Genomic DNA, 144,179 nt, shown 5'->3' on the forward strand with positions numbered 1-144,179 from the left:
AGCTGTCGCTCCAGAGAAGTGTGAGGCAGAAATGCCAGCAGCTGCGTTTAGGACATGGAGGCGGTCCATGGAGTCATGGGTGCTGCTGAACGGGTGGCCACAGCTGGTGGCCACACTCCACATTCGCCTGAACTGCGTCCCCGCACTCCAAAGAGTGATTGACTCGAGATACCCCAGCGGTCAGTGGGAGCAGCTCTCGCCCAAAGAAGCCCTGGACGCCATCAGTGGAATGGTTCTTCAATCTTCAAACCAAGCTGTGAAATGGAACGAGTTTTTCAACAGCAAACAAGGTGAAGAGGAGCCCATGAAAAGGTATTTTCAACGATGCTTCTCAGAAGCAGTGGAGTGTGAATTTAAATGTCCCACCTGTGATAACGACCTCTCTGAGTACATGCTATTACGTAAAGTTATGGTGGGCCTGAGTAACCCAGTGTTGAAAGGGAAATTTTCCAGGGGTACTCTAGTTATAATAGTGTTGAAGTGCTTAGAAACAAATGCATGTTATTTGAGGCAGCAGTGAGAGATGCTGGTGTATTGTGTCGTACGTCTGGCCAGGCAGTGGTGGGAACAGTTGCGGAGGCAGTGGCGGGTGGTGATGACGTCACCGGTGAGCCTGAGGTAGCTGCCGCCCGACCTCCACACCCCAGTCGCGGGCACTGCGGTAACTGCGGCGTGTCACATTCCCCTGGTTAAAGTAACTGCCCTGCAAGTGGGGCTACATGTCGCAATTGCGGTAAGGTTGGTCACTTCAAAAGGTGTTGTAGGAGTAAGTCAGCCCTAAGTGCTCCTGTGGATGTGTCAGGCGCTGTTACAGTGGCAACAGCCCAGCTATCCCGCCACCCCAGGTTACAAGTGTTCGTGTCCCAGGCCGGGGGCAATTCCCCCGCCACCCCTGTGCTGGCTGTAGCCGACACGGGTGCTATGGTGTGTGTGGCAGGCGCATCCCTGCTCCGGGACATCGGTTTGTGTCCGGGGCAACTTCGGGCCCGTAATGGCTTAAGGGACGTGGCGAACAAACAGCTCAAGTGTCTGGGGTCCGCCCCCTGCCGCCTCGGTGTGGACGAGGGGTCCACCGTCCAGGAGGTCTACTTCGTGCAGACAGCCAAGGCCCTCTATCTGTCATTGGAGGCCTGCAAGTGCCTCAACTTGGTGCCTGTCGACTTCCCGCTCCATAGACGTGCTGTGGCTGCCGTGGGCGATGGAGGGGAGCGGCACACTGCCGACGATCTACCTCCGAACCCTTTACCTGAGAGCAGCCGTTTCCCGCCGAGGCCAGTTGAGATACCCTTGCCTCCTTTGGAGGAGAATGTGGCCAGGCTGGAGGCATGGCTACTCACGCACTTTTCGTCTACCGCATTCAACACCAGCAGGTCCCCACTGCCAGTCATGACTGGTCCCCCTCACCGTATCCACCTGACGCCCGGCACGACCCCCTATGCCTGTCACACACCCGCTCCCGTTCCGAAACACTGGGAAGCGGAGGTGAAGGCCCAGTTGGAGGAGGACGTCAGGAGAGGCGTCATCCAGCCAGTGCCTGCTGGTGAGGCTACAGAGTGGTGCGCCAGGATGGTCGTGGTGGCCAAGAAAAACGGTCAGCCCAGGCGCACTGTGGACTTCCAACGCCTCAATGCAAGCTGTCTGAGGGAGACGCACCACACACCTGCACCATTCGACATGGTGTCTGGGGTGCCAGTGCACTCGTTCAAAACTGTCGTCGACGCCTTTTGGGGATTTCATCAAGTGGAGTTGGAGGAGGAGAGTAGACGCCTGACCACATTCATCACGCCGTGGGGCCGTTTTCGATACTGCAGGACGCCCATGGGACATTGCTCAGCGTCAGATGCTTACACCAAGAGGTTTGACGACGCTATTCAGGATGTGCCCCGCAAGTACAAGTGCGTGGATGACACTCTCCTCTATGACTCCAGTGTGAAGGGGGCGTTCTGGCACACTTACGATTTTCTGGAGACCTGCGCTCGCACAGGTATCACGCTGAAACCAGAAAAGTTCTTGTTCTGCAGGAGAGAAGCTGAGTTTGTGGGTTTCCTCCTGGGGTGGGACCTGTACCAGCCCACTGCCCAACGTCTGTCAGCCATCAAGGACTTCCCCATGCCGGATCAGCCATCAATCACTGACATCAGGTCCTGGCATGGCTTGGTTAACCAGTTGGCTCCCTTCCTTGCCACTGCACCTGTGATGGAGCCCTTCCGTGAGCTCCTCAAGAAGCCAGTGGGCAAGCAGGTGTATTGGGACGACCAGCTGCGGCTCAAGTTTCGCCAGGCCCAGGACACCATCTGTCAGTTGGCCAGAGACGGCTTGGTGTACTACGACAAATCCAGGCCTACGGCAGCTGTCACTGATTGGAGCAGGGAGGGCATCGGCTTCGTCGTCCTGCAACAATACTGTGCCTGTGCTTCTCCAGAGACGCCCTTCTGCTGCAGAGGAGGGTGGCGGTTGGCTCTGTGTGGTAGCCGACATCTGAGCACGGCTGAGGCCGGTTATGCTGCAGTAGAAGGGGAGGCCCTGGCTGTGGTGTGGTGCCTGCGCAAGGCCAGGCTGTTCCTCCTTGGCTGCCCGAACCTCATTCTGGTGACGGACCACCGCCCCTTAGTTGGCTTGCTAGGGGACAGAGCCTTCACGGATGTGGCGAATCCGCGCCTGTTCAGGCTCAAGGAGAAGACCCTGCAGTACCGATTCACGGTCAAATACTTGCCAGGGAAGCGGAACTGTGCAGCTGACGCCCTATCCCGCTTCCCCTCCCTCAGGGCGGCGCCTGATGCGGAGGACATGGACCAAGAGGAGGACCTGTGCGCTGCAGTGTGTGCAGTCACAATCGCAGCACTGGATCAGGATGGGTGCATCACTATGGACGAAGACACAGTATGCAAAGCGGCGGCGGACGACCCAGTGTACCAGATTCTAGTGTCGAGGGTGCTGGCGGGCGACTGGCACCCCCACAAGTCACAGGAGGTGGCCTGTCTGCGCCCGTACTTCTCGGTGAGGGACAGGTTGGCTGTGGTCAGGGGTTTGGTCACCTACACCTTTGACCAGGGCTGCGTGCGCTTTGTCATCCCCGACTCCCTCCGCCACCGGGTCGCCGTTAACCTGCATGTGGGGCACCAGGGCCTCGACTCAATGCTCAGGCGGGCCCGGCAGTCTGTCTATTGGCCTGGCATGGAGGGTGACCTGCAGTATCATCGGTCCCGGTGTGCTGCTTGCGAGACCCACGCCCCTTCCCAGCCTCCGGAGTCGTTGGTTCTGACCCCAGCGCCAGACTATCCCTTTCAACAAGTGGTGGCTGATTTGTTCCACCTGCAGGGCCGCACGTACCTAGCATATGCTGACCGACTGACAGGTTGGCTGGAGATCGCCCACTTCCCCAACGAGGCCACCTCTGGAAAAATCATCGCCAGTCTGCGGGCCTACTTCACGAGGTGGGGGGTACCTGAGCAGATCTCCACAGATGGAGGTACCAACCTTGCCAGCCTTGAGATGACAGATTTCCTCACGTCATGGGGGGTCGAGGTGCGCCTCTCGTCGGCCCACTTCCCCCAGTCCAATGGCAGGGCAGAGGCTGCGGTCAAGGCTCCAAGCCCCTCACTTCCCCCAGTCCAATGGCAGGGCAGAGGCTGGGGTCAAGGCTGCCAAGAGGCTCCTCAGGGATAATACTGGGCCCGGGGGTAGCCTGGACTGCGATAGGACATCCCAGGCCCTCCTCCAGTACCTGAACACGCCTCTGCGGGGGGTGAACAAGTCGCCCGCCCAACTTGCCACCGGCCGCCAGCTCCGTGACGGCGTTCCCGTGGCCAGACAGCACTATAAGGTGGACCAGCACTGGCGGCGGGCACTTCGTATGAGGGAGGTGCGCTTGGCCGAAACACAGGATGGGGTCCTGTCGCGGAGGGAGGTATCCCGCCAGCTGGCTCCCCTAGTCGTGGGCACGCAGGTGCGTGTGCAGGACGCAGCTACCAAGCTCTGGGACAGGACAGGCATAGTGGTGGAAGCCCGCCCTCACAGGCAGTATGCCGTCAGGTTGGGTGGCAGTGGCAGGGTGTCCATCCGAAACAGACGCCACTTGCGAAACGGCTCCACACCTGTGCCTACTACTCCGGTGGTGCACCAAGCTGTGCCTCCTGGGCCCCCTTCTGCTGTGCCCTCCATACCCGCGCCCTCCTCCGCACCCACGGCCCCTCCCCAGTCGAGCGCGGCCAGGCCCAGGAGAGGCCGTAGGCCTCCGGGCTGGTTGACGGACTACGTGGTGTAGTGTATGTGATGTAAAATCAGTTTAGAGGTTTTTTTTTGTTTTTGTTTTTTTTCCTTTGTTTGACTCGTTTTTCCTGCATTATTGTTGTTTTTATGAATGCATTGTTTTCCTTTTGTTAGTTCAAAGGTGCATTGTCATTTCCTTTTAACTTGGGGGGGAGATGTAAGAGTGTACCATCGTACGATATGTTTTCCCATGTTGAGTGGGGGGGCTTGTCCTTGGCAGCGCCTGGTGGCCAGTGTCCAGCTGACGCTGTTATAATAAAGTCTATAGAGAACTTGGTCTATGACTCCAACCTCTCACACACCGTCTTGATAATTTTATGACACCTCATGGCACTTGACAACACCTTGCTATACTCCATGACAGTTTATATCTTGCAATAGTTCAAGACATTTTGCAACACTTTACGACATTGATAACTCTTTACGACACTTGCAAGACTTTAAAGCATTAGTGGTACCTTATTGACACTTTACGGCATCAATGACACCTTATGACACTTAAAAAGACTTCACAGCACTTTACGACCCTTTTCGACACCGTATGACACCGTAAACTATTCGAGACTTTATGCCACATTATAACACTATGAAACTGTATGGCTTTTTAATGTGCTTTAGAACACTGATACTTAAGGCCACTGACAATTCATGACACTTTAGGAGAAATTAGGTCACTGACACTTTGGGACACTTTAGTACACTTTGTATTATTTTACTTTCACACAACCATGGAATCTTATGAATTTTATCATTGCAATCAATAGTTTAGACAATCCTAAGACACTTTTGTAGTGGTTTGTAGTGTGTCTATGGACCCCCTCCCTTAAAGCCATATTTCTCTCAGCTAAAGACTGAATTGCCACCAATCTAGTAAGGACTTGGTGCCATCTGTTCCTCTCAACCTTATCAAGTGCCATCTCTTGTTATATTGTTTTCCCCTTTGCAAGGTTAACCTCCAAGTCCTTCCATGTTGCCATATGTGTAGTGTGTTCCAAGTTATTTTCAAATGACTTGAGCAAGTGGCTGGCATTTTTCTAATATCTAAATCATCTTTATTCAATTTAAAATCCTTCTGAAAAACCATTTTACAACAGAAGCAGTAAAGACTGTAACTTTTCTTTTAATACATTAGCCAGCTTCTTTTGATTTATTCTATATTGACTCAGACTGTTAAAATACTCATGATGACATCTTCCACCTTTTTGTTTTGATAAGTGAAATTTTGCTTAATCTGATATGGTCCTCTTCGAACAAGCTGTTTTTACCTTATCAGACAGGAGAGATGGCCAGTCCGCAGGGTCTACAGGTGCAGCCTTTCTGTACTCATCTGATGTATCACCAGCGTGGAAGGGACAGGGGAGCTTGACATTGTGTCATTGGGCTGTATAGAAGTAGAAGGGACATGGGAGCTCAAGATTTCCAGGGAGAGGAGGTGCAAAACATTTCAGAAGTGCATCTGAAACAACAAACAGTAGGGCTGTGTGACCATTATGCATTACATGATAACAGAGCAGTTGACATGTGACGGTTAACCCAGCAATAATAGCCTATGCCATGACATATAGTCTGTAACGTTAAAATAAGAAATGACAGTTTAGCCCAGTAATAATAGCTCACTGCCTATACCAAAAGTCCACAATTCATCATATTAAAATAAAATCTTTAATAATTGAAAAAAATTCAATATATTATTATTTTGTAATTTGAATTAAGAATAAAAGGAAAACTATATGGGAAGGTATTCAGGGTGGCCATTTCTGAAGAGAGAGCTATCAGCAAATCAGCTTACAACAGGGTCATTATAAATTGTTGCATGGAATTTGATATGGAGAAACAGTACAGCACATTCCTAACATTATTTATTACCTTTGAGTGATACATGATGGTTTGATTTGGCTATTTGTGCACTTAGACAACTGATTAATGAATCAACCATGGAATATGCAGATGCACATAAACTACAATATTATTTACTAAGTGCTGATAAATACACTACAGTACTACACTATTATTTACTAATTGCTGAAGACAGATGTGGTATGTTTGACAGATGGAGAGTACTGTCAACATGGCGAGGGATGGCTTGAATGATAAGCTGTTCTCGCTTTGTAAACAAAAGACCAGGAATTTAATACAATGCAACAACTCATCTAGGGTCGAGTACGAGTTTTATCTCGGGAAAGTCGATTATTTTATGATGTTATATCAACCCGGCACCAAATGATCCTAAATAATATGGGAATTATGGTGAAATTACATAAAGACATGTTACCTCCCACTCCCAGTTTTTCTTTGTTCATAAGCCACAGGAGAACATTGACATGATTTTTTACGCAAATTCAATAGTTACCACTACAGTACGTACATATACCCGGTAATACTTTACAGTATGAAACAGTCATATCGGTGGAAACAGTTGTTGACAACCAGTATGTTTGATGTCTCTCATGACGCAGATATGCAATGTGTTTGTGAGCCACACACCCTTCCCCTACCATCCCCCCCCAGCCAGATGCACAGAGCGAGTTTGTGAGAGACTCAGCCAGGCTGCACACACCTACCCTACATCCCTACTGTCCTCTCCCCAGTGTTTGAATCTGCTATCCCAGTTTGTCCGCTCGTACTGAATCGCATTTATTTACTATCATCACTACACTCGGGAACACATCCCTATTTATCCCATGTGTCATTCCCTCCGTTATACGAGTTTTCGCTATACGAGCTGACTCCAAAGAACATATCTACTCGTATCATCAAGATGTTATGATAAGCTTGATCATTATGGGGTGAAAGGTAAGACCATACTGTTATGTGAAGCTCTATTAAGAAAAACAAAAAGATTAACAAGATTTTAATATATATATATTTAAATAAATAAAAGACATAAGTGTTCACTACAAACACTACAGAGACTGACCTACAGAGTTCCATTCTAATATACTTCAACTTTTCTCAGCAAACATCTCAACAAGATTAACACACTTAATTTTCAAGACAATTTTTAACTCACAAGCAAAACAGGTCAATCAACACAGGTATAAGATACAGATGATAATACAGGTGTAAGATACAGACCATAACAAGGATGATAATACAGGTGTAATATACACTCCATAACAAGGATGAAAATACAGGTGTAATATACACTCCATAACAAGGATGAAAATACAGGTGTAATATACACTCCATAACAATGATGATTATACATTTGATAGAAAGGTTCCAACTCAATGAAGGTCTCTCCTGTTGCACCTGAACTATATTGTCACACCTACCTGAACCACACTTGATAAGATTTCAGTTAAAATGATTGTGCAAACTGATGACTCACTCATAGCACACTGAATATTATATTTTGTTCCCAAGAGTTTGCCTCAGTCAACCAAACAAAGGCAGTTCCCACAATCCAGGAAGGATGGGAGGGGAGGGGGGGGGGGCAGTTCCTCTCATTCAACCAAACACAGTTCTCACAATCCCAAGGAAATTTATGATGAACAATACATAAGTTACATGAGTGTCCTAAATCTGTTAGCAGCAACATGTGCTCTAATAAAAGTAAACTGTACTTTTCTTTGAGGGGCAGAATTTTTCTCAAACTTGCCAAGAAAAAACCTTTGCACTGGTCTTCAAATTCACCTGTCAAAAAGATAAGTATCTAGAGAACATCTTGGATTTTTTACTAAATTTCCCTTTCCCAAATTCTTAACCAACAATTCTCCTCACAGTTCAATTACATCCTGAGCTGAAAGTAATGTCTTCTTATAAGAGATACCGAGGAAGTTTGAATGTGAGTGTGAGGGAGGGGGGTGTTCACTGGTGATATCTCTACACATCAGTGATGGCTGTACTGTACTGTGAATAGATGAATGAATGATGTATCATAGAATAGAGACTCAAGAAATGCCTCTTAGTACCATCTTTACTATCTATATCTAACTCAGTATACCACAAATGTGATATAGACATTAATCTGCACTATTAGAAGGCAGTCATGTTCATGTCCTTAAGACTTTGTCAGCTAAAATAATAATTTAAAGATTGTCAAAAATGTTTGCCCCAGAGATCCAATTGATATCCTAACCTGATAAAACATAACACATTGATTAGGATCTTTGAAGACACACACACATATCCTCCACACATTAGAAAAATAATTACTCTATAATTAAAAATTTGTAAATCTTACATCTAAATCATTAGCCCTTAAATTAGTCAAAAGCATGGGTGTACTGGCCTCAGTTTTCATTATCCTACACTAAGGTGACAGTGTTAAAGCTTGCACTAGTTCCTCTCAAAAATATGTGTAATGAAATACAAATATTTCTATCTTATTCCAATCTCAAACATACAATTTTATAAATTCACCCACCATCTTGCTTGTATACTTCCACACAAGGATTTTTTTAGAAAAGCTAAATTAGGCATCAAAACTGTCTATAAAGGAACTAACAGTAAGTTCTAAAAGTGTTAAAAGCAGTTTTAAACATAACTGGTCTACAGGTATTGCATTTATTGAAATGCAATCTCTTAAAATATTACTAAATTAAAGTGAATAAAAATGCAAAAATACTACTCAAGTAATTCAGAACAACCCTTTTGACAATTTATAAATGACTCTTAGCAGCAGCAATTTTGATCGGATTGTTCACAAAAACTTAAAAACTGGTAAGGTGCCATGAACGCACACAGGTGCTGAAGGTGACACGCACACACACACAAAATAAGTTGTTTCCCTCACCTTCTACAACACACACTACACCTTCACTGATTTTTCACCTAGCCAAAATTTCTCAGTGTAACAGAAGGCCATAGCTCTAATAACCAGCATATAAAACACAGATTATACAGCTTTATCAAATTATTCATGTGAACTTGCATCCCAATTTTCAAGAGGATCAGCAGAGATTTGTTTGCTCAAGTGGTCCAATAGACAGGCTGATGAACAGAGGTAACAGTGTATTTGTCCATACTGTATGATGGAGAGATAGTTCATAATAAACCCTGACTCCGATCACCATAAAGTAGAAGTAAAAAAAAAAAAAAAAAGTTCCATTGGCACTTACACCAAAATTGGGACAGCAAACTGAAAACTGATTCACAAACCTGAAATTGTCACAGAAAATTGAAAACTGACACCACTACAATCCCAACTGAAGGCCCTGTTGAGAGTACAAGTCATCTACAAAAATCATTTCATACTTATATTGTCAATGATCAAATTATTAGATTTAAATTTACCATAAAGATTATATCAAATACAATTCTCTTTGAAATCAACTTTTCATCATAAAAAATATTGTGTATACACTATACTGTACTATTTTCAGCGTGCATTAAATTGTTTGGGAGATTCCCTGCATGAGTTACTCTGCCCTGAACACAGAAAACAACTACGGATGAATCAAGGCAAAAATCTATCTACACTTATGTACATTGTAAACAGCCCTTCCCATATTCTAAGCAGGGTAGCACATGCAGAATCAAATTGCATATATAATAATGGAAAATTTTACTGTCATTTACAGTGTAAAGAATGTGAAGAGAGAAACTGATGAGGGAGTGTTTGAGAAGAGAGAGAGAGAGAGAGTGGCAGGGCCAGTGTGTACAAGAATAAGTTCGGGTTACACATAGGTTAGGTACAGGTACACCTCGATATACGAATGGGTTAGGTTAAAAAAATAATTAAGTGAATTTTCATATAGCAAATAAAAGAACAAATGGGAAAATGGTTCACAAACAAGAAAAGACCTACAATATCTAACTAATGATAAATGTAGCTTCACAATGACTGTAATTTACTACCTAACATATTAAAAGCATTAATAAAATACAATCTAGACAAAGATATGCAGCTAAAACTATTAAGAAAAAACTAAATCAAAGATTAATACAGCCGCCAGTGGCGCCATTTGTTTCATGCGTGGCTGCCCTCAAGCATCACCACAGCCTGGCTACTTCTGCCAACCCTAAGCAAAGCTCCCCCTCCGGTTCTCACACACAAAAATGTTGATGTGTTTGACCTTATGATAGTTATTTCTTTTACTGTACATTTTTATACACATTACAATATGTATGTAGGATTGTGTGTGCATGTAACTGAATGAAAAAAAAAAAAAAATTAAGGCATGCTTATACTGTATACCCAAACTTACAAGTTGAAAAATAGCCATAACATAACTCCTACCTCCTCCACGTGGTAGGAAGAGTGTGAGGGGGATGTGGCTGCCCCAGCTGACTCTTGGGGGGGGAGCACAATTTGAATTTCTGCTGGGACCCAAATTTGTATAAGCAGGGGAAGCTTACCTAACACATAAACAGGTGGTAATTCAGGAAATTCGTAAAATGAATTTTCGTATCTCGAACATTCGTATAGCAAGGGATACCTGTACAAGATACTGGGTTCAGAGGGACAGGAGGGAAAACCTTGCAATATGCAAGACTTCCTTTTAGAGTTATTTAGCTGGCAGTGATGTTCACTATCATTCCTGTGAACTGAATATTTGTCAAAAAATTCTGTAAAAATTACCAGTGAATATAAACTGGATTGATTGTCTTCTTAATTACTGTAATATTCTAATGAACTTTACATGTAATTTAACAAAAGAAAGATCTTCCTTTATGCTGATCATCACCATACTACAGTACTGTTTCAAGATATAATTCATATTATAAAAAATCAGTAATAATCTAAAATAAAAATTTGACAAACATTCACTGACAGTCTCACAAATTGCTAAAATAAATAATATATACAGGTATATATATATTATTTTTCAAAGTCACTTCTTGGCAGTCTTGGTATACTTCTTGCCCACAATACATTATGGTAACTTAGTTTGTGTCATATAAAAATATTTAATATAAAAGCCCAAGTTACAAGGAGCTCATTGATATCTTCCACATTTGGACTGAGTCTGATCTTTGTGTCTGGTGGTCCCCATCCTCATCCAAGAGTGTCTCACAAGAAGTGGAACTCTCCTCTGCCTCCATTTGCTCTCTACTGACTGATGCCTCAAGCTCACTCTCAAAGTAGTCATCAATCGAACCGTCAACTTGAGTTACTGCCACTCTGTGATCCGCTGTTGTTGAACTTACGCCATTTTCGTACTCACAGTATCGATCATTGTCCTCCTCTACCAGATCCACTACTTCATACGGGTCATCATGATACAGATTTTCACTTTCTGAAATAAACTTCCTTTAGTACTGTAATACATTGGGTATGGTTAGTGTTATGTATTTATTAAAATAAATTTACTCCACCCACTAACTCTCTAAAACCTTCAGCCTTCACCTGTTGTAATGCAGACTGACAGGAATGAAGAACATGTTGAGAATCTTAAAATACTCTAGTACATGTTGTACAGCTAAGTAAAAACTGTCACATTATACCAAAAAAATCCCAAAGATAACACAAAACATTTTACCATCCACACCAACCATGGATACATAGAGAGAAAATTGAGACATACTGTACTGTACTGTAATAGTTTAGCATGGAAGACAAAGGTTGAACATGAAGAAGACTGTATGATTGGATGACTGACACACTGATTGACTGGATATTTAATTGGCTGACTAATAAATTATGTGAATGACTCCTTAATGACTAATTAAAAAATTAACTGCCTGAATAATGAATTGATAGAAAAACAACCTGATTTATTTGTTAAATGATTGTTTGATTAGCTGACAGACAAAATAATTGATTGACAGACAAGAGACAGCCTCCTGATACAGTCAAGGACCAACCATATTGTTGGTCATTTCTGCTGGGTTTTTTTTACACACAATACATTCAAGTGTCCAGAAGAGTAAAAAAAATCTGTCAACATCCAGAAAGATCTCAACATGATGAGCAGAAACCAGCACCATGACAACTGACCTTCCTCGTGGTCGTGACTGATGGTGAGGTTGACACGTTGCTCCAGTTGGTAAGCATCTGTCAGGGTCTCTAGGGTGTCGAGAGCATGGCTGAACTCTATCATGGGCAGCTGACTTGTGACCCGCAGGAGTCGCAGCAGTACCCCATGAGCCAGTTGTTGCTTCTCGTTGAAACCAAGTTCTGCACCACAAAAAAATCATTGTGGTTATCTGCAAAATTTATCCTGTGCAGACTAATAATAAAAACCAAGTGAGTGAGTGACTACCCATGTGTAAATGTAGGTGCTCAAACAATTACAGAAGATATGCAAACATAATATGGTTTGTAATCTCTAAATCATAAAGAAGGAAACTTTTTACTCACTAAATTATAAGATAATGAAAAGATTTTGTACTCTTCAAAGGAATGGATGTTATTAATAAATTAGGAAGGAAGTGTTCTCTCTAAATCAGAAAGGTTATTTTACACTCTATACACCAGTGACAAATGGAACATTTTACCATAAACATTAAGTTCAGTTTTAAGTGAGCACCAATGACTCAATTAACACAAATCATGTTCATATTGTAAGTGATCCATTAGTAGGTAGCTATCAAACAGGAAGGTACTACCACCTGGGAAGATATTAGAAGTATAATGTGTTGTCTAATGGTAGACCCTGCTGCTGCCATATGTGACCAAGTCCCAGGTTGTTAATCTGACTTTCTGCCTCATTTACACACAATTGCAGGGTTTCAATTGTTTCTCTTACTATTGACAACACAACATACATACAGTATATCTTTTTCACTATTTGATCTTTTTTCTTCTTTTTTTGTATGGTCCTTTATTATTTTTATTTATTATTTTTTTATAATTGTTAATTAAGTTTTATTAGATCTTCTTCTTATTATATTTTTGCCCCCAGGCCCTTATGTGGGTCATTGACCTGTGCCCTGGTGGGCTAATCCCAGTTAAAAAAAAAAAAAAATTCTGTAAATTAGGTTAAAATCATGAAACAATGGAATAAACACAAACAAAAATAAATGTCTCTTTTACCCGTATCAAGAGGAAGTATTTGTGACAAGTCCCAGGTAGGCTCAGATTGTGCAGACTTCCTTTTTTTGTAGAGACGTTTGTTACTGCCATTTACAGACCGCACACCAAGACCCATAGATGAGCTCTACCAATATAAATAACAAAAACAAAGGTATTAGACAATAACTGGTGTCTAAAAAAGCTGAAACACTTAATGAAGCTACAATCTAAATAATATACTGATGCTACCATTATACTTAAAGATTAAAATAAATGAACACATTATCAACAAAGATGCGAGTATATGTCGTACTGTACGAGTGTACAAGATGACTGTACTTGGAAGTACTCCACTTACCCCATTACCAGAAGTACTAGACACTATCCCCCCATTTTTCTGGCCCTTCTCTGTAGTGCGTTGATGATGTTTTAAGGCAACTCTACCAGCCGATCGTTCATTCTGTCGAGGTTTTGTCGATATTTTATCAGATGGTTTTGATGTGCTCCTATCTGAAACCTTGGTAGGGGTAAACCTCTCCAGGGGTTTAACAATTACTCTCTCAGAAGGTTTAATGACAACTCTCTCTGGTGGTTTTGTCACCAGCTTCTCCCCAGGTCTGCCTGTGATCTTCTCAACTGGCTTAGTGATGACCTTTTCTGCAGGCTTCCCTGGAGGCTTACGCACAACTTTTGTGGCCGAAACGCTCTCTTGAAATTTTTGTGCGAGTTCTTTTGTCCACGGTTTAGGAAGTGTTTTGTGTATAATATTTGGACTCGGTGTGTTGGACTGGCTGGGCACTTTCTCTGGGGAGTTTCTGTGTGTGTGAAAAATAAAATAAGTTAAATCTAAGAATAAAAGCAATGTTATGACATCAAACTGATTTGTCTTTCATGCATAAAAACTTATTCCTTCTGTGATGCAGGACGGATAAACTAGTGTACAGGTAATGAAAACATGTAGAGAAGAGTGAAACTTCACCTTTGAAGTTTTCATCAGGTGGAAAATAGAAAGATTTCAAGCACAACATTTATATAATTCAATCAAAACAACACTGTTCATGATGTAGAGGTTACAGTAGCCGTGGGGTACTGTGTTAGTAATGCTACACCCACCGACTGTAAAACATTATAAAGCTACACGCATTGACTGTAAAACATTTTGCTACACCCACTGACTGTAAAACATTATGCTACACCCACTGACTGTAAAACATTATAAAGCTACACGCACTGACTGTAAAACATTATGCTACACCCACTGACTGTAAGACATTATGCTACACCCACTGACTGTAAAACACATATCAAAATCTCTCAGAATAGGAAAACTGAATTTCATTTGGTGGAAAGGAAGCAATGGAATAGTTTTTATGTAAATGTCAAGTCAATGGTAAAAACAAACAAGTGACATTAAGTTAACAGATGACCGCACACATACTTACACACATAAGCTTGACGAGTGTCCTATTATGGGAAGACTGCAAAGTGACAAAGAGGATTTTTACACTATAGAATAAAAAAGACAAATTTACTTATTATTTTTTTAAGATGTGTCCAAAATACTGTATTTCTAAAGTGAATGAAGGGATATTACTGAGTGCATTATGTTGATGGTTAACTGAAAGATAAAGAGGGGGAGGGGTTGTATGTTATGGGTGATGACATACTATACTATATAAAGTTAATGGTAAAATAAGTGAACTAGCAAAACAACTGTATTTAAAAGCAATTTTTTGGAAGAAGATGTGGAATAATACTAAATGTGATGTATATAATTAATGGACTAAGTTAGGTACACAGATTAGGTTAGATTAATTTTGGGTGGATTAGGTCAGGTCTGGTTTAGAATTTAATAAGGGTACAGTAGTTGTGCTGGAGATGTTAGAATAAGGCTGGCCTGAAGGAGACAGCAAGTCACAAGAGCTAAAATTACTCATGAGTTTCAGTATTAGGGATGATGAAGGACGCTGAGAAAATGGCAATCATGGAGTGACGGCAAGACTTCACTACAGTATTGTACCTTCAAGAGTTGTGGCCAAAGGAAAACTCCTTTTTATGAAGAAAAACTTTAGGGGGAACTATGCAAGCCATCTGGTATGAGATCTGCTACAACTTCTACCAATAATATTCTTTATTTCGTATACTGTACAGCCATGACAAGTGGAGTGTGTCAGTAGCAGTTATGTCACAAGTAGAGTTGGGGCTGGGGATTAGGGTGGGGGTCGAGGGTTAGGATGGGGATTGGGGGTTAGCTTGAGGTGGATTACCAGCCTCTCCCCACCATTTACAATTGTAATTCTTCTGCAGGCAGTGGCTACCCCCTTAATAATAAATGATCAGCACTTTATGTGTTCCCCTGATGACAAAAATGAGTGTCTATGTTTTATGGTATGAAAAAGTTATATGACACTTTTTTATGGGATTAGCCCACCAGGACACAGGTCAATGACCCACATCAGGACCTGGGGGGCAAAAAATAATAATAATAATAATAACAATAATAATAATAATAATAATAATAAAATAATAATAATAATAATAATAATAAAAAATAAAAAAAAGATCAAGAGTGATAAACAATATACTGTATGTATGTTGTGTTGTCAAATTAAGAGAAACAATTGAGACCCTGCAATTGTGTGTAAATGAGGCAGAAAGTCAGATCAGCAACCTGGGACTTGGTCACAATTTTTGTTATTCCATATGGCAGCAGGGTCTACCATTAGACAATAAATTATGCTTCCAATATCTTCCCCAGCAGTAGTACCTCCTTGTGTGATAGCTGCCTACTACCCTTAAGTGATCTATAATTATTAAACTAATGCTTTTCTGATAACTTGGTTGGAAAATAAAAACTGTGGAATCTATTTGTCAGAGGAATGCAGAAACTTGGGATCTCTGCAGCTCAAACACCGCATATAAATATATATACGTACTGACTATTACAGTAAGTCAAAATTAAAAAAAAAAAAAAAAAAAAATCTGATTCAATTTTTCACAGGAGAGAATGGGTTAAAATTATCTTTCACCTCATAAAAATAAAATTATTCATTAAAATTAAGATGTTTCAGTATCTAAGGGGGTTAATATTAGATACTGGTAAACCCTTAAATGACAAGGGAAGTTAGCTGCAAGGACAGCAGCCATCACCTGTGGATGTTTCATGTTCCTTGTGTTCCATATTTATACATTTGGGGAGAAATGAGTGGACAGTGTTTGTGTACTGTAGCCTAGTGTGTAGGGTTTGTGTGTAAAGTACTGTAACTTTACAACATGTGTACACTACTGAAAGTTACAGAAAAAACCCATGGCACTGAGGGGTCATGGAGGCCCAACCAAAACTGTCCATAAAGGAAAAATTGTAAATTCTGAAGAAATTTGAAATGAATGTGTCTATGACAGTGCTGATGAAGGAGTATGGAGTGGGTATGAATGACCATTTATGATGTAAAATATGCCAAGGAGAAGCTGAGGTAAGAACAGAAAGCTATGCCAGGCACAGGTGAAGATGGTAGCCTCACCCATACTTGTAATGGATACCTTGAAGTGCTGCCAAGGGGATGCTGTGGTGTATGACTGGTACAAGCAGGAATGAGCCAGCAGTGTTCCCGTGTGTGGCATTGAGCTCCATGATACTGCACAGCGATTTGCAACACTGTTGAATATGCTTGATTTCCATGGGTATTTTGGGTGATTTTACAAATTTTATAATAGGAATGGGATAAGCAACAGGCGAGTGTCCAGCCATTCTGAGAGGAGCTGCAACAACTCATTCGTGACGACAACAAAAAATACGAAATGTATAACGGGCCTCGTCTGGAAATACTTGCCTAACAGCACCATGGCATCCCAGCGGGAGAGCAGCACCCCTGCACCCAAGGCCAGCAAGCAGCATGTGTCAGTGCTGTTGTGTGCCAATGCTGCTGGCACCCACAAAATAAAACCCATAGTGATGGGAAATGCAAAAAGGCCAAGAGTGCTGCACAGTTCTATGGATTATCTTCCCGTGTGCTGGCGTGGCAACAACAAGGTCCGGTTCACCTGGGATATATTTGAAGGCCAGTTCCACCATATCTTTGTGTATGCTGTCAGATAGTTCCAGATGACAGTCATGAGGCATGAGGTCAAGGCCTTGCTCATCCTTGACAATGTGCCAGCCTACCCACCCTCAGGATGACTTAAAAAGTGTTGATGGGGACATGAGAGTAAAGCTTTTGCCACCCAACACCACCTCACTCATGCACCCCATGGACCAAGGCATCATTCTGGTCTGTAAAAACCACTACAAGCACCTCTTCTTGAATGCCATTTTCATGGTGGAACCAATGTCAGAGGGGGAAGAAGACACTCAGGAGGACAGCACACTGAAGAACATCAAGGGGCCATATTCAAGATAGTTTAGCTTGAGATCTCCCTATGGGGATTGTCCACGTTCTGTAGTGTGGAATGCTCACAGATATCAATGGAATTTTCGTGAGAAGGGGGTGGGTGCCCTAGGCAAGCCTTAAGGATAAATCAATGTTCACTATTAACATAATTGCAATTACAAATATGTTGCAATGCTTCTAGTATAGTAAAAAAATAAATAAAAAAATAATCACTATACATATACACGGTATAATGAATTTCGCTGAAGGACAAGGATGGATATGGCGTTTAGGCATTCATACTCTACTCCAAAAAATTTGATATTTCACGTCAGTTTATCCAAAATCTTCATTGGAACATGGAAGCAATGGGGTACTGTTAAAACTCATAAAATGGCCATAAATATGTTCTGTACTTAGAATGACCAAAGATTAATTTTTCATGCCCAAGGAAACACTCCCAAAAAAAAATTGAAATATATCAGTCACACTCACCTTCCTATCTGTTAGTATGTATTATTTAATAGGCCTTTCCTATGTTGACTAAGACATGAATAAAACAACTGAATTGAAAGCAGTGTTAAAGAATAGCATAGATTTTTTAGTAAATATAGACAGGCATATAGCAACAAATCAATTACCAAATACAGGTTATACTTATATTCATACTGCACTGAATCATGTTTATATCACACAATTTATCAATACTGTACATTGATGAATTGCTATATCTGTGCTTGTTACCTCAACTGTTGCACAAACTGTGGAAACAAAATGTGTCACTAATCACAGTGGTAATATGTGCAGTGCAAAACATACAGTACAAGAATAGTGCTTCCAAACAGCCTCTAGTGTCACTGTCAGCTTCAGAATAATCCAAATATACCAAAAGGAGACAGCATCCTACAAAACTGTTTACACAGGTAATCAACGCCAACTAAACTAGAACCAACACAGACATACAGTACCAGATATAAAGATACTATTATGTCTGAAGATAAATCTGTTCAGCTCTCACTACAAAAGAACTTGTCAAGTACCGGAGTTTAAAGCCAACGGTGAACAGACCAAGTGAACTACAGTAATAATACTAATGACATCACTTAATGTAGTTAGTCAAGTGTCACCAAAAAACTCTCCAGCTCTCAAGACAAAAAGATTAAATGGGTACCTAAGCTCAAACTGCTCCTGTGCATCACGAGCGCTGCCCACGACGACCATCTCGTTGGGAGAAAATTGGGACTTTTTTATTTTGACAGTTATTTTTTCGTAACCGGCGACAGAGTTGGGCGTGTGTGAGCCATCTGGTGTGGTGATGCCCACAGAGGACGCAGGGAGAGGTAGACATGGTGTGGACGGCGTTGACGGTAACTGGAGAGTCGGCGATATGGACACTATAGCCTCGGGGGATATTATTGTCACTGGCTCAGGCACGGGACATGGTGGTGACAGACTCTGAAAAAATAACAGATTAAATGAAAAACCAATGCAAAAAATAAATACAATATTGGGCAAATATTAAAGCTGTAAAATGGACACATAGATTACTTTTTACTTTATTCATCCTTTTTACTTTTACTTTTACCCTCTTTGCCACTCATCAGCTGGTTGTTTCATTTTTATCTATAATTTTGCCTACAACACCATTGTCAACCAAATTTAATAATTTATCTAAATTTTATATATATATATATATATATATATATATATATATATATATATATATATATATATATATATATATATATATATATATATATATATATATATATATATATATATATATATTGTGTTGTCAATAGTAAGAGAAACAATTTGAGACCCTGCAATTATGTGTAAATGAGGCAGAAAGTCAGATTAACAACCTGGGACTTGGTCACCTTGAGTTATGACTTGTGTTTACATCAGGTGTACACAAAGCTAACACATTACACTACATACCTGGAACTGGCCTGAACTTTTGGGTTGAGGTTCATGGAAGTGGGTATCATATACCATTAGAGTGCGTGCGTCTGGACTCAAGCGCAGACGGACTAGACGAGGGCAACGCTCGCTGTAGAGAAACAATTATAATACTTCAGTGCTACTATAGACATTTTTAGCCTAACCTAACCCTATTTGACCTAACTTAACCTAATCTTGCCTAACCTGACCTAACTTAGCCTAGCCTAGCCAGTTCCTTGGGGTACTGATTTTAAGGCTGAAGAACACACTATATGTACACCATATACCAGTTCAAACACTTTTATAAACAGTATTTGAACCCCTGATATGACCCCTGATGAACCCCTGATATGACCCCTGATGAACCCCTGATATGACCCCTGATGAACCCCTGATATGACCCCTGATGAACCCCTGATATGACCCCTGATGAACCCCTGATATGACCCCTGATGAACCCCTGATATGACCCCTGATGAACCAGTTATGAACCCTGATGAACCAGTTATGAACCCTGATGAACCAGTTATGAACCCTGATGAACCCCTTAAAAATGTTAAACTTGTCACTTCATAAACAATTTACTAAGGCAAAAACACTTTAAAAAAAAATGAAGAAATATATATACAGTATAAAAAATAAACAAATGTAAAAATATGAGCAGGAGTTGAAGATTAACTCATTACCTGTCACCTCAAGAACCATTCCTATCATAACTTCTAACTCATTACCTGTTACCTCAAGAACCATTCCTATCATAACTTCTAACATAATAACATTTACATGACAAATCTTAGCCTTTAAAAACCATACCTGCGATAATTAAACATATTAAAACTTGGAGTTATGAAATTATATATTGCTAACTCTTTAACATAGACATTATTAGCTACCAATAGGTATATCTATGTACTAAAAAAAAAATTATATATATATTTCCTTATACATGTTAACCACCAATAACTATCCCTTAATAATGTTAAAATGTTAAATCAGTGGTTAAATAACTAAGGATAACCCCTAGACACCCCCCTCCCACACCTCCCCGGGGGCCCTCACCAAGATGGAAGAGGGCGGGGCATCATACCCTCATAATTACACACTTTATCTCTTTAATTATCCAACTATGATGACTTTAATACATTCATGGAGAGTAATTATGATGGTGTTGATGGTAACATAGGTCTAGAGGGCCAGGAACACACACACAACCACTGTAATGTTCAAGGTCGAGAAAACCCTCAGAAAAGCCCTGAAACAAAGGGTTTTCAGGAGGTGAGACTCAACTAAACTATATCTCTTCAAGTTATAACTTTATGGTTTGTTAACAAGTCCTAGTGTCACTGTAGTAATATACTGAAGTGACTTACTCGTTCCCAGGTCGTCCAGGGCGCCCGTTATCCACAGAACATTGGTAATCTAACTCGCCATACTTCAAACGGAAATTGAGGTCTCGCATCTGGTCGAGGGTGAGGCAGTAGTTCTCCAGTTTGGTGGCTTTCTTTAACACCAACCGTAGCCCGTATATTTCCCTGTGTCTCTCTATGGCCTTGTTAACATCCCGGTAACAGATGAAACTTCTCCCCATGTGTAGGGGAGAGAACTGGGCTAGTGGAGGAGGCTGCATCCTCTGTCAGGAACTCATCTGAAAAACACACGATTATGACTGAGACTGACGCCGTGTCCGGATCCCTGCCTCACTCACATATTTCATCTCTATATATAAACAAATACTATCAAAACACAGCTAATTTAATTTATTTATTAATATAATAAATCTTTCAAACTATAATTATCATATTATATATTTTAAATGTCATCTAAAACACTTTTAATTACACTGAAGATGTGGTCAAAGAGACAACTGGAACGGCGACCAACGCGTCGGCCTCCACACTCTCACGGCTTTAGAAATTATTTCTTAATGTACCTCCTAATTTCAGCTAAAAAATTCTGCAATCTTCACTAAGACCTGGCTCATGCTACACTATTTACGAAATAGAAGGATTGATATGACTATAAAATATATTTGGGGGTAAATAGGCATAAAAATAACGAGGTTCCCTTACCTACAGTATAATGAGGCCTTCCATATAATGACTCCCTCTACAACACTTCTTTGTCTCCACCATAATCATATTACAACAAGTCTGGTGAAATATAATAATGTTTACCTCTAACTAATATATGTATATTAGCCTGAAACAAAATTCATCCTATTAATCATTATCACCGCCATCTGGCCTCCCCGCTGGCTGGGGAGGTGAGGGGGAGGTTACTGCTGCCAAGGGGGAGAGATTAATGCATACTCAAGGATTATAAAAGGCAGAGGGAGTTTAAGTTTTTTCGCTTATAAAATATCACTGACTTAACAGCATATAACTTACATTGCTGGAATTCTTGCGATATAGCGATTAATTATCCCCTAGTTTGCACAAGACATAAAAATGTTAGTAATTAACTTAGTACATTTGAGTACAGGTTATGATAATTTATGCAATTGCTCAGAAGTTGAGGTTGCAGTTACAAAATTTGTGACATCACTAGTGTATAATGCATCTACTTATGACCTGGTTTATTTCATTGATCAGTTGTCTAAGTGCAAAAGTAGCCAAGTCGAGCCACCATGTACAGTATCAATTAATTTTAAAATAGAAATTACAATGTAAAATGTTAAAGACGATGGTTTAGTAGTGCCAGGGAGTGGGCAAAGTGGGCAGCTGCCCAGGGGCCTCCACAATCTGGGGGCCTCCACATATCACAATATTTTATTTATTTGTTTATTCATATGGATTATTTTTATTTTCAGTCCTCAAAATTCATGGGAATTTGTACACTATCAATAAATATACAGTTAATTAAAAATTTCTCAATGTTCTAATTTCCTCAATATAACTGCATATGGCTTCAAAATTCTCCAAAGAAGTGTTCAAATTTCAAAATTTTCCCGGGGGGCTTACAGCGCCCCCCGGAACTCCCAGATGTTTAGGCTCGCTTCACTTGCCACCCCACCCTCTTGGGTAGTTATAATGAGGGGGGCCTCCACAAAAAAGGCTGCCCATGGGCCTCCACAGGTCTAAATCCGGCACTGAGTAGTGCTGTTAATGTATGTGCTGTGGAAGTGTCTTGGCATGTCACCTTGTAGTGATTTCTCCCCTACAAACGCTGTTTGTCGCTGAGTAGCCGACCCCACGAATTCCCCAGTGTATGCCTCGTGGTCTGGGTCAACCAGCGCCGCCATTCATCACGGAGGTCAACTACTAAGCCACGCCTACCCCCGCTATAAAAGACCTGACCTCGTGGTGACCTCTCTCCTCTTTTCTACCTACACCAACCAGCCAGCAACACCTCCTCCTCCTCCTCCGCCTGTCTGGCGGTCCTCGCTCCCGCCAGCGAGCATGGCGACCCACAAGCTGTCCTTCTCTGAGCATCCTCACCAACCAGCTCTCTCTACATCACGCTTGTAACCATGCTGCCACTTCCCAGCACCAAGCTGCATTGTACATCCAATACAACATGTATACAGAGAGCACATTGTGAGTTTCCTTTCTCCATCCCATCCCGAGTGTGAACCCAAACATCCCATACCCCACAACCTCACCACCAGATTCCTGAACATTCTCTTCATCAACTTCAAATTCTACAATGTGCTTGGCAAGCTCAACAATATTTCTTTGAATGTTTGGTACACACACACACTACTACTACTTTGCTGTCACTCGGAATCAAGTCTGACAATCATGCAGCTATGATACGAGTTATTAAGAATGTTACCTTGGTTGGTGAGTTTTAAGGTGACCAAAGAGGCCGATACGGGACCACCAGGGTCGATCACAGATGTTGCACATGTGGAGGGCTGCATCTAGTGTGGGAGGGGCAGCGACAGCATTTTTCTGGCGTTGGCACTTGTCTGCCTCGTTATGCAGTCGGGCTAACTCGAAAGTATTGACACCTTCTTGTTTGGTGATCCTCCAAGCGTTAAGGTGTAAAGTAATCGTCTCCCAGGTGAGGGGATCGATTTGGCACTTTTTCAGGTTTGTCTTAAGACTATCCTTAGACCTTTTCAGTTGCCCACCAGCATTACGTTTACTATTTGTTAGGTGACTGTAAAGTCACTGCTTTGGCAGTCTACTGTCGTCCATTCGGGTAACATGGCCAATCCAACGAATTTGTTCATGGATAATGGTAGCCTCGATGCACATATCAGCGAGAATACTCGGAGGATGGAATGTAGAATACAGTGGTGAAAGTTTTCAAGTGCCTTGAGGCGCCTCCTGTATGTAATCCATGTCACACTGCCACATAGTAGGGTGGAGAGGACCACCACTGCTCCATATATGTGTAACTTTGTAGATAATTTCAGCTCCCTACAGCTGAAGACACAGTATCAGAATCCGTCAAAGGCTTGAGATGCATATCTGATCCGATGCTGAATCTCTTCATCGATGCCTGTGGTGGTGGACAGGTGGGAGCAAAGATACCAAAAGTGGGTAACATTGGAGAGGGTAGTACCGTTACGCTGGATGAATGGTGGAGGTGTGGCTGAACCAGGGCAGGCTGAAAGAGAATCTGAGTCTTACGTACATTTACCTCAAGGCCGAAGTGTGCATATTCATCTGCGTTGGTGTTCAGGATCTCTTATAGATCGTGTTCTGTGTGAGCAACAAGGATGATGTCGTCTGCATACTGAAGCTTAGTGATAAAAGCGGCCAACATCTTTGTTCCTGCGAGTCGTCTTATGTTGAAAAACCCTTCGACCGGTACTCGACACCCACCCGGTCAGCTAAATTGGCACTGGCATGAGTAAGGAAGACAGCCAAGAAAATGGAAGAGAGAGTTGGTGCCAGCACACACCCTTGTTTAACCCCAGTTTGGATGGGAAAGAACTCATACTGGGTGCCATTGTGCAGGACACTGAGGTTCATAACATCGTGGAGTTGCCTCACAATGGCGATGAATTATGGTGGGCAGCCAGAATGGTTGAGGGCCCACCAGGGCTTCCCTGTTGACCGAATCGAAGGCTTTGGTTAGGTTAATGAAGGCCATGTACAGGTCATGACGCTGTTCTCTGCACTTTTCCTGTATTTGGTGGGTAGCAAAGATCATGTCAGTGGTGCCACATGATGGTCTAAACCCACATTGAAATTCTGGGAGGAAGTTTTCCGCCTCAGGAATAAGTCTGTTTAAGAGGATTTGGGCAATAATCATGCCAGCTACGAACAGCAGCGAGATTCCGCGGTAGTTGCCACAGTCTGACCGGTCTCCCTTGTTCTTATAAATATTGACGATGGAGGAGTCTTTAAGAGCTTGGGGGATTTCCTCCTTTTCCCATATATTCTCCAGGAGAGAGTAGATACGGCTGGTAAGCAGAGGTCCTCTTGATTTATACACCTCGGTTGAGATGCCATCAGGCCCTGAAGCTTTGTTATTTTTCATCTGTTTGATGGCAGTAGCTTACTTTTCTTTCTTTTATCCCCTTCATCACTGATCGGCACATTAGCCGCTTGGTCACGTCTCTGTTATGCACTGTTGGCAAGTACTGGGCATGCACCGGCTCCCGAATGTACCTTAACCTACCTCATCCAGGGATGAAGGATAGCTGAGGTGGTTCAGTTCTGGATGCCGAGTAGTCAGGACATCCACACCAGTGTTTCGGTTGAGCAGTGAATGGTAGTGCTCTTTCCAGCGCTGAAGGAACTTCATCGACTTTAAATAGGGAGTTACCGTTGGATGAGTAGAGGGGGGGCTGTGCCACGAGTGATTGGTCCATAAAATGTTTTAGTGGAATTGACAAATTCGCACATGTTGTGCTGATCTGAAATTTTTGTTTCACATACTTTATTTTTAAACCAGTAGTTCTTTAGATTGCGAAGTTCCCGCTGGGCTACTGCTTTCTTCTTGTGGAACGTATCAGCTTTGGTCCGAGACTGAGGGTTGTTCTGCCAGTTAGTTAAAGCAGCACATTTGTCATCAATGAGTACATTGATTGCAGGGTCATTGTCATCAAACCATCCCGTGTATTCTTTCGATCTGGCAGAGGGTCTCTCTGCAGGTTTTTGTCATGACAGTGTCGAGAATATCCCATTCAGCACTGGGATTTGGGTTGTTTATCAGCCCATATTTGAGCTGCTCCCTGAAAGTATGTGCTACCGCTGGACCCTCCAGATGCTTAGTGTTAGAACCTCTTCTGGAGGCTTGCTGCCTTCGCCGTTTTGGGGCAATGTGAAGTCAGAGCTTGGCTCTGATCAGTGTTGCAGTGGTTTGAGCCATGCATGGCACGGGTGAGGACATCTCGGTGATCTCTTTCTCTGACAATGACGTAGTTGGTGAGATGCCAGAGTTCGGATCATGGGTGTTGTCATGAACCCTTGAACTTATCGGCCTGCCTAAACAAGGTATTGGTGATAGTGAGGTTGTGTGCAGCACACTTGCTGAGGTGGAGTAGGCCATTGGGATTACACTTGCCTAGTCCATTCCTCCCTATGGTTCCCTGCCAAATGTCAGCATCTCTGCCAACTCTGGCATTGAAGTCACCAAGGAGCACAACCTTATGTTCTCTGGGGATAGAGGTTAGCACTCTGTCGAGGCTGGCGTAAAAGGCCTCCTTGATGTCATCCTCTGCATCCAGTGTTAGGACGTATGCACTGACGAAAAAGGCATGACGCGAGTGATTCAGTGGGACTCGGAGTGTCATGAGGCTCTCGTTGATCCCAATAGGCATTTCAGTTATGTGTAGGATGCGTTGGTGCATGGCAAAGCCAACTCCATAAATGCTGTTTCTTTCTGCAGCAGGCTTACCCTTCCAGAAGGTATAGCCAGACCCCCGTTCTGAGAGTCGACCCTCGTCTGGGAGCAGGGACTCACTAATGGCTGCTATGTCGATGTTATACCTAGCCAGGTTTTTTGCCACAAAGGCAGTTCTTCTTTCAAGACACTCATTTGTGCCAGTATCCAGAAGGTTCCTCACATCCCATACAGTGATCATAAGAGGTTGTATAGTTTTTTTTTTTTTGAATCTGTGATTTTGATTGTGTTTTCGACTGCATAAGGATGACCTTACTGGGTGCGGTTGCCCAGTCAGGTTATTTTTTTTAGGGAGACTATGTTTAAGGCACCTTTTCTAGCCCCCTCCCTATGCGGGGTGAGCAGAGTGGCTCCTCGAAAGGGTTGCTCAGTCGCACAGACAGGACCGGATTGCACTGCTGCCTAGATCCCAGTGCATAAACGACCATCTTATCTGTGCCACCCATGTACAGAGTTGTGACTAGAGACTCCCGGCAGTCATCTCTGCCTGTCCCCATCGCCATAGAACTTTTGGGGGTATAGGGGTTTTGATGATGATGAGAGGTATGATGAACTGGATGATGGCTGTGCGTGAGTTGATTTATGTGGTGTGGCAGGAGCACAGGCTGCAACCACACATCTTGGCTCTCCCTCTTCCTGAGCCAGTGGTGCAAGTGCTGCAATGACTGGGGAGAGGGAGAGTTGCAATGGACTGCCAATAGCCCAGTTTGTTGGGTTTTGCCTTAGTAGCCTGTCCATCATGCATTGCCTTTGTTAGCCAGTGTAGTCGTTGAGTTCCCATGGTGGTCACCTCTTCCGCCTATACTGTACTGCCATTGGGGTCTTGTTGGAGCTCTGTAATCATGTCTGCTGATGCGGGGCTCCACCACAGATTTTTCGTTCGGGGTTTACTCCTGCAGCCTTATACCTACCAAGGTTAATCTGGAAGGCAGAGGGGCAATAGTTGGTAGGCACCAGGATGTGTCCACATGCCAGTGGGCCTATGTGCCATCCTTCTGAGGCCCACTGCTACACACACACACAAGTGATTTAAGACAACAAGCATCCAGTGAGGGTCTTGTTGTGTGACTACCTGGAGGAGAGATAAACATAAGCTGTTGAGAAGCGCTTGGCAACACCGGTGCATGTTACCACTTCATCTCTCTAATCACCCACACCTTTCTACTTTTTCACTCCACATTTTAAAATGTTATGTAATGTAACATTGAAGGGATACAACTTTGCTCGTTTATACTTATATTTATCACAATCTCCCTGAAAATACTTTAGGTTTTGTCTTTACTCAAGACATCTTCAGGTCATGAGACCCACTAATACCACAGCCAAGAAAGGGTTACCTGACATGCCATCAGGTCAGTAATATGAGACCACTAATCCCCCACCCTACCTCCACCTGACACTGAGTTAGGTCAGGTCAGGTCAGGTCCCCAAAAAAAAAAATACTTTCGCTTTTGTCTGAATTCAAGACATTTTCAAAAAATGCTCTCGATTTTCAACCCCAGAAACTTTTTTCTCAAAGCAGGAATTTTTTTGAAAATTCTGGCCTTGGGAATGATTTTCTGAGCAGATTTCAATTCTGGCTATTGGAGAGTTCCGGGTTTGAGGGGTTCCGGCTAATGGAGATATTACTACAGTATTTTTTGTTGTAACTTATTTATTGGTATTATTTTTATTTATTCCTCACATATACTGTACCTTGGGATGTACATTGGGTATAAGACCAACAGTAGAGTACGTGAGATGCATTACCTGGAGAATGCACGTAAAGGACGTTTAAAACCTTGAAAAGCTTTAGCATGGAATGGAAATGGAGCAGGTATTCCTATTTTAAAGATGGTTTATATCAGTACTATATGTTCAGATATTGACTATGCAGCTCCCATCTTTATAATGTACAATAAGATGGCTATTCAAAAGCTTGAAGAGATACAAAACGAGGCCATGAGAATAGTTTTAGGTTAGTCTACTAAGTATAGAACATAGAGTATAGGAACTTTATGTAGCCACTACTCTTAGAACCATTAGGAGAAGAGATAATAGGTTAGATGCATTGCAGTAGATATTTTACAGCTTGAGGGAGAAAAAGATAATTGGCATCCCAGTTATTTACAAAATGTCTTTTTACAGAAAATAAATATTTTCCCAGGTGATGGATCAGTATGTTTTTCAAGAAAGAACCAGCTACTACCGCTGCCCCTCCACCCTCCTCCCAGGCACCTCACAACCTGCTTCCCAGCCACCCCACCACCCGCCTCTCCACCAACCAACACTGCATCACCCTCTTCCACCAGTGATCCTGATGATCCCCCTATGCTTCAATAACCAGATGTCTCCCTATGTACAGTGCATCACTTCATCAAGCTCCAAACTTCCACATACAAATGTAAGTTTGGTGACTTAAGTTTATCCTACACAATATAGGTATACAATAGTGCACTAAGGTAGTATATAAGTTGCTATTCGTGGTTTTGCCAATTCGTGCCATTCCTTGGAACCTAACCCTCATGAATACCAAGGGTTTACTGTACAGGAACAGTGAGATCATTACTTAAAAATGTTTGTTAGATGATTAATAATGGAAAGACTGAAATAATTCCTGCAACAAATAAAAATATTGCTCCATGGGTATGACATTAACTTTGTGTAAGATTACATTATCTGTCATTTGAATGTAATATACAGTACAGTGAACCCTCGAAGATCCAGACTAAAAGGGAGGACCACCAAAAATACAGTACATATTATCCTGACCACTGGGGTTAGTTATACAGACTTTTTCCTGTGAAAAAGCCATAATTTTGAGCAACATATTACTGAAATCAGTCTATACTCAAATGTACTACACTAAAGGACTAAAAATTTTATTTCTTGTGCAAATTATATGATGTCTATACTCAAATTAATCGCTATCTTCCAAGGATTCCAGCAATGCAAGTTACTGTATATTCTGCTAAGTTTAGTCTGTGACATATTATAAGATAAAAACTTTAAGCCTAAAACTACCTTCACCCTGTTTTGAGAATGCTTTTTACGGGGCTTCTAAGCCCAAAAACCCCTTTTTCTTTTGTCAGAATCTTCCGAAATCCGGATTTAATGGGTCCCGGTTCTTCGAGGGTTTACTGTATTTATTTCAAAATAGTCTATTTTAATTTCATTACTGTAAATGATGCAATGTAAAAGATAATTCTTGCATTGTAACAATGTTATAATATTTACAACTTTCTGTAAGCCCTCAAAAAGGATGACAAAGGTCAGGCTGGGAGTAGTACGGTAACTGTCCTTTTGATGTACGTAATAGTTTTTCTATTGTCAATAAAATATTTAAAATTTAAAATTCACAGTAGTAATATATTGATTTCCATTATATAATTGGAGATACATTCTCTATGAAAGAAAAGCCCCCACACTCGACCCCTGATGAGTTATTACATCATCCCATATTCTTACTGCTTTGTTAGCATGGTGTGAATGTTGCCATCAGTCAGCTCACGTTACACCTCTCATGTGTTATCCACACCGCCATACTTTTCTTCACTTCTAAATTCCACACACTGCCTTATAACTATACACCTTTATTATACATAATTAGCAAAAGAAATCTAAAAATACAGAATAATTTCCTTTTATTAAATGTGCCATCTATTACATGAGTGACTGTTGGTGGAGATGTGTCTACTAAGTGAGTTTGAGGAATACATTATCTGGTGACTGTAGGAGGATGACATATTGAAAGCTTATCTGTTGACCTAACAACATTGTGTGTTAGAGAATAAGGAAGTAGCCTAGTAAAAGAAGTAAGCAATGGTAAAAATAAAAAGCAATTTATCATTTTCCATAAACACTTAGGAAAAATTTCCTTACTTCGGATTTTTCATTTGTAAATTGAATCGTGGGACAAAAGATGTGTTACCTTTTTTTGTAATTGTGCATTTTCATAAATTAGGGACTGCCTGTATTGATTCATAATGATGACTTGTTAGGGAAGTAAATATTGATAAAGTGTATAGTACATCACACTGTACTTAACACTAGAGAGGCACAACTTCGTATAAAATAGTTAACAACCTAAGGTTCAGCGATCAGTTCATCTGTGGGTGACACAGGTGACAGAGAGGGCAGATGGGAGTCCCAAAACTCCCTCAACCGGTTTTGGTTGTTTGTGCAGAAAAGACGAAAATCCTGGAGCATTTTCTCTGCGAGGATCTCATCCCCGGAAATTGAGGATTTCCAGCGTTTTGTGAGCATGTAGTTGAAAGACCAAAGGAATCCGGGCTGAAGAAAAAAGGAAAATCATATGTAAAGTTAAGAAATACTTCATCGTAAACTATTAAAAATATAGTACAATATGTCAATATCTATTTATGATACATATTTAAGTTCAGTAACTTTAGCAAAATTGTCAATCAAAATGTAGACTTAAAATTTTTGTCACTGAATTGCTGTAGTAGTTTTTTTTTTTTTTTAATAATATTGTAAAAAAAAAATATGAAGGACATTCAGACGTACAGTACAGTACTGTACTGTACAAGATGTATACTGTACTGTACACACTTTCCAACATATACTGTACATATGTATAGCAAAAATCTCAACCTTCCAATAGTGATTGGAGGTTGGCAATTGAGATGTTAAATACAGTTAGTTAAACTATCATTACCCCAGAGAAAACCCGAATAAGGATCAATATAATTCTTAATAATTTGTTTATATTAAATTAATTTATGAACTTTTAGTTACTTAATACTGTAGAGCTGAATTGGGAAAATTTTTAGTACATGTATCCTCGATAATCACCTGAAATTCTCATGTTACAGTGGTATAGTACTTTAAGTGTGTAGGTAAGTATAGGAGTTGAGCATTAATAGTAATTATTACCTACCAGCTGTATTTACCTAATAATCAATTAATAATTTTCAATAGTTCATTGGGGGGACAAGAGACACACGGTGCAAGAAGTCGATTTTGGTCTCTAGGCATACCCCATTGTATTATCTTTCTGTCTGTGGCTTTCGTGCCTCTCTGGCTCAGAGATTATAGGGTCCAAAATCATATAAGTCTAAGGTGACTTTCTGCCCTTCATGACACTGAGAAAAGTTTAACTGTGTTTTCCGTCATTTTTATTGATTGGCACTTGTTCCCATCTGGCTGAGGGCTACTCATATGGGTTGTAAGTTTTTCTCTTATGATAACAATCCCACCTTAAAGAAATATTGTCCAGGAGGTTAGTACCTTAGTCATTTAAACATTCAATTATATCGGTATGCTAATGTAGATGGAGAAATTGTTCTAGAACCTATTCAGTTACTCTTATGGTTCACTGAATAGTGATTATTTATATTAGTCCATTAGCTCACCTCCCTATACTTGTGAATCAGAGACCAAGCATTTGAGCATCGTTCCTGTGGAAGATAAATTCCCAAAAGGGGAGAATTTTCTGACATAACCCTTTGGACCAAGAAATGGAATATATTGGAAGGTTCTCAACACAATAGTCATTCACAGTTTATTCATACTGTTGTCAAGGGGAGGGGATCAATTTTCTGACAATATAAATTCTAGATGGGACACATGACTGGACTGCTTCAGATTTAAGGGACTGAGACCCAAAAAACAAGTAAAAATGTCAAGAATACGTGAGGTTGCACTTCTAGCCGTTGCTCTTACGTTCGAGTTGCTGGAGAAACATCTGTATGTGCAACTGTTCTTGGTGAGGTAGATAGTTCACATGATGCAGATAAATGCATAAAATATTATGGGAAACACTTCTTACCTCTTGAGATAATGGTGCGGTAAAATATTGGAATTCTGGTTAAGGGCAACATTACAGAAGCCCTGGGCGGGGATTCTCAAAGGTTTGTACACCAAATTTCTCTCATAACTGAAGATACAAAAATTTATATACCTGTAACTGGCTAACTTATGTTACAGTACAAAAATTAAATAGAAATAGCATTAGAGTTACACTGAGCCTGTCTTTACAAGAAACAATCCCTTAATCTTACCCACAAGAAGAAAATTAATGTACAGTTAAATTGTTTTTTATAATCTGGACCTTGGCATCACTCGTTATTTGAAACTGTGAAGCTTCTTTATATATTTTCCTTAAAATTTTAAGTCATCTTTTGCATTTTTTTTTACAAATAAAAAGCAGAGATCAGACATGCGTCATTGTCAAGTCTATTGACTGTTGCTGTTAACAAGTAATTTGTAATATTTTTTTGTTAATTATGAAATGGCAAATTGTGTCCTTTGGAGTCAGTTGTCACAAATTAATTGTTTATAAGGTACTGTTAGCCTAATTTACAGCAGACAAGCTTATCACATGCAATGATTAGTAATATTACATGCATCATGCTACAGCTGCCAAGGCCATGACCCATCTTCCCCAGCAGTCACCATTTACAACACTGTAAGACACCATACAAAACGTTTTCATCATGCTACACCAACTTAAAAAAAAACACCCACAGAACAACAAAGACAACTCTTACCTGACATAAGTCCAAACAATGTATTGACATGAAAGTCTCAGTGGGAATGACAAAGACTTCACTCAAGTTCTGCTTTCATTCAAATATTTTTTTTCAATTTTGTGAAGGACCACAACAGAGGGTTTGACACTTGCACCTTGGATTTAGGTCAATAGTATTTTAGGTGTAGTACAGTACATATAAAATTAAAATTATATCTAAAACAATACTTTAACAGAGATCTGCCTTGCCAGTGGCTTTTAGTGAAATATGATATTCCTTTCGTTGATTTCAGCAATACAGTTATGTTAAGTTTGCCAACATTATATAATCTAAATAAGCATTCATTTAGGTTATATGACATGGACTTCAATAAAACTGGGAAAGTAAAGACAGCAATTGGCTGAGAGAAGACAAGAAAAGCAGTAATACAAAGATAAGCTACAGTCACACAAATGAAGAATGACACATTTCTATGTTAAATTTTTACATTATCCTCCAGTCTGACAATCCTTCAAAATATTTCTAAGTACTGTACTGTACTGTATAGTTTTCTGCTGGCGAAGAACTACAACAAGATCAAGAGACACATTCTCATGTATGATAACAAGAGTGTATACTGCGGCTCCAGCTCAACACCAACTTCTTTGACTGAGATTCTAAGCAGAATGAGCCTCATCTGTACCCAGTACTGCTCCACAAACCTGTTTTTCGCTGATCTCGCGGGAATATAAGTCTGCAATCAAGCGATGGAAATACTCCACGTGAGGGCTGGACACGCCATAGAGGTAGTCAGCCTATAAGAAGCAGGGAGGCAACACTGACATCTAACAAAGTATTAATTAACTTAACACAGTAACATATACTAAAGCAAAATGCCATTTACATTGGAGTGTTAATACATAGGTCATTTAGAGAACTGTGCACCTCTTATGACTGTTCTTGTAAGTGAATATTAACACAATGCATCCTCGTTAATTCGCATCATTAAGGAATATCTCTAGCTGGGTATCCCTCTTAACTGGAGCTCTCCAATAGCCGGAATTGAAATTTGCTTGCAATTTTTCCGGAAAAATGTTCAATTCCAGGTTTTGGAACAAATTCTGTGGTTGAAAATCTGGTGTATTTTTAGAAAATTCCAAGACAAATTCTAGAAAATCTAAAAAAAAAAATTTTTCTGGGTCTGGGAATAAATTTTCAGGGCATTCCGAAAGATTGCATCATGTTCCAACTCATTCCCGCATGCCAGGCTCGTGGGTGGGATGTTCATATTTTGCTGCCATTGTAGAAGGTGGGGTGCTGGTGGTAGAGTGGTACCGCTCTTGTCTTCGCAAGTGAGATGTCACGGGTTCAATTCCCGGGCCGGTGGAAGTTGTTTGGACATACTTCCTAGCCCCCATTAGTCCCTGTTCACCTAGCAGTAAAGTAGGTACCTGGTGTAAATCGAAAGTTGCGAATTTGTATTCAGGGACAAGTTGTTGGAGCTTCCAGTAACTTGATGACATGAACCATTGACTCTTCAGGCTTCTATGCCCTTGACTCTTCAGGCTTCTACGCCCTTAACTCATGAGACATAAAGGCAAGCATGAACTTAGCATGCTTCCCTGTTGGGCACTGTAAACGCTTCTGCGCTTCACCTTGCACAAGGCTGTAGGGGAGTGCCCAATAAAAAAAAAAAAAAAAAAAATGTACAAGGTTGTTCCCTCACTCGCTGCTATTTTTGTGTACAATTGTATTGTGCAGCACTGTACATTACTGTACCAGAACAAAATCAGCCAAGAATACAGTGTTAAAGCAGTTGTAAGTACATAAAAAGTGATTACACTTACATATACTATACTGTACACTCAGTAAGTGGGAAACACTGGAGCACCTTACCATTCGTCTTTATTCTAGACATCTTCAGGTCATAAGACCCACTAATCCCCCACCCCTACAATGGGTGACCTGATATTGCATCTGGTCAGGTCAGTAACATGACCCACTAATTTCCCACCCAACCACCATTGCAAGTGTTAAGACATGATTCCAGCTAAGTACTGTATTACAGTCAGCTGAGTAAACAGTGTCTGCTGGTGAGTACAGTATTGGTCACAGCTAGATTATGTTCTGAGCACAAGGTGAGGAGTCATAGGGCATTGTTGCTCATGCTGCCGAAGCCATGGCAACCCAGAATGCCGTCCCATAGGTTAAAGTCTGTACCGACTCTTGCATTGAAGTCACCGAGGATTATGACTTTGTCGTTATGAGGTGTCCCGCGGAGAGCAAGGTCCAGTGACTTGTAAATTGAGCCTTTGGCTAGATTGTCAGCGTCTAATGTTGGTGTGTAGATGCTGAAAAGGGTTGCATAGCGCCCTTTAGTTAGAAGGATGCGCCATGACATTAGTCTTTCAGTTAATGCAATAGGAGTTTCTGGTACTTTGTACAGGATGGTATTACGAACAGCAAATCCCAAGCCGTGCAGTCAGTGCTGGTCCTCTGGGTACCCCTTCCAGAAAAAGGTGTAGCCTTCTCCCACTTCTGTCAGCGAGTCCTCGCCCTAGAAGCGCGTTTCACTTAAAGCGGCAATGTTGATGTTGTACTTTCTTTGCACAGTTTGCTAAATAAGGTGTAAAGACAGAACAAAAAACAAACAACTAATTATACACAAAAATTCGGAAATTGTCAAATAATGTCAAAATATTCAAAACTCAGTTAATTTGGATTATTCGGTAATTCAGGTGACCCAGAGCCCCTTTTAGTCAAATTAACGAGGATATAGTGTATGCATTCATATCAAGAAAGTTCTTATTGAAAGTATATTTGTTTTAGCTGAGTGATTGTGAGTCCTCAACAACTTTACACAAGTACTGTACAGTACAAACAGGAAAATATTAATAAACATGTATAGTGTATATACAGCACATAAGTACACTGTATATCTCTCATATTGAGAAAGTTCATAAGAAAAATTTAAATATAATAATGAATTCTTCTTTCTCTTTCATGAGATTTCTATTCATGTTTTGTTGGGTTCTAAGTGTGTGTCAGTACTTACACAATGTATGATGGTAAGACCTGCTGAAGGCCAAGGAAAATTTACCATATTCATAGATCAATTTGTTCATCTGTCAACTGTATGCATGTATTAACTAATGCTTAATTTGCTATATAAAAATATTTTGATGATTAAAGTCCAAGTTGGCCAAATTCAAGGATTCAACACGAATATACTTTTGTTGTACTAAGTTAAAAGATTGATAATAAACCTAAATACAGTAGAATCCTGATTATCTAGAGTCTGGGAAGCTGGCAGATTCAACCAATGGGCACCAAAAATAAATAATAATAATACTGTATAAAAAAGTCCTCCAAAATCAACTATAATCATAAGTTTGAACACCACGCGTACCGAAGATGAGTTGCAATATTTACTGGACAGTTCTTTAACACTTATCCACCTTATAAAAACGATGTGGTTCAGAGTTAAATGATTTAGTGAGCATAAGGTTAGCCTAATTTGAACGAATTTCACATTGCATATGTCAAAAAATTAAGAACAAATTGCTATGATAAATAAAAAGATTGATATACTGTATAGCATACCGGGTATTGTAAAATACAATATCACAGATTTTATGTAAAAATAGCTCCTTCCACACTCAAATAATCCTGTGGGTGATGCAACCCAGTTCAGCCAGCTGATTCACAGATATGTGGCTGCTGCAGTGCTGCTCAGTGCATGCTATGACCCCACATTGAGGAGGGAGAGCAGCGACGCAGTTACAGCCCACCACCTCCACACGTGTTCATTCCCACACAAACACACTCATGCTCTTCATTTTTCTTATTTATAGTTTTATATTATATTTTCTTTATTTCTAAGCCACAATGTTTATATAGAGTGGAATAAGTAATAAACAAGTCAAATTTTCTGCAAATCCGTGCATTTTCATGAACGCTTAAATTTAAAAACAATTATATTTTTTCTCAAACGAGCACTGACAAGCGAAAAACACCTAAAAGTGAGGTTCATCTAACCAAAATATCTCTCTATCTGGCACCTCTCAGTCCCCATAGATGCTTAATAACCGGGATTCTATTGTAAATGGTATTATGTGTATCTAATTTTATTTTCTGTCAAAACTCCATCTGTGAGGTTGTTAACTCTTTGCTTGTGGGATTAAAACCTTCACCAAATGTATACAAACTGCCTATCCAGAGTTGTGAAAAATTGTCAGTGAAATCAATTAATCGATAAATCAATCAACCAATCAATAAATTAATCAATGTCAAAAACACAAAAAATTAACAAAATTATAGAAAATCAAAATAGTGAAACCTGAACCACATAGTATTGTCAGTCTATATGATGCACAAATCTGTTTCTCTCATGTTGTAATGAACAAACAGATCTAATGCACTGTTTCACAAACTCTGATTTTATAACAGATAATTATTGAATTATACGGGGTGTATAACAATTTGTGGTTTAGATTCACAATAATGTTAAATATTTATAACACATTATTGTCATGCATATCATTCAAAATATGTCAAAAACACACAAAAAATTAGGTAACAGTTATTAAAGTGACCACACCATAAAAGCGACTGAGAAGCGACATGCACCGAATACATGCAATATTTATCCCTTTACTTATAACACTGTTAGTTATCTTAACATTATCTGTCAACTGGCATAATAAAATAATGTCTGTAACACAGACTACCTCAAACACACCATCCTCACTCTACCATCCTTGTGGGTTGTAGGACGATTGGGCCATGACCCCGGATGCTTGGGCTATGACCTGTATGTAGGATGGACATTTGGGCCATGGAATTTTATTACAGTATGCATAATGATGGATATTTACACGCGAAAAATAAAAAGATCATTATAAAATACTACCACACTGTTTAATAGAAAAAAAGAAAGAAGTTATATTTATAAGATACTACCTGACAGTCTGTATGGCATCAGATTCAAGCATTTAGACTTAAGCCTCAGAATGAGGCTGATGAGGACTTCCACCCGGTTTACAGTCCGGTGGATGAATTAGCCTTCCTGCCTCCAGAGGAAGTCAAAGAGGGTATGAAGTACAGTATTGTATCTTTGTTCCACCATGCCAGATAAGGCAACAGCAATCATCAAGCATTTCAATGCCACAGATGTTTCTGGACAGTTACATCACAGATGGGACAGCAGTTTTCAGCCTGGAGTCATCGCCTGTCTGTCTGCGATGCATGCCACCAATGTTCCCACCCCAGAAGAGGAGCATGTTCCAGGTCACACTTGACAACCAACCTACAACAAACATCTGTGAAGTATGGAATATTACAAGTGTACCAGTCTTGTGGGTCATGCTAATCCCACAGTCTGAAAACGTATTGAGTGTCTTCAAGTAGACAGCACCTGTGTTGACACCATACTACTTCAGGAGGACAGTGGTATACATCCAATGAAGCAGGTCAAGAAAGCTTATGATAAACTCCAGGGCTACCTTTGGAACTTGGGCCTGGACAGGAAGAAAGAAAGAAATGCCATCCCAGAGCTACTCTGTGGGATAAACTGCAATTTTTGTGGAGGACAACCAAATGTTTATATAAAATATATTGAAAGTAATATTTCACATACTGCATATGAATATTATGTTTAAATAAAATACTGTATACTGAATTTAATCAATTTTGTATTTCTTATGATTACTTAGACCCATGGCCCAAATGTCCTAACCACCATGGCCCAAATATCTGGGGGCCATGGCCCATATGTCCCATGACCCAATCATCCTTGTGCCATACCAATAATGAAATATGAATACAATATTCTTAAAAACTGAATGTTATCAATGGAGTGGACAAGTCCCCCTTGACCAACACCAACTGTATATAAAGAACTCATGCATGAAGGTTGGTTATAATTTATCATCAAAACTTTATACATCGTGTGCAAACCATTTGTCCACAGACAGATGGACAGTGCCATGACTATTACACTATGTGAGGGTGGAGGTGTTTATATTGTATGACATTGATATTTTGGTCCATAGATGCACTATACTGTAACTGTCTTCACACACATAAATAAACTCTCTCTCTCTCTCTCTCTCTCTAAAAAGAACAAAATCACACACACACACACACACACAAAGGTTGCAAGAACATTTTTGTGTCAACTTTGAACCCCTGACATAACACCTATGATTACTCAGTACTTCAGCGCACACATTCTTATACAGTACTTTGTTAAGTATTCATTTCTGTTTGTTTGGTAAGTAATTAAGGGAGATGCTTAAGGCAACAGCTAGAAAAAAAACAACAACTATGATATCTGATTTAATTTCTCTGATAGGGGAAATGTTTCAAAAGAAATATTATAATTTGAAAATACACTACTATACTGCTTAAGATTCTTCTTGGTAAAATATTCAAAAGTAAAGTATGAGAAATACCACCCAGGAGGAACCATCTCTTGAGGGCTTAGTTATATGGAACACATAAAAATGGTCCCTGCTTGTGTCATTACTTTATTATTACTCTTTTCCTTAACCAATCATAGCTTACCTGTATCCTTCACTTTACCTGAGTGGAGTTTGTTGATGTAAGAGGGTTGGTGAGAGTTCGACTGCGCAATGCCTCTAAGGGATACGGCAGGTGGGAGTGAACCCCCGTCCCCGGAGAATGGATCATGACAAACATGTTTCCGGTCACATGAACGTACTGATTCTGTTCCGTGCTGTGAGTCTCTGTCACGTACGGCACAAAACCAAACCTCTCCAAAATGGCTTCCTAATGTAAAAGAGAAAACCACCAGGGGAAGAAGGAACATTATACAGTACTGAGATTCTCAGTGATGGAATTTAAAATTTTTGAAGTTGGGTAAATTAATTATGTATTACAAATAAAGTTATCTGAAATAACTTAACCTAACTTAAACCTATCTTAACTTAAATAACTTAACATATACCTATCTTAACTTAAACTTATCTGAACTAATTTCATCTCTAACGACACCCCACAAACCACAAAGGATACAGTAAACATTTTTAATACATTTGTTTCTGATTATTTGTGAGAGGATTTTCCCATTATTATTTATTAGTATGTGTTTTGTGTGTGTGTGAGTGTCTACACACACACACACACACACACACACATATATAAAATACAGGTAAAAGAAATAATTGTCCTAAGGGCAAATACATTTCTTTGTACACAAGTAAAAATGTATCCCCCCCCCCCCACCTTCCTGGTCAGCAAATGTTATTCGTGGATTTGGCAATTCTCGACCATTTTAAGAACTTAACCCCCTTGAATTTGAAGGGCAAGCTGTACAGCATAAGTCTTTCTACCAATAAGTAGAGTACAAAACTCAACTTGTTATCTATCTGTGGTAATTTACAGATGCTGTACTGTATATCATACACTACTGATCAAACAATTAGTAGAGAAATATGAACTGTTGGTCTTAAATTTATTTTTATTTTGAATATTATAGTTCAGAATTTTGGAAATGATGCATTACTGGTATTCAAATTTCATTAAGTGATCAGTAAAGGATGACCCCCCCCCCCCAACAATAATGAACTGAGTAATTTGAAGTGCTAAATATGCTTCTGAATATAAGCATAACAAAAACATTGTTTCAGAGGGCAATTATTTTTGTTTACAGAATTAGTTTGATTAATTCTTATTTTATAATATTAAGTCTCCCAAAAGTGAAGTGACTATATATTGCACTTAAAATTACTTGTTTAGTTAGTGTGGTCCTTAGGTTTGTACTGTACTTTGTTAAAAAAGGTAATTATGTCAAACTCAATGTAAGCAATAGAGTATTTACACAGATAGTGTCAGCTTGTAACATGTTACAGTGGAAACCTTTCAACATCAACAAATCTTTAAGAATTGACATTTTTAAGGAAAATGCTACAATTCATTAGGTTTGAACTCATTCTAAGAAAGTAACCTTATTTTATATGTACATGGAAGGATATTTGATACTCTACCTGAAAGAGGTGCATTCGTCTACCCCAGGTGCTGGATGTGAACTGAGCAAATGGTTCAGCTCCAGCGACACTGAGACATGCCACATTAAGAGGTATCAGTATGGGCCCACGCAGCGGATCTGAGTTATAAGAATATGGCAGTGCGAACGGATCACTTGGCACAGGGAACAGGTACAGTCCGCAGCTTTGAGCTTTTCGTTGCCAAGTCATCATCTGTTGACACATGATTTATATGATCAAAATATATAAATGATAAATTCTGTGAAAGCAAGAGGAAAGACATCACATTCATTACAGAGAGCTCATGAGCACTTTTAATTGGTCAAATTCAAAGATGCCACCTAACTTTTTTTTTATCCTGTTTTCATTGTGGCTATGGACCTAACCTAAAAATCAGCATCACATTATGTGTGAATCCCAGAAACTAAACAGGTACAACACACCTGCATTTTTTTTACATTTGTGAATAAAATTCCTCGAACACTTGCCAAAATCTGGCATCTACTTTTGGGTCATATATATAATTCAACTGTTAATAAAAGAAAATTGATAAAAAAGAGAAACCTACTAGGTCAGTCACTATGGTTCCTGTGGCACACAACCACTGGATGATGACCTCAAAAGACTGCATCGGGTTATACATAGAGTGGTGCTTCAAGTGGCCCCACTCAATACGATCACTGCGATTGTTGCAGTCCAAGTCCAACAGACCAATCCTGTATAATTCTGAAGCACAAATAATTTTGTCAAAAAAGTCTCTCGATACAAACATATTGAGGGCGGTAAAGGTTGAGCAATACTTTAAGGAGAGAACAGATAAGAAGGTATGTGAAAGTGTGAGACTAAAGGTACTTACTGCATAGTCTGGAAAGTCTGATATTGCAGTCAGCCAGAAGAGTCTGTTATTGTGGTCAGCCCTTAGGGGGGCAGCCAGGAGGGTCTGTTATTGTCCCTCACAAGGTGAGGCATCACAGACAATGTTCCTACAAGATGTGAGGCATCACAGACAATGTTCCCACAAGATGTGAGGCATCACAGACAATGTTCCCACAAGGTGTGAGGCATCACAGACAAAGCACAATATTAAGGTATTTATTGTAGACACAAGACATAATGGTGACAATTGTTTACCAGTAATGTGTGTTGATACAGAGTAAAAGATTGTTGCTGTTCTTGTAATGTTTATTCCACACATAATTATCCAGTCTTATGACTGTTTGGATAAGCATTATCAACATCATTTACAGACATTCCATATACTGTACATGTCTAGGAGTGGTTCCCAAACTGGGGTGTGAGGTGAGTACAATGGGGTCATGAGGAAAAGTGAACAAAATAATATTTTACTGTTGAAATCTGCTTAAATATTAAAAAATTGATAAATTAAGCAAGAACCGTTAGATGGTTATATATTTCTACGTACACCAGCATTCTCTGCCTTGCAATACCTCTACACCAAATATCAAGAGGTGCACAATACACTGACCCTCTCAACTCTCTCTGATCATCACTATAATCTCATCTATCAGTTTGGGAAGAAGCAACTTTGCCATCCTTGCCGCCTTCTCTTGCTACCGCCCGAGATCCCCCGTCCACAAATTCCTGTTCGACACAACAATCACATCCAGCCCACACAGCCACGTACTGAAAGCTATAAAAAAAGCTCCATTCCAATCATTGTAAAAATTATCAACAATTCGTACTTAACCTGTGTACTGACTCCTTGCCAACCTCACTTTTGCACTGTAACTGTGCTGAAATTCCTTGTTAAATGACCCTCTCCCTTGTCATTATATATTATTACCTATACAGTATATACGTACCACATATGTCATCAGTATATTTTCAGCTAATGGCTGCTGTATTTGTCAATAAACTGTTTATTATTATTATTATTACACACCCATGACCCCACACCCACACTCCCTCATGAGCAGCAGTGGGAGGGAAAAAAATCCAATGAAGATTCACTTACTAAAGCGCCCTTTCCATGGGAAATACAGAGGAAGGTCCGGCTGGAGGAAAGCAGGACAGGGTGTGGGTGGTGATGTAGATCTTGGAGTGGCAGTAACACCTCCTGGCTTGACACCGAGAGGCTCCACCTCAACCTCGTGCCACTCAGAGCGGTATGTACATGGGTCACTGTTTACCTGATCCTGGTCTGTAACACATAATTGTACCTGGAGAAAACTATAATGGAGTGAAAGTCATATCTTAACAGAAAGTGATGACATGAAATCCACAAGAAACAGTAATTTTCAAATGCATATATTTTATTACTATTTTATACATTTCACTGTATTTAATTTTATAGTCATAACTCAGTCACTCAAGGAAGAATGGCCAAGAACCACAACAACCATTACACACACTCTAGGTACCACAACAACCTTCACACACACACACTCCAGGTACCACAACAACTATCACACACACTCCAGGTACCACAACAACCATCACACATCACTAACCTTTACTTCCAGTTATGATGTAATACAAAAAGAAGCCGTGCACAAAAGCATGCTGACGATCCCCTGAAGCATGACAAATTAGTTCACTCTTCAACATTTTCTGAAAAAAAAAGAGTAGTACATAAAACAATTAATTAAAAAATATATAAGTTCATAAATGAGGATTAAAGTAAGTCTATACAGTGACCTCGTTTATGAACACCTCGCTTAACAATTTCGATTAACGAACTGCCTTCCTAAGGATCTTCAATTCGTTAAAAAAATTAAACAACTTACGAACCGACCTCAACATGTTTCACTGACCGGCAACCAGCTTTAGTATCAGTCCCAATACATTAATCGGTTCTAGGGCTAAATTCCTATTTTTGTAAATATCAAAGTTTATACTATTCAATAATTTTAAAGTTTAATATTCAATTTTTAGTCATTTTAACAATTATTGAACAAATTGAAAGTAAAGTGACTAGTTTATCGCATCCAGCCTCTTAACACAGCAAACAGCGTCAGTCTCTCTGTTTTCACTGAGGTAACATCTTGCTGAGACTCTCTCATAGCTTTTCTGTGTTTCCAAGCAAATTATTGGTCATTTTGAAATATATTTTATATATTGACAATATATAATGCAGTGCAGCTGATTTAAAATAATCTTGAATTAAACCAGAGGCTAAAATTTTATGGGTGAAATGGCACCATGGACTTCTCTTACCAATGCCTTCTCTTCTTCCTTCTCCTCCACCCCATTCTAAATCCATCATCATCATCATCATCCGAGCCTTTACACACCTCAAAGTAAGTGAACTTTCTACCATTTTGTTGAATTTAGGAAATGTGAGCTGGAACCATACCAAAACCCATTGAAACAATGGTTGGTTAAACGTTTGAGTTAACGACCTTCTGAGCAGTTGAGTTCGTTAACGAGACCACTAATATATATATATATATATATATATATATATATATATATATATATATATATATACTGTACACCAGACCAACATAAAGTGTAACGAACACACAACAGGGAAAGTACATTTTAAAACTTAATAACCTAAAAAATATTATAAATTAAATACTGTCCGTATATGAAAGTCTACAAAGACACACCCCCAAAAAAATGTTCATCAATAATAATGTACCACAATGTGTTCCATCTACGTAAAAAAAATTACCCTCCTAATGGTGAATGGAGGTTGGCAATTAAGTTGAGTACAATTTGTTAAGGGATCATCATCTAAGAGAAAATCAAAATAAGGATTAATATAATTCTTAATAAATTGTTTGTTACACTTAATTACTAAATAGAATTGAATTGGCGAAATCTTAGTCCTGTCATACCGGCAAGGGGGTTGTTTTTAGCACACACACTGAGGCAGAGACGATCCAGCCTTCAGTCTGCACACACTTCACACCCCATCAATCCTCAAATTTCAGTATACAGTACAAGGTATTTTCACGTTATTTGGGGCTATACCACTACACTTCATGACTAAGGGTTTCATTATTATAGTGATCTGTTGTCATAATTTTTCAATTGTTTCTCAAGACACTAACTCAGTAATTGAAATATTTATATGATGATTCAGCTAGAGGTGTCAGCCATCTTTGTATTAGGACTTGAAGTCCTATTTTATATTTGTTAAGAGGATTTAGGGGAATTGTTAAAGTACTATATAAAAGGAAATTTTTAGTGGGCACCAAATATTCTTGTGTTACAGTGGTACTTTAAGTACAGTATGTAAGCGTAGGAGTTAGCATTTAACGATGATCATCATTTACATTATTTACCTAATAATTAATAAGTTTCAATACTTCATTTGGAGGGTGGGGGAGCGTTACATTACACGTACCACATAACGGTTGTAATCTCAATTCTGTGTTGTCTTATGACAACTAACCCACCTTATAGAGATATTGTCCAGGAGGTTAGTACAGTAAACCCTTGCTATTTGCGGGTTTAAAAATCTATCTGTCTGTCTACAAATATTACAAGTGCAACAAACCTCCCAAGAGACAAACAATGAACTATATATTCTCAAACAAAATCAAACTGACTCAAGACTCCTAAACAGTGTAAATATTTCACACCTTTTATCTTTGCTTACTATAATAATCTGCTGGAGAAACTACTGTACTTACTCTTTATCACATGTAATAAAAAATTGATGAGGTCAGAATTAACTTAAGTTTTTCAGACACTGGGATCTCCCCAAAATGGCGGCTCAAAAAAATGTACTATATGTATAGCAAATTATATATAAAGTTCTGTGAAACTTTGTATATACAGTACACAGAGAAGCTGTATATATACAGAAGAGGAGTCTTTTTATATTTAGCACCACAATGTCCGAGTTTTTAGTTAGTTGTGTAGGATGTTTTAGTGCTTTTTATGGGAGGGCATCAGAAATATGGATCTTCCCTAAGAGTGTACAGTTCTCACCTGTAATAATTCTACAGCAACAACCTCAGTGGTGGCCCCCTCAACACGCTCACACACCCAGGCTGTGGCATCAGCGACAAAGGTGAAGGCAGGAAGACCGGCCTGCTTCAGTAAGCTCACACCTTTCACTTGGTCACATTTAATTCCACAATTTCCACCAGTGGGGAATTCATGTTAACTTTCTTGGCTTCCCTGATAGAAAAATACTGTGTCATCAACCAAAGCAAAAAGTCTTTGACTGGTAATTAATACAAACAAAAATACAACAGAATCTTAATAAAACAAAATTGTTTGATGTACTATACTGGAAACACTTTCATCTACCTATCAATTATCGTTATTCCTCTTCTATTATTTGAATGGAATAGATGAAATAAAACAGAGACCTTAAGAAAGAGGAAGAAAATGGTCTAGAAAAGTTCTCTGCACCAATTGTTTGGCTAATGGAGATATCACTGAAGCCAGCATCCAATGACAAGCCTTCACTCTACTCAGAAGTGTGAGAGTGCTGAAAATAACAGACTCTTTTAAGGATTTACCACAAAGTTACATTAAGGTGTTACCAGGTGGAACATCAACAATTCATAACCAGTACACTTGAGGTGACAAACAGGAAGGATTACCTGACAAATCACAGCTTGTTTATAGGTGACAGTAGTGACAAACCACTGTCACACTCACCTTTCCTCTTGCCTCACTTTACTCACCCCTCCTCCTTATTTTCCTCCTCTGGCTCCACGAGTGACTTCATCTCAGGGGTGTCTAAATGTGCCTCCCGACTTCCACTTTCAAATTTAAAACGATCCGTCTTACTTCCCGATCGAGGTCGAGGACGCTCCATTACCCTGTTACTGCCAAGACGCTCACGGAAGGCAGCAACATTCTGACAATACAACATTTACTTGTTATGTGATTCTTAGTGAAGGACAAAGTAGCAAAATAAAGAAAGAGAATCACCCTTTCTAACAAATTGGCAACAAATTAAGAAAATGTAAAATAAAAGTACAATAATGAACATATGATCATTGGACAGAAGAAAATGTATTCTCATGCTATGTTTACTACTACTGCACAGAACATCCACAAGATAATCAAATACTGTATATATACAATTCCTCTTATACATCTGATAACAACAAGAGCTACATATATATAATTACAGTACATACAAAAATCAAAATAATAAACAACTATTGCACTGTACTGTATGTATAATTCTAAACAAGCAACCCAAAATTACAACAGTTATATAAAGTATACTCTCGACTAAACAGAATCCGATTATAACGAACTCTCGATTTAGTGGAGGGAATTTTTTCTGTTATTTTTTGCTCGATTTAGTGAACTAGTTGCCTTAAATTGAAAATAATTCCGTTAATACGCTTACATTTACAGAGACACCTCAGACACACGATATGTACATAGAAACATTATTCATGGCTTAGCTTAAACTAGGGGGTTCAGTGATTGTTTTCAAATTTTATATTATTTCCAAACTTTTTCCAATTGATAGCTGCACTGTTTTGACTTTCTCCCCCACACTACTTCCATTCTGAGACTTCTGAGAGACTTTCGGTATAATGTCTAGGCACAGTAGTTAGTTGACCGAGAGGTAGCGATGAACAACACACGTGGTGGGGACAGGACACAGACCGAGCGGATGTGAACAAACCCCTACGCCAAGCGGCGGAATTTAACGGAATCATGCTCGATTTAGTAGACTAATTAAAATCGAGCAAAAAATAATTGATTTAGCAGAAATTTTGATTTAACGGAAAAGGGTGGCTTGAATTAGTTCGTTAAATTGAGAGAATACTGTACAAAACAATAGAACACTCAATAAAAAAGGCAAATACTGTACAGGTATATGAAGTGTATCATTTCAAGTGTAGGATTAAGAGAGAGACAAATGAGCATCTGGTGTCAGAATGATGTACTGCTGATGGGGACTAATACTGTCAAGGCATATGATCTAACATAACATAACTTTTGTCTATATTTTCAACTAAACAATGAAGAAAAACAAAGTACTGTGACCCGTGTTGAAATATAACCAAAGAATAATTACTTGCCAGCTAAAACAAGAATAGTTTATGCTACAATATTTACTGTGTTTGTAGTTCTAAATTTTATTTGGATTATATTTATACTAGTAACTACACTAACATACAGAAGTTACTGTACCTGTACTTTATACTGTACCTACACTAACATACAGAAGTTACTGTACCTGTACTTTATACTGTACCTACACTAACATACAGAAGTTACTGTACCTGTACTTTATACTGTACCTACACTAACATACAGAAGTTACTGTACCTGTACTTTATACTGTACCTACACTAACATACAGAAGTTACTGTACCTGTACTTTATACTGTACCTACACTAACATACAGAAGTTACTGTACCTGTACTTTATACTGTACCTACACTAACATACATTAGTTACTTTTACAAAAAACTTTTGGACCTAAATCATTAGAGATTATGTTTCTTCTTCACCTGTGAGAAAGGAAAGCTCTGTAAGACTGTTTGTATTTGTTGTTTTTTTATGATTTTAATGTAACCTTTGTCCAAGTCAGAAATAAAATTACTGAAAGAAATTGAGGTTGATGTTAAGTTTACTGAAGACAATGAAATGGTTGCAATAAAAATACATTTAAAAGCTAAAGATCATTATGCCAGAATAAAGACAAGATAAATTTTCAGCAACTGAAAAGGGATACAGTACAGGCAATAACCATTATACGACGGATCTATATACGTTCTATGAGGTTAAAGAATTGACACCAGTTACTGCTATATGATGGATAAGATCAGGTTTATTATGGTCGCTACCTGAATGCTTTTCCTGCATTGTCATTGCTACGAAAAAGTGATGTGCAATAACTCGCAATATTCCGAGATATGACGAAGTAATCTCGGAATGACTTACCACGTCTCATGATCTACAATAATGATGAATAGTTTATTATTAAAAAATAAAACCAATCACAATCACCATTACATACAGCCTTACTTACCAAGTATTGCCAGGTAACATTATCAGTACGAGACCCAGGGTGGGGGGTCAGTGCATCTTTAGTTGACTGTACATAATTATCATGTAAGGTAAATTAAAATAAATCTTTATTTTATATAAATATATTGTTTTTATGTCCTTATTTTTTTTATTGATTTTAAGTCTATTTATAAATTCTTTGAGTTATTTAGACATTATTTAATTATTATAGCAGCAGGATATAAAACCTGTCTGGGATTTTCAGAGGCTCAGGAATGGAACCTATTTTTTCCCATAATCTATTAATATCGATATATGATCGTATAACGGTCATTGCTTGTACAGTATTACCTAACTATGAATACTATTTAAGAACTTAAAAATACTAGTTGCTAATAATCACTTGAGGTTATAAAAATGGTAAAGTAGTACAGAGAAGATATGACCAAAACAGTGTACAGTATTATGTGGGTAAAGACACAGTATATAAATAATGAAGCAATTGAACTTGAGGTATACCTGACCACTTGCACCTGCCAGTAGTCCTGCAGTAGTGGTGATAGATGTAGAGGTGGTAGTGGTTGAGGTGGAGGAGGTTGTGGAGGGCAGGCAACATACTTGCGGACCAAGGCTGTGGCGCCTGCCAATATTCCCGTACACACCACCAACCTTCCCACTACCCCCTGCCTTCTGCAAGTTACAACTCATACTAAGCCAATACTAGCAAAACATGCACAAAAACTCAAACACAAGACAGCACTACATGAAGCTAGGAAGATGTACAGTACTAATGATCAAAGAAAAGCAACTTCATCATGAATTTTACTGGGAGTCACTCTTAATATCCTCCCAGAGTCCACTTGCAGGGCAGCCTAGATCTAGGTTCTTAAAGATCCATATGTTAAATTTTCCCAATCATTAAAGTGCATCTAATTTGATCACTTCAGCAAATAAAAAAAACAAGGTAGTCAAACTAGCATCAAACATGCATGTCAAACACCTTCCCTGTTATCTCACTGTAAGTCATGACTGGCTAACTGTCAATAGGAGCACCACATCTCACTCTTATTGTCTGGCCACACAGTTTGGCCCCTTGGGAATGAATGTTCTTTCAAAGGAAGGAAAACAGTTTCTTCAACGTCAAAGCAATATTTTCTTTATATCTTAATCAGTCCCACTAAAGATATAACATGTGTTTCGTACATGAGGGACCGGGCTCCACAATACTGTATAATGTCAGCTCTTCTACGTCACAGTTATACAAAAATAATGACGAGTCATACCTACTTTAATGGACAAAATAATGAACGATAGTAATAAAAGAAAAAGAAAATGCTCTGGCAAGAAATAAATGTTCACAATTTATGTCATCAGGTGAAGTGTCTTGATAAAACTCTTATAAAAAATTGGCTAAACTTGAAATTTTAGAAACAAAATTGTGTAAATGATCGGTACACAAACTGGCAATACTCAGCCAAGGAGGTTAAGAAAAATTTTGAGTTGTTGGTCAAATCAAGACCATAACCAGTCAATAACTTACAATTACATGTAATTAGCATGATTGTATTGTCCATAATAGATGTTACAAATATTGTTTAGACAAACCACAATCAAGAGTAAACTGTATCATGAGTACAGGTAGTGAGTCAAGAGGTGTGGTGCTCACTTGTACCATGAGTAGTGGGTCATGGTAGGTGGTTAAGAAAAAGAAGGGCGTTTCAGTGAACTGTTGAGTTAATTATAAATAAAGTGACAGTTGTTAAGGTCATGCTCCACCCCCACCATGTTTACATCTAAGACTCACATGGAGGACAACATGTGGTCACTTATTACTGTTTGAATATTTCTTATTAAGAATCATGATCCAGACCCCTTAAGATGGACTCCTGGGAGCAGCAACCGTTCACACGTCTAAAGAAAGGTTGTGTTTATCTATTGCCATTGACGAAAGTATTGATACATGGGCAGCCTGATGAAAAAATATTACCTATTTTTTTTTCTTCTCACAATTTCAAAACTTTTTCTGCCATTGTAGATTAGCTGGACAGGTGCTGATGCACTCATTCAAAATTCAGAATGTACTATGTTATCCCCCCCCTCCCCGGGTATGTTAGTAATCCACCAGTAATTAAAAGGAAGTGGAGGACAAGGAATAATGAGAGATCTTGTGTTGTTCTTGACAGAATAAAATAAAGATAAACTTGCACTGAAATGTGTCTTCCTAACTATGACAATTAACTTGACAATACAGTACATGTACTGTATTCTTAGGATGTGTTTTCAGTTGTATATTGACTTGTTTTATCATGTATAATCATTTTTACTCATGATATATTGAATACATTTTGAAAGAGGAGATATACAGTATATTTATGATAGCAAACAGTAGGAATAGATTAACTGACAAAATCCAGGAAAGCAGCGCTACTCAATATAAAGCAAGGCTCAAGAGCCCTGGTCAGAATTCTTTGTCTGTTGTATCACACTGAAAAAGTGAAGACAGTTTTGTTGATGACTGTGTTCTTTATCAGTAATTTGTATAAAAACTGTATCAATGCAATCTGTCAATGACAATATAAAACACAATTCACACCATATTTATGGCACAAGGAAGGTGTACGCACGAGCACGCACACACAAAAAAAAAGATGTACAGCAGAGCCTCACTATTTGGCAACTGATCTTGCATCTGGTGTGTAACATTAACATTCTTCACAAGGGTTTATACTTTGTGGTGAAGGAGTCGCTAGCCTAACCAAACTTATCCTAACCGAACCTATTCTAACATATCCTATCCTATTTTACTCTGACTTAACCTAACCTGACCTATCCTAAACTATTCAAACCTAACTTACTCTAACACCCAAAAACAAGTCCAACTGAACTCATCCTAAACTACAGGTAAACTATCCTGACCTGATCCAACTTACTTTCATCAAATCTAACCAATTACCACAAGTTAAATTACTTTAACGTAACCGAGTCCACCGTATCTTAACCTAATCTAATTAAACCTGACCACAACTAAACTCACCCAATCTTACCTAAAAGCCCTCCCACTTACGTCACCTATTACAACAAGAAAGCAATAGTGAGATCATGAACTCTTAAGTCTCCTTCCTCTCCACTGATGCAGAGAAGCAAATGTGTATATGCCAAACAGAACTGCCTCATGTTCAACTTATGAATAATTGCATCCCCTACCTGTTGGCTTTGTCACAAACACTAGTGAGGTCATCCACACATCTCACCTCTATCCTAAAGTATGACCCCCACTTAAACTTCTATCTATACATAGAATATAATTGTCCAGAGGAAATTTTAAGCTTAATTATAACTTGAAAATTATTAAATGGAACTGAAAAGAAATTAAGCAGTTTTTACTCTTCTCTTCAAGTTATATATCAAGGTCAGTGCCCCTCTCCATACTGGTAATAATTGTTGTGGTCACCTCGTGTGGAAAATAATTATACTGTACGTGTACTGTTGAACTAAACCTACACTTGTACTTATACTCCTCAATAAGTCATCTGGATCTGATCTTAAAAACTCTGCCTTTTATCTTATTGCTGTTGATTCATTAACCACCAAAGTTTGTGTTGACAGTTTGTACATGTGAAGAAGACTGGAGTGCCTGATAGTGAAGCACTGCTGTGAGGTAATGTCCAGGACAACATACTACAAGATATAAACTTGTTCTACAGGGAAAAGAGGAAATAAATTCACTGTTTCTCCTCACACTGTACAGAGTCACTTGTGTTTCCTTGTCCTATAAACCTCATGATGGAGGAAAAGACAAATGTTTAATCACAAACTGATAACTAGAGAAAATAGTCCAAAATGCAACTCATTTTTTTAACAAAGTTAATTGAAAACAATTTGATTAATAATCATATATTTTTTAATGGAACTTAAAACTTAAATGTAAAGGACAAACACCACCCCCCCCCCCCAAAAAAAAAAAATTTAAAAAATTGAAAATGGAAAATACAAAATTAATATTAAAAATGAAGAAATTAATACTGAAAAATAACAAAATTTTTTTTAAATTTTCACTTTTGTAATTCAGGAAATTTGCTAAACATATTGACTGACTAATAATATTCATTATGAGAGACAAAACTCATTTAGTTTTTAGGTTTTTATTGTTGTCAGCAAGATTCTTCCCAGAGAACAGTAGCAAGCAAAAACAACACAGGCTCTCTCATTAATCCTCCACTTCCTTTTAATCACTGTAACACATGTGATGTACACCTTCCTCTTAATATAAACACAAATAATGTCAAACAGACTGCCTGTATCACATCAATACTTTAGATAATAATGAAACTTCTAAGATCAGTTAACTGATAATTTTGACTAGCACTTGATATATAAATAACCACTAAAAATAATTTATCAATTTTGTGTTTGATCTATAAATTTTAGCTAGCAGATCTTTTTTGTTAAATCATGCAGTTAAGAGGGAGCTAATTGTTAAGACCTGCCTAAGACGAGTCAGTCTGTTATATCAACTGAATCTGACACAAAGAATGTGGATTTTAAGAGCAATTTGCAAAGACTTTTAAGTTAAGAAAAAAATGGCTGCACTTTTAACCCTCGCCAAGAGGACAACTCACATCCAGCATCATGTACTCACCCGACTCTTTCTGGCATTTATTGGTCTCTTCAGGCGGTGAACTGTTATCTCAACAAATCTGAGAAAGCCTTCAATGGTCGTCTGTGAGAGAAAACTTGGATTAATTAACTTTATTTTTAACATACATATTCCTTTAAAAACAGTCCTTTATAGGTTATGTCACCACTGATAACACTAGGAATTACTGTAGCTGTACTTTATGATCACCTGAAGATTTGTTCTCCCAGCCTCTAAAGGACAATTAATGGCCAAGGAGGGGTCAAGTTAGGTTAGGGTCAGGGTGGTTAATCTTCAGGTGGATTAAGCTGGGCACAAATCTTTAGGCATTCCATATACAGTAGAATCCCGGTTATCTGGCACCTACAGGGATTGAGAGGTGCTGGATAAAGAGATTTTCCAGCTCCTAGGATCCCCCAATAAATCCTATAATGCCCAGTGTTACATACTGCCCTCGCAAATTCATCTCAAAAAAACAGACTTCTTTAAAACTTAGTCCACTCTATATAAACGATGTGGCTTATGATTAAAGAAAATGTATTATAAAACTTAAAAAAAAACAAGAAAAATTAAGAGCATGGGTGTGTATGTGTGGGAAGTGAATGAAGGTGGTGGGCTATAACTGCATTGCCGACTCGCCAGCCCAATGTGCTCATGCATTTTCTGATATGCTATGTATCGATTTTATTGTTTATCACAGCAATAAATATGGCAGGTCATTCCCATTGTGCGTGGTATTCAAACTTACAATTCTCGCTGATTTTGGAGGAATTTTTATTTTTATTACTATTTTTTTCACTTTGGTGCCGATTAAGTTGAATCTGCCAGTTACCCGGATGCCGGATAACTGTGATTCTACTGTACTTATATGACTAGGTCTACTAGGTTAGGTTAGACTGGTGTTAGAGTGATTACTCTTCAGATGGAATAAGTTGGGGAGAAAACCTTGAGGAGCTCCATAGTTTATACTTAAATTATTAGGTTTAGTAGGTTTTAGGCACATTTCTATCAGAGGTTAAGACACCATCATTATGGGAATTAACCAGTGGTACATCAATGGGTTCTAGCTGCCAACCTTGATATAGGGTTCAAAAATATTATCCTTGGCTTATCATACATATTTAGAACTGGATAAGTCATGTACCAATGCAGAATTCTATATACCAAGCACAGCAATTTTTGATCTGCTATTAATAACCTGAAGTTATCTATGAAACTCGACACTAACAATGTCACTTAAATCTATGGCACGGCAGATAATCTCACAAACAATACCTGCTGTTCTTCAAGAGTCAACTGGTTGTATATATCACAGGGTACACCCGCTCCAGCATCCATGATGGTTCTGGTGGCAGTGCGGAAACAGTCGGGGACAAGCAGCACCCGGAAACGCCAAAATTTTAGTGGCTGAAAGGAGAACGTATATACAGTATATATATTTCAGGTGCCTGTATATACCTGTACAGTACTACATAATAAAATTTTATATATTTCACTAAGGAAAATGATTAAAATGCAATTAGTAGGACCATGCTGAACAAAGAAACTGAAGAAGATAAATACTGTAGAGAGAATGACACACTGATACTGGTTGGACCCATAAATATTACTGCACATGACACAAGTTGGTAGGATAAAGACTACAACAACTAGTGCAAATGGAGATAAAACTAGGAGAGAAAAGAGAAACCTAAATCAATATCATGAAGATGTTTTTCTGTCACAGAGCGGCCGGAGGTACATGTACACCTCTCCTGCACACACCATGGCCAAAGCCCGTGTCTATCTGTTTTTACATTAATACTCCCAGTTTACACTCAACACCCTTCTCTACACATCCTGGGGTATTATTGCCTTATTTACTAAAGTAGATTCCAAAATTAAAAAAAAAAAAAACTTTTACTGTATATTGTTTATCCATCATAACTTCACTCTCCCTCCATATCCAATAGTTCAGTCAAATCGCTCAAATACTATATTCTAGAGAATTAAATTTTATATATAAACCTCCACATCCTATAATTGTGCTACAGTAATACTGTATTTAGTAGAGTTTTTATGGCAGCCAGTACTCACCCTAAACTACTGTTAATGTATGTAGTGTACTATCAAAGCACTCCCCATACCTTAGTAAGTTAGAACACTCCACCTCCCCCATACCTCTATAAGTGGATAATCTGGAGACTCTCCCCGGTAACATATGTAATTATCCAGATGGTTCCACATGTATGTTTCCAATCTCTCAGTACGAAACTCGACCCAAGACACCTCATAGCTGCTCATGTCTGGGGCCTGGAACCTGTACTTGTACTGGCGCTTCAATTGAGGATATGGATGCCTGAAACACAGGATTATGAAAATGAAACACATAATGGCTAATGATGGTTAGGGTTGATGGTATTAGCATAGACAATATTATATTAAAAATACTGATGCATGGCTTAAGAATTATCTGGAGAAACAACAAGAGAGTAGAGTTCAATCTGTAGGTCCACTAGTGAGGTGGATTAGCTGTGTGAAGACCCAGCAAGAGCCACTCTACTGCATGAAGAGAAATGGCTTCATACACACACAGAGACAAGAATGCTCACCTTGGTCTGTAAATGGTAACTGTTATCGTTGAGCCATAAAGGAGGATTTTATGGAAAATACGACCAATAGAAAGACGATATTCCTCGGATGACTCATCATTTCGACTCCTCGTTCTCAAGAGAGAACCGAGCCCGGAATATCGAGGATTATTACCATACACATCAACTGTTTGAGTGGGATTCTTCTCTGGCAGCATAATCATTTGAAAACCCTAAAAATGACAAAGAAGTTACAAAATATTTGATGTAGAACAAAACAATTAATAAACCAATATACACAGTGCCAGTACGTAAACCACACAGATACTGTACAGTGCTTTGTATGTTTAATGTTTTACTAGTCCTCAAGTTGTTTACTGACACCAAGCTTTACACACACAACCTCTGTATCACAGATGTACACACTATAAAGAATCATCTCTCTTTACTAACAGGAGACAGAGACACACACCTGGGCCAGCCTCTGTGACACCAGCTCAAGAAACACCAGCCTTGTAGTTAACGACTTGCTTCCGCTGCTGGGCCGGGCAGGTTCCTCTATATCGTCCGGGAGAAGGTTGTAGTCGGCCACCACGTAGTCATTATGTAGGGACTGGTCTTCGGGGAAGTAATCCGTGGTGATTGGCAGACACGCAGGCAGAGTCAAACTTTTCCAGTCAACACCTTGAGGGTATGAGTAACAGTTCATAGTGATGATAAACAAAAATGATTATCTCTCCACATACCAACAGTAAAGTAACTGAGGAATAAGTTTCTCCAGATTTTATTTATAAGAAATATATATTTTCACTGTTACAGAGTCCAAGACACAATATAAAGTTACCTTAATGTTTACTACTGTATTGAAAACCAAAGCATTAAATACTGTACACTCTTTATATGCATGAAGATACAGTAAGTGTACATGTTAGCCCCAGAGAATGTTAGCGTCTAGTCATAATTAATGCTGAATTGGGCTTGCAAGCTCAGTGGAAGACTAAAAACAAAATTAACAAATATTGCATAAAAGTAATACATAAAACAACAAGCAGATATATATATATATATATATATATATATATATATATATATATATATATATATATATATATATATATATATATATATATATATATATATATATATATATATATATATATATATATATATATAAATAAATAAATAAGCAAAGTGTTAATTGCAAAACAACAAAAGTGAACATGTCACTCAATTCTATTATCTGATGGTAACTATTGAACAGTGCAGTACAGTTGCCTCTCCATGAACGCACCACAGCCTGGGGGGGTGTGAGGGATCGGGTACAAGATGTGGCAATCCAGCACTGTAGTTTAGGCTGAATGAATGGGTGTGAAACAGTGTACAGTACATGTAAATACCCTGTTTCATACACACAATAAAGGAGATCAACAAACCCTGCAATATGTGTTGTGTAGCATTGTTGTGTAGCCACAACCGAGTCACTAGGACTGAACTGCAGTACGGGGAACAGGCAAACACAGTAATCCACAGTTTCATGCCCATGAATGTGAATATAGCGCTGCATTGCCACATCTCGTATCTGTGATATCCATCCCTCACACACTCCCAGGCCATGGCATGTGGAGACAACTGTACTTTATATTGGGGATCTTTTCCTATCTAATAGATCCTCCAGTGTAAGTCAGAGTCAAGAAATATCTCACATTCCATCATAAACACCTCACACACTCCCTCACTCCACATCAACTCCATTTCTTGTACTCATACACACCCTGCCTGCTCATCCTCCCACTGTGATTACTCTCTATACAGTCATGCCATCCATATCACTAAATAAAATAGTGCAGTGTATACCCCACACTGTCTAGTTACAATACAGTGCTTGTTTACCTGCATTGTCTACCGTCTATACATTGTTCACCTGCCCTGTCTAATGGAAAGAAACACCTAATGTCTTTGTTGGTTATACTTGGTAGAATTGCCTTATTGTTTTCCATTGTTTGTACTATGCCCACACTCTCAACAACTCTAGATCTATTTGAAAGTGTAAACCTGAATGGTCAATGTACACTGAACGCCTATATACTCTACATGATGAATCAGCGTAAACCTGCCTGACGATTTTACACAATATCTATTTTTCCACGATTCAATACTTTACTTTATTCCAATTATCCAGTTTCTGTATTTCCAGAGCACCTACACTCCTCACCTCAACTGTTTAGTTTACATTACATCATCTAACACATCACTCCATCATCCAACACTTCCTTAACCCAGACCTTAACCCATCACAACCTTAACCCACGACAACCTTTACACAGACCTTAACCCATCACAGCCTTAACCCACGACAACCTTATCCCAGACCTTAAGCACCACAAATCTTCCTCGACTCATCAGTAAAGTGTGTAAAACTGTCACAGCAGAATACAGAATTTCTGCAATTAAATTTTTATCAACGAACTTGGCCTACAACACTGTGTTTACATATGCAAGTATACTGAACTGGGGATATGTCGAAGTTGTTGACCAAAGAAAAGCTTTAAATATCAGAATTACTGATAAATTCACTTCCTCATAATGTACTGTACTATATTTCCTCCCAACCATAATTAATATATACAAGGTATTAAAAAAAAAGTTCAATAAATATTAATAACTCCTTCACAGATACAGTACGGTATTGTCTACATATCATATTACTTGTTTTGTTTCATCATCCCACAGTGAGTTCAACAGTTTAAGGCACAATTTAATGTTTGTGACTTATATCATGTTAGAAAAAAAAAGTCATGACTAACTTGCTTACCCTTCCAATGAGGCAGGGTTACCCTTCAATAGGTGTGAGGTGGCGTACAGTACTGGCAGCTAACTTCCAATTCTTCCGCAATTTAGTTTTTACATAACTGTCATCATCTTACACTCCTGCTCCTTATTTATGACTTGTATATCATCACACTTACTGCTTAACATCCTCCTACTCCAGCTGTCTCCCGAACACCCTGCATCCTGGCAAACCTTTTACCTGACATACACACCCACTCATGCACAAACAACTTCTTTCATCAGGAATAAAGACCATCTCACTCTGAGTACACTTTGAAATGTATAAAACAGTTTAGTTCCACTGTTGTTTTTCCCTACAGGTGTCACTGAAATGAACAGTTGAATTATTAATGTCCATATCTGGATATCATAAAAAAATATTCAAATCCATGTGTGCCAACCGGTGCATGTGTGAGTGAGTGCACATGCATCTCTAATTGTGCTTTTATATGAATATGTCTACTTACACTGCATTAGAGTAAGTGTTCCAGAAGTGATATACAGCCACTCTCTTTTTCTTCTCAGCACCACAAAACTCTCACTTTTAAGCTTGCCAGCCATTTTAAAGGGAATTACAAACGAAAATTTTGTCAGTACACAGCGCAATCACTAACGTCGGGACTCTAAAATACGTAATTTGAAAAATTGTTGGAACGACTGGGGCGGTCGTATGTCCGGGAGGTCGTAAGTCGAGGAGTGGCTGTATAGTTGAGTGTGTGCACATGTGTAAGAAAATATATTGACACATACAAAGGAGAAGAACAATTGCTGTTACAAAATGAACTACAATAACTTGGAGGTGGAGAAAATGCTTTCCTTCATAGAGGTAAGTTGCTAATAGAAGTAACTAATGTTATATCAAAAATTAAAACTGCCACAGTTCAATACTTAATCCACTGACAGTTTCAACCCTTGGTAATCATACATTCAGTTTTGTCAGGTGGTGCGGTGACAGCTTCTGAAGTGTGCCACAGGGGGGAGTACATTTCTATACACTACATAACTAAACATTGAGGGTGACAGTGGCAGTGTCCACACAAAGCACATAAAAGAGTGAGTGACGGCTTGCTAAGGCTACTTCTGGCCACTACTAGTGAGGGACGTTGGACCACACTAACTTAAACCGGTGCACGAATGCTCAAATAAAAGCCATCCTACCTCAGTCCAAGCCTTAGTTTGAAACAGTTTAAAATGTTCTGTTTCAAATGGGTTGGTACGGTAGGTGTTTTAAATGGCACGGAAGTAGTTGAACCACCTACTGCTTTAACTCTTCAGCCTAACTATGTACTGTATATATAGTATAGTACAGTACTTCTTCACTTACAGTATGTAAATTATGCTAATACCTTTTCTTGACATCCTTGAATTTTTTTTAATACAGTACTTTTGAATAGTTTTGCAACATGTCATCGTTTTTCACAACAATAAAATATCGTACAAAAGCTCACAAATAATTACATCTGTTCATCAAAATTTGGCTTTGATTTGTGTAATTTGGTCTCAAGTAGATTTCTTAACTGATTTTTTTGAGTTAATGTCATTTTGGTGGGAAATATCTTATCTGTGAGCCACAAATGGTCCAAAAGTGTTGTATATAAACTTGGGTTAAAAACACATTCGACAAAACAATAGTGAATTGACGATGCAGTAGAACTCACAAGGAAAAATGGAGAATTAATTCTGAATTCCATTTTATGACCAAGTCTGGACAAAGTGACTTATGATACAGCTCACCAAAGTCTCTGGGTGGAAAGGCTAAGACACCCTGAACACAAAAGTTGGGAGCTAATATTATACATGGATTAGATTTTACTTTCCTGTTTTAACCTTCAAAAGGGCTTTTAGAAGCACGAGCTACTGCTGAAAGTTGAAGGTTAATGAGCAACAGTTGGCCTTCCACTTGCTCAGTTAGATTTAGCTATAATGTACACCATAAAAACAAGTCAATTAACCTCTAAACAAACTCAAAAAGACCATTAGGCAAAATCAACTTGTGTAATAATATGCCAACTGCAAAAGGCGAAGGTGTGAAATAGAGGCTACAAGTGAGCTGCAGGGACCTAACCTTACATGTACCCCACTACTACAGGAGTCGAAACTCTAATGGTGAGCTGCAGGGACCTAACCTTACATGTACCCCACTACAGGAGTCAACTCTTATGGTGAGCTGCAGGGAACTAACCTTACATGTACCCCACTACAGGAGTCAACTCTTATGGTGAGCTGCAGGGAACTAACCTTACATGTACCCCACTACAGGAGTCAACTCTTATGGTGAGCTGCAGGGAACTAACCTTACATGTACCCCACTACAGGAGTCAACTCTTATGGTGAGCTGCAGGGAACTAACCTTACATGTACCCCACTACAGGAGTCAACTCTTATGGTGAGCTGCAGGGAACTAACCTTACATGTACCCCACTACAGGAGTCAACTCTTATGGTGAGCTGCAGGGAACTAACCTTACATGTACCCCACTACAGGAGTCAACTCTTATGGTGAGCTGCAGGGAACTAACCTTACATGTACCCCATTACAGGAGTCAACTCTTATGGTGAGCTGCAGGGAACTAACCTTACATGTACCCCATTACAGTACCACAAACTGGCAAAGATAAACGCATCACTGTCTTCTCCTATCCAGCAAGAATACTAAACACAGCAAACATAAGAGTAACTCAACATAGCCCGACCCAACAAGGAAGGTGAATGATCTAATGGGAAGGATCCATGTTCGTTACAGGGTGTTAATTCTAAGAGCTGTCTCTAGTATGGAGTCCCTCACTGGGTGGTCATGATTAAGTTTTTGTGGAAAGACCAGTCTTTTTTCTTCAAATAAATGTTCCCTGTATTTTACATTTAGTGACCAACCATATCCAACCCACCTAACAGACCCCCGAAAGAGTTCCTTTGTGATCTAATATGAAAGATTAGTCTCGGGAAAACACTACCCCCTAAAAGAGGATACTGTATTATAATCAGGTCAGTTAATTCCTGACAGGCAACTTGGTGACCCCAACACCATCACTATGTGCCCAGGTTCTGGCAACAATGCCTGATACAGTACCATAGTACAAAAACACTAATAAGATGGACTGACTTACTATGTGTGAGAACAGGTTGTCCTCTTCAGACTTACCAGGGGTCAGTCAGCCCAAAACTCACATGCTGGCCTCAACCCAAAGTGTTGTTTCAAATATAATTAATTCTTTCAAAATGATACAAATAAAAGTAAAACAAAATAACCTTCCTGAGAAAAAAAAATACAAGAATGGTGCGATGTGTCCTGTTAATCCTTCAAGTACTGTGGTATATATCAAGGTAAAGACATTTATTTTGTTTCATTGGTGACAGGCACTAGAGACTCAGGTCTGCTCATAATAAAGTCACGGACTAGAGACTCAGGTCTGCTCATAATAAAGTCAGGGACTAGAGACTCAGGTTTGCTCATAATAAAGTCAGGGACTAGAGACTCAGGTTTGCTCTTAATAAAGTCAGGGACTAGAGACTCAGGTTTGCTCATAATAAAGTCAGGGACTAGAGACTCAGGTTTGCTCATAATAAAGTCAGGGACTAGAGACTCAGGTTTGCTCATAATAAAGTCAGGGACTAGAGACTCAGGTCTGCTCATAATAAAGTCAGGGACTAGAGACTCAGGTTTGCTCATAATAAAGTCAGGGACTAGAGACTCAGGTTTGCTCATAATAAAGTCAGGGACTAGAGACTCAGGTCTGCTCATAATAAAGTCAGGGACTAGAGACTCAGGTCTGCTCATCATTTATGTCGATGAGAATTAAAATGGGTTGGTCTTACAATACAGTACAGTAGCAGGTTATAACCAGTTAAGTCTTAATAATGAAGTAGACTGGTCACTGTTAGGGTGGAGTCATGCGACTTCAGCAGCAGCTGTTGCTTGTAATACTCACTATGGTTACATGAGGCAGCTTAAATTAGCCAATGCTGCCAACTGTTATGGTCTGGGTGTACAGAGAATTCATCAGTATACTGTGTTACATTAGTCACCTTGGCCAGGTTTTAAGTTATAAAAAGAGGGCTAAAAAATTCTCAGTAACTAAAGGGGCTCTACCTCCCTTATCAATGAAGACACTTAATTATGTTCAGTACTGTACATTATATAATAACTAGCTCGTTGCTCTTAATTGTGACCTGTGTACACCACTGAGAGAAATGGCTAACAGGAGTATTATAAATATCATATAATATGTGATACATTATCTCAGGAACTGATCATCTCCTCTAACAGGAGTTCATAAAACACATACTGGTAATACCGCCTCCAACTCGTGTAGAAATTCTGAAAAATATCTGTGGACATCAAGCAGCCATTTGTATAGTGATTGGACCGGGCCAGCTGGGTTAGAGTGCTTGAGGAAGACTGATGTAAGACTGATTCTTTACTTTATGTCTTATTATATACATACTGTACTGATAAATATACCTGGTACGATTATAATTTAAGATGTCTTCTGGTACCTAACCCGGAAAATATTGAGACTCCACTGTAATAATAATAATAATACTGTACAATTGCCAATTTTCTTGAAAAAAATTACTAAGTATTAATATACAGTACAGTATTAAGTAAAAGCACAACTTTCATATTTTTAATTTCATGTTTCATATACAGTACAGTACTATACTTATAATGGATGATTCCTACACTGAGGCAACAATGACAGAGTCGGTGGGTGGTTCATCACTACACAGTACCTACTGTATGACTGCTTTTGGTTACAGTTGTCAGAAAAAGTTAATTGGTCAGAATAATATTAGCTTACAAATTTAGTTTAGTTTTATTGGGTCAATATAGATAGGGAGTATGTAAAGAACACTAGTCTTTCCTCTTTGTATTCTTGATTCTCAATATTTCTGCATCACAGTTCTTGAACACAAGATACAAACTCTGTGCAGTACGGGACCCTTTTTGCTATAATTTTCAATTGCCATAATAAAATTAATTTACTTTTGTTGTTTATTCAGGCTGAGTCTGATTAACCAGAAACATACAATGTTTCACTCGGCCTCAGCCATCACTATCCTCTACTGAGACACACCATGCGAGCAAAGGTTTGGACCACAATAGTTCTGCAACTCAATTAAAGCCGTTGACCGATGTGGAATATACAATAAAAATCTCCTGTGCAACTTAATTAAAGCAACTAGCCAATGTTGGGTACATGGTGAAATTCTCCCCTCTCACAATATAGTATGATAATTGTTTGTCAATGCCACTGTTAACTGACTACCGAGTGCATCCCCATTGGCCCTCTGTAAAACCCATCACACACTGCAATGGATCCTAACCTATACTTGTCTTGACAATGTCCCTCTTCTCAGGAGCTTGCATGAAAAGAAGTGAGAAAATTTGCATTTATATCTTGTTGCTGACTATCTTAGATATGGGGGCCATACACTGTAGTACACTCATAATTTCACTATCCATAATTGAGTTTGCCATTACAAAGAAATTATTTCATGATTCAAACAGGAGTGACCAAGATTTGTCCTACTGACTAAGCTCCTTCCACTCTGGCGCCCTAACCAACCACCACAACTGACCCAAGGCTGGAGGCTTGAGAATCGCAATGTCAAATCAACAAATACTCTACCAGTTGTTTTTCTTTTCTATGTTTCATATAGTAATCAATCTAACAATGGATTCCTTGATGTGGCAACATGAAATATTTAGCAACCATTGAAAAATCAACTGCAAAATAAGATATAACTGCTTGGGTCATTCCAAATGGGCAGAGCTTAGTTAACAGATCAAATGGTGAAGAGATGTACAGGAGTGTTTAAATTTGTGAAAGGGATACGTTCCTGAATAACCTTTCAAAAATCAAATTTTCATAAATTGAAGCTATTTTCCCATTAACTACCATTATATAAAGGATGGTATGTTCCTACAAAAAAATTTCCCTCAAACATAAAACAATAAATTTTTTAAGCAAATTTTTTGTGGGAAACGAGACAATACTTCTAAGCATTTGTATTAACCACAATAACATTAATAAAGCAGTACTTTACAGCACAGTATAAAGTTTATTAAATCCATATTCTTCTTGATATACATATAACAGGCATAGATTCATCAATTTCTTCTTCCATATCACATCATTGAAGTAATAGTTATAATTTCTGCATCTTATTTGGTGGTCGGTTAGCCATACTTTCAGATCAATGTACAGTAGCTCCTTCATATGACATTTCATCTGTAAATGTACAGTCGGCAAAAGATGCATCTACCCCCCACCCTGGCTCTCGTACTCACAATTTTCCATGGCAAAACTTGGTAAAGTAAAGCTGTGTGTAATGGGGATTGTGATTGGTGGATCTATTTTTGGCTGTATCACTGTCAGGATAAATATTAAAAATCTAAAGGTAGCATATTTATAATAATAAACTATTCATCCATATTTAAGATCATTAAAAAGTTTCTAAATGTTTGTATATTTGCTTAAGAAATAAGAAATTAGATTAATGAATTGGCAACTCAACTTTAACCAGGCCTGCTACAAGATTCTCAGATCTAATATTTTCATTATTTCAGCAAATATATGAACATTTGAAAAATTATCATTATCTTAAATAAAAATTCTACCTTTGGTTTATTTAATATTTATCCTGACAGTGATACAGCCAAAAATAAATCCACCAATCACAATCCCCATTACACACGGCCTTACTTTACCAAGTACTGTATTGCTGGATAAAATTATGAGTGCAACTGACCCTTGCTTTATGCGATGGTTGCATTCTGCGACAACACAGGATAATGGGAATCCGTATATAATGAATACTTAACACTCTCAGGATCGGCCTAAATTTATTTAACGTGCCGTGTCAGCACCGCTTTTGAGAGTGTAAAATGACCAGAAATCGCAGAGAGGATAGTTTTTCCAGCGCGCTATTCGTGGCTAAGATACACTGTAGTATTGACAAATATTTATTCAAATGATGCTTTCCTATGTAATCACATGAAACCCTCAAAAATAAAATAAAATACTATTATAAGTAAAAGCCATTTTGGCAAGATAAGTGAAAAGTTAAGAGTTTACTGTTGATTCCTCTTCATGCTGTACCCAGTGGCGTAGCTAGAGTGTGTGCCGCCAGCATACAAAATACATATTGCACAGTGACTCACTCTTTTATATATATATATATATATATATATATATATATATATATATATATATATATATATATATATATATATATATATATATATATATATATATATATATATATATATATATATATATATATATTAAATAGTTTGCCTTACTGTTGTCAGACAAAAGCCACCCCGATCAAAGTAGGGGGCTTTTGTCTGGGTGGCTTTCGTCTGGGGGGCTTTTGTCTGGGTGGCTTTTGTCGGGGGGGCTTTTGTCTGTACCCCAGTGAGGATAGTGTCTTAGTATAAAATCGCAATGCTGTGAAACAAAATCTTAATATTTAATCTCAGTACCGCAGCAAAAGTCACATCAATATTTTTTAACCAATACTTTAATATTTCTTACCTTATAGTATTATGTCTTCCAACGAAGTAAATAACTGGATCGAAAACACAAGAGAACTTAAAAGTCGTCTAGCCTCCCCTCGTCTTGTCACGATGGAGACTTGTGCAGAACTGAAGTGAATTGCTTGTAACTGGTGGATTGGTCGGCTGTACATGAACTGATATGACCCGAGACTGCATGGTTTTGCAGCTACTGGAGACGTTAATTCTTCCCTTTGTATCGGCGGCAAGTTAATCCTCGTCGTGTCTGACCTAACACCTGACCCACACCACATGAGCTCACTGGCGTACTTGTTTGAAGTTGTTTCCTTAATCCTCAACAGGTTACAGGTTGTGTGTGTGGCGGGGGGGGGCGCATAGCAAGGGTGTACGTAGCTCATGACGTGGCCGTGATGATGTGGGTCAGGTGTTAGGTCAGACACGACAAGGATTAACTTGCCGCCGATACAAAGGGAAGAATTAACGTCTCCAGTAGCTGCAGATATGGGTGATGAGCAGACCCAAAAGTGCCGCCCTACTTCCCCCCGCCCCCCCCCCTAGCTACGCTAGTGGCTGTACCCACATCATTGCATCAGCCAGTATAAAATGCAGATGGAAAAAAAGAGTAAATCATGAGGAAGATGATGGCGTAATCAGAAAAACAAAGATAATGTAAAAAATAACGGAGTTACAGGATAAAAAGTAAAAATGAGTAGTGGCTAGACGCGCAGCCACTCAACTATTTATACACATTTTTTTTCTTGCTAGTTTTTTGCTTTTGTTTTCAAGATATTTCTAAAGTATTTTTTTTATGATGGATTATTACTGGACTGAGGACTATAAAAGTCCACGCCAACAATACTTGTGTCCTACCATCACACACAGTAGTGCACCATCCTGATCCTACCATCACAGTGCTGGTAAATTACCTCTATTCTATTGTAATAATAATAATAGAGAAACGGCACAGTACAGTACACTACAGTGTAAGGTGGTGGTTGACTGTCCCAACTAACTTACAATATTTGACTCTGTATCTTGTCAGTTTATTATCCTATCTTTAACTTGAGAGCATCCACTGCCCCTGCCTCTGAGGGCATCCACTGCCCCTGCCTCTAAGAGCATCCACTGCCCCTGCCTCTGAGGGCATCCACTGCCCCTGCCTCTAAGAGCATCCACTGCCCCTGCCTCTGAGGGCATCCACTGCCCCTGCCTCTGAGGGCATCCACTGCCCCTGCCTCTAAGAGCATCCACTGCCCCTGTCTCCGAGAGCATCCACTGCCCCTGCCTAGGCATCCACTGCCCTCTGCATCCACCCCCTGCCTCTGAGGGCATCCACTGCCCCTGCCTCCTAAGAGCATCCTGCCCCTGTCTCCGAGGCATCCACTGCCCCTGGCTCTGAGGCACCCACTGCCCCTGCCTCCGAGGCATCTACTGCCCTGCCTCTGAGGCACCCACTGCCCCTGCCTCCGAGAGTATCCACTGCCCCTGCCTCTGAGAGCATCCACTGCCCCTGCCTCTGAGAGCATCCACTGCCCCTGCCTCTGAGAGCATCCACTGCCCCTGCCTCTGAAAGCATTCACTGCCCCTGCCGCTCACCACTACCTGATGCCTCACACCATTTCATCATCCTCATTGAAAGCATTGACCAGTGTTAACCACTTTTGTTATTTAACCTTCTTCATCACTCTTCACTCATCTCCATTACCAAAAAGTGAATTAAATCAATGAATATTTTAAGTCAAGCAAAGAGGAATTTTTAACAATGAATAAAAATATTGTATGAACTTTTTCAATAAAATAAAAAAGTCCAAAAAACAAAATTTCATTTACATGTATAAAAAAGCAGCACACTGACACTTCTAACTATTTCTTACATATCACTCACAACCCATACATGATGGTATAAGTTTACAATACCTGTTGTCAGAGCTGCAGTCCATTCCTGCTCTCCAGTTGCTCCCCAGAGTAAGGTTGCAGGACACTTGATCTTTCCAGTGGTTCCCCCTGTAACAGTGCGCAGACCTCCACTCCCCATACTTGTCTTCAGGGGTGTAGCCGCTCCTCGTAGTGATACTGCAACACATCACAATAAAATGCTGTAGTTTTGTTCCAGATTTCTCTAAAATCATACAGTCATTAAACTGTTGTCACAAATGAAAACTTTTATTACAAGGTGTCTTAAAAAAAGGTTTACACACAGCCTCAAAGATTTTCATGGCAATCGCATGAAGGCTTGTATGTATTCAATCATAACATTGTCATCTGGGTAAAAATTCACACAACAGCATTGGCTGTCCCTATGTTTTTGACTTTACTACTCTTAGTGAGTAGAATTTTTGTTTAACATTCATAAGCATTATTTAAAACATACATGAACAGTATTAAGTGTTGTTTTCATGTAAAGAAATAATGCCATGTGTGCAAACATACACACGTTGGTCTTATGTACTACAATGTCTCACTTTACCACCAGTGGTTACATCTATTGTTCCATTAACATTAAATAATATTAATTAAAACAAATATTTATTTTTTTACATTAAATTTACTACAGCTACAACCAGGGTCTTATTTTCTTCAGCTTGAGACAGAGAACATCATCACGGGTGTAAACACTGATGACAAAAAAGGTGTCCCGTCTCCTCTTGTGTGACCATATTATTAATGATTTATATTGTATAAGGTGCATTCATAAACATTATTTAACAAATATAATTTGCATTTTTTATTAATTTTGTTTGGGGGGAAAAGAGGGTAAAAAGCCATAGAAAATATATGAAAAGGTCAGACTAGGGAAAGCATCTCATTATTATTGCTTTATTTTATTGGTAATTAATGATTCATGATACAATGATTCACCTTACACAGCAATATTGGAGGACACACATATGTTGTTATTTGAGGCTTGACTGTATAAAGACATGAAGTAGAAAGAAAAAATTAAATAAAAGCAATTCCATATGTGAGATGTCTTACTGTCCATTGAGGCGAGAGAACTGCCTAGAGATGAGGAGGTCGTAAGCCGAGGCTCCCGACGGTTGAAATTAATGCCTGAAACATAAGAAAACAATGAGTATGATCTATAAATCTATACACAATAATATCATGATTCATAAATTAATAACTATAATAAATAATAATACAGTGATCCTTCGGTTAACAAACGCCTCGGTTAATGAGATTTTGGTTAACGAGTTACCTTCCATAAGAGTCTTAACTTCGGTTAACGAGCAATCCCTCGATTAACGAGTTTCTTACGGGCCAACCTGAACATGATTTCGCTTGCATTTGGCGGTCCACCAACTGTAGTATTAGTCCGCCAATACAATAATCGGTTCTAGGGCTTAAATTCCTTACCATTTTAGCAAATATCAAGAAGTTTATACTATTCAATAATTTTAAAAGTTTAATATTAAATTTTTTACTCATTTTAACAATTATTGAACATAACTGAAGGTAATGAAACTAGTTTTATGCGTGCCATCCAGCCTCTCAACACACCATACAGGCATCAGTCTTTGTATCTTTTCAGTGGAGGTAACATCTTGTTTGAGACTCTCTTCAACTAAATGCTTTTTTTCTGTTTTTGCAAGCAAATTATTGGTCATTTTGAAATTTATTTTACATATTGACAATATATAATGCAGTGCAGTGTTGATTTAAAAAAATAATCTTGAATTGCACCAAGAGAACTAAAATTTTATGGGTGAAATGGCGCCATGGGGTGACTTCTCTTCCACCCCAATGCCTTCTCTTCTCCCTTCTCCACCCCCATTCTAATTCCCATCATCATCATCCAGGAGCCTTCTACATACACACCTCAAAGTAAGTGCACTTTTCTACCTTTTTTGTTGAATTTAGGCAATTTTCGGTGAGCTGGAACCAATTACCCAAAAACCCAGTGAAACAATGGTTTCGGTTAACGAGCAACCTTCTAGAGCGGATTGTGCTCGTTAACCGAGGGACTACTGTACAGGAATACCCCAGTTATTGAAAGGGATGCATTCCTAAAAGTCATTGTGATTAAAGAAACTGCAAATATCGCGGCAATCTTCCCCATAAGAATTAATGTAAATGGGGGGGATTCGTTTCCATCCAGGAACTTTCACCACAAATTTTTCAATATACTGCAATGTACTCAAGGTTTACTTTGTCTACAGTGAAACCTTCATCTAATAGATATAGTCTGTTAGATGGGGGTTTATCATCTAACACCTTTTGATCGAAAGATCTCACCTCCCTTTATCAAATAGACCTTTAGGTAGAGGCTTCACTGTGTATGTATGATGAAAAAAGTGCTGAGACATAAAAAAGATATACTGCATGTACTCTCTGATCCAATTTGAACTAAAGTCTCAGAAACAGAAATAAGACACCAGTACATACTCTCTTGGCTCAGTTGGGAGGTGATTGTCTTCGGGTGAGGTCCAACTAAGTCTCCAGCAATGGCGCTCTTTGTGGGTGTTGACGACACGTGTGAGGGATGACAAACGTCCGTGTCAGGTGTGTTGAGAGAAGAGGACACCCAGTCCTCCTTGGCTCTTCTGCTGGAGTCCTGATAGTGGTGTTGCTGGATTAATACACCAAACTGATCTGAAAACAGTACCAGTACATGTCATTTATAAATAATGAAATACTTCTCACTCTCAGGCACCAATCTTCTAACCTTTCAGCATTCTCTGACATCAATACATCCATATCACCATCACACACTTTATATATATATATATATATATATGTATATATATATGTATATACTGTATATATATATATATATATATAGGTATATATATATATATATATATATATATATATATATATATATATATGTATATATATATGTATATACTGTATATATATATATATATATATAGGTATATGAAAAATTACCTTTTGGAAATATGTGGATCCATCTCCTGCGGTTTGATGTAAGTTTGATGGTGACGTGTGATGGATCAAAAGGGTTTATAAGAGACCTTCCTGGACGGTGGACATTTGTTGGTTTATTCTTAATCAATTGCTGGAAAGAAAATAAACCCATTAGCAAAGAAATTATATCAAAACTAATTTTTGCAAGAGTATATTGTACCGGTAGGCGTCCACGCATCAGAAATCCTCGCACGTGATGCCCTTTAACTCGTGTTAAAATCACTATACTGTATAGTACTGGACTCACCAGACCTTTACTCTTGAATGACTTTGGGTAACTAACTTAACCTTAAAAAAAAATGACACAATGTCACATACACTGCATCTACATTATTAAAGAAATCTTTTAAGAAAGTCCATGGGTCCCAAGGCAGGGGGTGAAGGCTAGTCGAATTCAAAGCAGTGCAGATGAAAAATATGGGACTTATTACCTGGTAACAGTTGGGGCGTTGCCACCATTGATATAATTGGTTGCATTTTTGCTCGTCAGGCATGTGCACCAATTTTAAACCACATGATCGTATACGTACAGCTGCAGTGATCAGGAAAAATGTTACTGCATCATATACGATACAGACACAGTGAAAGGCTTAAATATTTGTGATACTTAAAGTACTAAGTGTCTGATTTCCTTACCACTGTGACTCTGTTGCGCCTATGGCGTAACACAGCATTTATTCATTACAGTGTACTGATACAATATAAAAATGTCCAATAACTGGAATGACTAAAATTGTTAAATTTGGAGCTAAATAAGGAGGAGATCACTAAGTTAATGCTATACCGCTACCCACACTACCCATGGATTTCCACATAAGCAATAATTATGGTCACATTTTAACCAATCACGTAAGTAATAACCACACGCGCGAGACTCCCGTAAAATAAGACCCCAAGGTACTGTCGTTACAAAATGTAATGTTTAATAGTTCATACATTTTGATGTACAGGGGTACAAAGAAATCACTGAGTCAACATTACAAGTGGATGTGAAATATGAACTCTGGATGTAAGAGGAAAAGGAAACTAGAAGTGAAAGAAATTAAATGTTTAAGGGGAATATGTGGTAAGTAGGATACAAGGAACAAGAAATATAGAGATGATGTGAAAGTAAAAGAAATGTGAGGGAGAAAGTGGATCAGGGTCAACCCAGGAGACATCATGGTCATATTAGGAGAGATGGAAATAATAAACTGGTCAAAAATTGTATAGTTCAGAGGGAATGATGGAAGGGTGGAGTAAATGATGGTAAAAGTGAGGGAGATGAACCTCCAGTCTGTGTGAGCCAATGGTCATCACTGAGGAAGGTTGTGCTGCTGATGGGTGAATCTGGCTTTTAAGAAACATTAGAAGTAATCACACGGACATCTGGAGCATTTGTGTGAAAGGGAAGCACAAAAGGTGACCCCGTGGACTGTATTATATGAGTAAGAATGACTGAAACACAATGATTGAAGAAAAATGTGTGTGGGTATTGGCTCTACAGTAGATTTTGGTCATTCTATACCAAAGCTGAAAAAATTAAATAAAAAACAATATGAGTACATGAAATGGACAATTGTTAGAAGCCTTAAATTCAGTGTAAGACATACTCTCTGAGAATAACAGAGGAACAAGTTACCTGAGGGTTGTCATTGGGAGATGTGCCAGAACTTGAGCCAACTTTAACTGAATGTGGTGGAGACAACTCTTCTCCCTCATACAGTGTTTGAGTTCTTGGTCTGTTGACACCTGTAACACAATACTTGTGTGATACTTCACAAAAAACTATACTGACCATTACCTATACTGCAGTACAGTACATGAATATCAGAGTGGCATACAGACTCACTACAATATTAATAAGTGTGTGTGTGTCGCCACTAGAGAGGCTAATAGTACACTGTATTTCCTGAATCTCTGGAGTAATACTATTTCTTGCAGTGTGCTTCATGGACCTAACTAGGACTCTTTACAACCTGTCACACTTCCTTCCCTCACATGTAAAACCTCACTTAGATGTTTCACCTTAACTCTAGTCTGCCAACATGTACTCTCTCTTAACTAAAAGTATCTCAGTGAGTCAAGAATAAAGAATGACAAAAACTTTGATAAGGTTAATAACAACAAACCTTCAACATTAAGAGCACCAAAGGAATGTGAATATGTCTTATTTTCTGTGATACGGGCAGGAATGTTGATGGCCGGAGACTTGTCGAACACAGAACTGACTGAACTCCCAAGTGCGACCATTGAGCTGGAAATCTGGAAGAAAAACATTTCGTCAAATGTGTATTTGTGTGTAGAAACCCTTGAGCAGTAATGATTCCATATGCAAATAAGAGCAGTACATATATTGTTAACACTCTCGGGATCACCTGAAATTCATCTAATGAGCCTATTACTGACTGTTTGGAGCCCGAAGAATGACCAGAAATCGTGAAGAGGATATTTTTTCCCAGGGTGCTATTTGTGGCTAAGATATTGTCAAATATTTATTCAAATGATGCCTTCCTGCATAAAAAGGGTCAGGAAATCATATGAAACCCTAAAAATTACCGGTAAATAAAATAATAAACAACAGCCATTTTGCCAAGTATAAGTGAAAAGTTAAGAGTTTACTGTTAATTCCTCATCATGCTGTACCCACATCATTGCATCAGCCAGTATAAACTGCAGATGGAAAGAAAGAGTAAATCATGAGGAAGATGATCGTGTAATCAGAAAAAAATAACGTAAAAATAAGTGGTGGTTAGGCGGCTGCAGCCAAAATGTTTATACGGACACATTTTATTCCTTGCTAGTTTTTTGTCGAAAGCGTTTATGATGGATTATATTACTGTACACATACCAAGGAAGAGAAACAGACCAGTTAGAATTTTCTGTGACAAAAATTTTAATTTGGGTAGTAATATTTCCACTGACCACTGAGATGAGCCATAATTTTAAGAATCAGTTTACCTGTAATTGATTAATGTCAATACAAAGATTTACAAATAAATATGTGTAATGCTGTGTGTCATTTATTTTTATCTTTATTCAACTTTTTTTTTAATTTACTGTGGATTTACTTATTTTGTTACTTTTTACTTTCAGTACTTGAGTATTTTATAAATGAGATACTTTTCTACTTCTATTTGAGTATCAGTACATTGAATTTGGGATACTTTTACTTCTACTTGATTAACATTTTGCCAATGTAACAATAATTTTACTAAAGTAACAAAGTTCAGTACTTTTTACAACTCTGGCAGAAAGACAGATGAGCAACCTGGGACTTGGTTACAATTTTTGTGATGCCATAAGGCAGCAGGGTCTACCATTACCGGTAGACAACACATTATGCTAATCCCCTTAAAAAAAAAAATCTGCAGATTCTTCCAAGAAATATAACCCAATTACCTAACATATAAATGGATGGAAACCAAACAATGTCCCATTTTTAGTCTTGACCCTCCTTTTCAAAAATCTTATTGACACCACTGTAACCTGCCAACTATTGACACTAATTAAGTAATATACTGTACATTGTTGATATAACTGACCATACCTGTTCTATGCTGTTGTAGAGATCAGGGTCAGAAAGCTTCCGCTGGAGGTTGAGTCTTGTGAGGGGCTGGACAGAGGAGGAGTGACTGTTGGCTTTCTTTCTTGTGGTTGTCCTCTGCAAGCTCCGGTAAGTCCTACAGTGAAAGATTATTCTCTAAACCTTCACACATAATAAATCACAAAGGTATTTTCTTCATTTCTCATTTAACAAGTTTTTATACCAACAACAAACTAACACTGAAGAAAACTCACAAATCACTTTTCATTTGCTCACTGTCAGGATCATACGACACATTAGAACAAAGAAGTGATACAAGTGTTTGCCACTGTGAGTAATAAGATCCATAGAGCCACATATCTGGACAGTAATTATGGAAACTACAGTTTACTGAACTCATCTGAGATCTTGTGGTGCACTGGACACCTCAAGGTTATGCATCCATCATCACAACTAATCAGGACCATAATTCTTACCGGTAACTATTAAAGACGAAAAATTAGTTTGGTTCATGTAAACCTATATGTGGTCTAGGATGTACTATTCATGGTCTAGGCAGTACTATATATAGTATAATCAGATAATATGATGTTTGTTTACTAACAATACTTGATAATGTGAAAAATACACAAAAAAAGCAGTAGAGAGATCTTCACAGACCATGCGAGAAGCTGATTCACCACCATACCCAGGAGAGGTGAGCTCAACCACACTTAACTTTATTAACTGGTGTGGTAATATCTAGTAAATATTATGTCAAATTCATTTACACATCAACATAGTTTCATAATTCGTGCCACTTACTTATTATTTTGATTTGTCGGTAACTTGAACACCTGCGCATCATAAGCATCATAGTCAAAAATAGAATTTGGCAAGGCAGTCTCTTGTACTGGTTTCATACATGGCTTATTTAATGCATCAAATTTCTCTCTCTTGACAGTCTTGGGTTTTTCAGGCGGAAGTTTAATCCGAGGAACAAATGTGCCATAGCCAACTTTCTTCTTGGCAGAGTAGAAACTAAGGTTGATCCATGTGTGGGGCATACTGTAGTCATCAGCATTGATACTTCCCTTCTTATTGTGAAACTGTAATAACACAGAGGAAATGTAGTTTTATCCTGTATTAAGCAGCCGCCATGTTCTTGAAACTACACATTTTATAAGTTGGCAAAAATTAAATATACTGGAATCTTGAAGGTTCCTCATCTAACTACAACAAGTTCCTGGTCTAACTATAACAAGTTCCTGGTCTAACTATAACAAGTTCCTGGTCTAACTATAACAAGTTCCTGGTCTAACTATAACAAGTTCCTGGTCTAACAACAGGGTGGTACAATTAAAGTGAACTATGTTGAAAATAAAATACAAATTTATGAAATGAACAAGTCTGTATTTAAGCAGTTAGCAAGTTTCTGTAAATCTTTGGAAACAATACTGTAGTTATTAATGTTTGAAAGTGATGACATCCATATGTGCACCCCTCTTCACAATACACTGGTTTGCTTTAATTGGACCACCCTGTATAACAAATTCCTGGTCTAACTACCATATTTTATGGCAAATAATACCAATAAATAAGTTACAACCAAAAATATTGTATTGCCAAACCAATAAATAAAAGCCATATGAAAGTTTAACACAATCACTATTTGCTTATACTGTACTGTACTGTACTCCCTGGTTATCTATAGCAACAGAGGTACCCCTCCGCCGATTCCCCACTGAGCCAGCCAGCTAACTCGTGTACAAAGAAATGTATATTCCCTTTACGTGTTCGCCCTTAGGACAATTATTTCTTTTACTTTTTTCACAATACTGTATGTACTGCATGCAGGATGGTGGTAACTGTGGTCTGGTGGTTGGTCGGTGTGGATGTTTCATCGGCTTAATGATGATTAAATACAATTAACATCGTATATTGTTTTTGGTCTTTATTCAGTAGCTGCATTTGAAAATTTTGACCAGAAATGTACCACGGATCATAACCCCTATTTATATCATTGTGTCTATGGTAAAATCGGTTTCACTTAAAGGCGTTGTCTTCAGGGACCTACCAAGGTCGTTAATTGGGTGAATTAGTGTACAGTATAGGGGCGGTTCAGAGGGTCACATGCGTACAAGTGAGGTTGCGTACTAAGGATACGCGTACTCTGCAACCCTATTGTATTCCATTTTGATGCATATGGGGGGGAGGGGGGAGGGGGAATTCCTAAACTGCCATTAAGGGTTAAAGATAAATTGCTCCAAGCAGGGCTTTTCACTTACCCTGACCATTCCTGACCTGATATATTGCTGGCTGGAAGATTTCAATGCATTTACAAGAATAATAAATAACTCTAAATTTTAACTTACTTTTAGAAGTGGAACAGCATGCAGCGGCTGTTCACCCACACACACCATGTCCGACCCAACACCATTGTCAATGATGCGTTGTTTAGTGATGTTTGTCAGTTCCCGGTCCACTTCAAAGACTCCAACACCGGGAGTTATTACAACAGAGACCTGGCCAGTGCGATCAAAGCTTCGATCCAGGTAATGCTTCTCAAACACTGAAAAATTTAATCATGAAAATATAAAATATGTTGCTGGAAGAAAAAATGGTTGGAAGGTAAAGGAATTACTTTTGATGATTGTGTGGGAGAGGTGGTAGAGGATTAAGTGATTTATGAGGATTACATTTATGAGGTACTGTACAAGAGAACCTCAGCATTTAACAATACAGTACAGGTGGTCCTCGTAAATAGGGCATATGAATTGAATTGGGTCCTAAAGTAACCATGGTTTTAAATATGAATCGTCGTTAGTAGAACCATCGTTATCGGAGGCTTTCCTGTACATTGCTAACATATATAGAAAGAAATGTTCATTATATGTCATATTTTTAACATATACATCATCCGCATCATCCATCCACTGTTTTATAATAAGTCTGTGTGTACCTGAATGATTCCAAGATAATGTTAAACCATTTAATATAATGTAGAAATAACTATAATAAGTAATAAAAGTGTTAAGTTTCTACAATGCTAAAATTCGTCAGTCATCTCTCACACGACTGCGCACTATGCCATTGTTATGTATAAGTAACCACAGAATTTGCAGAAAAGTCATCTCAATGTGTTGATGTACTTCATTAATGAAGAAAATACTATACAGAGGGGCCCCGGATTATGAAGGGGTTCCATTCCTGAGGATGTTCTCAAGTCGGTTTTGTACGTAAGTCGGAACACGTGCTATGTGCATACTGTACTTAAGAACAATGTTTAAAATCCCACTCTATCATAGCCTAAGTCCTTATATACATCTAAAATCACTTAATTTAAGACAAAAGAAATAATAGAAAGACAAAATACAGTAATTGAAAGTAAAAAATAAATCATCAGGTAAATAAAATACTGTAAATTTCAAGTTTAGCCTCGTTCATATCGGAGTTCGTTCGGAGGTCGGTGAGCTCCTGTATACTGTACAGTAATATAAAAATATAAAATAAAAATGGCTGGTGTATACACAAGGTGTTTAGTGGTACAGAGGCTGTCATGACATAAAGTGTCCAGTGGTACAGAGGCTGTCATGACATAAAGTGTCCAGTGGTACAGAGGCTGTCATGACATAAAGTGTTCAGTGGTACAGAGGCTGTCATGACATAAAGTGTTCAGTGGTACAGAGGCTGTCATTACATAAAGTGTTCAGTGGTACAGAGGCTGTCATGACATAAAGTGTTCAATCTAAGGTTTTCATCAATTTTATTTTGCTCAAAACATAAAACTGCCACAACTACTAACATAACCATCAATATTGTTGTTATTTTCTTAGATCATTATAACACTGTCCCAACATTACTGCTACCATACAAGTGACTTATTACCTTCAGATCGATGCAGAGAACAGTTTTACAAAGAGAATTCTAGATTTGCACATGACAATACTCACCATTAAGGGATATATTAAGGACTTCCAGAAAATTTCCTTTGGAGGCACAAGAATTGGTTGCTTCCGGCACTTCAACACCCTGATTACGATGATGATCTAACACTGTCGGCAAGTAGTTGTTGAACACGCGACGTAAACGAGTTAAGGTTGGTGACCAGTCATCATATCTCTCATTCTGCACAGCCACTCTGTCAGTGATAACAAAGTACTGTTGTAATTATATTCTGCTAAGTCAAGTCTGTGGCATTTTATAAGATAAAAACTTTAAGCCTAAAATCACCTTCATCCAATTAATCCGTATCACCCACCATCTGCCTCCCCCCTCCTGGCTGGGAGGGGGGAGGGAGGGGGGAGGGAGGGGGGAGGGGGGTGTTGACAGTCAGGAGCCAGGTAGAGTGTAGTTATCAATTGAGGGGTCAGGAGGGACTTTGGATTATAAGATAGGAAGTTTAAGTTTTTCACTTATAAAATATCACCAACTCGACTTAGCAGAATATAACGTGCATTGTTGGAATCCTTGCAAGATAGCAATTAATTTGAGTGTAAACATCATATAGTTTGCACTAGACATACAAATTTCAGTAATTAACTTAGTACATTTGAGTACAGGTTGTGATAACTGTAATGATTTTTTCCACAAATTTTATAACATTACTGTTCACTTTTAAAAGTTGTGGAACATATCTCACTTCACTAACACTCAATGTACACTTAGGGGCCATAGTTTAAGTCAAAATTAATGTTATTATGGTAGAAAATACATAACCAATATCCAGTGTACAGAGCAGTAAAATACATTTGCACAGTACAAGATCACAAGACTGAGAGAGCATGGTAGGACAATGGACGCAGCGTGGATGAATACACTGGAACACAGAGGGAAAATTATGCCGTGCTAAGCCCCAGATAATTGAAGTTCAATGCCACGGTTGGTGAAATGGCACACAGAGCAAAAGCCGTGGATATCCCAAATCTGCAGATGGAAAATCCACAGTTGGCAAGGGACTAGTAATAAAAATCAGAAACTGTGTACAGTACTGAGTCTCCTGTGCACATCCCTACCCCTGTAAAAGAGGACAGGGTATACATACTCTCTCACCTTATTACAAAGATAAACAACTCACCTGTAAAAGTCTTCATAAAATCTGCCCTTGTAGTCCTCCTGCAGACACTCCCTCATATATGGGGGAAAGTCTTCAATACTGTTAGCCTTATAGAAGGTGCGCGAGAAAAGTACAATGGTTACATCATGGTTGCTACCTTCTTTCTGAAAATGGTATAGTAAAATAATATAAAAATATTAAAAGGACGAAAGTTTTAGACAGATAAATACACAATCCTTACTATAAATCTCACAAATTTTAAGCAACACTGTTAAAAATGTCTACTTTAGGATACAACATTATTCTGATGGCTTTATTAGTGATACTTGTCGTGCAGTTCCCCTATAGATAAACATTCACTAATATGTCATGAGTGAGTTGTGGCAGCTGATCTTCTCCAAACCTTGTACAGTACAGTAGTGTAGGGCTATCTACTGAATACAACATTTATCCCTGAACCTTCTGCTACAGGATATTATTTGACTATCACATACTGTATACTGCAAGTCTTGTGTTTTCCTTGGTATACGTGATGGCCCAAGAGGTGTGGTGGCTGTGTGTATACTCTACAGCGCTCACCTCCCCTCCTATGGGTCACTTGTTCAATCTTGAGAAAACCCAGTCCTCTCAGCAGTAAGTGAACACCTAACATTGCAAATTGCAGAAATGTGGTGAGGGCTACACTGTGTCTCTGTGTCCATACTGTTCCTGATGGGCATTCATGTCTATGGGACCAGCTTCCAATTTTAAATGACAACTCATCCGGTAATCAATTACTAGAAATGGATTGTTCTGCGATAATTAGTTAATCTGTAGCAATTGTTGACTAAATTTAACAAACAAGAAATTAACACAATATCGATAACATTATATACATTTCATTTCCTCCTTTAGGTCAATGGCAAAAGTATTGTTCAGTCATTCCTCAACCTAAGGAGAAAATGTTAAAGTTAAGTGAACCTTTAGAGGGCATCTGGTATAAAAAAGATGGAAATTTTTGACAAAAAGAACAAGTGACTAAAACTGTAATCACTGAGAGACAACAAAGTACAGGACAGTAAACAAACTTATGATGTGTGCTGCAGAACAGGAGGGGTAGTGATGAGAGGAGTGAGTGTATGAGCTGATGCAGGTAGGGAGAAGAAGGGAGAATGGAGAGGGAAGGAGAAGGGAGAGGAAGGAACACACAGAAAGAGAGAAGAAGGGAGAGAAAGGGAGCAGAAAGGAGAGGGAGGGAGTATATGGTATAAGGGAGAAGGATGGACAAGGTGGAGGAAGGGAGAGGGAAAGAGAGCAGAAGGGAGAGGGAGGGAGAAGGAAGAAGGAAAAGGGAGAGAGAAGAAGGGAGCAAAATGGAAAGGGAGATGAAGGAGGCATCAAAACTGAACTGGAGACAAAATGTCGGAGTATATATGAATAAGTAAGAAGGAACATCTGGAAGAAAGACTCAACACATAATGGGGTAAGTTTACTGTACTGTATTGTGCTGGAGTGTGTATGAGTACAGCACTATATAAACAAAACTGTCCTGTAGCTTCACAATGAGATGAGGCAGAGTATAAAATGACCAGAGAAAACATTAAACTTTCTTATCTTCCTGATTCATGTTATAGTAAGAGGGAGAGAGAGACAGACTGACTTACCCTCCATTTGGCAAACAGCTCTGAAAGAAATCCATTAACAGCCTTTTCAAAGTAGAGATCTCCATACATATCAAAGTCCCACATCTCAGAGCTCATCTGGATGAAGAGGTACACCATGCTTGTTGAGGACCGATACACAACCTGGAAAAAAAATTAAACTACAATGCAACTCATTTAATGTCACATCTCACTTTCTATCACAAATTTCTGAAAGTCACTTATTAATTACATAAATACTGTACAGGTATTCCCCTATCTACGAAGGGGGGTACATTCCTGAAAATCCATCGCAGGTCGAAATATCATAAATTGGGATCAGTATAACATGGAGTTCAATGGGATATGTTCCCAATTAGTCAGACACCCACAAGTGTCACTGAAAAAAATTCGTACAACAAAATGTATCGAAATGTAGAAAAATGTGAGTCTACCCTCAAGTCAACTCTGTACTTTGTTATTGAAGTTAAGTTGGTTGGGTTGCCATACGGCAATTTTTTCCTCGTAAAACTTACTATCTCTAGAATGAATGGCATCTAAGCACCAGCTGGGTTGATACGCAGACCAAATTTACAGAATTTCTTTCGTAGCCAACTAGCCAACCCAACATGAAGGATGTCGGTAAATGCAATGTAATACAGCATTCCCTTAAAGCTCACTGGGATTAGGAAAAATGAACCCCCTGAGAAAGCAAATCTGCATGTTTTTCCTGCCAGTCCCAGGTGTGCAAAATGCATATATAAATTGCTATATGCACATGTATAACAACATTATGTATGTATAAGACAATATAATAAATATGAAATAACATATATAAATAAACAAACATGGAATAACACTGTATGGACATTAGGTCCACACACTGATAGTTAGTTGTGGTAGTGAGAATGCAAAGACAATACCTCTGAAACGTCAGGTGATCTGGTGCACAGGATGAAAACAATCCCTGTACTGGACAGTTCCTGGTGAACATGCCCGGTAATGATAAGTATTTGTAATGTGTGTACTGTAGGTACCTACACGTATAATTATATCCTTTTATATTAAATTAGGTAAATTTTATTAATAATACCAACAAATGTTTGATAATACCATAGTACCATAAGTAGGAATTGAAAAAACCATAACACCTTGGCCCAATAGCCTGGTGGTTACAATGATGAGCTAACCTAGCTACAATGACATGATTAATCACTGTTCAGCACTATTCTATCAGTAAACACTATTAACAACAGAAAATCCAGTTAGATATGGCTGCAAAAATGCCGGCAACTTTAAAAGTATCTGCAGACATTCTTGTGTACATCCAGAGTGTCATCCGAGAATAATCGAGGGCTGTGAATTGTAAGGGCATGCTGTATTATATTTTCCGAGACACAAATACGCGAGGTCAGCCTGTAGCAATGCGCATTGGAGGATTTATTGGGGGATTTTAAGAGTGAGATTCAACTAATCAGAAAATCTCTTCACTTCTCAATCCCCGTAGGTGCAGGATAACCGGGATTCTACTGTACAAACATTGGCAGACAACATCAACATAACAGGCGAGCCCCACGTTCTCTCGTCAGCATGTGAAATATGTACGGTCGCTTAGATGAAGATTTACCTCGCACCAACAACTCTTCAGAAGGATGGCATAACTCTATGGAAGCAAACATTACTTCATTCCATCAAAATATCTGGAAGTTTCTTGAAGTGTTGAAGAGGGAACAGGCACTGGCCAACCTCACCATCAATCAAAGTATTACAGGAGTCAGCACCACCTAAGCAGAAACGTTCTCAAGATTCAACAGCCAGAATAGCAACCATCGCACAAGACTATGAGAACTGCCATGTGTTTAACATTTTAAGGGAACAGCCCACTACTGTACATGCAATTTTAGTGTTTAATATATGCCAGTGAATTATTAAATACAGTATTGATTATGACTGATCCACTTTTCCCCCCAAAATTATCAATATTTTACTTATTTTAATTTTCGTGCAGGTTTATAGTGTTATTTTTTTTTGTGTGATTGATCCATTTTCAGTATATAATAACTGTACTACTATGCATAACAAATAAATTTTTAGGTAAAACATTAATTCTTAGTGTTATTTTTTACTCTCTATTCAATCAGTTCCATCTTTTATGTCAGTTTTTGGTAAACTTATTCTTTTCCCTATGAAAAACAGCAAACATCAGTACAGATTCACTGGCAGTTTTCCGGGGGACAGTTGTCGGAGGGCAACTGCCCAGGAATCAGTTGTCCTAGAACCCTGAGTGTAATAAAAAAATAAAACATACTATAATTATTTCAAGTCTTTTATAAATCTGGATATTGTAATGTGCTTAATATTATACATCTGTAAAAAAGTTTGTCATAGTTACCTTTGTGTCTTCTGTTATAACTCCACAGGCAACCTTCCCTCCCTGGGCCCACATCTCATACACTTGACAGCGGATGGTTCCACAACAAAACTCTAACTTCTTGTTCAGGTACACGACAGAGTTCACCTGCAACAAACAATTAGTTAAATAAAATAATATATTTTCTAAACAATACAATACTATCTTGTGACCTTTATTAGATGACCCTTTCATTATTACTTTTACCAAGTTGTTTCTATAATATAGAAACAAAATTGTCCTTGAAAATTTTTGCCTCCTTTCTCTTATTCTTGTAAGTTTTCCTGGTGTGTTGTTGGGTGGCCAAAAATAAATGTAAACACATATTCATATGCTGCAGCAAGTGCATTTTGATATAGTGTTTCTCATCTCCAACAAGGTCCCCCACGAAAAGCACGTCTACCTTAACAAAGTTTGAATCATTCAAGCACACAACTGCTACCTGGATGTTCATATTGCCTCACCCACACTGTAGTGTGTCAGTCATCCTTCTCATACTTGGTCTTCCCCTCCTTCCCTACCATTCACCTCTCAACTACACAGTTACATAATTTGTATCAATAAAGGTGTAACCAAAAACCGACGGCCTGGTAACCACAGCTTCGCATAACCAATGTTTACAAATTGGGGAAATACCCCACAAGTTTCACTGAGTATATTGTTGATTTGATGATCCGGATAGGAGTGGCAGAGCTGTTTTGAATTTGGAGGAGTCAGTAATGGGACTGACTAATCCAGAGGAGTTGCTGCCACAGAACACAGAACTCTGTCAAGGTCATGGCAGCCCTCACTGAGTACATAATGGCTCAGAATGCAGCAAGTCAGGTGGATATCAATGAATTAAACAAGATTCGACGGTCCATTACGACAGAACGACAGCACACCCAAAGTGATAAACTGCAACAACTGATGCAGCAATTGCCAGAGAACTTGAAAAAAAAGGTAGCTACAGCGCAGGAGGCGGGCGCCTAGAATGAGCTAACAACGTTACTGATAAGGAAAAAGGTTTCAGCCTTATTAAACAAGAATTCGCAGATGCCATTAATTTAAGGTACAGTTGGCCAGTTGAAGGTTTACCCTCCCAATGCATGTGTGGCTCATCCTATGACGTTGACCATGCCATGGTGTGCAGGAAAGGGGGGCTTTGTATACATGAGGCATGACAAAGTAAGGGATCTCACAGTAAATTTACTTAAGGAAATTTGTCACGACATCACAGTACAACCGACCCACCTTCCATTGGACGGTGAGAACCTCCATCACAGGACTTCCAACACATCTAATGAAGCCCATGTGGACGTGAGCTCTCGAGGATTCTGGACACAGGGACTCTTTATCACACAGCTGTTCACTCTCATAGCGGTCTAGTAACAGCTTTACATTTAAACCATCCTCTTATTCAAGTGTACAAGTGAATGAACTGTTCAACAAAAACTGATGACTTACCATATTCATTTTAAGTCTCCACATGTCTGAGCGGCCAAGGTATTGATCCTTAAAGGTAAGTTCCACCAATTCCAAGGCAACATCTTTGGGGTCAACTTTATTTACTATCACATCTTTGTAGTTTCGCAGCTGAAAGGTGAACGCAACACTCTGTTCAATGCTGATGGTGTCTGTAATAAACCATAATGTAACATTAAAATGAGTGTCTAGTTTTAATTACACAACTACTGTACTGTATTTACCTATCCATAAGACTGCCAGAAAATACAATATCTCCAAAAAGACAAAACAACAATTCAATATCATACAGTAATGTACTATTGTGTTGCAACAAGTATCAATCACTAATATAATTATTACTTCATGTGTGCACAGTTCTACAGTATTACCAATCAGACAAAACACAAACATTATGGAGTGAACCTTTCTGTACTGTGACATCCTCAATTGTCTTGGGTATCTGGAGGAGGAGCCGAGGCAAGTCATCCTCCGGGTGGTAAACCTCAATAACATCTCCCTCCTTCACCTCAGCACCCAGGTCTTTAACATTCACCAGAAGATCTTCCTCTGAAACACATACATAAATGGCATAATTATCAGAAATAAATACATACTGGCTCGTCGTGTACCGTATACAGCACAGGAATACAAAGAAATTTAAGGAGTAATCAAACTGACTAAAATAAGGAGTCATTTAAAGATGCCCTGAAATGATAAGTGTTTGTAATGTGTGTACTATAGGTACTTACACGTATAATTATATCCTTTTATATTAAATTAGGTAAATTTTATTAATAATACCAACAAATGTTTGATAATACCATAGTACCATAAGTAGGAATTGAAAAACCCATAACACCTTGGCCCAATAGCCTGGTGGTTACAATGATGAGCTAACCTAACTACAATAACTATGTCTACCTCAAGTGTCATAACCAGCCAATTGTCACGTACCTCGGTAGTTCTTCTGGTGATTCAAAAGCTTAAGTTTATTCATGATGTCACATATGGCTGTCAAACTACTCCATCCTCACTTGGAGTCATCATTTTAACATTGTTCTTTCCCTGTAAATAATAATTATCTCCTAAATCCAGATCAAAAAATGTATTTCTCTTGTTACCAAAGATACTATAGTAAAGTTTTTCCTAGTAAATAAAAGTCTATATCAATTTACAAGTTAACTACAGCTTTTCAGTAGTCCCGGAAAAGAGAATTGGATCAATAAACTTTTAGTATCCGAACTTTTTAAAGAAGATTGAATATTATGAAAGTTTAGATCCCTTTAAATATAGAATCAAGTAAAATATACGCCTACGTCTGATGCTCTTTTGTTATTATTCTATGTTTTTGTGTTAATCTTTACATCGTTTATTACAAGTTGTCATTGGACGACCCAGACATGTGAGTTATAGACTGTAGTTATTGTGACTGGTAGAGTGTATGTTGGACTGGTGACTGGTAGAGTGTATGTTGGACTGGTGACTGGTAGAGTGTATGTTGGACTGGTGACTGGTAGAGTGTATGTTGGACTGGTGACTGGTAGAGTGTATGTTGGACTGGTGACTGGTAGAGTGTATGTTGGACTGGTGACTGGTAGAGTGTATGTTGGACTGGTGACTGGTAGAGTGTATGTTGGACTGGTGACTGGTAGTAGTGTATGTCAGACTGGTGACTGGTAGAGTGTATGTCAGACTAGTGACTGGTACTGGTGACTGGTAGTGAGTGACTGTACTATAGTCATCTGGACTGTATGTCAGACTGGTGACTGAGACTGTGAGTGATGTGACAGTGTGACTGGTGACTGGTAGTGGTGACTAGAGTGTATGTCAGACTGGACTGGTGACAGTATGTGTACTGGTGACTGGTAAGTGTATGTCAGACTGGTGAGTAGGTGAAGTGTCAGACTGTCACTGGTGGTGACTGGTAGTAGTGTATGTCAGACTGGTGACTGGTAGTAGTGCATGTCAGACTGGTGACTGGTAGTAGTGTATGTCAGACTGGTGACTAGTAGTAGTGTATGTCAGACTGGTGACTGGTAGTAGTGCATGTCAGACTGGTGACTGGTAGTAGTGCATGTCAGACTGGTGACTGGTAGTAGTGCATGTCAGACTGGTGACTGGTAGTAGTGTATGTCAGACTGGTGACTGGTAGTAGTGCATGTCAGACTGGTGACTGGTAGTAGTGCATGTCAGACATTTTACCTAAATTATATACCTTTTTACAGTATTTTTTGCCACTCATCAGCTTACAAGTTGTTTGGGCACTTGGTCTGTCCAGGAAACCTGTGATGTTTGGTAGGAACATGTGTATGGGGGAAGCAGGACTTGAACTCTTTACATATCATCGGTGTGCCATCAGCCCCCAACACTGTACTACAAAAAATAAAAATAAAAAAATAATCCATATGGCTGTTGTTAGATTGCATAATTAAGTCATTTATTAAAAATGACATGAACTAACCTAACCTAATGATCTTCGAGTACTTTATATTAAAGTTACCACAGTTAAAGTTATGTAGTTAAAGTTAGATTTTCTTTGTTCATTTAGAATTTCCCAGAAAAAAAATTATGCTAAATGTTTAAGTTACAATTCCTCAGGTGTATGTGGGCCATTCTCAAGGTAAGGAACAACTTATATACCATATAAAAATTTTCTAAATTATCTTTAGATTAGCAAGAAGAGCAAAGCATTACTGAATGTACATTTACAGTACAATAATCAATATGGGAGTCTATACACAGTAAAATCAAAGTTTGGGGTTGGTTAATGAAAAAATGAATATCTTAGTCCCTTATATATAAGTTCTTTTGTGTTTTATTATGTTTTAGGTTGTTAAGACCTAATGTGCATTATTATCTACAGGTATCAGGATTCTGGTGGTGTGGAGGATGCAGAGTACCACATTATGTATGATCACTATGATCACATTAAGCTGCCACAGGACTCAGCAGCTACCCTCAAGCTGACCTCTGTAGTGCATGAAGAAGCCACAGCTGTGTCTGGTACTGACTCTCTTACAACTCTCACCTTGTCAGGGGGTGAGGCATTGGCTTCTTCATCCCTAGTCAATAATGCTCTCTCTGCAACCACAGTTCTTACGACAAATTCGGCACCACCTCTTTCTGCACCCGGTACACTTACCGACACCTCCCATGCTGGTTCAAACCCCGTCCAAATAAATGGGACAGCTCTCTCTACAAGAAGCACAATTTCACCTGCTAACATAACTGCTGATAATAACTTTACAGGTGCTGTTATCTCAAGTAATGACACCCTTACTGTTGCTACAATGTCTGCTGTGGGATCATTTACACCAAGTAGAACATCTCACATGGACATGAACCAAATTGTTAATACATCAGATGATGGTGTCATCGATGGTAACCTTGTTACTTCTTCCTCCATAGATGCTGTGGTAACATCTATGGTTGCCTCCTCAGAATGTCAAAGTGTGACGTCAAATTGTCAAAAATTATCACCACCACAGGTTATAGTAAACCTCTTGGGGGACGATTCAATCAGGCTGGGTATGGTTCGTATTATAACAGAGCCGGGTGTGGAAAGTGCATCTCACCATCCACATGGCTTTAGTATGATTACAAGGAATGGTACTCTTGTACATAATAAACTGTCAGAAAATAGTATCATTAATAGTGTTGATTCTAACCATTACCGGCAACCTGAAGTACTGAGACAAACCATAAGATCTGAAAATGTGGAGTGGACTTGTGCTTACTGCAGACTGGCATTCACAAGCTCAGAAGCTGTTGAGCACCATCAAGAAAAAGACTGCACAGAGAACAACCGTAACAATTTAACCCTGACAACCACGACATCCCAGTCTACCGTTGATGCTTTGATGTCTCCTTTGAGACAAACCGAAGAGCCTACTTACGAACTCAAGATAGAAAGAGGAGATTCTCAGAGAAGTGATGAAACTCAAAATATTCTTGAAGGATATCCCATTCAAGAGGTTGATGTGGAAGATGGAATGGATTGTGAGACAATGTGGAGCTGTGCTGTGTGTGGGAGTGAGTTCTCTCAACCCAAAGATCTGAGACAACATCACTTGACTCACACTGTTCAGGAACTGTCATCAGCTTTATTTAAGTTTACCAAACCACATCAGAAAATTATACAAAGTCATAATACTGCCAGTCAACGTTCACTTGCCACAGCAACCATTCAAAATCTGCAGAACGGTAATTCAGTCTGCAGATGGAACAAAGACCGAACCAATACAGCAATAACAAAAATAAAGGAGGAAATGGTGGATGACCCTGGTGACACACCCCCTCACACTCCTCCCCAAGAAAAAATAATTAACGAGACCAAAAGAAAGCCCGGTCCAAAAGCTAAGCCTCGTGAAAAAAATGAAAAAAGAAAGTACGTTAGAAAGTTAGGAGAAGATGGTAAGCCTCTTCGTCAGCGTGAATATAAGGCGCCTCCTGCAGGTAAGGGAAGTCGGGACCCACACCCTTGTTATGTCTGTAGGAAGATTTTAAGTTCCAGAGGTAATCTGGCCAAGCACTTAGTGTTACACAGCAAGAAGAAACCATGGGTGTGTGATGCGTGTGGGGCCGAGTTCAACGCCAAGCGTGATCATTATCACCACTATATGCAGCACCACACAAATGAGAGGCCAAATATCTGTAAAGTTTGTGGGAAAGGTTATGTTGACAGTAATTACTTGCTAGAACATATGGTATTTCATACACAAGAAAAGCCATTTTCATGTGATATTTGTGGCAAATTGTTTAGAACAGCAAGATGTGTTGCAAGACATAAAAAGAGACATGAAAAGGAGAAACATTTTGACTGTACATTGTGTATTAAGTCATTTGCCGTAAAAGCTGATCTCACATCTCACATTCGAAAAGTTCATCGCAGTGATAAAAAATCTCAATCCATAAAACATGTGAATCTTCAGCACACCATGCAACACCAACAACAGGATCGAGAGACCCAAGCAAAATCTAAGGACCTGACAGAATTTTTGTTACCGGGAGGAACGCCTACTCATCTCATCCTGCCAAGTGCTAGTCTTAGTGGTTCTGTCTCTACAAAAGATAGAATCTTTATCAGTAGTGATCCCTTAACAGTACCCTCAATGATACCAATAAGTGGTTCAGGGGAAAATGGAGTCAATTGTTCATACGGAGTAGCATTAACGGCACCAGCTGGAGGACCGGGAGGAACGTCGGCTGTTGATGGTCATACAGCATACATCATGATGAACAATGGTGTTGAGGTTACTTCTGACAGAGTATCATCGACAGATGGCCTTAACATCATGTACACCACCACACCAGCTTCTGCACAACAGGTAACAATCATAACAACTTAATGAAATGGGGAAAAAATTAGTTTTTAAAACTTTTGGATTTAGTAAAAGTACATAATAAAGTAGGATTTTAAGGTCTGGCTCTCTCTATTGCATTAGGAAGACTGCTGATGTCTTCCCTCCCCTCCCCTCACCTCACTCAAGTGTCATATCTCATTGTTTTCCTAACAGTTCTCTTAATTACCTTTATTAAACATATCTGTACATTGTCACTATTCCTATTGTTGATTTATGAGTACATTAATCTCTCTGTTAGCCATATGATATTTATGCCTCCCTCCCACCCACTGCATTTCACACTAGTTATACTAAAGTCATCACTACTATTCATCAAACTACTGTCATTCATGATACAATATTGTTTATTTGTTATTCATTAATTAGTAAAGACACATTACTACCTAACACCATCAGCAATCCACTCCCACCCATCATCCCCCTCCCATGATCACACCTTATGATAATAATATCCTCTTCTTTTGGGGGGCATATTCTCTATGAACAACTGTGTGTACATGTATCAGAGTGAAAGAAATTGAATAAAAATAGTAATAAATAAAATAAAAGAAAGAAATACCGCATTGCCAGTTGGCAATACAGTACTGTACTGTAGTTTCACTACTCGAGGGAGATGATGGTTTGAATGTGGAAGGAGCTATTTTTTGTGCTCTTGTATTTTATGATATATATCAATTTTATTGTTTATCTTAGCAATTTTTTTTAACAGTGGTTATAGCACCACTGGTGACAGACAAGCGAATGAATGACTTCAGCTGCGTTCAGATTGTTGGACTAAATTAGAATTTTTACCGAATTGGGACCAAAGAGGGCAAACGTAGGATACCTGAAAGATTCAAATAGTTGGAATTCAGATAAAAGAATTGCACTGTGTCTATGACCTGGGATTTACCATAAAAGTGGAGACGTTCTGCATACAGTGGCCTGACATGAATGGGGGAGGTTATTGGGTCAGTACTGCAGGAACCAAATTTTACCAGGTGGTGCCATATATTAATTCTGGTGTCATAGATAGTTTCTGGTGCAATGCATAGCATCTTATACAGTACTCACTCACCACATCCATGTACTGGGTGGAGTGATGGTGTGGCACACGTGAGAGAGCTGACTAACCACAAGGTATGTGTGGGAGATGTGCATCTGCCAACGGTCAGTCACAACATCTCCAACAGACTCATGGGTAGCTGAATTTCGATTGTGAATCTTGAATAAAGGGTCACAAATAATTTTTCATGAACAAGTGAATTCACAAATATGGAGGGGGGGGGGGGAGTGTAAGTGTTGAGTAATAGTTGATATCTTTATATACTAGTGAGGAATAACAGTTACAATACTATGTGTATAACAGCCATCTCTCAATTTGCACGGTAGTTACGTTCTTGAGAATGGCCGTGTAAATAAAAAACGTGTAAATCAAACTTAATTATCCCATAAGAAATAAAGGAAATGGCAGGGGTTAGGAGAGATGCTCCCAATAAACTACAATTTGTTTATCTATTTCCTTTTAATATGTTTTATTTACAATAATATAATAACAATAATAATATAATAGAAGCAAACCTAATAATAGTCGTAAGAAAATAGATTTAAAATTAAAATGTGCTAATATTTACGTTGAATGATGGGTGGGATGACGTAAGGGAATTAGTGGTGGCGGAGGAGAGATGAGGGTTACTGGAGGAGGGAGTCATCTGCATCAGATGACAGAGCAGGTGATGAAGGGGGGGGGGAGGAGAAGTGGGAGCTTTTGTGATGCCAGATGTAGATGGCTGAGGTTCAGGTGACGTTACTTTTTCCTTAAGTAGGAAAGCAATGAGGTACTGAACTTCGCTGCCTGGCGCTGTTTTCAAAACCGTGCTATTTAAAAATACTTTGTGTTATTTTAAAAGTTATTAATTTAATACTAATGTTATTTAAAAAACGTGCAAATTAAATCTGTGTAAATCAAGAGGTGACTGTAGTTGATATCTTTATATGTTTGTGAAGGACAGCTGTGTTAACTGGTTTTTTACATTAAGGTGTGTGACCTTGATGGGAGTCACCTGGATGAAATGCAACAACTGTCATCATCAGTGGTAAGTGGTGATGGGCAGCTCCACGACTCAAACCTACTACACCAGCACCTTGACAATCGACACCCAGGACAAGACACAGCGGTTGTAACTGCAGGTAATTGTCTCGAGCAGACAATGTGTAGTTTGTTTCTTATGATTATACAAACTTTTCAGTACTGTACATCATAACCCACAAAAAATAGTAAAGTACTATACAGTACTTAGTGTTTTCCTCTCTTATAACACTCCAACATTTCTTCTCTCCCCTCCCATAGTGCTTTTGTTTAAGTATTTGGCTCATTGATACTACAGTCAACCCTCGTTTTACGCGGGCCGCCGTGGGTTCAATTGACCGCGTAAAGTGAGGGTTCAATGTATACCATAAACACCCCTGGGCTTCAGGCTATGGTCTGCAGCTTAGGATGGAGGCCTCATGATCACGCACAGTCGTTTCAAGTGATTTACGTAATTCTGTGAACTTTAATACCCATAATGAAGACGACTTAAAATCGATCAGCTGCATCTCCAAGTCCCCAATTTCCATCCACTTTCCTCAAAGTTTTCAGGTTTAATTAAAAAGGAAAACATTGGCCCAATGTGCTGGAAATCTTGAAATCTGACTTCAGTTCTTGCATGTACACTGCAATCTCTGTAATGTTCAGCTGCTTGAAGTAGCCGAATGTTGTAGTTTCAATGTGCACCAAGTAAACATATAATTATACTCCAATTTCTTAAAGAAAATATCCAAGAAAAGGAACACAAGGTGAGCTACCTATTTTGTGTAGCTAAAATGGCAACACTGGGTCCGACCCGACAAGGCTACAGCCAAGCGGATGGGTACTGGATGCACGAGTTCTAGCTCCAACTCATGTCACACTTTGTTTATTTGAAATGGTCCTATTATTATTCGTTTTTGTAAGGTTTTTAAAATCGCTTGGCATGCCATGGTCAACCCTCTTGCGTGCTCAAACGGACAAACCTGCGTTAAATGACATTGTATGTGGAAAAAACGGAAGTAAGTTGGATGTAGCTTTGTAACTAAATATATTTTTTCTCAAACAGGTGAACCTGCATTGGATGAAACTCACAGATCAGACCTCAACCTAAATACCACCACAGGACATCCAGCAGCGGATATCACAGCTAATGGAAGCCACGACCCCACTACAGTCCACTCCACACATGATCCAAATTCAAGTTTTCACCTGGAACTTATCTCTCAGACAATTCAACTAGAGTTACAAGAATCACAGACTTCTTCTACAAGTTATTTAGAGTAAAACTAAGAATTATTCAAATATTTTATGCTACAAAAATGTTATTACAGTACAAGAATTTTATATTATTTTTCCTATAATAAATAAATGAATTTTTATATGGGTTTGTACTTTTTTTATTATTGGACAAAGTGTGAACCCAGGTAATGTATCTTCAAAGGCACATAAAAGCACTTTGCTCTCAACAGATGTGGCATTTCTTGAACATTAGTTTTTTTTGAATGGCTGGTATATACAGTGAACCCTCAAAGATTTGGACCCGGTAAATCCAGATTTTGGAAGATTTGGACAAAATTTGGGGGTTCTGGAGGCTAAGAAGCATTCCCAAAACAGAGCAAAGATCATCTTAGGCCCATGTAACTAAGATGACTGGACACAGGTGTCTGAGGAATCAGAAAACAAACAGAGTCGTCAATTGTAGTTTGTGGGAATATTATTTCATTAACTCTAGTAATGATACAATGTTTCTTGTTATGTTATCATAGGTAAATGCATGGTTTATATAATTTGTTCATCACTGTGCCCGTCACCGTTTACAAATTAGACTATACAGGATATGTATTTCGATCGTATGCCTGGCAGCAGGAGCGAGTAGGGGCGTGAGTAACCTCTAGTTGTAACTCTCCTCACTCCCTGCTAGATTTCACTGGATTTACTGTTGTTATTAGTGTTTACCGATATAATAGCACTTAATAGTAAATAATCATGGCATTGCAACTTAGACTCGTCACTGTAACAACCAGGCTATTGGGTCAAGCTGTGACGTGTTATGGTTGTCTTTCAACTCGTATTTATTTTTGCTCGGTTACATACATGTTGTGAGAAAAACAAATGAAATAATTGTCCTCAGGGCACACATATGAAGGGAATACAATACTGTACTGTATACATTTCTTTGCACACGAGTTAGCTGGCAGAGTGGGGGAGAGGGAAGAGCATGTGGGGGAGGGGGAGGGGGAGGGGGAGGAAGTGTTGCTAGGGAATCGACGGAGGTAGCATCCTGGCTGGTCTCCGTTGCTATGGTGAAGCAGGGAGTGCAGCAAGTCCTCGCTTAACGCCGTGGTTACGTTCTTGAAAAACACAACGTTAACAGAAAAAATTTTCCCCATAAGAAATAGATAAAATATGGGAGTTACGTTCCCCAGCCTCCCTTTGCCCCATAAAATACTGTACATATACATAAATTCAATGGAATTTTTATAGAAAATAGTATATATTATACATTAAAAAGATAAACAAGCTAAATCCTTTTGTACTGTACTCACTGATGGGCGTATAGTACGCAGTTGTGGGGGTTAGGCCTAGAGCAGCACCAATGTCCACCGCAAGGCTAATAGTCTTGTGTTGCTTCATCACAACACTAACACTTGATGCACGCTTGGTAGCCATTTCAAATGGTTACAGTACAGTATTTAGAGCATAGACACTTAAACACACACAAACGCTGTGGAAGCCTAACAAAGACTGGGGACGCTGTTACACTCCGCAAGAGAGCGTAGCTCGCCAAGATGAGAGAGGGTGATGCGCCGTACAAAGTAGTCTGTGACGCTATACCGAATCGGCTGGACGTTGTCCGAATCATGGGGTATCTAAAGAGTAGTGACGTTATAACGAAATAACATTGACGGGGGCAACGTTAAACGAGGGCTTACTGTAGTTGCCTAACGCTGCTACAAGACAAATTTTCAAGATTTTTCATTTATTGTGACAAAATGTTCATTAATAATTCTTATGTTCATAAAATGTATAATCATATTAAAGGAAGGAATTTGACCCTTTTGTACACTAAAGTCTCGAATAACGGATGGTAATGTGACCTCCAATATTGCAGTGTAAGGTGAATCATCGCATCGTGAATCATTAATTACCAAGGGGGACCTAAATAGGGTGTATAAACATCACAAAGGACACTACTCAGTTGAGTGCCCTTACCTGGAGCTGGCGGATGCTCGTCCCACAAAGGGTCACAGCTCAAGGTTGAAGAAGCCGCAAGCCCTGAAAACTGTGAGGGATAACTTTTTCGGAGTGAGAGTAGTGAAGTCTTAGAACAATTTGCCAGTGTGTGTTGTGACGGCACCAAGTGTGAGCTCATTCAAGACCAGACTTGACCAACACTGGGAAAGAATCAGATACATTCAGGAGCCGGTGCATGCCCAGTACTTGCCAACAGCGTGTTACAGAGACATGACCAATCGCCCAAGCAGCTAACGAGAGAGAGAGAGTGTGAGTGTGTGTGTGTGTGTTTGTTTTTAAGTAGTATAATAATTAATAATAATTCTTGACCATACCCTGTTACTGGCCACCATAGATAATTACAACAGCAAGATAAGACCTGGATGACACATTAGGCTAAAATCATTTCTTTATATTTTTGAGGAATTAACCAATTGGTCAAGACAATGGTTTGTATGGTTGAGTAAACAAAACTGCAGAAGTAAGGCAACATTTCAAAACATTGTTACCAAAGCAGAGGAAACTGTATAGTCAACGAAAAAAAATTCTGCACCTTTACGGTGTTATACAGTACAGTGGGGTATGCTATAACGAATCTAATTGGTTCTAGAACCTTGTTCGTTATAGCATTCGTTCGTTATAGGATTAATCCGTTCCAGGCCCCCAAATACAACCACTTAACACTGAAAAATATAATATAAAATTGTAAAAAAGTGCATAAAGATGCATCTAAACCCCTGAAATAAAGAATATCATTAATATTTGTAATAAAAAATCAATAAATTAGAAGAAAAAAAATAGTAAATAATGTTCGTTGTAGGAGTTTCGTTCGTTATAGCATTCTCAATTTTATAGATAAAACCGTTCGTTATAGGAATATTCGTAGTAGAATCCGTTCGTTATAGCATACCCCACTGTATGTCACTGGACCAATAATTATGAACAACACTCACTTACTGTGACGATTCCTGTTAATTTATCTGTATTAACTATATGTGATATACAGAATACATCATATTCATTACACAATGCATCACACAATCAGAAGTACCAACTTTACCAAATTAACATGGCCTCGGTCAGTTCGTTGCAAAGACTGTCAGACCCAGGGGTGCAGAAATATTTTTTGTTGACTGCACATGTGGGAGTAAAGAGCTGCCATAAGAGGAAGACTCGCCAAATTCGAGGGGGAAAAATGTACGTTTGATTTGATTATCTTGGAAAAAAATGTTCCAGGTTGTTGTGAAACAAGTGAGAGCTGGTACTAGTAAATATAAAAATGAAAAAGTAAATAAAAAACAATGTGTGTGTGTAAGTGTTACAAGTACTAGTCCATACACAATTACAACTTCAAAATTAAAAGATGAACCTTACATTTGTGTGATTTGTTCGTGCAAGTAAAAGAACATACCAACACATTAGAGTTACTGCAGGATATAATATTAACACAAACAACAAATTAAAAATAATAACTTCAAATACTCCTAAGTATGTTTTTGTGTTGGACCATCACTGGGAGGTATCAGAGGTCTTCTTGGTAATTTACCACATCACTTGCTTGAGACAATGACTGGTCCTTGGTCGCATCTGAACCCTGGTAATAAAAAAAATATAAAGTATCAATTGAAGTTTTCAAATTAACAGAAAGATAATTACTGTCTTGGTCACAATGTACAATTTATTGCATTGTAATTGCTTCTTCCTCACACTCATTGTGTACTCACACTGCCACACTTATTTTACACACAACTAACAAACAATCATCTTGTGTGTCTCACACTCACCCACGTCAAAAAATATTTCCTCACATTGTCACATTTGTTTCCTTAATCACACACACTCTTTGGCATTTTTATTCTAAATAAAATATGAAATAAAACGGTATAAAATGAATAACTTACAATTGAAGCACTAGAATTAATGAGGTCATCAATTGATATGTCTTCATCTATGTCGTCTACCTCTTCAACACACTCCTCTTCCTCTTCCTCATCTTGGTCTTCCTTATCACTCATTGAGGAAAAGTCATCTTCATACTGTTTTTCTTTACCTATTACAAAGAAAATTTTGTGTTTATTTTTAACTTCCCAATATTCATGTTAGTCACAAAACGGAGTTGTAAACAACACAAGATAAAGGAACAATACAGACCATCGAGACACTAAAGAACACAGATAAACAAAGCTTCCATACCAGTGGGGGAAGTGTGGTAGCTACCTTGGTTCTTCTCCTCCATAGACGACAGTACTGGAAACCTGGCAGAAGGTGCATTGCTGTAGGGTGACAACAAGCTTCACATGAGAACACTATCCTTGGTATCAATATCCAAAACTTTCAAGAGGAAAATCATTGACTTTGGTGTACATGTAAATCTTTCTGTCTGTCCAGCTATCCTCCTGTAACTTTTTCTGCCAATTTAGCCATCCACCTATCTTTCTCTTCACCTACACACCTTAATGTCTGTCCTATCCAACTCAAAATATGTCAATACACTCATCTACTCACTCTGTCCAAATATTAATACCTCCTGTACTGTAATTCTCATATGCCCATTTTGCTTGTGCTCATCAATTACACTTTTCATTGACCTTTTACAAATTATGTACAGTATTCCTGTATATTAAATCACCATTCATCAACCTCTGCATGGTGATACAGGTACAGTTGGCTCCACTCCTGTGTTTACCACTTAACGTTGCCAATCCTCTCTCTCCCCGAGGTGTGATCCGCAAACTCGGAAGTGTGAATTCGAAGCATTTGCCCAGAGAGCGGGAGAGAGAAGGGAGGGGTGTGTCGGGATAGGTGTCTTCCCCTCACATGGGAGACGAATACTCCACACCGTAACGCTTGGAGGAGCACCACACAAGAAGGTGTCAATACTTTAGTGTTTGCCCGACTGCATACGGAGGCAGACAAGCACCAACGCCGGAAAGATGCTGCCGCCGCCCCTCCCTCACTAGATGTAGCCCTCCACATGTGCAACATCTGTGAATGACTCTGCCGTTCCTGTATCGGCCTCTTTAGTCACCTCAGAACTCACTATCATAGCTGGATGATTGTCATACTGGAATCTGAGTGACAGTACAGTAGTAGTAGTAGTAGTAGTTGTGTGTGTGTGTGTGTGTGTGTGTAATTTTATTAAGATTATCTCATAAGGAGAGTAAATCCTGTTACAGTATTAATATACAACACAGTAACCTGGACACAGTAAATAAACAACTACTGCACAAAACTATGCTTACCCAAAATTACTGTTGTCCCCAACACCAATATTTTGGCTGGTCTGGTAACTTTCTGAGCTTAGTTTATCATCCTGTGATGTTAATTTAATGGATGCCCGGTCAATCTCTGGTCGTGGCTTCAGTTCTGCCTCTTTTGTCGAGTCTTTGTCGCCATTTTTGCTTAGCCCACTTCTGCCTTCTGCTTCAGTTGTGCTGAATGACTTTGAGTTTTCAGAACCCGCTTTATCAAGAAAATTTGAAAGACTAGATTCTGGTTTGGTCTTAAATAACTCACTGCCACTATGTGATGGATCTGGCTGAGGCATACCATTGAGCATAGGTAGCTGTGAATAATGTCCTCTGTTGCTATTTACAGAACACTTCACTTGGCTATTCTTCTTCTGCAAAAATAGTACAAAATATTATTAAGAGTAGAAAAGAGTAAGAATTAATGAAACAATACCAACTAGAGACAGTCAGTTAAGTCTAATACCCATTACTGAACCCAAGAACCCTTGCAAAAATAAATTACCCATATTCTATATCTAAGTAAACACACACTAATACAGTGATATCCCCATTTGCTGGAACAATTGGTGCAGAGCATTTCCGGGATGAGAGATTTCCGGCTAACCAGAAGACTTTCCCAAACCCGGAAAAATCCCTCATACCAGGAAATATTTCTGGTTACTGGAAATACTTTCCAAGTGTCTAAACTATGCATCTTACACAGACAAACACTAGCCCACATCCTCAAAATGTTTTTGTGTGCTGGGGAGTTTTCCAAGAGTCTAAACTACAGGAGTCTGCAAAAGCAGTTCTAATTAAGTTAGAAACTCAATTTCTTCACTAAAATAATCCAGAATACAGTAGTTTATCTAAAAGTTTGGTTAAACAATAATGTATTGTTCATGACAACATATATATATATATATATCTATATATATATATATATATATATATATATATATATATATATATATATATATATATATATATATATATATATATATATATATATATATAGATATATAGATATAGATATATATATATTCAAGACATCTTGAATATATATATATACGGTAAAAGAATAAAATCAGGTTTTACTATTTAAAAGAGGAAGAAACAATCAAGGTTAAGTAATGACTTGTATTTAAGAGCTGAAAGTATTGTTGTGTACAAGAATACATCATCAACTTTGTACAAAAATTAACAAAATTATATGTGTGTGTGTGTAAGAACACTAATGCTCACCTCAACAGGAGATATATTGGACTCTCTCTCTCTCAGAAGCTCAATTAGCAGAGGAGTTTTCTGACCACCTGTAAATCATAATATCTGTAATACAGTTTTCTTATATGTTCACAGTTACACCAAATATGCTAAATACTTTAATGAAACTGTCAGACTCCCATACATTTTTGGGTAATTATTTATATAGCACTGTACACCTAACCCTTGCTATATGTGAATTCACAATTAGTACTTCTACTCACAATTAATGCAAACACATAATTGGTATTAGTTGTTCTGTGTAAGATATGGGAAGGGGAAAAAACTGGGGATGAGGTGGCCTGTGAGATGGTATGTTGCCATTGTTACATGTACTAAAACTATACAAGTTGAGGAATAATCATTACGATACTTTACTGTGACTTGGAAATAAATAAAATATAATATAAAACTATAAAATGAAGAGCATGGGTATGTAGGTGTGTGTGGACGTTAGACTCTCACTTTAGCTACAGCCCTCACCCTACCAGGCCAAGCTGTGAGATTTTTATTGCTATTTTACAACTCCTAATATCGAGTGGATATACTGTACGTATTCTTTTTGTGTTACATACAAACACACAATCATTCATTCACTATATGCCCCAAAAAATTATCAACAGGTAAAAAAAATAAAGGGAATGAACATTTTCTTGGAGTTAACAAGCGTAGCGGGGGAGGGGGAAGTGGCGTGAGGGATCTCTGCCACTCATTGTCTCCTAGGTACAGTGTGTAGTGAAACAATTGCCAAATGGCAATGCAGTACAGTAAAATCTCCGTTAGCCGGAATCCCTCAAACCTGGAACTCTCTGATAGCTGGAATTTAAATTTTCTCGGAAAAGCATTCCCATAGTCAAGAACATTTTCTGGAAAAAATATAAATAAATAAAAAAATATCTGAAAATCTCAGAATTTTTATTACTGGGCTTGGGAAAAAATCACGAGGCTGAAAATCAATAGAATTTTCTAAAAATCCGAAAAAAAAAATCTGAAAATATTCTCCACATTTTAATTCCAAGTGTGGGAGCACACACATAATACAGTACAGTTAAAAGAAATAATTGTGCTAAGGGCAAACACAGAGAGAATATACATTCTTCGCACACGTAAAAATGTACCCCCCCCCACCAGTCAGCAAATGATAATCATGGATTTGGCATTTTGCAGCCACTTTGAGACCCAAACCCCTGCAAATTTTCAGGGTACTGTATGCTGTACAGCACTGCACAACACAAATTGTATGCCAAAACAGCAGCTAGCAAGGGAACAACCTTCTACAATGACAGCAGAATATGAACTATGCATTTCAAGCAGCTAGGCCACCCATGCACCTGGCACGTAGGGATGGGTTGGAGCATGACGGAATCTCTCGGAACTCCCTGAAAATTAAATCCCAGGCCCAGAACGGAGATATTTAGAGAGATTTTCCGGAACTTTTCTCACAAAATTTTCCTGAAAATGCACCTGATTTTCAACCTCTGAAAATCTTTCACAAACCTAGAATTTAAAGAAATTTTACGGAAAAATTCAAATCAAATTTCAATTCCAGCTAAGAGGAATATCCGTCTAACGGAGATATTACTTAACAAATATTGTATAATACACAAACATATACAAGCCCCCACCCCTACCATTTTCTTTAGGGAACAGACAATGATACAGTTATGTTATAAAATACATTACTGTATTATACGGTGTTGTATGAGAAGAAAGAACATTCCCTACATACCTTTTTCTGTATTTAAGTTGAGGCTGCTGGTGAGAGCTTCAGTGCCAGGAAATGTCCAGCTGGTTGAGTGTCCAGACTCTGGTGCAAAAACTGCCAGAGAGAAATCTAAGCCAAGGCACTGGAGAAAATCTTGGACAAGGGCAGCAGCGATGGTACCCTCAGGTGTCCCCAGCAGCTTCTTGGCTGAGGCACTCACTAGGGGTATATTTTTCTGTCAAAGAGAAATTGAATTTTTAATCCAAACTTGTTTACACTGCATTATTGTGGTCAACACCGCTCTACTTATTCAATCACCTTCAAGGAAACACAGGGAATTTCCATTGTCTATTCTTAAAGGTTCAATTCATTTATTGAGAGGGATTGGAACTAAGAAATAAATTCCCATAGATAGTAGTAATTTACAGTACAGTGACACGACCATGCTGATGCATAACAGACATGGGCACAATGGTAAGGCTTAATTTGCTAAATAGCACAATCACTACTGGTATCATCATCAGTTCAACCAGTCTATGTTAATTTATGACTCCAAGTTTGTGCTGGTGACTTACTTTTGTCTAACTTAATACTAATGCTATCTGCTGTACAAGCATCTGGGTAGTACAAATAGTTATAATTCCTATTACAGTATTACTATCCGTTTTACCTACATTCCCAGGTAAAGAGAGCACTTCAGGTGAACAATGCCTCATCAATCAATAAGTCATTATACAGTACTGTACTGTATATCCCCAATTTTAAGTCTGTGTGAAATTTATTTTACAATTCACTTTTGAAAAGACAATACTGTACTGTAATATACTGAAGACAATACTGTACTGTAACATACTGAAGACAATACTGTACTGTAATATACTGAAGACAATACTGTACTGTAATATACTGAAGACAATACTGTACTGTAATATACTGAAGACAATACTGTACTGTAATATACTGAAGACAATACTGTACTGTAATATACTGAAGACAATACTGTACTGTAATATACTGAAGACAATACTGTACTGTAATATACTGAAGACAATACTGTACTGTAATATACTGAAGACAATACTGTACTCCAATACTGTACTGTGAGGACCTTTGGCCCCTCCAGCCCAGGCGTGAATGATTAACAAAGTTAATGAATGATTAACAAAATTTTAATCTAGTAACTTTTTAATTCTTTTTATACAAGTAATGGACCTACAGTAATCCTATTGTTAAATACTTTTGATCAGTGATTCCCAAAGTTTTTCACATGATGCCCCCTTTTGCTTTTTACTAAACCCTCACCTCCTCCATTTCTTAAAATAAATTTTATCAACTTTTAATGCAATTTATACCTCTTACTCATACAGGGTATTTAAATTACTTTAAGATCAACTAACTCGTAATTATTTTATCCACGTACGTACACGTATATTGTCCATATGGGGAAGATTGAAATACGTGTCCAGCACAATCCCAATTATCCGGCACCTACAGGGATTGAGAGGTGCCGGATAAAGAGTTTTTCCAGTTAATTGATCCCCCAATAAATCCTACAATGCACAGAGTTACACTGCTACAGGATGACCTCGCAAATTCGTGTCTCAATAAATTTGACTTTTTTGACACTTATTCCACTCTATATATAAAGGATGTGGCTTAGAAATAAAGAAAATATTAAAGTATAAAATGAGAAAAATGAAGAGCACAGGTGTGTACTGTATGTGTGAAAAGTGAACGTGTGTGGTGGTGGGCAATAATTACGTCTCCGGTGGTGGGCAATAATTACGTCTCCTGTGGTGGGCAATAATTATGTCTCCAGTGGTGAGCTATAATTAAGTCTCCAGTGGTGGGTTATATTTACGTCTCCAGCGGTGGGTTATAATTACGTCTCCGGTGGTGGGCTATAATTACGTCTCCAACTCGTCAGCCCAGCCATCTCGTTTATTGTTATTTGTAATTATAGCAGTTGAAAAATCATTACAGTACTTTAATATGACTTAGAAATAAAGATAATATAATATAAAACAAGAAAAATTAAGACCATGGGCATGAATGTGTGAGAAGTTAACGTTTGTGGAAGCGGTTATAGCCAAGTAAAAAATATTGTTGCAGAATTTTTGTGAAAATTCCTAATGCAGTGGGGTCTCATTTTTCCCCAGTATATTGTACTGGTATGCGTCTGTGCATAAAAAATCTGCACGTATGATGCCCTTTAATGTGTTAGGTTAGGTTAGGAAGTGGCCGGTTAGGTTAGGACATGGCCTGTTAGGTCCGGTACCTAACCTAACAGAAAAAAAAAGTGATTTGCCCCAAAGATAAATATCAGAATCATCTAAAACAGCAAGAAACTAGCGAAAAAATATACGTTTCATGTGGAAAAAATGTGATGGGTGGTTAACGAAAAATATAAATGCCACAGAAGTGTCTTAGAATGGTCTTGACTGTGAAAAACGTATTTTTTATGGAAAAATGACAGCCTAGCTACTAATTAAAAATTGTCCAATCAGCGGCTGTGAAGTCGTAATTACCTACATTATATCTATATAGATGCTTCAATAGGCTTACCTGAATCTTGCCCAGAACTCCATTACTGTGTAGAGTCTTGGTGACCAGCTCCTTGAGACTAGCATCTTCCTCCTCCTCAATGGACATGTTCAGCACAACACTACCAAATAGTGAACAACACTAAACAAATATTGAGAAAAACATACAAACAAATAATAAGCAAAAACACGAGGAAAGGTGAAACAACTGTAGTGTGTGAAGGTCAGTTGACTGTTGCCGATCACCTTCTTGTTTACGTTCTGGTGAAGCTGCCAACCAACACTGTCCCTTTACCATATACTTGTACACACTCGACTATATTATGTATATTTATATACATATGCCTATTTTATAATTTACATAAATATGCCTATTTTATATATATATATATACATATATTTATATACAAGTAGGCCTATAAATATAAATATACATATAGCGAGTGTGTACACATATATGCTAAAGGCACACAAAATGCCAATATGTATACAGTAGAGTGGAATTCAGACTTTATTCATTCATGAGATAATAATCATTTTAGTGGACTGTGCCTCCTTCCTGTATACTCGCTATAGTCTACCTCAGCCCTCTAGTTACCCTTCCAAAGGGATGAACAAGAATCCCAAGTCATATAATTTATAAAATCTTAAGCGCGGTCTGGCTTACGTCCCTCACTCTTCTCCTGTAGACAAAACCAGGCAAGTGGGTTATAATTAAAGACAGATGTAGATTGGCTGCTTATTCCACTTCCTAACGCAAGACACCATTACCACCACCACTCACCACACACATTAGTAACACACAAGTACTGGTTAGTTGTAAGTGGTGGGGGGGGGGAGGCGCTGCACTGACAGGAACAAGTGAACAGCTGACTTGTGTATCAATTTTATTAAATATTTTCATAATTTTTTCTATTAAAAGATAACGTGGTTAAAAATTATTCACTATAATATGCGGAGATCAGATCTATTGTGGGGTTATCACTTCACTATAAAGAGCAAGCATGTCAAGTACTGTAGGTTGAGTGCCACCGTGATTTTTTTTTTTGCCAGCCGAGAGCGCTGATTGGCTGCCAGCCGAGAGCGCTGATTGGCTGCCAGCCGAGAGCGCTGATTGGCTGCCAGCAGACATTGGTACGTCAATCACATTGGTGGAGACAATGTAAACAAACATGGCTGCTGTGGGTGAGTCTCTAGTGTCCTGTCTTGTGTTATGGATGTTCAGCTTTTTGTTGCCAGTAAAATATAACTCCAAGAGAAGACCAGAGAGCTCTTTAATGAATCAGCATTATACAGGGTAGGACTAAACAAGGTATTACTGGAATTATGTGATAATTTTGACATGAATGAACCCGTCCATAATTTTTTTACCGTAATGGACTTGAGGCTGTAATACAGTACAGTACAGTGTGAACCTAGTCAGTGTCTGCTAGAGCCGGGGTCTGGTATAGAAGGTGACCATTATATCGGGTTTACTGTACTTCTAAAAACTTTCAATAATGATAATTGATTATATTATTGTCATTTTTAAACCAAGTATGATGACTTATTTTGTATACACAGTGCTGCGAAACCTTTTGCTTTACTGCTTTTTCTTAGAGGAAATAAAATAAACTTTTATTTATAGATTTCTCTTACACTTGGAAACAGTTTCAGTATTTTCGAACCTTTAAATATTGTGTAGATTTGTTGTTTCTAGCAAATGTACTGTTAGAATGATGTAATTTTACATATACTGTATATTATATACTGAACTGTAATCCCTTTTTATTTCTTATACTTGAAATATTGTTTCAATTGTACTGTCGTAATATGTTGTTTCCTTTTTTCCTAATTATTGGAGGAAATAAAACGTGATATTAAAAAAAAATGGATTATAACCGTTATAATAAAATATATTACCTAAAACAAATTGTTTTACCAAACCAATAATGCTTCCATTTACACTTACACTTGTTCTACTGTCAAATGAACAAAACATCTTACATTTAACTATTCATCTTACACATCATGCATCTACACAGATCAAAACCATCTATCAATTACATGCCTTCTTGTCTACAGATCACTTTCAGCATTATTTATTATATCTTGCAGAGCTGGTGCTGCTACTGTACATCAGCCTGTGGCTTCAAAATGTTCATCATCATCAGGCAAGGGTATTCTGTGAGTAATGACAATACTGTATATGTAAAACCACTGATGCCTATATGCTTTTCTTTGTTGTGGTGTAACTTTGTGCAGATTGGTATCCCCAGTACTGCTAATCTCTTGAAGACCCCAAAAGCTCTTTCTATAACATTACAAGTTTTTATGTGAGCTGAGCAGTATTGTAGTTTCTCTCTGTCATTGGTGGGTGAGACCACTGGAGTAAGCAGATACTTCCAAGCAAGACAGCCAGAGTCTCCAAGAAGGTAGCTAGCATAATTACCTCCCTCAAGCATTTGACACACTCTTGGAATTGATAATTTTTTTGGAAAAATTCTGAGTACAAGTACCGGTAAATTTCAATTCTGGCTATTTGACAGTTTCGGTTTAGAGGGATTTTGGCTAATGGAAATATTACTTGTAATGTGGCTTAAAAAATAAAGAAAAACGTAAAACTATAAGTGGTAAGTGTTAATTTTTGTGCAAGTTTCCTGATTATGGTAGGTTAACTGGCCCTAATGTTGACAGAGGGAAGTGACCTGATAACTCAGAATGGGTAGTCCCATATATTCCTAGTTATCAAGGGTTTACTGTATATTTTATGCCAAGTGAGGCACAGTATGTGTAAAGAAAAATACAAACTATACCTAAACTATTAATTTCAGATATAAAGATGCGAGTGGATGGATGAAAGAAAGGAACACAATGGTAGCATGAGGAGACCATCCCACAAACATCTCCCACCACAACCTACAAAACAGGAGGTAGAACTAGTCAAGAACAATTCCTCAGAACTGTACAGTAAGTCAGTAAGATAATTAGTGAACATCTTCAGGAAAACATTGTAAGAATCATTAAGGTAAACTGTCAACTATCCAAGTCTTAAGATACAAATATGGAAGTCAAGTTGGTGCTTTAGGAAACAGTGAGAATGAAAAGGTTTATACAAGTGAATATTTCTCCTGAAAATACCAGTGAAGTGCTGCACTGTGTTAAATACTGTATAGGTATTGTCTAAATACAGTATGATGAGAGTTACAATGTTTCTACTAACTTGTGACTTGTGATTGTGTTCACTTGGAATGAAAGTCCCAATATATAAATGTGACAAGTGTTTGTCTGCTGTGCTTATATACTGTTGAGACAAAGTTCACATGTAAATATATTTCATACAAGAGTAACTCAAGAAGCACATACATGCACAGAACTATGAAGGGGAATTATTTATTTGTAAAGAGTAGAGATTTTTTGTTACACAGAATGATCAATTCAAATGTCTGTCCACTGATGGACAAAATTTCCTTGTACAAAGTGTTGTGAAGTGAGCATAAAAATGACTTTGGGGATGACCTAATGATGAGGAAAACAACAGTAATGATGCTTGTGCATGTATGTCTGAACACATTGATGTGAAGGACATTAAATGTGAAAAGGTAGATGAAAGCTTTAACAGTAATTTTGATACAGCACATGCGTCTCTGCCTGCTGAGAAAAATATTAAATGTGAAGAGTTTGATGAAAGCTTTTACAGTAGCTATGATGTGACACAACATATGGTTGTTGATGAGAAAAATTATGAGTGCGAAGAAAATGATGAGAGTTATTGCAATGAGAGCCAACTAGATTATCATGTGGTTGTTGATGAGAAAAATTTTAAGTGTGATGAATGTGATAAAAGTTATTACACAAAGAAACATTTGAAGGAGCACATGGTTGTGCACACTGGTGAGAAAAATTTCAAGTGTGAAGAATGTGATAAAAGATATTACAGGAAAGGTGAACTGAAGAAGCATATGGTTGTACACACTGGTGAGAAGAAATTCAAATGTGAAGAGTGTGATAAAAGTTATTACACAAAGAAACATCTGAAAGAACATATTGTTGTACACACTGGTGAGAAAAATTTTAAGTGTAAAGAGTGCAGTAAAAGTTATTACAAAAAGAAACATCTGAGGAGGCATATGATTATGCACACTGATGAGAAAAAATTTAAGTGTGGGGAATGTGATAAGAGTTATTACACAAAGAAACATCTGAAGGATCATATGGTAGTACACACTGATGTGAAAAATTTTAAATGTGATGATTGTGACAAAAGTTTTTACTTAAAAAGTAGTCTGAAGAAACATATGGTTGTACACACTGATGAGAAAAATTTTAAGTGTGAAAAGTGTGATAAAATTTTCTACTTAAAAAGCCACCTCAGGGAACATATGGTTGTACACACTGGTGAGAAGAATTTTAAGTGTGACGAGTGTGATAAAAGTTATTCCTTAAAGAGTCATTTGAAGAGACATATGGTTGTACACACTGGTGAGAAAAACTTTAAGTGTGAAGAGTGTAGTAGAAGTTTTTACTTGAAGTATCATCTTAAGATGCATGTGGTGGTGCACAGTGGTGAGAAGAACTTCATGTGTGAAGAGTGTGGCAAGAGTTACACAACGAAGGGTAATCTGAAGGAGCACATGATTGTACACACAGGTGAGAAAAAATTTAAGTGTGAACAATGTGATAAAAGTTTTAACAGAAATAATGATTTGAAGCTACATATGATTTTACACACTGGTGAGAAAAAATTTAATTGTGAAGAGTGTGATAAAAGCTTTTACAGAAATAATGATTTGCAGCATCATATGGTTGTTCACTTTGGTGACAAAAATTTTAAGTGTGAAGAGTGTGGGAGAAGTTACTATGCAAAGGGTCACTTGAAAGATCATATGATTGTGCACACTGGTGAAAAAAACTTTAAGTGTGATGAGTGTGGTAAGAGTTATTACACCAAAAAAGAGCTGAAGAGGCATATAGTTGTGCACACTGGGGAGAGAAATTTTAAGTGTGAAGAGTGTGGTAAGAGTTATTACAGAAAGAGTACACTGAAGCAGCATATGGTAGTGCACACTGGTGAGAAAAATTTTAAGTGTGAAGAGTGTGGGAAGAGTTTTTCCTTAAAAAGTTACTTGAGTAGGCATACGCTTATGCACTCACTTTAGAAAAATTGACAAATACGAATTTTGTGACACCTGTACAAGGAAATCCTCTTGTGGCTGTGAGGTCTTACGACCATCAAATTTGGGTCAACATATTGCACATCCATGTTGTCTTTTATCAACCTACCTTCTACAAGAACCAAGGCCAAGATTGCTGATGAGTCAAAGTTTATATTCTTGTCTAAATTATCCACTGGTTTTGAAATTCTGGAACTGAATCAGAATATTTATACTGTCACACCAGAACTTCTCTTCCAGAACAGCTTGAAATTCATCCAAAATTGGTGAAGTTAAAAGAGATTGAACCTTTTGTTGTCCAGCCTAGATAACTAAAAGAGTCTGGGCAGAAAAATTTCTCGGACAGTTCATGATATATACTGTAATGAAAAAATTGATCGATGACTTTCACTAGTCAGAAAATTCTTAATTAACTTCATTTCCCCACATTAAATGTACTGTACAGTATTCCAAATTAATTACAATCTTTAGGGTATTGTACTGATAGATATTATAAAAAGTACTTGTGAAGTTAGTCTAATAGGCCCATTAGGGGCAGTAACAATATAGGAGCCTTCAGTAAACAGAGTGCCTGGTGCTGCTCTCAACAACCTTTACGTCCTTGTCTGTAAGTTACATATTGTAGCCATTCACAGGTGGGCGGACTTGTCGGACAGTACAGTACCATGTCACAAACCTACAACCCCGAGGACAGGAGCCATGTACTGTAATGTATGTCATTGTCAGCCCTACTCCTGATATATGTTAAAACTAGAGTATCTATATAATGAATAATATGATATTTTGTTATATATTACTACTTGTATATCAAGTCGGTTTTTTGCCCCTTTAAAATTTGAGTAAGGTAAAAAAAAATAAGGTAATATTGTTCTCATAGTAAATATTTTCCATATCACATTTAAATTGAAGGATTTATTGTAAGATGTTCAACCTTTATGTTATATTTTTATAATTATGTTTACATTGAAATTCCATGCTACTGTAGCACTGGGTCCAGGACGAAAACTCAGGCTACGATTGCAAATTTATTTATGTGGCGAGGAGAACCGTGCTCAAGCGCAGAGCAAGACTGAGCAACTGTTCCGAGGCCACCCACAAGTATATACACCGGCTGTCTGAACGAAGCTTAAGTCTCGAACCAAGTTCAGCCACGTCAGCCAGCCGACTCGACAACAGTTACAACAAAACAATTAGTTTACAATTTCATGAGCATATACAAAAATGTATTTAGGCATCTGTTCAATTACATTTACTTTAATCTATAATTATAAAAGATGATTGTGTAATAACTATGGATAACAGTTTAAATACAAGTAGAGAATACAATAAATGAAAAGTGGTGTCATATCTCAAGGTATATAGAGAACAATGAGTAGTTATTCTTGAGTCCCTACACCACCTTTGGCATATTATAATTACATCTGGATAAAATAAACCACCAGAGAATATTTTTAGGGTTTATCATTTGTATTAAAATATATAAAAGTACCTACTCTAATTTTGTTTTACTCTGCTAATTTTTGTTAGTCTATAGCCACATGTGTGAGGATCCAGCCGAGTGTTTGAGCGACTAGGACGGTTATTACTCGTAGGTAAGAGTAACTGAAGAAGGATACTCATGGTTATACACGGGTGAAAAGTTTTAAGTGTGAAGATTATGATGATGGTTATTAAGGAAAAAGTGATCTCGGTATTCAGGTACATTCATGAGCCTGTGTATGTCCAGTACCTATAATTAGTACATAAAAAAATTAATGGTGAGCTGAAGAGCAGGATAGGATAAGGTGTGAGTTAATTTGGAAATTTGTTTTATTTTCCTGGACTACTATAGGGGTGAAAATAACCCACGTAATTCCCTATTTACTCATTCTGTTGCATGCCCCTATGATCAAGTTGAGGGACTTCCTATATAACCATCCCTGTACTGTACATTTCATATACTTCTGCTAAGGTCAACCCATTGGTGATAAGAAACAAAGTTGTAGAGAGAAATGTTTTACCTGCTATCATATAATAATTACATATACGGTATGTGCAAAAAATACCCATTATTTATTAATGACAAACTGAATAAAATTAATATATATAAAAGGGAAATCATAAGCTCACCTGTATTTACTGCTTGTTTAATTTGTGTACCGGTACTTCTTATTGTTCACTGTAGCCTTCAAAATGGGGTCTACGGTAAGTCTTTATGAAACAAACTCAAAAAATTGTGAACATGTCATTCCATACTTTACCTGGACACACAATTCAGACTTTACCAATGCAACTCTCATATAATTTCGATTGTCAGCCCACGGGTTATTCATCAGAGAAAAAGTTCTTTCAACAAATGCATTACTAAATGGAATTGCTAACATTATTGAGATAATATTAAGTAAATTAGGTGCTCTAGAGCCCGAGAAGAATGAGGCCCATTGCTCATCCAGAGTTTGCTTCTTATCTAACTGATAACACCTCTAATTAAAACCATTTTATCATATAATTTATCTTCATTTACTAATGCACTGACCACGGTCGTACTTGTTGGTTAACGTAAAATCAGACGTTTCATATTACTCTCAATAGCCCATAAAACATGTAGATATAACTTTATTATTGAGTCCCCCATCTGTGGTGTCCGTTTTCTCACCGCTTCATTACGCCTGAGTCCTTCGTTTTCTCTCAAGTGGTACCGAGACTCTGATATTCCCTCGTAACTCGTATCATGTTATGAAATTTGAAATTGCAACTGAATGTGTTCATGTTAGATTAAGTTAGATATGTTAACTTACAGATGAAACATTTATGAAGCAATTGTAATTTGGAAAACCATTTTCGAACCCATGACATAATAGTGGGAGATGCACATGTTACCATTGTACAACCAATAAGAAATATACAGTTGAAGTAAATTCTGGGATATTTCAACTACGTTACTTCATATCGTGGCCTCTGCTGCCGTCCTAAGACTAAAGTATTAAATTAAGTATTGGATTGAAGTATTTATTAACCATATGCGAAAATAGACAAAAGCGTAATTCACACCCACCACAAAATACGGTCGTTCTGCAATTCATAGGGGGGGGGGGGGAATCATGATTATCACAATGAGTGTTATTATATCCTAGGTAACATTCTAAACCAAGTTATTATTATTCCAGGTAGTTTTCATCACCTACATGACATTAACGGGAGTAAAAGTCATCAAAACAGGTAGGAAGGTTACATCACCAGGGAGACGCAGGCGCAGGATGTCATAAGAAAATGGGGAATTTTTATTGCGGGTCAAGTTGGCCGGAAACTGTTCTAAGACACAAAGTCGTCATCTTATTCCCCTAAATGGAAACTACCTACTTGTGATTTATGATGTTCTTATTACATTTACGTGAGGCTAACACGTAAACTTAACAGAACGGCCTGGGGTGGTGACGGCTGGTGCTCTTTAAAAACATAGGACCTAATACTATGTACAATACTGCTTCCCCCAGTAAGGAAGCCAGGGAGAAAGTGGATTGGGCGACTCTGAGGGCATGTCACGGTTCAACACTGGCCTACTTCTCTCACTCACTCACCTTCCCAGTACACTGAACCATCTCCTGTTTGAAGCTCAACATCTGTAACAATCTTTCATTAGTTACTAGGCAATACTAACAAGATGTTAATTAATAGGATGTAAACCAAGAATCCGCTCACTCCAGGAAGCGTTAGGGCGTTTATTCATCACGTAAAATAAGCTGGGATGCCTCATTATCCGAACTTGGTCATACTCGCTTACTGCACAACATGTAGACAAACATACCCCACGAAAGTGATGACCCAAAAACTCGATTCCTGACTTAGGCCTACTTTGTGACTTGGGGCTTCTGTTTATAAAGTGATTCACAGTCAACTGATGTTATGAAGCTGTCAGAACGAGGACGATGAGACGATGACTGATTAACTGGCTGTTTAGTTTAGTTTATTTTTGGCGAAGATTTTATTGTCAAAACCATTTCAGCTCCACACACAAAGTCAGCGAGATCTGGTTAAGTTCTTAATCTTGATAATATTCTTCTGAAGTGAAGAATAAAGTTACTTGACCTTACCAGCACCTGACAGACGGTGTTGTGGCCAGGGAGGGATGAGAGGAGTGTTGCACTTAGTTTTGTTGTTTTGTATTAAGTTGTGTTGTCAGCGGGTGGTAGTAAGCTACTAAAAATTGTGTTGGTGTTACAGTCACCTGTGTCAATTAAGATTTGGTCTCACTGAAGAATGTTCAGTCTATGTAGATTTGCAGGTGTGTACGTGATAAAAGGGGGGGGGGGGCAAACAGGTGGGTGTATGGGTGAAAGGCAAACTTTGGCATTGAAGTGAATATACACAAGACAGATATTCTGTTCCAGCTCGCCCAGGATCAGATACGCCTACACAATCCACCCAGATTAATGGGACCATCCTCTCCATCATTAACCAGTTCCAGCGTCTTGGTTCTCACCTGTCCATCAATGAAGAAAACCAACATCAAATCAGTTGTGCATCCCAAGCCTTTGGCAGACTGCGTACCTGTGTCTTCAGCTGTAGGAAGCTGAGATTATCTACAAAGCTGCACATTTATCAATCAGTGGCCCTCCCCACTCTGCTGTATGGCAGCGAGACAAGGGTCAACTAAAGGAGACTGCTCAAGGAACTTGAGAATTTTTAAACTAGGTTGGACTAGCCATGTTACCAGCATGGACGACGGCAGACTGCTGTGCAGTCATCAAAAAATAGCAAACGTAATGGTGGCAGGCAATGGAAAATATATAAGGATAATCTTAAGACAAAAGTGTCAAATTCTCTGCCTCACCTGGATGACGATCACTTCACACCATAACGTTTAGAGGATCACCACTTTCGAGTTAACTCTACTGCATATCGAGGTGGACAAGCACTAGCACCGCAAGACCCAGCCACCGCCCTTCCTCTGCTACTGCATCAACCTCTCAAACCACCTCAGAAGCTCACCAACGAACGTAACATCATTAATAGCTCACATCATTGTGTCATCACCGGATGACCGTCATACTCGATTCAAAGTGACAGCAAAGTAGTTTTAATAGGCTTCTACTGCTAGTAGTGTGTGTGTTTACCTTCACCCACGACATCCGTCACCACACACGTGTAGTAAAGACTGCGTCCCGGGAGTCTGCCAAATTGGAATTTCCCCTGGCGAAAAAAAAAAAATCTTTGTGTCTTATTTGTCCTTTTTTTTCGTATCAAGGACGCTGTAAAGGTCTAGAAGCTTCCTCTGTCTGAGGTTACGTTAGGTGAGGTCAGGTCAGGTCAGGTCTACATAAATTATTTACACATATTCGAAGTGCATAATTATTACGAAGCCTATAACGTTACTGAGGGAACACTCAAACCGCGATGGTGGGGTCGAATTTTAACCTGTTTTCACAAGTCAGACGGAGTCACATGTGAGGTTAGGTTACGTTGAGTGTGCTGGAGGCCGGGTTACCACACCTGCAAGACTTACTTAACATGTCACAGCGTCGTTTTCTTTGTCTTTATCCCTGTGATCCATAGCAGAGTTAATGGGTAATAAAGTCAAAGGCGTCTATCTATTAGTACAGTGCACTAAGTATTGTATAGCCTCTTCCACTTCCAACTGGTACAATCAGCTTAGTCAATGTGCCCTCTCTGTGTGGTGTGAACCCCGACGTCTGAACCCGAAGCATTGAGGAGCGAGGGAGGACTGTGTGGTCGGGTTGAGGAGGGTCGGGGAGGCTTGAGAGTTAAGCAGTTACCTGAACAGTTACAACGATGGATATATTAAGTCAGGATATAAATACGTAGGACAAAACACAGTAGAATGTGTCACCGCACATTAGGGCAGTATTCCCCGCTGTGGTGAAGGTCTCAACCATTTATCCTTATTTAATGTACTGAATTAACGAGATCATCGGTCACTGTGATAACCCCCCACACAGGCATCGGTCCTGCAGTATTCCTCCATGTCCTTCCCTCCTGCTGCTGACACTGTCTCTTACTCCAGGGGTGATAGGAGGATGGCCTCTACACATGGTCACCGTTTACGACGGGGTTGTATTTATGACCCAATGAATAACGGATGTATAGTAATTTAACAGCATCATAGTAATAGTGTAGTGAACAATAAAACACACCCAGGAAGTTGTCAAACACAATAATAATACCATGAAAATAACACACCAGTGAGCAGAAGTTCCCTCTGTATTTTGTGTTATTTTTCAATACAGATTATTATGTCTGTTGTCTACTGGACGGTGAGGTGAGGTAGAGGGGGTGTCAGCGCCAGACACACTTTAGGGCAGAACTCTATAATTTCTGGTATTTGTTTAAGTTGGAAAGCCCCAATACCACGCTGTATTATGTGGGCATAAAACACTTTGGCAATACCTGAAGCATGACGATGTGTGCCGTTGTATGGGGAGAAACATTATTCTATCATACTGCATCAAAGAAAAGGTATTGGAATTTTCTGATGAAAAGAAGGGGGTCTGGACCCCCAGGACACTTCCCCTGGAACCAACCTTGAAATTTCTTCAATTTCCAAACTATAACTTCCTTCCTCCACCCGTAATCTTCTTTCACCTCTTCTTTCTCTACCAAAAAAAAAAAAAAACCACCAGGCTCCTGGCTTCCGTCTCTCCCTCGCTCCTGAATGATTCGGATTCAAGAGTCGATACTCCCGGGGTTCACAGCACACAGAGAGGGTACATTGACAATGCTGATTGTACAGGTTGGAAGTGGATGAGGCTGTACCTATACAGGTACAGTAGTTGATATTCGAGGGCTAAGTGAACTCCTGGTAAAACAAATATTAAGAATCAACACAATGTAAATTAAACTGCGAGATTATATGTAATAAGCTAGATTAACAATTATCTTGGTGAGGTATTTTGTTACTACCAACTTAAACTCTTCTCTAAGCGATTCCATTAAAATTTTAAAATTTGCCACATCAATCCTACATCGAGTTATGTAATGTAGTGTTAATATAAATAATGAAAACTAAAGGAAATCTTTACTTTACGTCCTTTTCTCTCAGTCATCGTGGGTATACGGGGGGACTGTCAGAGGTACCAGTGTACAAAGCAGCTCCACTGGCGGCGGCAACACCGGTAATGTATAACCTTGAACACTGACCTTTTAAGTGGATGGTGATTCAATAGTTATAAAAACTATTCTTGGGAGAACTTACCCCCGGAAGTAGGATGGGACGGAGATGATATCGTCCGCAAAAGTGTTGTAGCTCAATTGTCTGCCACAAACCATAAAACGTTCTCATATAATAATGAACCTGGTTGAAAGAAAACGACTAAGACCAAAATACTGTAGTTGTTAGAATGATCCCCAGACACAGGTCATATGGAGGATCACCTCAAGACTAAACATCCTAACCTAAGCCAACAACCTCACATTTTCTAACCAAACTTAACCTAACCTAACCAAACATAGCTTTAGCTAACCTAACCTAACATAGCAACCCAAATAAATTAACCTAACCTAACTTTACCTAACCTAACCTAACCTAAACTAATGTAACCTAATCTGCCCTGACATAACCTTACTCTCTTAAGCTAACCTAATATAAGCTAATCTTACCTAACCTGACCTAGCATAACAATCTGATGTCAGATATCATGTAACTCTCCCCAGTGACTTCGTGTATTGACTGATGACAGACCGACAGACACACAGACATACAGCAAGCCTATAGTACCCTCCAATGAAACCAGATGGAGCTAAGAACATTCATATATACATAGGCATACGTATAAATACACATATGCACGCATAATCATTAATACTTACATGAGAACAAAGCTACACACACATTTTAGGGGTCAACTGTGGACAGTGAGAAAGAGCATAATTTGATTCACCCTCAGAGAACAGGGGAGGGGGGGGGAGGGGACAGATTCTTACGTTGTGCCTCACTTCCGGCATGACGTCACAAGTCACGACCTTGCGTGCCCGAGGAGTAACCTCTCTCTCTCTCTCTCTCTCTCTCTCTCTCTCTCTCTCTCTCTCTTCACTGTATTCATTTAATTATCTCTGAGCCAAGGACCTTATTATACAATTGTTTTTTTTTTTATAAATTGCATATACAATTTATTGTGTGTTTATATGTATGTGTATTTGTACGTTTGTATTTTTGAGCGAGTATTATATATATATATATATATATATATATATATATATATATATATATATATATATATATATATATATATATATATATATATATATATATGTGTGTGTGTGTGTTAATGTTTCGTTAAGTCACACCTCACCAACACAAAAGGACACATCTTAAACTCAGTCAGGTGTCATACAGGAGGAACAAAGAGAAATACTTCCTCACACAGAGGCTGGGAGACCTATAGTCTACCAACCTAAGCTGTGAAGTCTCAAACAGTACTGTGGCCTTGACAAGACCACCATAGGTGACTGTCCTTCCCTCGACGTTCGGTGACCATTAAATAAAATTAGATCAAAATGTGAGCCTGTCCTGCTAAGTGAAGGCAGATACCTGGAGACGGGTCACCTGGAGGCTGGCTCCATAAATGAGTTATTATGGGTGTGAGGGAACATGAATGGGAGGATGGTTTACTGTTATCAGGAGTATTGGAACAGAGGAAAAATACATAAATAATAATAATAACGACACAAGAAATAATTCAGATGAAAGAATAATCACAAAGGTTACCAGCAAGTGACAAAGGGCCATCAAGGGCCACGCATACAGGGACACGACCTCTAGCACGGATCCTTCTCAGAACGTAAACAAAGGACTCCCTTCCGAAGCCATCCTTCTGGCACTGAGGAAATCCTAGTGATGTCTTCTAAAATTTCTCCTTCCCGAGCACATCCTTGCGCACGAGCCGGGATAGCCTAAATCTTAGTAGTTTAAGATCCTATTAAAGGCCGTCTCGTCTGCCACAAAGTCCTACACCCTTGTCATCAAGGCAGTGTCAAACTAGCACCTTATCCGCCTTTTAATTGCAACAATTTAAAAAACAAATCTGAGTGCGCCTTGTCACACACTCCTAGAGAACTACCGAGCCAGTCTTTCCGCGCTTGTCAATTGTAAAAGGAAGATGGCGTTGTATGCCTTCCCCTTCACTATCTTACTGTACCTATCGTCCCTCGGGTCCTACAGACAACGGTGAGACCTATTATTGTTCATCGTGTATACTTCAGACAAGCAGGGAGAGACAGAGAGGTCGTGGACAAGTTGAACACATGGCTCAAATATCAACATGAATTAAAAAACTACACATTAGTAATTTATTACAAATGCGATACTGAGAAGTTTAAAAATTAAATTCAGTTATTTTAATTGGTTTGATATTTATTTTATATAAATATATGTTAGATTTTATTAGGTTAAAAATTAGGTTAGGTTAGGTTAGGTTAGGTTAAATTAGGTTGAGCGAATCAGAAGTGACGTCACTTGACCTACAAACAGCTATAGTTGTTTCCTCACAGGGTACAGCTATGAGTACTGTAGTTGGGTAACAAAAAGGCAATTCGCCGAACGAGGCTGTTGGGTAATTAGCACACTAATTAGTACATAAAAATGTAACAGTTGAGGCTGATGTGTTTGTTTGTGTGTGTACATAATTTGTGCTTCTATGTGTGTTGTTTTATGTGTGTGTAAACGTACGCTTGTGTACATTATGTATGTACAGTAGTGTGAAGTGGGAGGCTGTATCCATGTGTGGGTGAGTGACAGAGGGTGTGACAGCGGTGAGTGACAGAGGTAACTAGCGGAGAAGAGTGAGTGACAAAGACGGCTGAGTGACAGAGGGGTGAGTGACAGAGGGGTGAGTGACAGATAGGGGTGAGTGACAGATAGGGGTGAGTGACAGATAGGGGTGAATGACAGAGGGGTGAGTGACAGAGGGGTGAGTGACAGATAGGAGTGAGTGACAGATAAGGGTGAATGACAGAGGGGTGAGTGACAGATAGGGGTGAGTGACAGATAAGGGTGAGTGACAGAGGGGTGAGTGACAGAGGGGTGAGTGACAGATAGGGGTGAGTGACAGATAGGGGTGAGTGACAGATAGGGGTGAATGACAGAGGGGTGAGTGACAGAGGGGTGAGTGACAGATAGGAGTGAGTGACAGATAAGGGTGAATGACAGAGGGGTGAGTGACAGATAGGGGTGAGTGACAGATAAGGGTGAGTGACAGAGGGGTGAGTGACAGATAGGAGTGAGTGACAAGAGTGCCGTTATTATCTGCAGCTAACTGTAACTCACCTGGACACGATATATGAAGGTTTTATTGAAATAAACAAAATAATGGAACTCCTATGCATTCATCAGCAACCTTACCCTCCAGAAAGAACTAACATATCCCTAGGAAAGGAGTAACACAGAGCGACTAAGATGATTCCGGAACTATGTCATCTAGATTATACCAAGCAGACTGAAGGCCATAGGACTGACAACCCTTCAGACAAGACACAACAGGGCAGAGCTTACTGAAACATTCAAAATCCTGAATGAGATAGAAAACGTGAACCTGGGCCATTTCGTTGTGATGTCACGCACCACACACACGAGGGGACCTAACTACTACAAACTCGCCAAGTTATTATGTAGGACAAACGTCAGACATATTTCTTCACACAAAGGCTGGTATACATCAATGGAACGGTCTAGCAACTCAGGAATCGAGAACAGTGCTGGGCTTCAGAATAGTTCTAGACAAGACTATCAAGAACAGTGGGCGACGCTCAGCACACTCTCTCTATAGTTTGGGAGACTATTAGGTAAAAAAGGTATATACACAATGTTTAAAATTATACATTGTGTGTGTGTGTGTCTTTCAGTTTATTTTTATAGCAATTAAGTTGATAAAGTTCACTTTATCTAAATAGCATCTCAGACAAAGAGGATGTGACGTCAGAACATGAGGGAGAAGATGTAATAATATTTTGGCTGCTACACAGAGCGATGGTTGAGGACTGTGTGTGAGACAGATATATATATATATATATATATAGGAAAAGACCAAGACTTTACCCTAATTAAAATCGTATTCTAATTACAAGTTTGGGAAAATAGTGTATGTGTACAGAAGACGTCTCCTGTACACACACACACACAGACACACGCACACACACACACACTCCATAACACCACTAACATGACGTCATCTCAGGCTGGGTTAGGTTCATAGAATGGTTCTGTTGGTTAGTCTGGGAAATACTCCGGCCTACAGAAAATAGTTATTTCCTACGGATGTGTTTGTTTATATAGTTGCTTCCACATAAACGCACCACAGCCTGGGAGTGTGTGAAGGCTCGGGTATGAGATGTGGCACCCAGCCATGGTTGAATGAATGGCTGTGAAACAGTGTAATTACCTTGTTTAATATAATAAGATACAATAAAGGAGGTAAACAGATAAGCGAACCCTGTGATATAAGTTATGCAGCAATGTTTTGTAGCCACAACCGAGTGACTAGGACTGAACGACGGATTTCTCCGGCAAACCGAGTAAACCACTTCACGCCCAGGACTACGATGCTGCGCCCCTCATCTCGTAAATGTTTCCCCGACACACACATCAGTCGTTGTACGTTCTTGTGGAGGCAACTGTACAAGTGTGTAATGTTAAGGTTATTCTCAATTGTTCGTAAGTTAAATTTTCCCCTCAAAGATTTTTGTCTACTTAAGAGTTTTAAAAGACTCACAATGGGTTCTCAAATGTTTCTAAGTTACGACACAAAGATGGAATCTCACAGGTTCCTACATTAATTGTTCTCTCCATCTGCTTCGTTTTAGCAGCAACTTAAGGATAGTGCTCAGAATGGTGTAGAAATTGCACTGAAACTCTACCGTACCGTACTTTTGAACCTTTGAGAATCCATCTTCTTGGCATAGTGTTACTTGTATGGTCTCACTTCACTAGTTCAATAGATAAACAGATGGGATCGCCTGAAGACTCTCCACATTTCACCTCAGGATTAACCACCCTAACACTACTCTGGAATATGTTATAGGTTAATGGTGATCCAGCTTATCTTACGAACCTTTGAAAAAAAATACCACCTTTGTGTCTTCACTTCACGAGTTGAGAAGAAAAATTAACTTAAGAACCAGTGACAACCCGCGCTTTGGCTTCCGGCTGACAGATATAAAAGGCGCGGCCGTTTCTTGTCCCAGGTCAGTCATCGCGTTGGTTGTCCGCTGTTAACATACACGGACACGAACGCACGAACAGACGGTTGGGCGGATTCACACGCACACATACGCACGCCCGGCTATTACACGAAAGGTAAGAGAAGGCGTGGAGTGTGGGTCCTGTCAAGTTAAGGTTACTCAGGTAGATTCTCGGTGTTAATTTGTCTTCTACCAGGTGTTAAGTATCTCGTTAAGGTAGAGTCTCTGTGTTAACATTTCCTCACAAATTAACACACACACACACCACGTGGGTTTCTTTACACTCCACATCATTATGGCAAAGATCTAAACATTTTGCAACAGCGTCCTGCACCCATAGTGTTTAGAGGTGGATGGTGATCTTACTGTTTCGTTCAGTCACCAGAATGAACGCCTCTCCTGACTTGACTGATGGAGCTCTTATGTGAGTGAGGGATGATGTTTTGGGTCTTTTTTGGTCTGGATAAGAAAAGAGTGTCAAGGAGGGAAGAGGAGGAGGAGAGGAAGGTGAGGTACGATGAGAGGAAGAGAGGGAGTCAGTGAGGAAGAGGGGTGACGGAGGAAGAGAGGGGTGACAGTGAGGAAGAGGGGTGACAGTGAGGAAGAGAGGGGTGACAGGGAGGAAGAGAGGGGTGACAGGGAGGAAGAGAGGGGTGACAGGGAGGAAGAGAGGGGTGACAGGGAGGAAGAGAGGGGTGACAGGGAGGAAGAGAGGGGTGACAGGGAGGAAAGAGGAGGTAGGGGAGTCAGGGATGGGTAAGAGACAGAGAGGGGTGAGAGACTGAGAGAGGTGAAAGACAGAGAGGGGTAGTGAGAGGTGAGAGGCAGAAAGAGATGAGAAACACAGTATAATCCGAGAAGAGAGAGAAGGAAAGGTGGGGCAGATGGTCAAAGATTAGAGCCAGTTAGAGGTGAGAGACAGGGGATAGAGGTGAGGGACAGGAGATAGAGGTGAGAGATAGTGAGATAGAGGTGAGAGACGCAGTGTAATGAGAGGAGAGAAAGAGAGAGAGGCGGAGTGGTGATGATGGAGTTGCCAGATGTGCGACCCTCGACCCTGAGTTGCCAGAGATACGACGATTCTCCCTCACAACAAAAACAAAACAGCTGGTCTTGGGAGGGGGGGGGGGTAGATCTCCCAGTACTGCTTCTTGTATTAATTAACAAAGACAATAATACGTGATGTCTTTAATAATAATAATAATAAAATAGTAAATTATCTGGTTTTAATTAATATTTTCACCATCTCAAGATTATTGTTATTATGACTATTGCCTTATTCAAATTATAATTATAGTTACAATTATTATTGATATTATTTTTTATTTTTATTACTAACCTAGTTTTATTATTAATATTATTTCCCTTGGTCTTCAATGTCACTGCTTCATGACGTAGACAGTTTTTGTTCACGGATTTATGTCAGATGTAATCTCTCTGGTGTACCCGCGCCTGTCTGCCCCACTAGTGAGAGAGAGAGAGAGAGAGAGAGAGAGAGAGAGAGAGAGAGAGAGAGAGAGAGAAACATTTGAAGTATTTTCATATTTTCTATTATATATGTTGCAAATAATATATCACATGAGTCTTGGTGTTATAAATTAAACCCGTGTCAACTATATTACGCTTAGGCATGGGAAAACACCATATAATTCACCCTCAGGCCTATACACACAGGTGGGGTACCATAGACTCACCCCCCAGGCCTATACACACAGGTGAGGTACCATAGACTAACCCCCCAGGCCTATACACACAGGTGAGGTACCATACTCACCCCCCAGGCCTATACACACAGGTGAGGTACCACAGACTACCCCAGGCCTATACACACAGGTGAGGTACCAGACTCACCCCCCAGGCCTATACACACAGGCAGGTGAGGCATGACTCACTCCCCAGGCCTATACATACAGGTGGAGGTACTATAGACTCACCCCCAGGCCTATACACACAGGTGAGGTACCATAGACTCACCCCCCAGGCCTATACACACAGGTGAGGTACCATAGACTCACCCCCCAGGCCTATACACACACGCGACATATACTGTAGTAGTTATTAGAATATAATTAGTTTTAATGAGACATATGGCATAGCTGCTCATTAGCGTTGTCAAATACCACTTCCATCCCACCAAGAATTTTGACGACATGATATAATGCTTCTAGAATAACGTCTTTACCCGTCTTTGTGAGGAAAATGTCCATTGTATAGTTTGAATGTAATGCTCGGTAGTGTAACCACCATGTCATACCACCACCCACTGTACACTGTTGGCGGTGCTGCTTGTTACAGTATCCACGGTATAAGTGAAAGACGTGCGAGGAAGGTGAGGTCACTGGACGGTGGAAGGGGATACCAACACTAATGTGAAGGAGGTCAGTGCCGAGTTATTTTCACAGGACTTCTCTTAGCCTTTATATACCCTTCTGTAAGCTAAGGGTCTTAAATGTACTGGTGTTTATATACCCTTTTAAGGGGTAAGGGTTAAGATAATACGCTTTCTATCTGTAAGGGTTTAATGGTAATCATATACGCTGAAAAGGGGTTTGTCATTAGTAACTCACACGATATTCACTTACAGGTTGTTGTATTAAAGGGACAAATGGGTGATCATTTAGGGGGACTTGAAACTCATGAGATCATAGGCGTCTGGCTCCAACCATTACCAAGCCGAAACTACAATGAGGGGCGGAGCTAACTTTGGATATCAATAAAAAATGAACTATAGTGTAATTCAACCAAATGTAATCTAACCTAATCTAACTTGACATAACGAACCGACAACTGGATCACGTGGTGGTACGGCTGTCACCTGCAGGGGTAGACTGTTGGGTGTCTAGTTCGTCCACACTGTTGACTCACTCACTTCACATGTTATAAAAAACCGTGCACACTTACGCCTGCGTTAAAAGTACAATAAGTAGAGACCTCAGTGTTTAAGTAAATTAAGTGAAGACCTCGTTGTGTTTAAGTACAATAAGTAGACTCCTCAGTGTGCTAAAATTCATTAAATAGAGACCTAGATGTTTTCAGTATAGAAACCTCAGGGTTTACGTATAGGAAGTAGAGACCATCGTACACGAACCTTACTCATACGCCTGTTAATAAGTAAAATAAAAATAGTCATAATTACACTTAATCTTTTAATCTCACTTAATGTTTTAGGAGAAAATTTCAGCATAAAGATTCTGAACTGAGATAGTGACTAGTGGAAGCTGTTGTGTGTCAGGCGAGGCAATGTGAGAATAACCTCGACTCAGATGATAAACGATCGCTCTAAATTTACATATCACAGCACTGATCTCGTAGCAACAGTCGCTCCTCCCTCTGAACAAACCGAAATGATCTATTGGTACCACTTGAGAAAACGAAACTGGACGAGATATGTGGGTGAAGGTATCTACTGTGTTATCTTCCCGCCCTGTGTTCCATCTTTGGAGTGTTCTTCTTCCCCAACCATTCACGGGAAACAAAATATCGCATACGTCGACGTCTCTTATTACGAAAGAAACGAAAATGATGTATTAAAACTACAAGAGAGATGAGGTTAGACGTGGATGAACCCGTACATCCACGAAGGACGCTGTTAACCCCTTTTGTGTTACGCCTTGCACAGGATGCAATGGAGTGCCCAATAAACTAGCCCCCTCGCGGGGTAAATTATAATTATAAATGTTCTGCACTGTGTGTGTGTGTGTGTGTGTGTGTGTGTGTGTGTGTGTGTGTGTGTGTGTGTGTGTGTGTGTGTATGTGTGTGTGTGTGTGTGTGTGTGTGTGTGTGTGTGTGTGTGTGTGTGTGTGTGTGTGTGTGTGTGTGTTCTGTTTGGGTGGGTTTCTCTTCCCGTCAAAGAGTGTGACACACCCAATCACTCAAAGTGCATTGTAAACAGAGACCGAATATCCCCACGTCTCAACCTCCTTCATTTTAAGCCGTGAAAATGATGTATAGTATTATATCCTCGGCAACACAATCCATCCTCATTACCGACTCACTCATTAACACGGAGATAAACAGCGGCACAAGTTCATGTATGACCCCTCGGCTGACCAAGTAACCGGTAATATTGGTTTTACTTTTCTTTAGTGCGTATTTTTTCGCCAAAACACAAGGTTTTAAGCGTCCAATAACTTACATGGAAGGCAACAAAAACTCGACACTATCCCACTACATCCCCTTTACTTCAACACACCAGAATTATTCACTAAAACCACACAAGAAAACGGAACTGATTCATATAACGGCAAACGGTTAACTTATAAATGTTCCCGAGTTTTTGTTTTGGGCGTGTTTTTTCTTCTCCCCGCCAGTTTGAGCTATGTACCCAGTAACTTAATGTCAACAAAGCCCTCACCCACCCACTGTCTCTGACTCACGCTGAGGAATAGCCTTGCCCTAGAACAAAGACGTGAAAAGAGGGAGACAAGATACAGCACTTGACAAAGAACAGGAGAGAGAGAGAGAAAGAAATTAAGGGAAGGATGACTGTGATATTTTTAGAAAAAGGACCAAAGACCTAAAGCACAGAGAAAGAAAAAGATAAAAGATGAAGAGTAAAACCTCAAGACAAAGAGAGAGTTAACTCCGAGCGCTGTTCTTTTTCGCTCGCTAATGTTGCTGTCGGAATGCTAAATCAGTTATGAGAGAAAGCGATATGTGTTGATAGGGGCAGCTTAGTCAAGTTCAATAGCACATTAGAGATGTTAATTGGCCTTTTTTTATACTGCTGGCGTGTTTATAATTTGCTGTGAGAGAGAGAGAGAGAGAGAGAGCCAATCTATGACGAAAGCATACACAAAACACAGAAATCATCATAAATCCACAACGACATTGCCTTAGTCACTACTACTACTACTACTACTACTACACTACTACTACTACTAAGCATGTAGCCCCTTAACGATCTTCCCTACACTGTTACAACATATGGGTAGTGAAGATTACCCAGATGACATAACCACATTGGGAAGTAACTGTCTGGCACCCACACACCGTTAGGTATATAATATACATAGCCAAGAACACGGGGCATTTCCTGTCAGAGAGTGAGTCATGCTTGGTTAGTGGTGGTGATGGTGGTTGGTTAGTGGTGGTGATGGTGGTTAGTGGTGGTGATGGTGGTTGGTTAGTGGTGGTGATGGTGGTTAGTGGTGGTGATGGTGGTTGGTTAGTGGTGGTGATGGTGGTTGGTTAGTGGTGGTGATGGTGGTTGGTTAGTGGTGGTGATGGTGGTTGGTTAGTGGTATGGTGGGTGTGTGGTTGGTGGTAGTGGTGGTGATGGTTAGTGGTGTGGTTAGTGGTGGTGGTGATGGTTAGTGGTGGTTGGTTAGTGGTATGGTGGTTGGTTAGTGGTGGTTGGTTAGTGGTGGTGGTGGTGGTTGGTTAGTGGTGGTGATGGTGGTTGGTTAGTGGTGGTGATGGTGGTTAGTTAGTAGTCGTAGTTGAGGTTAGTGTTGACTGACGCTCCCTTTTGAAGACCATATTATATGAACCCCTTAAAAAAAAAACCCACAGTGTACAAACGAAGGAAACTTTTGTCCACTTCACTGGATATAAGAAGCACTTGTCATCTATAGTCTTAATAACATAACAACGGATCTAAAAGACTTAACATTAACTTAGGTCACAAACAAAGATTCTCAAAGGTTAATTCATACCTCCCACTGTACACACTTGTTTATTATCAGTTTATCACCAACACAATTTTGTTACCATCTTCTCGTGCCGTTATGGGGGTGGGGTGGGTGGGGGATGGTGGTGGGGTGGGGTCATTGAGATGTGTTGTTATACACACGTCTATGACTTATGGGTAAGGATATGGTTTGTGAATTGGGTGGGTGTGGGCGTGTCTGGGTGGGTAGTGTCTGGGTGGTGTGTGCGTGTCTGGGTGGGTGGGCGGTCTGGGCAGAGGGAAGGTGCCATAATGGTGGTGGTGGGTGGGTGAGTATGGGTGTTTCTGGGTGAACTCTTAAACACAAGATCTAAACACACACACACACACACACACACACACACACACTGGGGAGGCAAACACAAATAATGCAAAGAAACTCTCCTTATCCGCAAATACAAACTAACAAACACACAAAACTCAAGCAACAAACACCAGAAACAAACAAACAAACAAACAAACAAACAAACTTGCAGAAACACGCACGAACACTACACATGGACCAGTGTTGCCAACAGAGGTTCAACACATCAGACGTATGTGTTGGTAGCGCTGTCGTCGTCCCAATCTGAATGTGTTGTTGTTGTTGAGTCAATTGGGTTGGTAAGATGAGGCGAACTACTTGTGGCCGTGTAACGAGGGTAGTTTGGCAGTGGTGTGTGTGTGTGTGTGTGTGTGTGCATTTGCCTGAAGCTGCACACCCGATACATCCCCGAGCGTCAACATCATCGTATTCCATCAACTCGCTCGACCCATTTAGGAGTTATTGCGTGGACAGTAAGGCGAGATCGAGGAGACGACGCTCACGACGGCGCGCGCGATTCCATAATATTCTGTAAACTCATTATTCGGTGAGAGAGAGAGAGAGAGAGAGAGAGAGAGAGAGAGAGAGATACCTGCTTCACTGTCTGGTTCAAGGTCCGGATTCTCCAAGGTTTGTCACGTTCAGTTTTTTGCCCACCGTCTGCGGACAAGAAGTCGCATCTAGTTACGGTGGCCTCTCTGTTCAATTCCGACACTTAAGTGCTTTAACCTTAGAAGTGAAGCAGTTAGATACATTCTTACACCATCAGTTAGGAGGAGAAAAAATCTGTGTCGTAACTTAGGAGTCGTAACTTAAGTAAGCCCTGCCTGGCCCTCTCTCTTGGTTCTGGCCGTGACTGTCCCTCCCTGGCCCTCTCCCTCAGTGGCACTGGCACTGCGACCTTCTCGTGAGGTGCCGGCCTCTCTCTCTCTCTCTCTCTCTCTCTCTTAACCAGCTCAACAAGATCATAATTATGTTGGCACTCTCTCCTTCTCCTCCTCCATTCCCCCTTTCTCCTCGTATCCATTCCCTCCTTTACTTTTTCTCCTATTAAAACTCTTCTGTTTCATTCTCATTTATTTCCTTACTCTCGTGTTCCCTCCCCACGTTCTGTTTTATCCCTTACAGTATTTATCTCTGCCACTCCCACTGCTTACCCTCCTCTTCATAGCTTCCCTCTTTATCTATTATTTCTTCTCTCCTACTCCTCCCCACCTCCCCCAGAGTGTGAGTAGGGGAGGAGGAGGAGGAGGAGGAGGTGCCAGATGTAAGGGGATGTGGCCCAGTTTAGTGTTGGGGCATTGGTGGGGTCGTGGTTCACTGGCAGTGTGGGAGCAGGGACGTGTGTGTGTAGTTAGAGCCATCAACAACCACACCACGAAGGAGGAAGACTTGTCGCACTCTACCACAACCACGGCCTCGTAAATATTAAACAGGTGGTAGAAAGGAGAGGGCTGTGAGAGTAAAGAGGCGAGTGGTAGTGTATGAAGCTGGTATTGTGTGAAGGATATAGTAAGGCAAAACCCACTCCATTCCACTCGTACACATTAAGATGAACCCTCTGTTCATCCCTACCACATTGACGTGATGATCGCGCAAGGAGAAGAACGGAAAAAGGAGTGGCAGTCAGTTAGTCAGGTCAGCTGTTGTCCTTTCGTTGCTGTGACATCGGCAGGAGTGGCGTGCGGTGCCTTCTGTGTTTTTGCGTGGCTGATCGAGCTGGTATAAGACACTTCGCTTCGAAAAGGTGATGTGAATTTTCTGTGTACTTCTTGACACCTACGACATGCCAGTACATTTGTACATCGGTGAGAACTTGGTAAAGATTGATGGTTATTTACAGTAGGGTGCCAGCTACCAGACCCACCAGTTTAAATTTTTTACAACAGTGAAATCTTCGTGGTATTAGTGACCTTCATTTACAGTGAGGTACTACAAGTGGGATTTATAAAAGTCCGTACTTACAAGTTTCCTATTTTACAAAGACTATTATTTACAAGACCTGTGTGTTTACTGATATTTGTGTGAAATAGTTCATGTCCTGTCTCAGACTGAAATATCATCGTAAGGACTCCTGATTATTTTACAGTGGGGTGACACTCGAGAAGTCCCGAGTTTTAGGTGTGGAGTTCCCCAGATGATTTTGTTCCCACTGACTAAAATAATCTCAGCTCGGTGACTCAAGTGCAGATCTGCGAGTGGAAATTTTGACCTCGCTGGCGAAATAAATCTCCAATTTAGTATTTCTTATATTTTGTCACTTAAAAATCACTGTTCCTACCGAAGTACCGCAAGTCGAGAGACTCATTCAGTTTCACATATTAATTGTCCTTAAAAAATCACCGTTTTTCCCGAAATGCCGCAAGTCAAGTCCCACTCAGTTTCATTTTTAGATTAAGTGTCCATCAAAAATCAGTTTCTCCTGGAATGCAGCAAGTCGAGAGTCCCAATCTGAGTTGTTTTCTGGCAGGCAGCACCATGGTGACGGCGACGCTGGTGGTGGTGACAGTGCTGGTGACTGGGGTGTGTGCCTTGCCAGTTGGGATTCCTTATCCCCGCCACGACCATGACACCTCCTATGCCCGCGACGACCCCTACGCCCACTACCGCTACGAGGAAACCACCACGCCCAAGCCCGTCCACATCCCAGTGACTCCCCCGCCTGATCTCAACTTTTCTACGTCCACGCCCAGACCGGGGTCGGCCCTTCATGCCGTAAGTCTACCAACTGTTTATTTACCTTCTTTATGTGATAAATATTCCTCTTTGTGTGTGAATATTTGTTGTTTGGACTAAAACTGTCTGTGTGCTGACTAGTGCCGTTTGTGTAACTCTTGATATTTATCCGCTAATTTTGAGAATATTGCTCCTATTTTTTCTACTTCAATTAGATATTTTTTGTTATTGCGTTATTCTCCCACTGAACAATATAATTGCTTTAAGTTGATATACTATCACTGCTATATTATCGCTGTTTCTGCTATCCTGTTAAAATCTCTCCAGGACTACTTCCCTCGTATTATTGTTATTTATTACATGCTTTGTTGTGAAACATGTTCATGTGCTGTAGGCTTATAATACACATACAGTATATGGTCACATACCACTGCCTGCCGCACCTACAGATGATGGCTCGTTTTACTTTCCGGATATCCTGGCCTATCTCCTTACTACAGGATATCTTACCATTCGTTCTTACAACAGGATACCTTGCCTTATCCTGGAGCTTAGAACAGGATATATTTCCCCCAATCAAATCCTTCCATTTCTTTCTTAATTCGGTATACTTTAATTTTAATATTTCTCGTCTTTTTTTTATTTATACTTGCTAAGTATTATTATTACCATCATCATCATTAAAGTTTCCGATTTAATCTAATATTAACAATGTTATTAATAATTTAACTTTTATTATAGTTAATATTATTTATATTTAGTTTTCATTATCAAATACATTGTTTATAGTCTATTACTTAAGCATATTCCTCATTAACTTACTTCCATTCACAACCTTCAGCAAATTCATTCATAACTCCATCCGTTCACTCAGGTTCACTACGTCCATTCATCTGTTTACGTTCCGGCAGTTAAGTCTTGAGCCTACATCTGAGAGGTTAACGACACCACCGGCTTCGTCCTCACAAGTTTTCTTTAAATACATTTATTCATAACAATATTGACCCTTGGCCTTTGTTTACGTTCTCGCAGGTGAAGTTCATGCAGCAGTTCGGCTACGTTCCGAAGGGTGACAACGACACAGACTTTCTCTTCACATCTCAATCACTGGAGGAAGCCATCAAACGCATGCAGAGGTTCGGAAACATCCCTCAGACGGGCCTCATCGATAATGCTACGTTGGTGGTAAGACCAATCCCCATTTTCTATTATATTTAAGCACACACATCTGACTTACCTCACCCCATTTTACCTACACCTGACTTACCTCACCCCATTTTACCTACACCTGACTTACCTCACCCCATTTACCTTGACTTACCTCACCCCATTTTACCTACACCTGACTTACCTCACCCCATTTTACCTACATCTGACTTACCTCACCCCATTTTACCTACACCTGACTTACCTCACCCCATTTTACCTACACCTGACTTACCTCACCCCATTTATTTTCATAATTGGGTTCCAAAACTCCTTTTCTCACACACACTTGGCTCACCACACTCCGTTTTCTTCCCCAGCTGATGGAGACTCCTCGCTGTGGTCTTCCCGATATGGACCCTCAAGATTTCCTGGACAAACCACACATCCGACGCAAGCGATACATTGTGGGGTCTGGCGGATGGAACAAAAGGAGGCTGACTTATTAGTGAGTGGAGGAGAATATATAATTATCACTCACCCACACCCTCTCTTTTCCTCACAACATTGTCAATACACCCTCACCCTCCCCTCATAGCATTGTCAACACGCCTCTTCTCACAGCAGAGTAAACACACCCACCATCTCACACCCTCCCTCATCTCACAGTGTCGCCAACTGGTCGCCTCAGCTACGGTCGAAGGAAGTGGTACAGAGAGAGCTAAGGAGAGCCTTTGATGCCTGGAGCACGTACTCTCACCTACAGTTCAATGAGTCATCCCATCAAGATGCTGACATCATAATCTTTTTCGCCAACTACGCGCATGGTGACGGGTGAGTAATTTTGTCCAGTCACTTTATAATCACTTTTAATCGGTTTCGACCAATTTCCAGTCATTCTTCAACCACTCTCCAATCATTTTTCGTAGTTTCTAATCGTTTTCGACCATTTTTAATCTATTGCTACAGTTGCAAATAGCATTTAGTTTTAGTTTTTAGCTTCCAATCCTTTTACGAGCCTTTGCCAATCATCTTTCAGTTTCCAATAGTTAACGACCACTCACCCCCCCCCCCCTTTTTTAATTCTAACGAGTTTTCGATCAAAACTCTTTTTTTCAATCAAATTCACTATTTTTTCCATTTATTTTCCAGTTGAATTTCATATAACTTTCCAGCCCATTTTCCAATAAATTTTCAACTCATTTCCAATTCGATAAATTTGTAATCAGTTTCCAAATTCACAAGAATTTCCAATCACCCTTCTCTGATGCTCGTCCAATCACTGAGTGGCCCCTGTTTTCTACCCAGGTACGCATTTGATGGGCCTAGCGGGATCCTGGCTCACGCTTACTACCCCTACGAGTTCGGCTCCTACGGTGGTGATGTTCACTTCGACGAGAGCGAGACCTGGACTACGAAACCCAAGGACCAGTACTCAGGTCAGGTCAGGGATCAAATGGGATCAGATCAGAGGTTGAAATCACGTTAGGTCACGGTCATCTTATGTTAGGGGTCAAATTGGGCCATGTTAAGTAAGGTCAAGTTAGGGAGTCAAATTGGGCCATGTCAAGTAAGGGGTGAAATTGGGTCATGTCAAGCCAATGAATCAATCAACCAGAGTACTGTAGTAGAGTACCTTCCTCATAGCTGAGGGTTGGTGACCACAGTCCTCTACTCTAAACGGTCTCGGGTTGTCTTTACCAATCCTCTCACCCCTTGTTACATGACCATAGTATCTCTTTTTTTTTTCTCTACATTTCAAGTATTTCTCTTAAGAAGTTTTTACTGGCCATAGTACGTCTATAGTTTTCTTGTCAGTGTAGCTTTTTCTTAACATTCGCCTATAACGCCACATATCAAAGGCCTCTCCAACCTCTTCCTCCTGGTGTCTGCTGGAAGTGTCCACGCTTCTGCCCCATACATCAGTCCTTGTCATATAAAGCCTTTCAGTAGCTTTTTTCTCAACTTGAAGTAAATTTCTCCTTTCTTTAAGTCCTTTAGCGTTAAATACTGTTTTTGATTGTCCTATTCTGGTTTTGATATCTTCCGTACATCTACCATCAGTCCATCACAGCTAATATTACAACATCTTCCACTTGTTTAAGTAAGATAAGGTCAAGGTGATGTCCATGGTTAAGGTCAGGTTAAAGGTCAATCAGTGTTGATGGTGACCACAATGATCTGTGCATCATATCATCTCTTTCCTTCGTCATTTACATTCTCTCTATCTCGCACACACACTTTTCCTTCCCACTCCATGCGTTTCATTCGCACTCCATTCCTCTAACCCACTCCCTCCCTCCCTCTCACTCTCCCTTCCTCCCTCTCACTCTCCCTTCCTCCCTCTCACTCTCCCTCCCTCCCTCTCACTCTGCCACTCACCCACAGGGCTGGATTTCTTCACGGTGGCCGTACACGAGATTGGTCACTCCCTGGGTCTGGCCCACTCCCCCGTGTCAGGCTCCATTATGTTCCCTTACTACAAAGGCTACACCGCTAACTTTGCCCTGGACTACGACGATGTCATGGCTATGTGGGAGCTGTATAGTAAGTGACCTTCTTTTGATTTACTCGGAATGACAGTAACAGTGATGGTAGTTGTTGACCTAATACGTTATACTATTATTACTGTTACTACTAATGGTACTATTACTACTATTATTCTACTGCTATGCTATTGAATATGGACTTTTCTTGACTTCAGAACAACAATGAAAAAGGAACCCACTTTTATTATTTAATTTAAGCAATCAACGAAACTGGGATACGCTTTCCTTATCTTACACTAAACACAATGAAAATGGGAAGAATTGTCTCTCTTACAGTTAAGCGTAAACTGAAAGGGGACGACGAATATTTTAAGTCAACGACGTCCACCACAACCACGACACCAGAGAATGACGACCGCCAGTCAGACGCGGCCGGTGACGACCACGACAACGAGAACGGGGGTAAGAGTGCTAGTGATGATGATAATAGTGATGATGATAGTGCTAGTGATGATGATAATAGTGATGATGATAGTGATAGTGATGATAATAGTGATAGTGATGATAATAGTGATAGTGATGATAATAGTGATAGTGATGATGATAGTGATGGTGTACTTAACGAGGATAGTGAGGATACTGTACTTAACAATGATAATAATAATGATACTAATGGTGATGGTGATGATGGTGATGATGGTGATGATGATGCCCTTAGCGATGACCCTAAAGATACCGATCATGTCCGCTACCACGGCGACTATGAGACAGTAGACGAACATAAGAGACGAGTGGCAGGTGAGGGCTGGATGGATGACTTGCCTTCATTACCCAATCTCCCACCAGACGGAGATGGTGTCCACAAGAAAGACGACGGCGGTAACGACGATGAAGACTTCTACGAGGAAGACAGGAAGCGCCGGGAGGAGGTCGAGAAGACAAGGGCGGAAGAACGCAGGAGGCAGCGGGAGGAGGAAGAGGAGAGACGGCGCTGGGAGGAGGATATCAGGAGGAAGGAGGAAGAGACTCGACGTCGGGAGGAAGAGGAACGGAGGAGGTGGGAGGAGGAGGAAGATAACAACTGGGGGAGGAGGGAGGAAGCCTCTACTAAGCCTCCTCCTACTCTTCCAAACATCTGCTACGGGAATTACGACGCCGTGGCTATGCTGAGGAGGGAACTGTTTATCTTCAAGGATGAGGTAAGTTACACCGCTAAGACTACCTTGTATAGCGGGCAGATAAATAAATTAAATAGATATATATATAATGACAGACAGACCTGAGATAAGATTGGTTCAGTGTTATCGTTGACGGCTAGTGAATCAAACGAATCAATCAAATCAGTAAAACTGTCATACAAGCTCACGTTGGTTACATAAAAAGTACACTCTCCCCAAAGAAGTATCGACCTCTTTTCTCATCCATACTATGTGTCACAATGGACGAATATTTCGGAGATGATAATTTACTGTATATTCTTAATTGTTATCCTCAGCAATTGAGGTAGAAAAATATCGAAATTCAGTCAATCATAATGTCATTGTAATTGGATATGGCATCATTATACACCTGTAATTACCATATTTGTAAATGGGTGTAATATCGGATCGTAGTGTTTCATATTTTGTCCGAAGTGATTCCATTGTGACCTCGGTTCATAAAAACATAGTAACATTATATTCCTATTTGGTAACCCATCCCCTGGGGCTGAAATAGTATCTAAGGTGCATAAATCAGCGGGGTTACTCATGACGTTATTGGGTTAGTCTATATCACAATTCATCCTACTTCATTACATTATGTAGACAATAGGTGGTATAGATATTATGGTGATTATCAGGTGCAAGAAGAAAGAACGAAAGGTGCAACTCACAATCAGAAATACCAACCGAACTGAGACTACTGTATACGTGTTGCGTACATTTCCAAATACATCAGACCCAGGGGGCAGATACTTTTTGGGGAGTGTGCATAGACCAGGTTGACACGGTTGATTTAACTATGGGTAGCTCAAGAATAAGACGTCAAAGGATAATGGTAGGTAATAGGTACTATATTTTTTTCATATATAGTAGGCAGCTATCAGACAGGGAGGTACTTCAGCCTGTACTAACACTGGATACACCGCCCAAACGGCTAGTAAGCTGATAAGTGGCGAATATGATAAAAAAAAGAAGTAAACTGTACGTTTAAGGTAACCACTAAATTTCATTAAGTTACCCATCGAAAAGTTTTAGAGAGAACGTATGACGCCAGCATTCAGAGACTACTGCGTACCCTCTTCCCTCCATCTCCTAAAGTAATTTCTCCCATTCGGCTTATTTACTCATCATTTCACCATTTATCGATTTACTAGTCGTTCGGGTAGTTGGTCTGTTCTTTGTTATTTTGTTGTGATATTTATTGTCCAGTGTGAGCACAGGGGGAAACAGGAATACCCAAAGAAAACCCGTGATACTTATAAATGGAACTTTAGCTAAACATTTTCCACTGACACAAATACAAATCTATTAAATAAGGAAAGGTTGGTATAACAGGCTGAAAATATAACTGCCAAGGTATGACATGTTATCTTCGGCTGAGCAGTTGTTATACAATAGTTTTTTTCTACAATAACTTATTGGATGGCCAAAGTACTTGACAACTAGAAGGCATTTACCACCATTAAAACTTCGATGCAACAACACAAGCTCCATGCACTAAATTCCCCTCAGAAGAAATAAAGAAAATAGCCCTTTTTCTGCCCAATGACGCCGACAGGAGCTAGCAAGATAGATGAGGCGCCAAGATAATTTCATTTGTGTTCGCTTCCATCTTTGTTGTTCCCACCAAAACTCTTACACCATGCCCACACAGCTGACTTTTGTCGGGAAAGCCAAGTGGCCTTACGCGGGATGTGTGTGATGAATGTAGTGGAGACAAATGTGGTTATGAATGTGCCAGACGCCACTGTGGCCCTCATACTGAGTGCATCGGGGATATTCAATGTAAAACGACACAGTATACAGGGTCGGTGTGCTAGCGGCCTGTGATACAGTACTTATCATTCTCCCCTCGTGAGTGAGGAGCAATAACTGGAGTCCTGGCAGCAAATAAATTATCTGTATTAGTGTGTGTACGAAGGATAGTGGAAAGCCATGCTTGCTAATTCAGGGTGTGGTTGTTGTATTGGTGGCAACTTCTGCACTGTGAACAAACTTGGTGTATGGGCCATCTGGATCACTTAGGGCTGCTATTACAGTATCATGCATTGCGTGTGTGTGTGTGTGTGTGTGTGTAATATCTCACCATGAGTGAATTACCAATTTACTAAACACATAACACAGCAACACTTGACACGCTTCTTTTTATCATTAGATGCAAAAGCTAACAGCCTCGACATACACCTACTCTGTAGTCAAAGGATGTAAAACCCAACGTGCATGACTATACCTATTATAGTGTTGGTGTCGTTGCAGTACCTGTGGCGCTACAGTGAGCGGGGTCGCATCCGTCCCGGCTATCCATCCCTCATACGCACCCTCTTCCCGGCCCTCCCAGCCTTCCTGAAGAAGGTGGACGCTGTGTACGAGAGGGACACCGACAGTAGTATTGTCTTCTTCATAGGTGAGATGACCAGGTGGAAGAGACGGGAAAATGCATGTGGGGAGAGATGGAGGAGAGATAGGAAAATGTAAGGGGGAGATGGAAGGAATAGAGAGATGTTGAAAGGCACGGAGGGGAGATAGTAGAATGGAATGGAAGGTAAAAGTGTGTGGGAAGAGATAGAAAGGGCTATAAGAGATAGTGAAATGAAAGGGAGAGTGGGGGAGATGGAGTGAGTAGGTAGAAAGGGGTGGAGGGTGATAGAGGTAGAAAGGGGTGGAAGGAGAGATAGAAGAGGTAGAAAGGGGTGGATGATGAGAATATATGAGGAAGGAAAAGGAAACGAAAATATGACAAAAAATGGAAGTGGGAGAAACAGAATAAAGGAAGATTGAAAAAAATTAAGAGGTTATTGAAGAGGACAAACAGGGAGAATGAGATACGAGAGATTAAATTGGCAAGAGAAACTGTAAGGACGAAGAAACATAATTAATATGACCTATGTTGACCTCTCGTGACCCCACAGGGAAGTACTATTACGTGCACGATGGTAACCGCCTAGTGGAGGATTCACCGAGGCCCCTCACAGACCTGGGCCTACCGGAGATACAGACCAGCATCGACGCCGCCTTCTACTGGCCCAGAGCAAAAAAGACTTACTTCTTCAGGTAAATCTTTGGTCTTTTTTTTTCTTTACAGATTCCAGCTCTTGACCTATTGCTTTTAAAACCACTGCCTCTTATTGTCTCAAAGTGTCATGATGGATTCTGAATATTGTTATATCTTGTTCGGACCCTGGAACGAGGGAGCCCCTGGTATACCCCTCATCTCAGTCAAGGGCAGTGCTGGCCATGCTGCTTAGTATACAGTCTTGTTGTGGTGGCGACAGCTTCTACACCTTAAACAATTCACGCCTAGGTGGCGCTTAGGCCGGCCATCCTCGTCACACGAGGGGCAACCATTATTTTTTATTAGTCTTGTATCCACACTTCTCCTATCGGACAAACATGCCTGTAGGACCCACTTTCACTTCTCTCCCTCACTAACTTTGTCTTTATCTCCGCTCCTTCACCACAGCAAGAACTGGTACTTCCGCTACAATGATACAGCCCGTCAGATGGACTCTGGCTACCCCAAGGACATAAGCAAGTGGAATGGCCTGCCTGGTGACCTTGACGATGCCTTCACCTGGACTGATGGTTAGTAAAGGATGGGTAAACAAATAAGAGTAAATACTGTAAGTGGATGAATGCTCGAGTAAATGGGTGGAGGATGGATGGGTGGAAGTTTGAATGAATGGGCAGATATGGATAAACAGTTGGATGGATTGGCTGACTGGATTGATTACCTTAAGTGAGCAGAGTCTATTATATTCCCATCATTCACCATCAACCTGTTTCCTTCCCCCAGGACAGTCCTACTTCTTACGAGGTTACCAGTTCTGGAAGTTCGATAATGTGAAGATCAAGCCAGCTGCCGGATATCCCAAAGAGGCACCACAATATTGGGCCCAGTGTCCAAGTAATCATAAAAAATAACTGACAAACCCTCTAGAAATTTTAGACTGAAATTATTTGGAGTGAAAACACAAAAGAGGTATTGAACTGTCCCACAAACAATGCTCAATCCTGCCTACTTCGGATCAACACTCTGCCAGCCAGCCCACTACCGCATCTCACCTTTAGTGTTTCTTTAAAGGACAACTCCCAAGGAAGGCTACAGTACAGTACAGTACTTTTATAATTAATGCTAACGACAATCTTTTATTCCAAAACAACCATGAAAATTAGTGTCACTATTTCCAAATTAAAAAGTAAAATACTTAACACAATTCTGAAGATTTTTTCTAACATTTGCCTAAAGTATTGATAATGTCAATTGCACAAACTCTACAACACTAGCTTCTCTCTTTTATTTCTAAGTTATATCAGAGTACTGTACTATCTTCTGTTTCTTGCACAAATTCATCCACATACTGCCACAAGATGCTATGGGCAGACAAAAAGTGAAGGAGTTTAGTTGATAGGTCAAGTACGATAGGCCACGTGAAACGAAATTTAAGACAAGTACAGTACTGTACAGCAGTAACGTTCACACCTCTCACCACTGTGTCCTGGGTTCAAGTCCTGGCCCAGAACAGATGTGGGAAGGGTGTTATCTATTGTGACCGGGGTAATCTGTTTTCTTCCAGTACTAGCACTGAACAACAAAGTTCATAACTACCCAAATGGCTAGTAAGCTGATAAGCGGTGAAATGATTAAAAAAAAAAATACACAAGTCAGGATGGGGAGTTTGCACTGTTTGATCATCGACAACAAAGGTCATTCTGGCTGTGGCAGAGCCTTGATGTGGTCTGGTCTATGCAGCTGATGTATTATAGATAGACATGTAGAGCTTGATGGGGGTGTTGGTGGAGGGGGTGTTGGTGGAGGGGGTGGTGGAGGGGGTGTTGGTGGAGGGTGTTGGTGGAGGGGGGGTGTTGGTGGAGGGGGGTGTAGGGTGGTGGTGGTGGGGGGTTGGAGGGAATATACCGTATATACAGTACATATATAATAAAGTACAATAAATTTATAGCGAAGAAGACTCTGCACTTGACCACATATCTAAATACTGTACATATTATAAGTTAATTAAGCTGTTGTTTGATTCTTGTAATTGTACTTCAAGTCAATCACTCAGCACCTGCTACATCACAACTACTGTATCATAAATAACCGAGATCTAAACTTGTAGGTACACTAAAATAATCATGTAAACATAATTGTCTTCCTTCATAGCACTGAACACTCATGACCAGTTTACTTCACCCAGTTAACCCTTCACCAAGACCAACCCATTCACATATAATTGTTATTCTTTGTATTAAAGGGATCCTGTCACCGTCAGCCCCACCAACAAAACCATAAATAATTAATTCACTAACTTTTTAAAAATAAATACGTTATTTTTCCATGTTATATTAGCCAGGTATGAGGAATTTTTAAGCATGGCAGTCAGGTATGCAATATTTAAATAACAAATGTATATATTTTATACCTTAGTCCATTTTGTAATTAAAATATTAATATTGGAAGATGGTATTATTGTCCAAATAACGGCCGTCCAGTAACATAAAACAGAATCTTTAATGAATATACAAAGTTAAGTACATACTGTGCAAGACTTTAATAAATGTAGAAACATTATAACCAAACGGAATTTTTTGTATGGAGAAAATTACAAAGTAACTAAGTCAGCCAAACATACAGCATTAACCGGGTTAGGGTGCTGCTGGCAGTCCCCCCCCCTCCCCGGGTGGGGATAAAGCGAGAAAAAATAAACTTTTCCAAAATTAATAAAAACAAAAACAAAATTTGGCAGGAATAGGCAGACGTTCTGGAACGTCACCCGGGCCTAAGGGTTAATATATTAATACCTGAATAACCATCGCTCTAACAGTGCAACGGTACAATACAGTACTGTACAGTATTTGTATGTAAACGATAATTTATGCTAATGCTAATAAAAAGTTAAAACAAAACTGCTTCTCTCATCAAGTAATTTTCCTGTAAAACTATCAAGCTGATTAAGACCTGAAATCTCATAATTTGCAAACTGTACGAGTGCTTCTCAATTACCAAACATTCTCTTAGATTCACCAAGATCCAAAGAAGGTTCATGTGTACGGTACACCGTAATGTATTCTGACTGGGTACGAGGCCTACCCACTCTGTGTATAATTGTTGGAACCCTATCCTAGGAATGCTCTGAACAAAGAAAAAAAAATTAATTACAGATTGTCACATGCCAGACGTGTTGTAGAGTGTGAATTTGAAATTTGTACATGTAAATGGAGTTTTAAATAAAGCTATTGAAAAAAAGGTAGATACTACTGTTAACATTGTAAAGTGTGCTGCAAAGTTATATGCATTTCAAGAATGTATAATTGAGAATAACACAGCGCCCTCTAGAATAAACAATGCTTCACATTCTCCTAAAAAGAATGTGAGAAACATTTTGCAGATATTTTAATACCCTACAGTAGTCCACAAGGATCTATTTCTTGACAAATTCAAGTTGTTAACAGTGGAAAATGAATGTATAGCCTTCTTTAGTTTTGGTGTAGAATGTGAGGACTCGCGCAACTGAGGAAGCGACGATCAAAATATTTGATCACTGCTTCCAGGTTGCGCATCTAGTTCCCGCATCCTGGTCGCTCGCAAACGCTCCACACGTCTACATGGGACACATCAAATAAAACACACACGTTTGTCCGCTACACCAAGGTTGCGCGTTTACTCGAGTGGTCGCTCGATGCCGCAGGATGCTCGCACATAGGACTTAGCCTTACTGTAAATACTTCTAGCATCTAACAGGTTAAGGAAAAATTATCAAAATAAACAAAAAATTGATTAAATAGTTTTAATATACAGTACTGTACAGTACAGTACATGGTATATTGTTGTTGGGTAATCTATTATACGTATACACAAAGAAATATACACTCTTACTCTCTATTGGATACTTTCAGCTTAATCCTGCAAATTAAATACCGGTTATGGCAAGACAATGTATGAAGATATGCAGATGGACGAGTGGGGTGTTCTGGTACAGTATCTACATTGTTTATTTGTACTCTTGACAACATTATGTTAAAATACAACACAAGAAAAATGGTGATACATATCTCATTAATTCTTTGTCATTTATAAAAGGTTATATAAAGTGTATTATGGTGTCCAGTTCCATAAATTGTGAGCTTAATGAAGACGTATCAGTTACACAAGCTAAATAACTACCTTACTATACTTGTTGATTTAAAATACATCCTGGGAGTCTCTTATATACTGGGAGCAAGCAAGAATACTGAGCTCAAGGGAAGTTCTTTCACTTAATTATATTTATTTCTGGCTGGTCAGGTCAATTGTCTGTCCCTCATTCCTCCAACCCTCTGTTTGAAACAACGGTATTTTGACACTTTCTCAAGAGCACACAATCTTACAGTTAAAGAGTATTGACCTTTAATACCACTAGCTAATGAATTTATATTACCAGTATGTATGTTCATACGCCCCAATGTACAGGTCATCTTCTGCAAACTTTCACCATACACACTGGATATTTATCTGTGGATATTTATCTCACCATTATGCACATCCAAGTCTCAGTTTAAAGTAATTTTCATAAATACCCTGTAATAACTTTTACTACAGTCTTTAAAACATCATTACTTTTTCACAACGTAACTTTTTTTTAGCATACAAAATACAATGTTCTGCCATACTATATTTTGTTTATAAACTTTTATCACCTGTCACAGTGAAATTTTATTTTTGTCAGTGTGTATGACCTGACACACTTTACAGTAGCATTACCTAAAAGAAAAATCACAATATTTTCTTGTCACCTGGTACATTTGTGTGCAAGTCTTCACACTACCTGTACAGTACAGTATTTCTTACCTGTGGGCACAAGTGCTTGATTTTCTAAAGAACTTTTTAGGGATAAAACATATATCACACTGATTAAACTTCTAAGATGTGTGGACAGCCATATGCCCTTTCAAGGTTCCCTTTCTAGAAAAAATTTTCCCACACTCTGTACAAGAGAAATTATTCTTGCCAAGATGTAAAGCCATGTGTTCCTTCAGCTGAATTTTTGTACAATAACCTTCACCACATTCTTCACACTTGAATTTTTTTACTCCAGTATGTACTGCCAGAATGTGCTGCTTCATACTAACTTTGGTGTAGAAGTTTTTGCCACACTCTCCACACTTTAAGTCCTTATCACCAGTGTGCAAGACCATGTGGCGCTTAACACTGCTCTGGGTGTAAAACTGCTTCCCACACACTTCACACTGAAACCTCCTCTCTCTAGTGTGTTTAGCCATATGCTTATGAAGAAAACTCTGTGTATAAAATCTCTTGCCACAAGTATCACACTGAAATATCTTCTCGCCCCTACAGTGTACAGACAACATGTGTTCCTTCAGATTACCCTTCAATGAATAACTATTATCACACATCTCACACTTAAATATTTTCTCCTCAGCGTGGCTGGACATGTGGTTATCCAGCATACTCTTCTGGCTAAATCTCCCACCACAAACTTCACATAAAAAATTCTTCTCTCCAGTGTGTATGACTTTATGAACCAGCAGAGTCTTTTTCCTTTTAAAATATTTACCACATTCATCGCACTTAAACTTCCTCTTGTTGTTGTGTACCGCCATGTGATCCTCCAGTTTGCTCTTTCTGTGATAACTTTTGCCACACTCTTCACACCTAAAACTTTTCTCACGAGGGCGCACTGACATCTGCTGTGTCATATCACACATACTGTCAAAGCTTTCATCAAACCCCTCACATTTGATATCTTTCTCATCATTGTTCTCAGTCTTGCACAGATGAAACGGTAAATAGTCGTTACTGT

General features: G+C 39.3%; 7 protein-coding genes and 1 long non-coding RNA gene across 9 annotated transcripts in view; 4 read left to right on the plus strand and 4 right to left on the minus strand.

Annotated features, from left to right (window-relative positions):
- Nucleotides 1–7,109: 7,109 nt before the first annotated feature.
- LOC121880477 lies at nucleotides 7,110–21,148 on the minus strand. Of its 2 annotated transcripts, XM_042387679.1 has the most exons (8): nucleotides 20,853–21,148; nucleotides 19,480–19,591; nucleotides 18,710–18,993; nucleotides 14,614–14,649; nucleotides 13,530–13,986; nucleotides 13,193–13,316; nucleotides 12,155–12,334; nucleotides 7,110–11,453 (listed from the first exon to the last, which is right to left on the minus strand). In XM_042387679.1, exons 1-8 carry the CDS (start codon nucleotides 21,107–21,109, stop codon nucleotides 11,143–11,145), a joined length of 1,761 nt encoding a protein of 586 aa, XP_042243613.1. In that variant the 5' UTR covers nucleotides 21,110–21,148; the 3' UTR covers nucleotides 7,110–11,142. The 2 variants fall into 2 exon arrangements, with proteins under 2 accessions (XP_042243613.1, XP_042243614.1); XM_042387680.1 differs by lacking the exon at nucleotides 14,614–14,649.
- An 8,744-nt stretch (nucleotides 21,149–29,892) lies between these two features.
- Nucleotides 29,893–86,402, minus strand: LOC121853092 (GATOR complex protein Iml1-like). Its single transcript, XM_042347027.1, has 32 exons — nucleotides 86,138–86,402; nucleotides 85,607–85,750; nucleotides 85,184–85,353; nucleotides 83,720–83,845; nucleotides 81,352–81,492; nucleotides 79,730–79,872; nucleotides 78,606–78,793; nucleotides 77,028–77,224; nucleotides 75,478–75,761; nucleotides 74,677–74,809; nucleotides 73,259–73,391; nucleotides 72,769–72,878; nucleotides 71,109–71,238; nucleotides 70,605–70,811; nucleotides 69,195–69,269; nucleotides 68,136–68,291; nucleotides 64,022–64,057; nucleotides 56,341–56,552; nucleotides 55,890–56,101; nucleotides 55,459–55,636; nucleotides 54,574–54,705; nucleotides 53,302–53,382; nucleotides 49,182–49,352; nucleotides 46,363–46,538; nucleotides 45,656–45,794; nucleotides 43,219–43,318; nucleotides 42,723–42,908; nucleotides 41,316–41,473; nucleotides 40,748–40,960; nucleotides 39,324–39,530; nucleotides 33,461–33,553; nucleotides 29,893–30,558 (listed from the first exon to the last, which is right to left on the minus strand). Exons 1-32 carry the CDS (start codon nucleotides 86,178–86,180, stop codon nucleotides 30,352–30,354), a joined length of 4,881 nt encoding a protein of 1,626 aa, XP_042202961.1. The 5' UTR covers nucleotides 86,181–86,402; the 3' UTR covers nucleotides 29,893–30,351.
- Nucleotides 86,403–86,570: 168 nt separating this feature from the next.
- On the plus strand, nucleotides 86,571–93,977 carry LOC121880474. Its single transcript, XM_042387676.1, has 4 exons — nucleotides 86,571–86,585; nucleotides 88,047–90,510; nucleotides 92,565–92,715; nucleotides 93,663–93,977. Coding segments are annotated over exons 1-4 (2,835 nt in total). The 5' UTR covers nucleotides 86,571–86,583; the 3' UTR covers nucleotides 93,881–93,977.
- A 3,157-nt stretch (nucleotides 93,978–97,134) lies between these two features.
- On the minus strand, nucleotides 97,135–102,373 carry LOC121853093 (centrosomal protein 43-like). Its single transcript, XM_042347029.1, has 7 exons — nucleotides 102,347–102,373; nucleotides 102,053–102,263; nucleotides 100,306–100,373; nucleotides 99,073–99,452; nucleotides 98,024–98,103; nucleotides 97,732–97,880; nucleotides 97,135–97,424 (listed from the first exon to the last, which is right to left on the minus strand). Exons 1-7 carry the CDS (start codon nucleotides 102,371–102,373, stop codon nucleotides 97,353–97,355), a joined length of 987 nt encoding a protein of 328 aa, XP_042202963.1. The 3' UTR covers nucleotides 97,135–97,352.
- Nucleotides 102,374–105,639: 3,266 nt separating this feature from the next.
- Nucleotides 105,640–108,057, plus strand: LOC121880476. Its single transcript, XR_006091547.1, has 3 exons — nucleotides 105,640–105,756; nucleotides 106,669–106,737; nucleotides 107,385–108,057. It is a non-coding gene; the product is annotated as an uncharacterized LOC121880476 (long non-coding RNA).
- A 52-nt stretch (nucleotides 108,058–108,109) lies between these two features.
- On the plus strand, nucleotides 108,110–111,236 carry LOC121880475 (gastrula zinc finger protein XlCGF57.1-like). Its single transcript, XM_042387677.1, has one exon. It carries the CDS (start codon nucleotides 108,111–108,113, stop codon nucleotides 109,707–109,709), a length of 1,599 nt encoding a protein of 532 aa, XP_042243611.1. The 5' UTR covers nucleotide 108,110; the 3' UTR covers nucleotides 109,710–111,236.
- Nucleotides 111,237–121,838: 10,602 nt separating this feature from the next.
- Nucleotides 121,839–140,074, plus strand: LOC121880484 (matrix metalloproteinase-17-like). The gene is made up of 13 exons (XM_042387694.1): nucleotides 121,839–122,007; nucleotides 130,339–130,583; nucleotides 131,577–131,729; nucleotides 132,071–132,198; nucleotides 132,360–132,524; nucleotides 132,999–133,129; nucleotides 134,079–134,237; nucleotides 134,516–134,641; nucleotides 135,026–135,378; nucleotides 137,638–137,785; nucleotides 138,291–138,432; nucleotides 138,842–138,963; nucleotides 139,175–140,074. The coding sequence occupies exons 2-13, from the start codon at nucleotides 130,347–130,349 to the stop codon at nucleotides 139,300–139,302; spliced, it is 1,992 nt and encodes a 663-aa protein (XP_042243628.1). The 5' UTR covers nucleotides 121,839–122,007; nucleotides 130,339–130,346; the 3' UTR covers nucleotides 139,303–140,074.
- A 2,078-nt stretch (nucleotides 140,075–142,152) lies between these two features.
- LOC121880490 (gastrula zinc finger protein XlCGF8.2DB-like) overlaps nucleotides 142,153–144,179 on the minus strand; it is a 6,471-nt gene continuing 4,444 nt past the window's right edge. The window contains exon 2 of the mRNA XM_042387715.1: nucleotides 142,153–144,179. This exon is cut by the window's right edge and continues 1,257 nt beyond it. Coding sequence (XP_042243649.1) covers nucleotides 143,278–144,179 — 902 coding nt within the window. The 3' untranslated portion in view covers nucleotides 142,153–143,277.

Source organism: Homarus americanus, unplaced genomic scaffold (assembly GCF_018991925.1).
Source record: "Homarus americanus isolate GMGI-L3 unplaced genomic scaffold, GMGI_Hamer_2.0 scaffold15794, whole genome shotgun sequence".
Classification (NCBI taxonomy): Eukaryota; Metazoa; Arthropoda; class Malacostraca; order Decapoda; family Nephropidae; genus Homarus; species Homarus americanus.

Bases quoted from the DNA above. Each gene is read 5' to 3' on its own strand.
- LOC121880477 (XM_042387679.1), bottom strand. From the start codon at position 21,109: ATGCAGCCTCCTCCACTAGCCCAGTTCTCTCCCCTACACATGGGGAGA. The intron at 19,592-20,852 runs GTAAGTCACTTC...GTTTCTCTACAG, and splicing joins CCTGGACGACCTGGGAACGA to CGAGCGTTGCCCTCGTCTAG. The intron at 13,987-14,613 runs GTAAGTATGTGT...TCACACACACAG, and splicing joins CACTCGTCAAGCTTATGTGT to AAACTCCCCAGAGAAAGTGC.
- LOC121853092 (XM_042347027.1), bottom strand. From the start codon at position 86,180: ATGAATAAACTTAAGCTTTTGAATCACCAGAAGAACTACCGAG. The intron at 75,762-77,027 runs GTAAGTTAAAAT...GTGTTATTACAG, and splicing joins ATGCTGTTCCACTTCTAAAA to TTTCACAATAAGAAGGGAAG. The intron at 74,810-75,477 runs GTAAGTGGCACG...CTTTCACTGTAG, and splicing joins CCGACAAATCAAAATAATAA to GACTTACCGGAGCTTGCAGA.
- LOC121880474 (XM_042387676.1), top strand. The intron at 90,511-92,564 runs GTAACAATCATA...TTTTACATTAAG, and splicing joins CACCAGCTTCTGCACAACAG to GTGTGTGACCTTGATGGGAG. The intron at 92,716-93,662 runs GTAATTGTCTCG...TTTCTCAAACAG, and splicing joins CACAGCGGTTGTAACTGCAG to GTGAACCTGCATTGGATGAA.
- LOC121853093 (XM_042347029.1), bottom strand. From the start codon at position 102,373: ATGGAAATTCCCTGTGTTTCCTTGAAG. The intron at 97,881-98,023 runs GTATGGAAGCTT...TCTTTGTAATAG, and splicing joins CTACCACACTTCCCCCACTG to GTAAAGAAAAACAGTATGAA. The intron at 97,425-97,731 runs GTAAGTTATTCA...TTTTATTACCAG, and splicing joins TTAATTCTAGTGCTTCAATT to GGTTCAGATGCGACCAAGGA.
- LOC121880475 (XM_042387677.1), top strand. From the start codon at position 108,111: ATGTCTGAACACATTGATGTGAAGGACATTAAATGTGAAAAGGTAGAT.
- LOC121880484 (XM_042387694.1), top strand. From the start codon at position 130,347: ATGGTGACGGCGACGCTGGTGGTGGTGACAGTGCTGGTGACTGGGGTG. The intron at 132,199-132,359 runs GTGAGTGGAGGA...CTCATCTCACAG, and splicing joins AAAAGGAGGCTGACTTATTA to TGTCGCCAACTGGTCGCCTC. The intron at 137,786-138,290 runs GTGAGATGACCA...GTGACCCCACAG, and splicing joins TAGTATTGTCTTCTTCATAG to GGAAGTACTATTACGTGCAC.